This window comes from Physella acuta, unplaced genomic scaffold (genome assembly GCF_028476545.2).
Source record: "Physella acuta isolate Inbredline_101_S28 unplaced genomic scaffold, ASM2847654v3 ptg000674l, whole genome shotgun sequence".
NCBI classification, from domain to species: domain Eukaryota; kingdom Metazoa; phylum Mollusca; class Gastropoda; family Physidae; genus Physella; species Physella acuta.
The window spans coordinates 642,501-785,000 of NW_026732193.1; the positions used below are offsets into that span (position 1 = coordinate 642,501).

Sequence of the window (142,500 nt, forward strand, 5' to 3'; positions counted from 1 at the left end):
TTTTAGGTTTTTAATTAGTCATAGGACTTAGATTTCTCAAAATTTAAATTTCATAAGAATGTCTAAGAATTAATAACATTTCAATCCATATCTAATTATATATTCTAATATGAGATGTCATTGATGTCTTTAATTTTATTAATTCTGAAACTTAAAGTGTATACTAGATGCATTATTTTTATTTCTTAATTAAATAAATACTAAAAGGATTATTTACTTTATGTTTTGTTCAAAATAATATACAATTTATTGTTTCCTAAAATAAGATATTTATTTATAACTACGTGCTGTCAGCAGAAAATTATAAAATTCTTTTAAAACGTTTCATGTCCAACATATATGTTTATGTATTTAATAATTTAACAATTATATCTCATGCAAATATTATTTGCTTTGCAGGAAAACTTTCAAAGTGAGGCCTCAATTTTAATAAAACTAAAACACAAAAGAATTGTTCAGTTTCATGGATATCAAAGAACAGCTATGGAGATATTTATATTTCTTGAGTATATTAAAATGGTAAATTTCAATGGTAATGTTATCAGTCAAATGAAACTTTAGTTTATTTAATTGATTGATTGCAAAAAGTGAAACAGTTAATAAATTGTATTATTCCTGAAGGGTGTTCACCAATATTTAATATACTTGAATGGTATTGTGTGGTCAAATTAATAATCTCAGAGAAGACATGAGCAAGAAAAATGTGAAACGTATACATAATTTAGTTTCGATTTCATGCCCTATACATGTTAAACGCACTATAGGCTGCGTGGGAAAGGATTTACTAAATATCATTATGAGAACATAAAAGCTAAGTTATCACTAATTATACGATGTGCTTTTAATGTGCTCATTTAACAAATTTGATTTGATTAAAAAAATTAATTTTAAATCCTCGTAAGATTTATCTTTTATTTTTTCATTGAAACAAAATGGAAAAAAAAATAATTAGCATTAATATCAGATGCACTTATATTTAATTTTTCGCGTTCGTATAGGGCACACTATCTACCTTTATCAGACAACACACTAAGCTCAGCGAGGAAGTAACAAGACAGTTCACAACTCAAATTCTTGAAGGTGTCAAATACTTGCACGACAACAACATCTTACATTTGGACATCAAAGGTAGACTCAAAGAAAAAATTATTTAGCCTTCGAGACATAGGAAATTTAAAATACATTTCCATATTTATGTTAGTAAATATCAGTTAAAACTCAAAAATATATTTTAAACTATTACAGTTTTTACAAAAAAAAATAAAAATGTACATATCTATTAATTAAAAGTAAAATCAATTTTTTTTAAATTTCTAAAGGCAGCAACATTTTGATGGTGGATGAGTCCAACGTGAAACTGACTGACTTTGGCCTCTCAACCATCTTCATTGAGGAGGAAGGTGTTGAGGCAGAAAGGGGCACAACTCGATACATGGCCCCAGAGATGATTGACTGCCCCGATGGTAAAATTTTTAAGAACGCCACAAGTTTGGATATATGGTATATATGCATACAATTTTATATTTCCTTCTTGCTATTTGAACTGGTAATATTGACGTATGTCAACCATGCTTTAATTTACCGAGTTCAAGATACAAATCGTTTGGTATGAAAGGGAGCTTTACTTTTATGCGTTTATCACTTTAAAAAAAGATGATTTAAATAGTAAGTTTATTTTGTATATAATTAAATGTATTAACATATCAATTTTTTAGAGAATTACAATAGTTACTAAAGTAGCACATTTAATTTACATAACCAAGCTGACTGTAGCACATTACCAGGAACTATGAACTTATGATTGTAAGGAACCACATTCATAATGTCTGCTAATAACGTTTTATCACCAGGAGTGTTGGTTGTACTGTTGTGGAAATGTTGGAACCACATTCATAATGTCTTCTAATAACTTTTTATCACCAGGAGTGTTGGTTGTACTGTTGTGGAAATGTTGGAACCACATTCATAATGTCTTCTAATAACTTTTTATCACCAGGAGTGTTGGTGGTACTGTTGTGGAAATGTTGGAACCACATTCATAATGTCTTCTAATAACTTTTTATCACCAGGAGTGTTGGTTGTACTGTTGTGGAAATGTTGGAACCACATTCATAATGACCGCTAATAACTTTCTTTCACCAGGAGTGTTGGTTGTACTGTTGTGGAAATGTTGGAACCACATTCATAATGACCGCTAATAACTTTTTATCACCAGGAGTGTTGGTTGTACTGTTGTGGAAATGTTGGAACCACATTCATAATGACCGCTAATAACTTTCTTTCACCAGGAGTGTTGGTTGTACTGTTGTGGAAATGTTGGAACCACATTCATAATGACCGCTAATAACTTTTTATCACCAGGAGTGTTGGTTGTACTGTTGTGGAGATGTTGACCGGATCCCCACCAAACGCGACAACAACATCAGCCAAAGTTTTATTTAAAATGGCAACGCTGCAAAAACCTAAATACGAGTTACCAGCAACGACTTCGATGCTCCTGATAGAGTTTTTAGAAAAGACGTTTACAGTTGAACCAGCTAATAGGCCATCAGCCGAAAGTTTATTGACGGATATTTGTCAATGGAGTTTAACGGATAGATAATTGTAAATATTAGACAACCGAACATAAACATTTTCAAACATACATTTCGCACATAGCAAACACACATATTAATGTATCAAAGCAGCATATAGGCCTATATTTGCTAATAGCTTATTAGAAACATTTACTTTCTTCACGTGATTCAGTTTATATAAATAAAATTGAAAATAAATTTTTACTCATCACGTTTTAAAACTAAAATTTTACTTCTTTTTTGCTTTCTAAAAGTTTTGTTTGCATACTTTAAATACATAACTACATTTAAATGCTACATTAACGCAACTAATAGAGAAATGTGTGGCGATAATTAAAATATTTATAGAAGTCAGATGTTTCAACCAAAGTTGCTTTGTAACGGAAGAAACGTTTTACTGACTACTAACTATTTGATTTCATTTTAAACGACCGTGTATTAATTTTGTGTAATTGGATCGAGGAGGTGGGACAAGGCTTGCCAAACCTTAGTGAAACAATCAAAGCTAAGACAAGCTAACCTAAATACCGACAAAAAAATAGAATAGAGGTACTTCAATAAATAGACAGCTTTATCCCTATTAAGGAACTAGAAAAACAACGAACTAGGGGGATAAATGCACTAAGAACCCAAAATGAAATAGTTCAACTACAATAAAACAACACAATCAGGACACAGCCAATAACATATATGTTTAAATTCTAATTGGCTAAAAGAGAGTCAAAATAAAACTTACAATTTAAAATGAACATGTCGCTGAAGGAGATAGCATTTTTGTGACACGTCCATGACCATCAGAAGATAAAAATGTAGTAAGTAATGAAACTTCTAGCTTGAAGCGAACTAATGTACTCTATGGCTTCTAGAGAACATGATGTCTAAAATGTTCAGGATGACAAAACAACTGATCGTAACAAATTAAAATATTTACAAACAGAAAAATGTGTCACACTTACGTTCGTTTCGAGAATTCACATGTCATGTCACAGTAACTTTAGCAGCCAAGGTCAGAAACTTTCGGTAAAAATACATTCTACACTTAGGTAGACTCAAAACCGTCGTGAGTAAAAAGGCTCTCTACTCTCATTTTCACGACTAGTATAAACATTTGACCAAAGGAAAAATCACAGCAACAGAGTAAGGGGGGGGGGGGGGAATTCACATCAGCATAGCACACATCTCAACCACCCTAAAATTGACTGTGAACCGTAAACATTAAAAAACTGTAACTTAAAACTCTTACTTCTGAAAACATAACGCAAATGTGATACCAGCTAACATTTGTATCCTCTAAAAATATGAGGAATTAACCACCACTGAAGCTAAAAAAATGAAGCATTTACAAGTTTTTTCCAAGTAAGATACTCAACGCGTTCAGCTGTAAATTATCGTAGGAATGTAGCACTTAACATTTAGAATGAAACAAAGTCAATAATAAAAACAAGCACATAATACAAATGAATGCAAAATAACGTAACTTTATCCACGCAAAACACAGCATTCAGATGAGTCTTGTCTGAAAATACATTTCCTTCAAAAAAGAGATCCGAATTTAGATAAACATTAGCTTCTTTAATGAAATTCGAAAACTCAATTTAGGATAATTTACATTATTTTTTTGTTTCTTTAAAAACCTCATTTTAACATTTTTATTCAGACAGAAACGTGCAAATGTCAACCATCAATTGGCAAATCGAGAACCACTTGTTCCACCTTCAAATTCAATACCATTCGGTATGTTGTGGTAGGATAGTTATAGAGTCAAACCTATATCTTTACAATAGGCATCGCACGATCATTTGTTATCACCTTTCCTCATAAACACTGATATGTGCAGAGGCGTAGCGACCCTTCCCGGCGCCCGGGGACAAACTTTCGATTTGCACCCCCACTCGAACTTTTCATTTGCACCCCCCCTCAAACTTTCAATTTGGCGCCCCCCCCCCCCCCCCTAAGGTCGGCGCCCGGGGACATGTGTCCCCCCCCCCTCGCTACGGCTCTGGATGTGTGTAATCCCAGCTTTGTGAATTATTACGACGTATGTGTCATACATACGTCGTTTGGCATATTCAACTTTCAGGGAACAGCATCCTGCATAAATGTCTACCCCATTTAAATGGTGTTTTGCTTGCTTTGCAGATTCAACATTGTCGAACTCCACCATAGCCTGAACTTCTTTTTTCTTGAGTATAATAATTTTTTGAATTTGACCATAATAGGAACTAATTGCGTGCATAACATCGACAGTGATAGGATACTTTGGGTTGAGAATCGTGAAGAGCAATATACGACTGGGACGGCGATCATTTTCTTCTTGGGCTGGTCTCTCGTGCTCTTTTCTTGAGAAATTAAAGAATGCTGGCTTTCCCGCAACATTAATCGAGTTTCTCTGCCTGCAATATTCCACACAATGTTTTGCTTGATTAAAATCCTCAAACTCAACTATAGCTTGGTTTTTTTTACTTGGTATCCTAAAAATTGTGTTGACTTTTCCAAAACGCCGTACTGCTTTAGTTAAGTCTGCTTCAGAAGCATATTTCGGTAAACCGGTCACATGTACGCATTTTGAAACAGGAGGTTCAAATCGGTCTTCAAAATCCTTACATTCATCGTCTGTAGTTAAAGACAATGCAGACTGTGAGCGCTCGTCCGGGTCATTCTGGCAGACGACAGATAAAAGAAAAAGTCTTAAAGTCATGATTAGTTTGTATTCCTTATAATCCTTGTAACTAGAGCTTTATGGGCTTAATAAGCGTGTTACGAATTAAGGAATGTAAAGGAAAATAAAGGAATACGTGAATGTATTCACTATTTTATACTTTCTAAAATTGTATTTAATTTATTAAGTGAAATGGTAGTTCCACGAATGCTCTCAAATTAGCGGCGTAGCGAAACGGGTGTCTAAGGACGCGGATGCACCCTGCGGCCATTTTCACCTCAGTTGTGCTTTTATTGGGAAGTTCATTCGATCAAAAGTGCAAGACAAAATGTCCAAATGTAAATATTAACGCAGACATGTATGTATTTTAAGACAAATTAAAGAGTATTACATATTACTACTTAAATTTTATTTAATACCTAATTCTTTTTTAATCTAACCATGGAAGAAAAACTTGAAATAACCATTATCAACATACCTAAGTAAACAAATGACTACTTTAATTTTTTAAATCGGAAACCATTTCAGTAAAATAAATTAAGCTGTTTCAAATGTATGTACACCAGTTCATGATTTACTTTAGCCTACCCATGCAAGAACTCGACAATAGCTTTTGAGGCCAAATTATTTTACTGTAATAATACAAATTAAATCATTACCACAAAAGTATGATATAACTCATTCCGTGAAAATATTACTATAAGGGTCTAGACCATACCTGTTTATAATACTTTCTATTATATGTGCTAGTGTGTCTTTTCATGCGCATATTATACTCTTCCGATTTTGATCTTTTAAAATGTTTATTTAGCTTTTTCATGATAAGATCAGCTCATTTTTAATCAAGATTGCTTAATTTTTTTTTAATCTAAAATATAAAGAAAGTAATGAAAAAACTCAATTTAATTAAAACTTAAAATTTTACCTCTTTTAGTTGTTGATCTTGCGTTGAAATATTTTGATTAAAAATTTGAATCAAATTATCAACTGATGTTAATCTTTGTTGTAGAAGTTTGCATACCACACCAATCTATAAAAAAATAGTAAAAGTCATGTAAGATAGTAGCAATAACAAAACATCAGCAGTTGAAATATTTTTAAGCAAACGTAAAGCTGACCTTTGAATTTAACTGTGCAATTTGATTTGCTGTATCAGCCCTATATGACGTCTCGAGATCTTTAACACCAAATACAAATTCTGAATGACGTTTCATTTCTTCGGTTGTATGTCGAGTTTTTTCTGCTTGAGCTTGAATATCTTCTGTTATTTTGATTAATTTCTTTTCATATTGTTCAATATCTAAAGACAGATTTTCAAGTGTTTGGTTGGAACACGTTTCTTTTTCTTTTAACATTTTTATTTCTTTAATGAGATCATTGCTTTTGTTTTCTTGTTCATTTATCTCTTTTCTAAAATTTTTAAAATTTTGTTTTTGTTTCTTTGTTAACTTTTTAATTTTTATCCCCATATCAGTCTGTTCTTTTACCATCATTTCTTTTAATTGTTTTATTTCCGAAATGTTCACTGATAGCATTTGTTTGCTGTCGTGAAGTAATGAAATCGATGCTTCAACGTTTTCTATTCGTGATGCTAAATCTTGTTCACATTCAGCTGTAAAACAATTTAAATTATATCATTAAGTATGTAAGTATTTCTCATTGTAGTGTAATTCAGGTTTTTTTTGACAAAATAATTGTTTTAAAATGTCATTACATGGTTAACCTTTGTTACATTCGTTCTTATGGTTAATTACTAAAATGTGTAACGACTTACTAGATTGTAATGCCTTAACTTTATGATCTTTCAATGTAGATTTCAAACAGAAACCTTCTGCTGATGTCGATTCGGTAGTGGAGTGGTCTCAAGAATAAATATATATATATTTATTTTAGTTAGCAGCGACAATGGAGAATACTTACTATTAAACAAGTTACTCAAACATTATATAATATACACTATTTCTAAGTTGTTTATTCTATACTGCATATGATTTGTGAAACAATTTTTAATATTGTATTTTATAGGTATATTTAACGTAATAAGTGTCCACTCAAGTATGCAATTAACCTGCAAGCATGTGTATATGTTCAAGCAATGTGGCATTGGCTGAAGTTATCATAGCCACAGTTTCTTTAAATGTCATGTTTGATTCTTCAGGGCTGTTCATCCATTCTATGGTTTTTAACTTCACCTTCATAAAATATAAATAATAGTTTCTAGGCTACCCGTTATCCATGGATAACTGTGGGTTTCGGGGGTCATCCATAAATGACGTTACGTTTGTTTGACGATTTTGTCTTTCCCCTTCCCTTTCTACTATCACACATCGTCACAAAATCCAGACCCCCCACATTACAAAAGACGTCACACCTCAGACAATACGGTTTTGTCTTATAAAAACACCAATTTTGGCTGGGCATAGATCTGACCGCACTACCTCTTTATATGCTGAGGTCACAAAAACAGGTCAACTTTACTTCACCTGCCCAGTGGTGCTTCCATGGTAGCCGCCATGTTTGTTGTAAAAAAACTAAATGAATCATGGGGCATCACTATAAAAAAGTAATTGTTCTGAATTTTTATAATTAAAGTGGTGTTTCTACAAAAGAATATATCAATAAATTAATTAACGTCTTCAAAAGAATTTCTGATTAACAGTTTGGTAAAAAAAAAGAACATTATTCTCTACATAAATACGTATTTCACAGTTCTTCACTTAGTGCAGATGCTCTCATGTAACCAAACAGACAGACAAATAAAAATAAATATACTAACTTTGTAAACAAAGATGAATTTTAGTATTATATACATTTATAGATAGAAAGATTATTACATTAATTTTTTTATTGAAATCCATGAATACTGTAACAATGTTACTTATTATATTAAAACTATCGTAAAAGTTTTGTGGTTTGCTTCTAGCCTCTGCATTGGTAAGTATTGATTGTCTGTTGAATACATTAAAACATTTTTACATACCTGATTTGAAAACACATCTAAGTTATTGCGTAAATAAGCATGCATCTCATCCAGATTGTCCACTAGTTGGTTCAAATGTTTCTTTACACGATTGTATTCTGTCATCTGAATAAATTGTGCAGGTCAACATGTAAAGACAGAATCAGAAGCTTGGTCTTGTTTTAGGGTTTTAGAATTAATGTTAGGTTTGGATTTTTATGTTAGTTATTAAATTGATACATATATGATTTAGTTATCTAAAATAACCTCACTGATTTATTAGATTATAATATTTTATATTAATTAGCATATAATTCTATTTAATGAGCTTAATTATTTTACTGTGACGAATCACACATAGATAGTGGGAGAAGGATCATATATTAGAATAACAAAAATATTGCTGAATATGTAAATTTTACAAGACAAGAATCAAACACCGTAACAACCTAAATTATTATTATAGCACTCTCCAACTTGAAAATCTGTCAAAACCTTTTGTCTCATTTCCATTTCAGGCAAAAGTATTTAAAAGGTGTCAGAAGTTAAACTGCCGTTTTTAGCTTTTGATGAAAAAAGATTTGTACCACTTATTCTTGTTAAAGTTTCTTTGTTAATATTCCAAGTTTTTACAGAATGTAAATACAGCATAAAATCATGGCGAGTTAGTTTAATGTCAGACAGGTGTGGGCGGGGGGGGGGGGGGGGATATTTTTCGGAAAAACAAATGTTAAAAAAATGTTTATTTGTTTAAGCAAAGCCATTTTAGCTCTAGCCTAAAAAGTGAAGCAATAATTTCGTATATCTAAGAAAAAGTGTCCTTTGTTATTTCATAATTTTTCATTTACTGAGAATCTCAAACTTTTGCCATGTGAGAAATGGCTGAAAATCATTGTATAACTTTTTATTCATTTCTTTCCTTGTCATATATTATTTTTCCGTATTGAATAATTTAAATAAACATTCTGGTTATTATTAAGAATTGTAAGCTTCAAATTACAAACCTTTTGCAATCTATTAACTCATTGTAAATAAATAAAAAATAGATTTTAAAAATCTAAAGAGACGAAAATCAATAATGGAAAAAATAACAAGCCAGCAAACGTTCAACTAGCCGGCTTTATAGATTGACTTAATTTAACGTTTTTCGTCGATCATTAATTTGGTTGCTAAACGTTTTGAAACAATAACCATTAAATAGACCTATATCACAAATGTTGAGTCTAACTATCTCACTAAGTCTATCTAATTGAGAAATAGAGATATGTTTTAATGTAAATCATCTTTGGAATGTTAAACACCGTGAAGATGTGTTAGGATTCATTAAAAAGAGAAACACCGTCTAATATAAGGTCGGAATTTCCTGATGTTATTTTACATTACCTTCCAAGTATCCGGAGTAGATACTCTTTCGCCAATTCGATTGCCTCAAACATAATCTGAAAATGTACTAAGTATTCTTATTGTATTAAAGTTATATTATAACCTATATGTAGTTTAAGAAAAATATATCACATTTATTATTTACAAAATAGTAACAAATCAATGTATCTAAATGTGAAATTGACGAGTTAGGGTTAGGGTTATTTCGCAGGGGGAAAAGGCGTAAACCATGAGTGTATAATACAGCAGAGATTTATTAAGGAAGCATTGATTAATTTTTAAAAAGTTAATTAAACATCTAATTAAACCACTGTGCATTGTCATCGAGCCTTCATCTATTTGACATCTATGAACGGCATAAGTCTGATAGAAGTGTTTATTTATACGAAAACGTAAATAGCGTAAAGTACTACTTCCGGTCAGGATCAAGAGAATAAAATAGATACATATGTATAAAATGTCGTCCATACATCTCAAATTTACTCAAATTATCGGTGTGTTAGAACAAAATTGAAGTTAATCCAAGTATAATTTTTATAATTATATAATAAATTTCATCTACCTAAATGAAACGGTATTAAAAAGACCACAAAAAACTCAAGATTATCAGATTTCATGGATATAAAGACGTTTTATAAATATTGTTCTTGCTATAAAGTTGATGTTGTTAAATAATGCAAATAAGTTTAAAAAGCTCAATAACTAAAATGCATATTAATGTTACATAATAAAAAATTATTCTGATACAGATGTCTGAACACTCACAGAGACAATTAAAAAACCAAATTGAGCAACTAGACGAATGTTGTGTTTTTTTTAAACAAAGGGTTCGGCGATTTTGTTGAGCAGGTAATTTAAACAAAAAAAACTATAACCAACATCACAATAATAACAGGCACACTTGCACATTCTAAAGATGAAATTGTTTTTTTATATTTGTTACGTAAAAAACACTTGAAAGAGTTGCTTAAAGAAATAAATTGAAACGGTTCTAAAAGCACTAAAATAAGTGTAAATAACAACATCTGATTTGCAGGTGAAACAAAGAGCTATGGGTTGTTTAGACTGCAATATAACATATAAAGCGGATATGGTGTTGGTGACACAAGCTCACAGTACTTTGCTAGAACATATGGATATATTAACTGGTACAGTCAGCACTTTATAAATATGTTAAATATACGTTGTAAAAAAAAGTTATTCCATTTTTATTTTTATTTTAAACTGTATGTACAGTTTTAGAATCCAATCTAGTTATGTTAAATTATTATTAGTAGTATATAAATATTTATATGCACAATAACAAGAAAATAATCTAAGGTATTTTAATGATGCTTTTCAATCAATGTGTAAACATTTTACAGAATCCAAAAAGTTGTACCATGACAATGTGGTGACAGGAGAAAAGACAACCTCAGAAACTATTGAGTTTGGAGCTAAAGCTTCAAATTCTGGTAGGAATTTCAGAATTCTCATTATTAAATATTTAATTAAAAAGTATTGTACACTTAATATGAAGCTCATAATGTATCGTCATAGTATTACTCGTCTAATGCAAACTTATAATCTAATATTATTTTTATCAATACACTTAATTCTATATTTGATTTTAAAAATTAAAACTATCATCTTATTTTTATTATTTTAATGTTATGGAGTTGGTTGGTTATCGTTGGATGATGGTACGGATAAGTTACTACATTTAACCAAATATAACTTTTTGCTTATTCACCATCTAATAGACTATATTGCTAAATACATGAAAAGGGATTGCATTAAGGAGCACTGTTCTCTAAGCCCTTCCATTAACCGATAATTAAATGCAAATAATTAATTTAACTTTCTTCTTAATTTTAACACTTAATCCATACTAGCTAGCACAACAACAAAAACATAGAAATGTAAAAAAAAAAAAAAGATTTGTTTGAGAAATCTAAATTTTTCATCAGATTTGAAATTTTTATGTTGCGAGCAAAGTTATAGATGTTCGAAAAGGTGTTCTTTTTCACACCTATACCTGGTTTTCATGGTAACCAGAACTGCTAGAGGTGACTTTGTACCAATTTTTTAACATTTGGATTAACTAAACACTTTGACACATGTTAATTTTAAAAAAATTGATCTGTGTTTTGCCTAAATCAGTTTCAGAATTTTGTTTTTTAAATTTAAGTTAAAAATAGAATCATATTACAAAGTGTTATTTTTTAAATCATTTAATTTAGATTTAATCAGCCGACTCAAAAACATCGAGACCACAATTTCTGAACTTCAAATCACAGATAAAAAGATTGATGATAATATTTCAGAACTTACAGAATGGAGAGAAAGATCAAAATTAAGACAAAATGATGAAAATTTAAAAATCGAAAAACAAAACCAGACATTTGAAAACATGAAAAAGCAGCTAAATGAACAAGAAAACACAATAAAGGAACTGAATAAAAAAATTAAAAGTTTTGAGGAAAAAGAACCAGGTGCAAAGAAAGCACTAGAGAATATGTATCTAGAAATAAGAGAACATGAAATGAACTTACGAGACTTAAATGAAAATATGCAAGTTCTAACAGATAAGGCCGATATGTTAACACAAGAAATCAAAAGTAGGTCTGATTTTCAAGAACACAAGAGTACAGAGAGTGCAATTTCTAAGGTAGTGAACTTGTTTTTATTTTAAATTAAGTGTTCAAAATTATATTAATAAAGGTACATTTTCAAAGAAAGTTTTTTCTCATATTGGTGCAAGCTCCAACTAAAGAGAACGGTACTTATAAAAGAGATAAATATAATCCTCAGTTACTATAAGATTTATAAGTGAAAGACAAAGCCCACTAAATAAATTTTTAAGCATACTGCACCATTTAAAATGTATACTAGATTTTGGCAAAGTACATATTAAAAACAGCATTAATTTTAAGCAAAATTAAATTACAATTTAATATTATTGCTGAATATTTTCTTGTTTGGTACAAAGATTACATATTATAATATATACGTAAACTCGCACAGCAAACGTCTCCAGCCGCCAGAGCGATAAGACTGTACAACCAGTACAAAGAGAGATCATATAACAAAGGTACAATAAAACTACTTTTAAAATGTGGACCGCAATTCCGAACAAATTTTATTAGCCCATTTGTCTAATGGTAACATATAAACGTATTAACTGTATGACTCATTATTTTAATACATTGTATAAGAGGCTAAATATAGCGCCATAAAATCTAGTTAATTCGCTACCAAGCTACTTAATAAATCAATTGTTTATAAGTGGTCTAGCGGTAGAGAGCTGGACTGCTAACCCGTAAGTCTCGAGTTCGAATCCGGGTTCAAGTCAGTAGACCGTCCCTGAGTCCACCCAACTCGGATGGGTACCTAACTCACGTTAGGGAGAGTAAAGGCGGCTGGGCATAGTGCTGACCACACTATCTCTTCATATGCCGAGGTCACAGAAACAAGTGAACTCTACTTCACTTGCCCCATAGACCGTCAGGTTTGAAAAGGGAACTTTACTTTTTACTTTATAACAAATCGCTTCTTTGAGTAAAGTATCAAAATAACTTATATAGGGGTCATCCATAAACAACGTCACATTCGTAATTTTGTGACGGTGTGTGATGAGGGGTAGGGGATTTCAAATGGTGTGACGTCACACTTTTTCATTATAAAAAAAAACAATGTTAGAAAACGAGTTTAAGCCGCTATTTCGCGTTTTAGAAAACTTTTTTAATCAATTGTAATAGGAATTGATTAAATACTGTAAAATGACAGAGTTCAGACTAGAATTTAAATATCAAGAAAAATTAAACTGAGGAGAAGGTGTAGGCTGAGGTGTGACGTCTTTTTAGGGGGGGGGGGGGGTCTGGCTTTTTTGTGACGATGTGTGACGGAGGGGACGGGGGAGATAAAAATCGTCAAAAAAATTCTTTAAAAAATGGGGAAAGTAACCTATCTAGGAGACACAACACCAAAATCAAATAATCATAATTTGTTTTAGGTTAGACAAATGCTTTTGAAGCAAATCCAGGAAGAAAGGAAGGCTAACATAGGAAACAAAGTCATATGATGCATATTAAGTTAAATCGTAATACTTAATTGTGTTAGAGGAAATCCACTATATAACAGTAATTACTATATTATAATGACTCTTGTCTTGTAAAGAGGTTGGAACAGTTCTTACTTCCGTACGTTATAAACAATGAACTCGCTCAAGAATAACTAAAACATTTAAAACGTTAATCTCATTCCATAAAACTCCATTACAACTGTCCGATTCTTTCTATGTTGTACCCCACCCCTGTCTCTCTAGTCATGACTCCTGCGTCATTGCTATTATTGTCGCGTCATACATTGGGGCGCGGATTTGTCATCATGAACACACGGACATCCGCACACAATGACGAGGTAAAATACCCCTACATGACCACTAACACACATTGTTTCAGGTGAATAAAACGTATGCAATTACTCTTGACCCATATTGTCTACTGTCAATACGAACTAACTGTATATCGGCCTGGGTCCTTATTACAGTGGGGTACTACAATCGATGAATAAATCTAACTCATTGTGTAGGGATGTCCGTTTCATGATGACAAACCCGCCCCCCCCCCCCCCCACAACACCCACGATCCAAGAAATACAGTATGGACATTGTTTACAATTAAGTAACTCTATTCAGCAAACATGCCCACACGTGTAAAAAGGTACGATTGATAACGTTTTCATGAAAAATTTGTATCAGTTTGGTTTGTAGGATTTGATATGGAGAGTTCGTGTTTATCAATGGAAAACTGTAAGTGACCAGCTCACGCGTCGGAAAACTTAGGATTTTTTTTGTGCAGGCTCTTAGAGGAAATAGCCAAAATTCCAAGTGCGCATAAAGAGTCGAATACATAGAATTAAACAACACTTTGATATATTTTACATATTAAAATCAATAGTAGGTAAATTAAATAGACACAATGTATATTAAAAGATATGAAGAATGTGCTTGAAATTCCTTACTACTAAAATGCAATGTGCACATAACACGCACTGTTTCTTTCAGGCGTTTTTCTCCTGGGGAAAACGGGGGAGGTGGACTTTGAAATTTGTGAGGGTCGCATTAAAATCTCGGAGGGGGGGGGGGGGGTTGGAGGGCGGACAGTGGTTGAAGTAGATTTTTTATTTTGCTTACTTATTATATTATCGTATTTCGTTAACGAGCGTTAAATCATTTTCTTCTTACTTTTTCTTTATTACACACTGAATTGTGTTTATCCTTACAGCCAATCAACAAGTGAAACATTCTGCACAAGGCTTTGTTGCTTCAGGTGGATCTATAGTAGACGAAAGAACGCGTTTAGGAAACGTTTTATCTTACACAAATGTCGAAATTAACCTAGGAAACCATTTTGATAAAAAAAGTGGAAGGTTTACCGCCCCTGTTGATGGCCTGTATATCGCGAGTCTCAGAGTATCCCAAACGGAGCATGCAGTTGTACAAGTGTGGATAGCACACAGAACAAGAGATTTGCGGTTTAAGCTCGGTAATAATGAAATAATTACCACATTGAACGTAGGTCCAGACAGTGGCGTATGAAGGGGGGGGGGGGTTAGGAGGTCATACCCCCCCCCATAGACCCCTCGGTATATATAAAGTATGAGAGGGGGTGCAAATCGAAAGTTTGAGGGGGGGGGGTGCAAATCGAAATATTGAGGGGGGGTGCAAATCGAAAGCTTGTCCCCGGGTAAAAATTGGAACCCCCCCCCTTGAGACGATCCTGGCTACGCCATTGGGTTCAAACACATCTGTGGTTTGGATGAGGGCTGAGGATGGAATATTTTCGTATACTAATAATCATAATTTTTACTGTGCACATTTTTCTTGTTTTGTATTGGGTGTCTAGCTTCAATTATTGAAGCCTACAGAATCAAAAATGTAGTTGTCCATTAGATATACGCATATTTCTTTCAGTAATCTAAATCCTTCTATAATTTGTACAATGTAATGTTAACAAACACGTATGATTATTTTAATAATAAACAAATGTAATAATGAAGTAACTTTTTATTCTTCTTGAGTACATCACTCATCAGCGAGTTGTTATGTAATTGGTTTCTGAAGAACGTCATGACGTATAACGCCTCATCAGTGGGAAAAACCCAGTTTGAAAATCATGTTTGGTTTTCTGTGTATTTGTGGTTTTGTGTGATTGTGTAGCTGAAAACAAAATAACTTGAAAGCCGTTTCAGTTATGAGGCAAAGACTTTATTCATTTGATTCAATATATAGGTGTCTATCAACTTTACTTCGATTTCAGGTAGTTGCGAGTAGAACTTACCCTATTTCTACTTTCTCAAAAATCGATATCTCGGCTACAGCTTCAGTACAGTGGGCAATATTTATATATAAATATTGTATCGTATACGCAGGTTGATGCCAGCTTTTGAGCGATTTACTGGAAATGGTAATTTATTCTTATGTGGTTATGTGGACACAGTTGAGTTTCCATACTAATGTATCTTTCAAATTTTGAGAGATTTCAATATCCGAAAGTAGTGCTTTACTCTCATTTCTATTTGTAATGTACCGACGACTTGAGCACCGTTTCAGTTAGTTGGACGAAACGCAAAACCATTGTTGTTCAAGTGCTCTAAGAAAAGTTATGTCCTAAACCTAGTTAGATATTTTTAGCAATTATTTATCGGTTATTAAAGTATAAACTAAACATATGCACATCCATAGTTATCACACTGGTATAAAACAAATGACGGCAAATAAAAGCAAACTAATGTTTATTTTTATATCTAAATCATGGGAGCCATGAGATTCTGAACGTGTGTTATTTTTAACTACTTTTACTTTAAGATTGTTCTGATTGTTCTATTATCTTTTTAAATTCAAACATCTGTAAATTCTTAGTAGTTATTAATTTTAAAATATCTCTTTAAAAATGTATGCAATATATTACATTTTATTCAGTAAAAATATTTTTCAAATGGCATTATGTAATGAACATTTGGTTCATCAATTAATTTAACCCAGTTCAAATATCTCTAAAACAATAAAAAGAAAAAAAAGCTATAATGAAAATTACACAGTCAAAGCCTTTAGCTGCAACACGTTTCTTACAACCTCTTTAAACAAATGTCCAATGTTTGTAAAATAAGACAATATTAATTATATACATACATTTAAATGTTGCATAAAACTAGATACTAATACTATCTAGATTTCCATTTACATTTTGCCAGTTTGAGAAATTCGTTGCCAAGAAGAAAATCGAATAATGTGTACACAAACAGCAATCGTAACCGGAACCTAAATATAAAATATTCCCAGGTTCCAACGAAACCACAAATGTTTTTGAAGTCTCAACATCATTATATTCTGTCTCAACAACATGAAGAAGCCTATATGACCAATCATCCATAATGTCACATACATGCCAAAGACCAGCTGAAATAGCCAGACCTTCCATTGATTTTATTGTCAGACGTACTATATACAGACCTTCAGCAGGGGCAGTAAATCTTGCAAGTTTGGGATTAAAATGGTTGCCAAAGTTGCTTTGAACATTTTTAAACTCGATGTTAAAATCGTCACCAACATGTCCATCTGATGCGATAAAACCCAATGTAGAATACACAGCTGGGTGATTGGCTATGTGAAAATGTAAAACAAATAATTTCAGAATATAGAAAAACTAAGAACGGATTTTAAAATTGGGTACTTAAAATTTTGAAAATAAAAATCTTTTTAGATTTATTGCAAATTTATTTATCATCCTGATAGGTTTCTAGCATCTTCCTTTTATAGAAAACTCAGAGAATTATTAAATAACTCGCTAAAAATTATTAATAATTATAATAATTATAATCGACAATGACTTAGTTAACCGAATTTTATCCTCAGATACATTTGTTTTTTTTTTTGTATTTTATAATTTCCTTTCAAGAATTGTATATTATGGTTAACTGTGCTCTAAGGAACAACATATGTTTAGATTCTATAACATATTTATGGTACCAATTTTGCTTACCGATTTCTTGGACGTCTTTCGTCAACTTTAAAACATCATTTTGCAAACTGTCAATCTATAACGACCAAAAATATATAAATGTATTGTTTAATATAAATAATAAATATCGCAGTAAGCAGATACAAATCAAACTTTGGATAAATATAGATGAAAATCCATTATGTTCAATTGTGTAATGACATATGAAAACATGAAAACGGATGATAATAAAACAAAAAAATATAAATATAAAAATATTTCGTTTATATATTATATTTACAGTAATCAAATGATTGGGGAATGAGTCAATTATCATTCCCTTATTATGACACTAGTTTAAAATCAAACTGCTAAGATCGATAAATGACCAGCTGGGTGGATTCAGGGACTTCCTAAGGACTTAAACCCGGATTCGAACTAGAGACTCTCAGGTTAGCATTTGTATGCTATACCATACCACCATGTCGTCACCTAAGCACTAATTATAGCAGCCAAATATTTATACGCAGTTAATTGATATGTACTAAATAACGATACACTAAGTGAAATAAATATCAAACTTATTTTTTTAAATATTATTGAATTTGCACACATGCAATTATTTCATGCATTACATATTTTAGTAGGCATTATTAATGTTCGCGTTGTAATCACGGGATGTATTGTAGATTTTAATAACTCTATAATGGCTGAACATTTTTCAAAGTAAATGTAAAATTATAATATCAATATCAATATCTATATATATATATATATATATATATATATATATATATATATATATATATATATATATATATATATAAACACATATATATTTTACATTTAAAAGCACAATTTGTATGGAAGAATGTTCAAAATCTTGATAATTTACTTTTACCTTGTTTACATTTTGTGCTTGTATCACCGAATTGTTATTAAATACTTGCATTAACTTGTAGATGGGAGAAAATCTCTGTTGTAGCAGGCTGCACACTACGCCATGCTGAAATGACGGTTAGTATAAATGTATGCGAGTAGGCATTAATAGTTTTCAATTACATTTTTAAATTGTTTTACAAAGCGTCTTTAATTTATCGTGCATTGTGTCATTTTTTTAAACAACATATACGACAAGGGGTACTCAATCATATAGTGGTAAGCTACATGCCTTTGAACTAAAATTTTGAAGTTGTTTTTCTGTATTAGCCAATGCTTTCTTTTCATCTTCTTGTAAATCAGTAATCAAGTCAGAAAGATTATCCATTTTTTTGGCTAAGTCATCTGTACAAACTTTTGTTTCTTTATTATATTTGTTTAAAATCTTTTCATTTTCTTTTAAAATCTCGATTTCTTTTTCACAACTTTTTATTTTATTATCACGTAACTGTAATTCTTTTTTAAGGTTTTTGTTATTCTGTTTTTGTTTCCTCGATAACTGTTCAATCTGTGACCAGCAGCCAGTTTGTTCTTCCATAAAGGTGCCCCGCCATTGGTTTATTTCTGTTATGTCGTGTTCAGACTTCTTTTGTAATACTTGAAGGGATGACAGTGTTGCCTCAATAGCCTCCAGTCGTCGGATTATTTCTACAATAAAAGATGAGTGAAAAGTATGCAGTTTTTGAACTATTTTTTAATTATTATTTTTTAAAATAAACACTTAAATGACTTGCAATCAGCTGTAAAAGTTAACAATACATTTGTTTTGACTTATGGCAACGTACCAGAATTAGGGGCCACTGAGTTTATTTCATCTTTGATTGATTTTACTTTCACGCTTTCTGAAACTGTGTTTTCTTCATTGGTTACAATAGAAGGATACCGTTTGTTGGCTTCTGTCAAAAAGTTTAAAATGACTGCATGTTAATTAACAAACAAAATAAGTATTTCACCTTAAAGATTAATTTGTAAATGTAACTTTTCAAAATCTGTTTTATTTTTTAATTTTTACTGAAACAGCTGTTTGATAAATTAAATTAACGATGAATACAACTCTGATGTATAAGCACATCAATACAATAAAAAATTATTTAATTTTATTCACAAGAACATTGATACAAATCTAACACACAGACCCGTCAACAAGTCCATGTGTTCAAGTATCGCACTGTGTGCTGTTGTTATCATAACCATCGCGTCTTTGACCGTCACATTGGTGTCAGAAGTGTTGTCTAGACATTCAGATGCTTTTTGTGTGATCTATAAACGTGTAACGTATTTTATGTTTAATGAATCTTTAAGTATATCCGATGAAAGTTTTTTTAGTCAGTACTTTTGCTTAAGCAAATAGGCCTACTTCATGGCATAAAAATAAATTATCAATCATAATATATTTTATTTAGTGTTATCGTCCCCTTTTTGTAAGCGTTGGACCATACCAACAAAACATTCGCTCTAAAGTTATCACACATTGATTTTACCTCTTTAACGAAATCACTTAAGCCATTTTGTAGCTGAGAGCTCAACTCTTCCAACTGCTCAAGCTGAGTTTTTAAATGTTTCAGTGAATGTTTGGACATCTACACACAAAAAAATAATTATATTTTACCGTATTTAAATTTAATAAGTTATGGTCAGCAGTACTTACAAATGTTATATATATATATATATATATATATATATATATATATATATATATATATATATATATATATATATATATATATATATATATATATATATCTTAGATCAAAGGTCGAAAACTGCTAACAATGCACAATAAACAACTATTCGGAGATATTTTAATTTAGAAACAATATAGATATATGAGCAAAGCAGCGTACCAGAATAACTGTTCTACTTACTATTTTCTTGGACTATAATTAGAACGAATTTAATATTATTTGGAAAGTTATAAAATGAAAATTTTGTAATTTAACACAAGATGCAGCATTAAAATATCAGCCAATCATTCGTGTAAAATTAACTGAATAATATTTATTCTGAAAATGGATCAGATCGATCGAATGCAGCACAGGTATTCTGAAAATGAAGGATCTATATTTCCTTGAAACGTCTTCGAGTGCTAGAAATGTTATCGGGAAAATCCAATCGATCAACCTTTTTTTTCGCTTTTACAATTGAGGTTTAAAACGTCAGCTACAAAATACGTTTGTTATAATGTAGTGGATATTACAATTGAGGTTTAAAACGTCAGCTACAAAATACGTTTGTTATAATGTAGTGGACTGTGGCGTAGGCAGGGGGGGTTAGGGGGGGGGGGGGGTCATAACCCCCCCCATAGACCCCTCGGTATATATAAAAAGTATGAGGGGGGGGTGCAAATCGAAAGTTTGAGGGGGGGGGTGCAAATCGAAAGTTTGAGGGGGGGGGGGGTGCAAATCGAAAGTTTGTCCCCGGGTAAAAATTGGAACCCCCCCCTTGAGACGATCCTGGCTACGCCACTGGTAGTGGATATTACAATTGAGGCTAAAATCTTACACTTAAAAATATGGTTGTTGTGTTGTAGTGGATTGACATGTTAAATCATAATGAATTTTTAAATTAATTTTTGCAAAGGTAATTTAAACAGGTAGCAAAGTCGGTATCCTTCAGTGAGTCTTTGACGCCTTCAATCGGGATTACTAAAGGTATGTGTCTAAATCATTAAAGTGTTTCATTAAGTAATTAAAACTAAGTAATTAAAGTTAATTATAAATCTAACATTGCATCGATCTCCATGATAAAATTTCTATAGTATGATTTTTTCTTCGTTATTTGCAGTTACGGAGTGCTCATAACCTGGCTCAATTTTAGTACTTTAACCAACACAATTCGATAACCCCAGAGATTATTTAATTGTTTAAATTTGAATGTTTTAAAATTCTAAAATATTTAATTTTGAATTATTCTATTTAGATTCGTTAAAAAGCTAGACACAATTTCTTCCAACCGGAATTTCCCGATGTGACTTTACATTAGCTGTGATACAGAAGATGAAATCGCCCACTTCCACATCTCCATTGCCTTGAACATATTTGAAAATCTCATAAGTTTTACTATTTTAGTAAAATAATAATATAACCATTGCATAGTAAGTAACATATATTACATTCTTTAGCAGAGAATATTCTAAACAATAATCCGAAACCGAATTGTTCTGTTCCAAATTGTAATATTACTACTGGGAATTCGGAATGGTGTGTTGAAATGGTAGACTGTTCGACTGCTAAACCGAAAGTCTCTAGTTCTGATCCGGGGCAGGAGTCCGTATGATGTGCCTGAGTCAACCCAGCTCTGATGGGTACCTGACTTACGTTAGGGTAAGAAAAAAAGGCTGGGTTTAGTGCTGATCACACTCATATGCCGAGGTCACTAAAACATGTGAACTCTACTTCACCTGCCCCATGGACTGTAAGGTTTAAAAGAAAACTTTACTTTTTACTTTTATTATTAAAAATACTGTGTTGAATATAATATAAATTATAAATTTAATCAAAACATGTGAACTCTACTTCACCTGCCCCACGGACTGTAAGGTTTAAAAGAAAACTTTAGTTTTTACTTTTATTATTAAAAATACTGTGTTGAATATAATATAAATTATAAATTTAATCAACACATGTGAACTCTACTTCACCTGCCCCATGGACTGTAAGGTTTAAAAGAAAACTTTACTTTTTACTATTATTATTAAAAATACTGTGTTGAATATAATATAAATTATAAATTTAATCAACACATGTGAACTCTACTTCACCTGCCCCATGGACTGTAAGGTTTGAAAGAGAACTTTACTTTTTACTTTTATTATTAAAAATACTGTGTTGAATATAATATAAATTATAAATTTAACCAAAAAATTTAATTTAGAAATTAAAATGTTTATGCAGATGTCTGAGCACTCAAAGAGACAATTAAAAAACTTAATCGAGCAGCTGGAGGAATGTTGTGTTTTTTTACAGAGTGGATTCAGTGATTTTGTTGAACAGGTATTGAATAAAACTATAACCATTATCATAACCCTGACACTATTGCTAAATCTAAACAAAAATGTCCTAGTTTGAGATGTAAATTACTTCATAAATACCAGAGTTTGCTTCGAGAGAAAATCGAAACGATTTTAAAACACTAAAGAAGTTTAGTTAAACACATCTGATAAAATACCGTACATTTTAACAGGTTAAACGGCGAACGTCTGATTGTTTACAGAACAACATGGCATTTAAGGAGGCGATTGCGGTGGCCTCAACAGCACACAGCACTCTGCTAGAACATATGGATATGTTAACTGGTACAGTCAGCACTTTATGTATTATGTTAGCTACGTAATTTTACATACAATGCATTTTTATTATTTAGTAAATAAAATATGTGCATGTCATTTAAACGGAGATTTATTTACAGGAAATTTAATGAATCGCTTTTATAAATTACTGAAATTTACTACAGCTTATCCTAAAGTCATGAAACCATTCAGCATATGAGTTCTAATTTGACAGAATCCAAAAAGATGTACCCTCGCCAAGAGATGACAAAAGAAAAGATGACAACAGAAATGTTGTATGCGAAATCAACACAAGGCGAAAAGGTTACAGAAGGCACAAATTCTGGTAAACTATCAACACCTAACTTCATGTAACGATGAATCAGCAGTATCTCGATTGGTATTAATAGTCGAATGCAAACAGCTACATTAATAATATTGTTATTAATATTCTTTAGCTTATCACAAAAACCAATTCAATAAATAAGTAACTTTGTAAACTTTTCTATTAAAATAATTTATATTTTCACCAGTTTTTACACTGAATTTTATGTTGGGCCATTATTCATTATTTATATCCATTAGTTAGTGCTTATATTATCATGGCGTTTCTCTGTTAATGCTTTCCGTTTGAATAGTTTTAGTGCGTTTAAACAAATTGTATGCAAGTTATAGAGTCTAGCGGCTAAACAAAACATTTTAAAATGCTTTTCCTTGTCCAGATTTACTGAGTCGACTTGAACACATTGAAACAGCATTTGCTGCTCTCCAAGACATAAAACAAAAAACTGAGGACAACATAGAAGAGCTAAAACAATGGAGAGACAACTCTGTAACAAAACATAATGACTTGGAGATAAACATTGAAAAATTGTCTAAGAAGCAAAAACTGAATTTTAAAAACATGAAAAAGCAATTAAATGATCAGGATAAAAAAATAATGGAAATTAATAAAGTAATTGAAAATTTAAAACAAAGACAATCCAGTACTGCAGAAAGACAAGAGAAAATGTCTCTAGATATAAAAGAGCATGAAACTGACTTTGAAAAGTTAAATCAAAATGTTCAAGATCTAACAGACAGTTTTACACAACAAATAAAAGAACATTCTGATTTAATCTATGATTTACAAGAAAAAGAGAAAAATATAGAACACAAATTTGACAATTTAATTTCTAAGGTACTAAACGATCACTTTAAATAAATTTATGCGAATAAAATTGTACAAAGTAGATTTTATAATCTATTTTCTTTTCTCAATGCATTTTCAATATTTTCTGAAAATCACAAGAAATAAACCTAATTACGCATTACCATATGGTTTTTATGGGAAAAAAAACAAGAGGAAAAAAAAATAAAGATATGGTAACTTTAAAATAAATATGCAACGAGTTTTGACTAATTTAATTTTATAATCAGTATAATATATAACTTAATATTTTTAAAGTTTTGTGGAATTATCAACAAATGTTTTTAATTCAGCAAGCCGTGATGTGTAAAGTTCTACAACAAAGGTTGTCTCCCATTGACAAATTTCTTCAAATGTTTAACTAGGATTCTGAGAGCAGGGATGAAAAACTAAAGAAAGTAAAAAATACTTTTTTTTTAAATTAACGGTTTTTACAAGCACATTCTGTACTTTGTGTGTACTTCTGATCACTTTTTTTTCATTCTACTTATATGGTTGTCATATTGATTGTAATAACTACATATACGAGGACTACGTATATATCACTAACGACAAAATGTTTAGTTCATTCACTAAATTGTAACACTCCATTTTAACAAAACAAGATTTTGATTAAATAATGTATCGAAATAATGTATTTAAAAGTGTCAAGAAGATATCTACTGCAGATAAGTGCTAATAAAAGCTTGTAAAAAAAAGATAAGGTAACCCATACTACGAACATACAAAATGACAGTTTTTCTATAAAAAAGCAACAGGACTCACGTTGATACAGACATTGGAGAAGAAAAAGAGTGCAGACGACATGAAGACTTTAAGGCATTATTCCAATATTGAGAAAAAAGGAAAAGAATTATTTGAAGCTGTTTCTATTGGTGATATGGGAGCAGTTAAAAAGCTACCTAAGGCAGATTTTCAAGATAAGAACGGCTACACTGCACTTATAAAGGCCATTGTTTTCAATCAACCAGAAGTTGCCAGATTTCTCAACACAACCAGACCCCAACTAAAATCTATTCCAGACAATAGCAATAGATACCCACTTCACTACGCCTTTGCACTTACAGAATCTGAAAGTATAGAATTTGTTAAAATGCTACTAGAGAATAACCCAGAAGAAATTGAAATGAAATTTGACAAGGATGGAATATTTCCAGCAGAATATATCAACCTGAGAGAAACAGACAAATTCATGGAGTTGTTAAATGATGCCAGAACATTAGACGTGTATGGCGTTAAGAATAAGTCATTAGATTATTGGAATCATGAAAACGAAATACAAAAAATTGACTCATCTAGTATTAACAGGGATTTGTCTACAGTGAGCTCACTTTTTGCTAAACATTGCAATGATGCTCAATTTTATCAACACTAACACAGTAACTGGTTTAAATTCTTCAAAATAGATCGTATTTATTACTACAACCATACTGCTATTAATAATTAATTGCAATATTTCATGTACTCAGATTGTCACCAAACCAGTTTTCATGTCACATTAAAATTTTCATGCATAGTAAAAAAAAAAAAAAAAAAAAAAAAAAAAGCTTGTAAAAATAGAAATGGTTTGTCATCAGAGAAAAATGGTGACAGTAAAATTACGGTTAAAATTATGTTGTAAGTAAAATCTTAGAACTAAATAATTTATCATCAGCGCTACCAAGTAATATTTCCTTTTTTTCTTAGGTTAATATTCTTGAAAAGGATGTTTTAAAGTTATCACAGGACTTTCATACACTAGGTAGGTCAATAAAGTCGTCAATACAATATTAATTATATTAAATTTATAATACATATTGTAATAACAATTGTGAAATATATGGCTTTTTAGAATTATATTATAGAGGTTACATAGGTTATGGGAAATATATTTTTGCAGCCATTTGAAAGTTAAGGTAAACTCACGAATAAATCAAACTTAGCTCAACACCGGCCAAATGGCAGTGTCAAATTTCTGGTAATGATTTTATAAATGTTCAGATTCTTTTCTGCTTTTTTGAACGCTACTAAACACCAAACTCTATTCTTCCTTACAGCCAATCAGCAAGTGAGACATTCTACACTAGGTTTTGTTGCTTCAGGTGATCCGGTGGTAGTCGAAAGTAAAGGTGTCGGATGTATTGTATCTTACAAAAAAGTAAACCTAAACATAGGAAACCATTTTGATCCAAAAAGTGGAAGGTTTACCGCCCCTGTTGATGGCCTGTATATCGTAAGCCTTAGAATAAGACAAAAGGGCTGTGTGGGCGTGACAGGCTGTATAAAGCATGTATTTGGAGATGAGGAATCATGGATCGGTCGTGTTGACACAAAAGATGTATTACACGAAGAATCAAGTATAACTTTGGTTTGGATGAAACCTGGAGATGTAATATATTCATATTGTTTTGGTAATGGTTTTAACTGTACACATTGTTCTTGTTTTCTCATTGGAATCTAGTTAAGATTATAAAAGCTGACAGAATTTATTTAGTATTTTGTTTTAAATTATCTACTTGTCCTTAAAATTCAAATGTTTCATTTTAATAATAATTGCAAATCCATTTTTACAAAATTTAAACCAATGTAAGGTGACTATATATGCGATCACTAACATTTTGTAAAAAATTAAACGAAACAAAAACAACTGTATTGTAACATATGTAGAGGCCTATATTTTATTAACTTTCATTTATCACGTGTTTAACTCTTATTGTGCCCATCATATCTTGATAGGAAAACAGTAGAATAAAAAATCTGATTGATAGCCTGCAGCTTAATGGTTTATGTGTAATTATTTTTAACAATGTTAATGCATTACTTGTGAACAATAATAATGAAATTAGAATTAAAAGCTGAAATATTTATTAACACGCATTCAAAACATTTACTTTGAAACACTTTGTGTTAAGCATTGCATTTGGAGATGTAAAAATGATTTCAATAAATATATACTCCTACTGACAAACAGTTCAAATTTTTAATCGAAATCGGGATAAATGTACTTCATTATATTACTATAAGCTAAGATTAATTACTAAGTTCTTTATTGAATACTCAGTTATTTTTAAAATCTTTGAAAATATTAAATCATTATAGCACCATGTTAATTGCCATAGGTATTTCGAACATGGTATCCTAGTAACATTAATATATATATATATATATATATATATATATATATATATATATATATATATATATATATATATATATATATATATACATAATGTGTGTGTGTAAGTGTGTGTGTGTGTGTTGTATGTAAACAAAATCAAAGATCGAAGAATGCAAAAATAAAACACGTTTAGAGAGTTCAAAACAAATAGTAGGATACAACATGTGTTAAAATAATCAAACATGATTAGATACTTAAAATGACACCGTCAATTTCAATGTCCATTCAGCAACAGAGTTGATATTTTAACTACGTGTGCCACAGTAGATACACCTGAGCTACATAGGTGAACGTTAAAAGATATAGAATTTTAGTCATGTTGCCTGGTCTGTGAGTTCAACTCAGTTAATCGACACTTATATTTTGATACAACCAAAATGGTTAAAGGCATTTGTTTACAATGCATTTGTTTACATTTTGTTAAGATATATTTCCGTTTATTATGCAAAAAAATCGGGATTGATCTCCTCTAAACTTTCTCGAATATCCTATATAATACAAGGGGGATGGCAACTCGGAATATAAACATGATTTTTAATCCACTTTTAATTACTTAAACTTTTAAAAATAGAATAGAATTTTGTAGAAAAAAAAAGAATTGCGCACCATGTGAATGACAAAGAATATCTGTATATAAGTGCGGATTAACACTACTTTATAAATTCATATTAGTTTTTTGCGAAATCGGAAATCGCGTAAATTACTACTTCCGGTCAACGGAAATTACTCTATTTTTTTTCAAAAGGCAGATCATCAGATCTTTTACTTACATGTGAAATTTCATTCACAGGCTTTGAAAATTTGAAAGTAGAATATGATTTATTTCCGATTACCGGAAATCACTGAAAAGTTGATACAGAAATACAAATTATATATTATACTTATCTATGAAATTTCATGAACCTAGCTGTAGCGGTACTCAAATTATCGTGTTCACAGACACACATACACACACATACATACACACATACACACACAGACATGCTGACAAAATTGCAAAACTATGTTTTTCCGACTCAGAGATATAATACGTCGAGTTTTGTGAAAATCTTGATTTTGATTTTTTGCCCGATTACAATACTTCCTCTATAGGCTACTTCTTATACGAGAAAGTAACAAGTAAAAAGAGGTTTTTTTTTAGAGAATAAAAAATTATTTTAGAAAATACTCTTCATTTCGTTTTCTCTGTATCAATAATTGATATTAATTACCAAGAAGGAAACAACTAAACTGTCTACACTGAATTCCCAGGCTGTCACTTTGTGAATACAACACATCGCCAGTTTTCATCCTAACGACAAATGTGTTTGAAAACACGTAAATATCGCCCTTCGTCTCAACAGGACCAAACCATGAGGCAGTTTTTCCAGATTTGTGCATCAGCCATCCCTGAACCGTCTCGTGTCCTGTCTGTTTTATTCTCAGACTCGCCACGTACAGGCCGTCAACAGGGGCGGTAAATCCTCCAGTGGTTGGGTTAAAATGGTGTCCTATGCTATGTTCAACCGTGGTGTATGATAGTGTGTAGAGTCCCTGTACTGCCCTGCGTTTGTCCAGCTGGCTACCTGATGCTATGAAACCCACGGTTGAATGGCTCGCATGTTGAATGGTTGCTGTAAGAATAAAATGTGTTTAGTAAAAGGAGACACATTTTTACAAAAGAAAATATAAAATGTTTAGATAAAGAAAACGATAATATAACCATTTGAGTCAAGTGGGTACTGTGTACGGAATAATCAAATACTCGAAAATTCTAACTACTAAAACTAGTACTTTAATTTACGTGCACAATTACTAGACATCAAAATAAAACAATACAAAACAGCAGAATTAATTATTTTTTTTATTACTCTTAACAATATTGCTTAATTTTCTTCTGTTTAAACGTGCTTATCATAATCTTTTCCCGTTCGTGCCCAAGACACATGAATCAGATACAGTTCATCTGTTTCAGTGACCTCGGCATTTAAAGGTGTAGTGTGGTCAGCACTATACTTTGCTGTCTTTACTTTCCCAAACGTGAGTTAGGTACGCCTCAGAGCTGGAAGGGGAGGGGGGCTCAGGGACGTTTCACTGACTTGAACCCGGATTCAAACTCGAGACTTTCGGAAACATGCTTATAGTAATTTACAATTTGTAAATAATTAAAATAATAATGATAACGTAGTTTATGAAGAGACAAAGTTTATTTCAAAGAATGTACTCAACACAGCGTCAAGAATGATAACCCATGTATACCCTACGTAAAACTAAATAAGCATACACATTTATAAGAAATCAAGGTGTTCGATCAAGGTGTTGATTGATAGCAGCTAGGGTATAACGCATGTGGTGTAAAGTTGGAAGACTAGAGCAAATAAAGTATTGAACATTGCCTTGGATCGTGTTTTGTATTGAATAAAACCCAGCTGAGCAGTATTGTTTAATGAATTATTCACCTACCTATTTTGTGAATATCACGTGAGAGTCTAAAAATATCATTTTCAAGAGCTTCAATCTGCCATACAAATAAAAATAATATTAAAGCATCTATATATATAATTCTCTTCTGGGAGCCGCTAGAAAACAAGCTGCAAACGCGCCTAGAAAACAAGCTGTAAACGCGCTCCTTACCTCCCCACCCCTACATGGTTTTAGTGAGCTGTGTTCACTCTAAATGTTTACAAGCAGAGCCAACGATTTTAAACGTAAGGGGGGGGGGAGGGGGGAAGGAAAGGGGGGGTATGGTCCTTAACGAGCTACTTATAGTGTTTTAAAGAAATATTTTCAGTGGCAGCGTTGGTACTGTCGAATTCACAAATTACTGAATAGTAGAAATAATAATGATTAAAAAAGTTTAAAAAAACCCACGTTTTCTGATTGAACTAAAAAGTATACTATAAGCGATCAAAAACGTGGGGCGCCGTGATTTTCTTACAGTTTCTAATACTGTTGACTCTCTACAAGCTCCCTAATAAAAGTCAATAGTATTATCTAATCAATAGTAATATAACTTTTACTTCGGCGCCCCACGTTTTTGATCGCTTATAGTAGAGTGATCGCTTGCATTATTGATGTATAACATTTATTTTCTACTTTTTAGTTCAATCAGAAAACGTGGGTTTTTAAAAACTTTTTTAATGATTATTATTTTCTACTTTTTAGTCTTTGTCTGTTTGTTTGCATTGAAATCTTGCTATCGATTTTATCTTTTCACTTTTTTTTTGGGTAAACGAAGACAACTCGTAAAAAGACTACTCGTAAAAAACGAGAGACCCTTTCTTCTTCGGTCTCAATCGCAAGTGAATGATTGTTACTGACTAGAACACATAGATTTGAACCCGTGTCGAGTTGGATAGCAATCATGTGCCCAACCACTCGACCATATCGTCTCCCCCAAACTGGCCTACCTCCTGTAAGTTTAAACTCGGTTCAAACTAAATTATCTGCCCCTAAGCCTGTGGCGACGTGGGATCGTTCGCTTCACTGCGCGCGAGGTACGCGTCGCTCGTTTTTTTTCTAATGGCTCGCAGAGGAGAATTATATATATATAGATTATATAGCGGTCTAAAATGCTCAATAAAATGTTTCCATTTATCAATTTAGTAATAATAACAATTTAATATTCTATGGTCATCCAAAAGAAAGCTTCCCTGAAAATTTCAGCGCGCTAGCTAACTGGGAAGTGCCCGAAATTTCGATCGCAAGATTGGATTGGAAAAACAGACAAAACAGACAAACAGAGAAAGCAAGTTAAAGAAAACGTGGGAAAAAAACAACAACTAAATAGCGGCGTATGTTATGCCGCGGGCCGGCTCGTTAATAAATAAAGTATATAGTGCAATTTTATTTACCTGTGTTATTATTCGTTTTGTGGAGGGGATGGGTACGGAATATATTTGAAGACAGACTAAAACAACATTACGTTTATAAAAGTTTATTATTAGTAAAATTACTGGTAGGTAGTGATGAGAAACGTAATTAGTTTTGTTTTTTAATTAGTTAACAACGTATTTTGAAAATTTAAAATTTAGTAAATAATCTAGATATTGTAGCTTATTAATTCTACGATTAGTTCCTGTATGAGGAACTATTACCATTAATGCAGCATAGACCGTTACTATATATAAGACAAATCAAATCAAATTAAATCATATCAAATTATTCTCACATGTAGAAAAATCGTATTGTAAAATGTGTTTTGAATTGTAATTTACTTTCTTTAGATTTTCCTCCCTGCTCTTTGAGTTCTGGTTCAACATTTGAAGCAATTTGTCGAGGGGAGACAACCTTTGTTGTAGGACTTTACACATCACGGCTTGCTGAATTATACAAAATGTAAAAGTACAAAATTGTGTAATATTCAAACAAAATTAAAGGGAAATGTTTTTTAAAATGAGGATGCATAAAAAAATCTACTAAGCTAAACTTAATGTTTTATCTGTTATTTTAACATTATTACTAATTCATTACCTTAGAAAATATACTATCAATTTTGTTTTTTGTAGTTAAAATAGTTTTCTTATCTGCTTCTTGTAAATCATAAATTAAATCCGAATGACGTGTTAATTTTTGTGCTATTTTATCAGTCTTCTCTGTTAGAACTTGTATATTTTCATTTAACTTAAGTAAGCTCATTTCATTTTCTTCTATGTCTAGAGAGAGTTTCTCTATTGTTTTGTTTGACTTAGATTCTCTTTCAGCTAAGCTTTCAATTAGTTTACTCAGTTCTTTCATTTTGAGTTCCTGTTCATTTAAATCCTTTCTTATGCTTTGAAACTCAAGGTTTTGTTCCGTAGACATTTTGTCAATCTTAAAATCCACGTCATTTTGTTCTGAAACAGAAATGTTTCTCTCTTGTTTTATTTCCAACACGATTTCTTCATTGTCTGCTTTTGTGTTTTGACGAGAAGACAGAGTCATTTCAATGTTTTCTAGCCGTCTGAGTATTTCTAAAATAAAAATGAGTAAAATATGCAAACGTTAGTAAAACTAAGAAAGTAATAATATATCATTATTTTGTTTTATTCATATTTTAAATTTCATATCGAGTTGGTAGAAACTTTAAAATATAAACTAAGATTTGCTTTGTAGCTGTATATAGAAAGAAAATGTAACAATATTCTATAACAAATACACGACAATGTTAAGATATGTGTAAATTGATATTCTTCTTTATCTGCCCTTAGTGTCTTGGGCACAAGCAGGAAAGGATGATGATAGTAAACAAAATGTGTTATTAATAATGATATATATTGAGGTTCAGTTAGCAATGCTGATTGTAAGATGAAATAATCGTAAACTTGCATTCATCGGATAATTCTTTTATGATGTATAATTACAAATGTTTCCATTTACATAACAATTGCTATTCTGAATTAACTTACCAGATTTACTGGCCTTTGCAAACAGTTGATCGTCTGCTGATGTTACATTTTGCCCTTCCGGTGCGGACTTGGCTTTTGTGATTACTGTGGGGGGGTACAGCTTGGTGGATTCTGTTCAATTGTAACACGGGAATTATGTGCGTGTTTATTAATTAATAATCTCCAATTATTAATGTGCTTTAGATAGTCATCCCCGCTAATTACAAATTACAAATTTCACTCTAAAAATCTAATAAAACTTGTAACAATAAAAAGCTGTACCAGTTAACATATCCGTGTGTTCGAGTAATACATTGTGTGCTGTTGTTACCATGACAATCGCCTCCTTAAATGTTAGGTTGCATTCCAAGCTTTCCGTTATTCTTCTTTTAACCTATAAAATGTACTAGGTTTTAAATCTGATATTATTAAGCAATCATGTTTCAAAATATGTTTAACTTTTTAAATGAGGCGTTTTAAATGAGATTATATTTCCAAAAGTAAAATTGCAATTTGAAAGAATTGTTTAGATTATCCCAACAAACTTGTTATTATTGCTAAGATTGCACCAGTAAAAGCTAAGGTTGTGATTATAGTTAACCCTTATTACGGGTTTTTTATGATTCTATAAGATTTTTTAAACATTTGCTAAATATATAATTTAAAATAATGACTACTAACGGTATAAACGATAAAAACTGAAGATGACGAAACGACAAATATTTTTTCTTTTTATTTTGTAATTATATATATATATATATATATATATATATATATATATATATATATATAGTATACATATAGTATACATTCATATATATATATATATATATATATATATATATATATATATATATATATATATATATATATATATATATATATATATATATTAAGGAAAGGTCAAATGCATTGCATATTGAAGCCTAAAGTGTGTGTGTACCTGATTCACGTAATCGCCCAATCCGTTCTGTAAAAATGTACAACATTCTTCTAGTTGATCAAATAAATTCTGAAGTTGTCTCTTCGAGTGTTCACTCATCTGTGTTTAATATTTGATTTTTAATTAAACATACTAGCTAATTGCTGTAAAGGCTCATCCATATAATTATGACGTTATCACGGATTGTGGAGGGGGTGGAGGAGTGCAAAACAAAACGTTTATGGATTTGGGATGAGGGTTCGTGTTCCGTGTAGAAGTTCACGCCCTAAATTCAACATTAAAGTAGTTATACCTTACTACATAGACGAAAAGCTTACACTGTTTTCAAAACTGTTGAGGCCTACATTTTGTACTGTATCCTATATTTTATTTTGTTGCTTTCTTTTGCTCAGCACATTTCCGAGTCTTCTTTAAACATTTTATTACAAACATTACGAAACAGAACAAAAAGTGTATCAGTAAATGACCCTACAATAAATGCTCTAACCCTTCTGCCTACGCCGATGCTAACCTAAATTGGTAACTTAATGATTCTCATTGCCTCATGTGTGTGTGGTCAAATTTAGACCAGCATGTGAAAGTAAAATCAATACGTCTGCGCACTTAGACAGATAAATGTCCATAGCCCCCCCCCCCTCCCTCCCAACTTGTATATTATTTTTACATCAACAAACATACTTTATTTAAACTTTAACAGGTAGTGAATGTATACTATAAAATATAAAACGATTATATTGTAATTGTAACTATATACAATCAAACAAATTAGAAAACAAATTTGCATGATAAAATTTAACCTCTGTTTACTTTCTTCAAATGACAATTACTTTTCTTTTGTATATAATAGTAAACTGAACGTCCGATTTAAGATCAATTTGAATCAGGTATAAATGTATTAAATTTCAAATGACGGGTCAGAGATAGTATATTTATTTTTAAAATATTTGCGAGTTATAAAACTAATAGTCTGTAACGTTATAATCGTCAAATTGAAATGAGTAAGATAAAATAATTATTTTAGTTATTAATCTCCAATTGTAAAAATCAATAACTTCACTTACTTTTATAACAATTGAAAAGGTTATAACAAATGAGTTAAAGTTTGTATATTGTTAGAATGTTGAGGTACAGAAAAACACTCGCTGGTTTAAAATTAAATCTACATAATACCCATCCGTCAGCCTCGCTCATGATAGTTGTAGTAGTTTATCAGATATGACCGATACGCGTCTAAGCTTTATTTATAGCTAAACAACGGCACGTTCATTTGATAAATCTTTTAGCAGTTGTAGCTTTTTCAGGCTGCATTATTCTTGTAAACAAGCATACCTATAAATTAAACTAACGAATAGCAGAATAGTCAACACAAAAATCTTTAGTTTCACCGGGTTCTATGACCGCAGAATGTAAAATCATTTTGTGATAGCACCAACATAAGCCAATACATTTCTTGACTTCTTGATTGTTGTTGTGCGGTCTATACTGTCTTATGTTGTGAAATATATTACCCATTATTTATTTTCACAGGATTTTCTGGTTTAAAAATACAAATTCTAATTACCAACGCGTTGTACTTGGCTTAACAATTGTTTCATCTGAAAATAGAAAATATTTAAATATTAAAACTTACACTTAATTGACACACTAGGTTACAATACGGTAAGTACATAAAACATGATACTTCAGAAAGCTGACTTTTAAAAAAATGACTTTATTAAATTAAAATGATGAAAAATTAATGTCAAAGAAATAAATGGTTATTTAAACTCACAGAGCGTGTAAAGATAATTATCTCAGACAAACCTCTGTGTTTATAGATTTATATCCATCAGAATTTTTTGTTTTCCAAATCTGAACAAGTTTTTATAAAGTTATCAGCAGATTTAGTGTTATGTTCCTCCATCTTTCAAACATCTTCTTTTGTTCTTGTTTTCTCCGATCTCTCCATGGCGATGTTCTTGTCTTGTGTTGTTAATTATTGAATGGATAATTCTTTCCTACACATATTAAAATTTGTTGATAGCAAATCAATGTTTCTTCAAATAAAAAAACGCAATTTCTTGTCTCAGATATTTCTTCTTTATTTCCTCTAAATAAGAAATATTATATTCCTTTATTCAATGTCTTTAATCGTTTCTTTTGTGATTTCATTCGAAAATGAACGTTTTCTAATTTTTTGAATGTTTTTCTTGTTTGTGTTTTCGAATTATGTTTATTTTCTTCTTATTCTTGTCGTTAACTAATATTTATTTTTTCCATTTTGCCTCCTCTTTCCATATATTTTCTAGCATTTTCAACGACGTTAATCCTAGTTTAGTTGTATCAATTTGCTTTAGCTGTTAGATTATATTGGCCTAGAGATATATACAACGAAATAGAATTGATGAAACTGAAAAACACTTTCACACATATTGCAAACTATACTACTGTATTAATATATATATATATATATATATATATATATATATATATATATATATATATATATATATATATATATATATATATATATATATAGGCCTATATATATGTGTATATATATATATGTTATATAAATAATATATATATATATAAATAAAACAAGTCGGGAATATACATGTTAATGTTTTAATGTGCTCGCTGAATGATTGTTATGATTCTATTATCTGTTTCACGTTTTGGCAAGCTCGGTCACTTTTCATCATATTCCTCATCACTGCTTTGATCTAAATTTGATTTAATTGATATTTTAAATACCTTCTTTTTGGATAATTTAATATAATTTAAAACGCCATTTTTTTTTAAAAACTTGTGAACTATCTTGCATCATGTGTATTATACTTATCATTTACCTATTATCTCTGAGGCAGCATTTAAGAGTGCTAAATTTGGTTGTTCTAGTTGCTGAGATATCTCACTGTAGCTTGTGGAGAGATTTCCTTATTTCACCTCCAGCCACGTCTATGAAAACAGTCAAATTTAATATTTAAAATACGTTGAGATGTAAATGTTTTATTTGTGTGGCAAGTTATTTTTAAATTCTTAAATAAAAGTTAAATCGTACAAATTATTAAATTCATAAAAATCTTATACGTCTGGATGAAATAGTGCACGTAAAAATATCTGTAGTATTTAAGAATTTGTAAACTTGTAAACATTTCTATAGCTTGAATGCACTGGAAGTGCCTTCATCCTTACTGTTATATAAGAACTAGCTGCTCCGCCACGGTGAATCTTTTTTAAATATACCAACTTGCGAAAACAACAAATCTAAACACAAAAGAGAACACAAACGCAAACACAAACACAATGCAAACGCAAACAGAAATGCAAACGCAATCGCAAAATAATACAAACGAAAACACAAATGAAAACACAAATGCAAACACAAACGCAAATAAAAATAAAGACACCAACGCAAACGCAAACCTAAACGCCCGAATAACATACACAAACTTAAATGCAAACATATACACATAACGCTCACAGTCTAGCTAGGGGGATCAATTCGCTGAACCGCCTGATTTCACTCAGTAATGACTATAACACCCCAACTTATCCATAGTCTTTAGAACTCACTTAAACGAAAGTATGCACCATAGCGCTCACGGGATAGCCCAGGACACCAAATCGAACCATGTCTTATTCACAAATTATGAATTACTAATAAACAGAAAATAAAACAACTAAATAGCGGCGTATGCTACGCTGCGGGACGGCTCGTTATAATAAGGCAATTCGACGCAAGTTCAAAAGCACGACAAGTGCTGTTCTTCATTTTTATATTGTTCCAAAATCTATAGCGATGACGGAATGACGGAATGACTGACTGACTGACTGACTGACTGACTGACTGACTGACTGACTGACTGACTGACTGACTGACACACTACCACCAGCCTTATATTATAGATAGTAAAAAAAAATTCAGGGGAGACTACCCCCGCTTTATTTAACAAACACATTAACCCATACATTAAATAGAACTTAATGACAAAATAAAGCTTTAGAGAATTTATAGACAATGTGTGATGAATACAAAAAATAGTACGTTGATATGCTAATGTAGCACATATCATGGTTACCAGTCGAGAGGGATAAATTATAAATTATAATTTATTGGGTTGCGGCCCTTTTGAGACCACAACTGTTGATGTACTTTTTTTATGCTCTTCGGTGAGCGATGCTCGTCCCCGTGTTTCATGTCATGTGACATGGGATTATGTGTAGTTCGTGCCTGTGTCCGTGTCATTCAGACCCAAGGCTGCTGTGGACACGGACTGTTCCGTTGCTTATGATAAGTTGATCATGTAGAACTAATGAAATTTGTTACACGTTTCTACATTTTCTACTGTTCTACACAGCCGTTTAGCTTGGAAGTTAATGTCAATAAAGCCAGTATCTAACAACAGCGTCGTTTCGTTGTGTGTTATCTCGCAGGGTCAGCCCTTTTAAACATAACACCTTAGTGTGTAATATCATCCCTACTGAGGCAGTGTTACATTTAATTTACCTACTGTTGTCGAAAATTAAATGATATATTGGCAAGCTATTTCTAGGTAACACGGACAATTAATTTACTGTTTATACAAAACGCTAAAAAAAACGGTGATTTAAACGTTATCATAATGTAACACGCCCCCTATTACGATATCTTTACAAATAGTATCAATAAATAATGAATTTAACTGTCAGTTAAATCAATATCACCAAATTAGCTTGATATTTCGTACAGTGGACTACTTTATATTAGGGTGGGTTCAGTTAAAGATATCTCCTGTTTTGGTCGGTGAAAACACCACTTGGTATTGTGGTAAGGCAGACAACAATAAAAAAAAACTTCAGTTTGAGCGTTTCTTCTCCATCCATGTAAGCAGAAAGATTGAATTATTTTCTATTTGATAGTATTATAATTAAAGCCCTAAAATTATTTAACAATAGTACTTTAAGTAAGAGATATATTTAAATTATGTCTGCTGATACATACAGCGGATGACTTATGATTGAGCTGTTATTGTTAAAAACTAACCCGATTGTTCTATATTTATAAACATTACCTCAATCTTCTTCTTCTTCGTTCTTAATTTTAGTGTTGGAAGGGATACGTGTCAACTGGTTATGCGCCATTCATTGACTCCGCTTTCAGCCTGCTTTTCTTATTGGATTTGCTTCCATAGCCTTTGTCCAACCAAGAACTAACTACAAGGCAGCAGTTGTTTGATTTTCGAGTTGTCTCCCCTAGAAGAGTTGCTGTCCCCAGCCTACGAGCCTCATCTGCTCGAGGGTTCGAACTCGAGACTTTTCGCTTTAGAAACCATGAGTTTTACCGACTCGACCACGCCGACCATAATCATTCCTAAAAATAAAAATATGAAAAACGTGCCTACATTAACAAGTGTCTGTCTTAAACTATGAAATATAACACAACCAATCGACAGTGTCTGAACATTTGGATATAATGGAAATACACGCATTATTTGAGAAACGTTTAGACTTCTTAGGTTTTTTCAGTAAATGTTTTTTAACTATCTCTAGAACATAGAAACTAAAGGAACTGGACATAGAGCTGACCAAACTATACCACTGTATATCAATCTTATTGACACAGTATAAACGTGATGATATCAGCTGTGTAAGATAGGAGATAAACGCATTCTTAAAATAAATAAACGTAAAATCGACCTCTCTGATATTCGAAGTCTCTTGTCCGTTTAAAAGTAGCGAAAGGCAATTAAGTGGCATTAGTAACACCAAGACAATTAGCTAGACATTAAAATACATGACAACAAATTAATATTGTACGACAATCTATCTCATATGCAAACACAAATAGTTGAGACTTAAAAGAAAAAATGTGTACAAATATAAGCAACTTATTTTATAAAAGTCACACATTAACGACACTTTGTGGATGAGCAAAATAATATTTCTATATATCTGTACTTCTAGATACAACTTGCAACAGCAAACAAGTCTCGTATTTTAACTGTAGAATTTGAGCTGATATTAGTTTCTAAGTTAACACACGGAGATACTTAAAAGTGACAAAACGAAACTTAAGTAAGTATTAAATTTGTTGTGTAAACAAAAAAAAAATGTCTTCATTATATGGCTTAATTAAACAACAATACATTTCTTATGTAAACAAAACATTTGTTCATTATATATGGCTTATACAATTATTTTTTAAAGACATGTATTTGGTTTCTTTTTAATGTGCGAATTATTTGGAAAAGTTTATTAAATTGTTCTTTATACATTTATTATTTTACAGTAAAAAGAAAACAAAACTTCTTCATATATTGGATTTTCCTATATATTACATTTTCCTGTTCTAAGAACAGATATTTCCCATCGAATAGCAGCCATATTTGTTTACATGTATGGATCGTAGCTTCAGCGATATAAAGGTAATGTTTTGATGTCTTTGTGAAAGTAATCTTTTCAGATCTGACGGGCAATAGGGATGTAGAAACATTTTATTCTGTCCCCATAACATCGACTTATGAAAAGATAGTGTCGTTAGTTATGTCTCCAAACACTTAATTAAGTGTGATTATACCATGCGTATTATATTTAGGAAAATTCTAATTATAGTATTGATTACGTTTAGAGACAAATGTTACGTTTAAGATTGGCGCTAAGATTCTGCCGAGTAAAAAGGCACTGTTCTTATTTCCTCTCGAATGTGAGAGGAAATTGTTGAACTCATGCGGTTTAGGTCAAACACTGTATTTTATTTCATGGTCTCCATCCAATTAACATTTCATCACTATCAGCACTGTTGTTCCACTGGTCACCTCACTCATACACACCAGTTCACACACCTATCTCTAACACAACCTACACATATATAAAGGGACTCCACTATCCCTCTCTCTCCCTCTCTCTCCCTCTCTCTCTCTCTCTCTCTCTCTCTCTCTCTCTCTCTCTCGATTCTTAGTGCCTATATATAAATATCTTTTTAGACTTCCACGTCAAAGTATATATATATATACATATATATATATATTTATATATATATATATATATATATATATATATATATATATATATATATATATATATATATATATATACGCCATGAGAAAAAAAACACGCCTCTTCATAAAATATTAAATTGTTTTCCTAGACTATCCCTACCTCTATGTATAACCCTAAGCCTAACCCTAAGTAAGATCTAATGCATTAAAACATAATATCAGTGTCATTTGCAATAGTAACACACAAAATAATGCACACTTAAAACAGATTTTGAACCCAAAAACAATACGTGATAGCCACCACATTATCGATTCTGCCGCACAACGATTGAAACAATGTGTAAAAAATAATAATGTAAATGAAACAAACCTCTCTTTAAAATTTAAAACCAACACTTCCGTTTAAAATTTCATAAATTATGTATGCCTTTAAAAATTTAAATAAAAGCTAAATATAGAGAACGGATTTGAGAGGATATAAACATGGTGGAACTCAAAATGAAACAATTTATTTTTTTTTCTTTTAGATGTCCAATCCTTCAAAGAAACATTTAAATACCTTGCTTCAACTTTTTGAAGAGTCTTGTTTTCATCTACAGAGTAGCCTCAGTGATTTCGAACTGCAGGTAAATATAACAAATGCCTATATGAAAATGATATTTGTATTTGATGTGCTTGTTTAACGATAAAAAATGAACTATAAAATATCAACTTACGAACTTTAGACTTCGCATTAAGTAGACAAACAGCAACACAAATAATATTGTATGTATGTTAAGTGCTAAACATTTTACTTAGAAATTTACAACATTTAGGCTCGAAAAATGATATAGTATATAAATTATTTTGTATTAATATCAGTATATTTTTTTGCAAGCAATGTTAAAGACAAATTACAGACATTTTTAAAATCATTGTATATTAGAAAATTGTATAGTAAATTTATTGTTTCATGATAAATGTAAGTCTAAGTAGTTACTCTAATATAATGGATTTTATAGATAAAAACAAAGACAAAAGAATGTCTAGGCAACACATCTGCAAACTATAGGTCATTCAAAGAAGCGATCGCGATGGTGACAACAGCACAAAATGCAGTACTGGAACATTCGGATATGCTGAATGGTATGGATTTGTATCTTCGTGAATATAATTCTGTTCTAATTGTATCTTACTTAACGCATTTATGTAAATACCAATATATAATATATAATACTATTAATAATTGTACTGAAACTATATATATATATATATATATATATATATATATATATATATATATATATATATATATATACTATATAAATATATATATATATATTTATTTATTTATTTATTTATTGATTGATATATATATATATATATATATATATATATATATATATATATATATATATATATATATATCTATATCTATATCTATATCTATATCTATCTATCTATCTATCTATATATATATATATATATATATATATATATATATATATATATATATATATATATGTATTAATCTTATTTTGATCATATTATGAATTTGAAATATTTAGACAAAAGTGTGATCATAATGATGTGTAATTAAAATATACATAAGTCCATTAAGTTTTATGATCAAACTACATCGAACACTTATTATCATATATTATTTATCAATAATTAATATATGTATATATATTTTTTTTGTAATCTTCACTGAGATCATTTCTGTGTGCACATTCTTACTAGAATTCAATGAGTTGTATCTTCCTGAAAAGGAAACAGAGGATGAGCATAAAATAAAAGACCAAGACTATAATATAAGTAAATAATCAATATGTATAACAATTTACAAAAATAATTATCCGAAGGTGTCAATTTTAGCTAGAATAGCTTATTTTTATTTACTCATTTATTAATTTTATTTTTAAATTTACACTTTTCTTTCATTATTGTGTTCTTTTTTAAAACTATTTACGTATAACTGACAGTGAATCCAGATTTACTCATCAGACTTGAACATATTGAAACAACATGTGCTGCTTTCCAAGAGACAAAACAAAAAACTGAGGACGACATAGCAGAGCTAAAACAATGGAGAGACAACTATTTACGAGAACAAAATGACTCGGAGTTAAAAATCGAAAAAACGTCTAATAAACAAAAACAGAATTTCAAAAACATGAGAAAGCAATTAATGGAACAAGATAAAAAAAATCGAGGAAATTATTAAACAAAAAATAAATTTCGAAGAAAGAGAATCCACTACAAAGAAAACATTACAGAAATTGTCTCTAGATATAAAAGAACACGAAAATAATCTACAAAAGTTAAATGAAAATATGCAAGTTATAACTGATAATTTTACACAAGAAATAAAACAGCATACTGATTTAATCAATAATTTACAAGAAGACAAACAAAATATTCAGAACACACAAAACAAATTGGACAATTTGATTTCTAAGGTAATACATTATCATTAATTTGAATTAAGAGAGCTAAATATTTTGTTTCGTAGATAAATAAACCATATATTTAAACTGCTATTATAAAACATGTAAGTGCCCCTTTAAAATACAGGCAATTATACACAAGAAGTAAATGTCATTCTCATTTCTATAAGATTTATAAGCTAGAAAATAGGAGATATTATTTCTTAGATATTGTAACATTAAAATATTTGTTTTCGCTTATCAAATATTTTAAACTGCCATCATTTTAATTACATTTCAGTTTCAATATTTGTAAATATGTTTGCAACAGGCAATTAACTTTATTTTGTAATTTAATTAGCAAACCGTGATGAGTAAAACCCTACAGCAAAGATTGTCTCACATTGACCAATTGCTTCAAATAATGAATCAGAAGTCTGAGTCTAGAGAGGAAAAACTGAAGCAGGTAAAAAAAAAATATGTAAAAATTAAACTGTTTTTATTAGCACACTATACAATTTCTGCAATGCTGATCAACTTTATCTTTCCATTCGTCTTATTGTGGCAATGCTGCCGTATCTATTTTAATAAACCCCACAATTCAGAACTGCGTACCCATTTCAACGCTGTAAAAATGTGTTTACTCACTAAATTCTAAAACCCCAACGTAATTACAAATTGTATAACAATAATTGTGTAAACAATACTTTAGATGCCTTGAGCTGTGTAACTTTTTACTTTCTCGTACATACGAAATATAGAGAAAGTCTTTTAATCGTGCAAAAAAAAAACGAGATTTTCACAAATCTCGACGTTTTACACCTCACTGATACGGAAAAACATAATTTTGCAATCTTGTCCGTATGTCTGTGTGTCAGTGTGTGTGTCTGTGTGTCTGTGTGTAAACACGATAACATGAGTGCCGTTACAGCTAGGTTGATGAAATTTCATAATTATATAAGCATTTTATCAAAATCGTAGATTCTGATAAACTTTTGAGCGATTTCCGATAAACGTTAGTCGTACTTTTTCTACTTTGAATTTTTCAAAAGCCTATAACTTGAGTACTATTTTAGATAGATAAATGAAATTTCACATGTAAGTAAACGATCTAATTTTCTACCTTCTATCAAATTTTGAGTCATTTCCGTTGATCGGAAGTACTAATTTACGCTACTTTCGATTTCTCAAAAATCGCATGTGAATTTATAAAGTACTAATAATATTGCGCACTATTATGCACATTATGTTTTGGCGTTCGCTTGGTGCGCAATTCTTTTTTCTACGAGATTATTTTCTATTTTTAAATTTTAAGTAATTAATTAAAAATCATTTCTATATACCGAGTTTTATAAGAATATTCGTGAAAGTTTAGGGGAGATCACTCCCGGTTTATTTTTTAAAGTAACGCAATAATTAGTTTTAGTCAATACTTTTTTTACACACTTACAAAGACAATTTTACACACACACACACACCTACACATCTGCTAAATATAGTGTGTGGCAACAGGGGAGATGAGAGACAATAAAAAGATTGGAAGAATTACAATGTGAGGAAATGTCTTTAAAATGGGTAGTTGGTCGATTTCTTTTTTTTTTTTTTCAGATTGATGTTCTTCAAAAGAGTGTTTTAAAGTTAACAGGAGACATTCATGCGCTAGGTATGTCACAAACGACGTTAATATATATATATATATATATATATATATATATATATATATATATATATATATATATATATATGAATATATATATATATATATATAAAGCAATGTATGTGTGAGTGTGTCTCTGTGTGTGTGTGTGTCTTTTACGCATTACCACACCTCTTATCACAACGCAGTTGAACTTTGGGAAGCTGTTAAGAATATTCCTGAGGAGGTTTCTGCGAAAAAAAAAATTCAAATTTGCAAGGGTGGCGACCCGGCAGGTCGCTATTTATTTTTTCTCTATATACGGCATATAAAAAACAAGAGTCAATTGCAGATTCACACTGTTCATCCAATCGCCGTCAAACTTTGGGGAGTTGATTAGAGCAATACAGGGAAGGGTTCTGTAAAAAAAAATCATTTTAAATTTCGCAAGGTGGGCGCCACGGGAGGGTGCGATTTTCCTCTATATTCGGTATATAAAAATAATAAAAGTGAATTGCAGTGACACCGTTCACACGATCGCAATGAAACTTTGGGAAGATGTTAAGAATATTCCTGGGGAGGTTTCTGTTTAAAATACATTTTCAAATTCTTTGGGGTGGCGCTCTGGTAGGGCGCGATTTGTTTTCTCTTTATATACAGTATATAAAAAATAAGAGTCAATTGCAGATTCACACTGTTCATCCAATCACCGTCAAACTTTGGGGAGTTGATTAGAGCTATTTGGGGAAGGGTTCTGTAAAAAATCATTTTTAATTTCGTAAGGGCGGCGCCACGGGAGGGTGCGATTTTTCTCTATGTACGGTATATAAAAAAAGTCGATTTTGGTTTGACATCGTTCATCCGATAGCCATGAGACTTTGGGGAGATTTCATTATAACACTTTAGGGAAGGGTTCTGTAAAAAAATATTTTTTTAATTTCGCATGGGCGGCGCCACGGGAGGGTGCGAATTTTCTATATGTGCGGTATATAAAAATAGAAGTCGATTTTGGTTTGATACCGTTCATCTGATAGCCATGAGACTTTGAGGGAGTTGATAAGGACACTCTGGGCAAGTGTTCTGTAAAAAAAAAAATTAATTTCGCAAGGGCGGCGCCACGGGAGGGTGCGATTTTTCTCTACATGTGGTATATAAAAATAATAAAAATAAATTGCAGTGACACTATTCACACAATCGCCACGAAACTTTAAGAAGTTGCTAAGAATATTTCTAGGGCGGGTTCTGCGGAAAAAAAATTCAAATTCGCAGGGCAGCATGGCGCGATTTGTTTTTTCTCTGTATACGGTATATAAAAATAAAAGTCGATTGCGGTTTGACATCGTTCATCCGGTCGCCATCAAACTTTGGGAGTTAACAAGAACACTTCAGGTGAGGTTTCTGTAAAAAAAATCTTTTTTTAATTTCGCCAGGGCTGCGCCACGGGAGGGTGCGATTTTTCTCTATATACGGTATATAAAAATAATAAAAACTATTGCGGTTCGACACAGTTTATCAGTGTGATAGACAATGAATATCATGGGGCGTTACAAACGATCACTAAATTGAATCAGGCGTATCCGCCGGAGTCCTGGTAGGGTGCGATTTGGCTGCAAACAAAAAAATGTAGTTTCGGCCCCAAAAGGCTCACACGCCGCTGAGGGCCATGCAATACGTTTTATTTTAATAATCAGAAAAATTATCCAAGGTTAAACTATTAACTGGGATATTTCTTTTTGTCCTTAAAAAAATCCAAACTGTTTCGTCATTTTGCGAATGATGCAATTGCCATCTATTTTTAGACAATCTAATCAGAAATTGAGATCGAGCATCAAATATTAGACCATTAGTAACGCTAACATATTGCATCAGTGACACTGATGCTTAAAATAATTTTTACGTGTTAATTTTTAGGGAGCAGGGGGCCGTACGCGGTAGTGTAATCGGTGGGGGGGGGGGGGAGGCTCCTGAGAGCGCCACTCTACGTCCCTGACACATGGGCGGTCACCGAAGTGTGTTCTACCACGTTATTTCGGTGAGTTATTAATGTACACTCACGATTTTCAAACGGTATTGTAGGTAAACCTGTGTCCAGATATTTATCATCCAAACGCAGGCATTGTTTACATTTAAATAACTCACTTTTAGAAAACAAGGTCACGAGTTTAAGAATATAGGATTGGCAACGCATGGATGAAACCCTTATTTATTCGTCGGACTTTTTTCTATTCCCGCGGTAACGCGCGGGGTCGGGTACGCTAGTATATATATATATATATATATATATATATATATATATATATATATATATATATATATATATATATATATATATATATATAAAGCAATGTATGTGAGTGTGTTTGTTTGTCCTTTATGCATTACTACACCTCTCATCACGTCGCCGTGAAACTTTGGGAAGTTGTTGAGAATATTCCTGGGGAGGTTTCTGCGAAAACAAAATTTCTAATTCGCAGGGGTGGCGCCCCGGCGGGGCGCGATTTGTTTTTCTCTATATACCGTATATACAAATAATAAAAGTGAATTGGCGTGACACCGTTCACACGATCGCCATGAAACTTTGGGAAGAAGTTGAATTTATTTCTTGGGGAGTTTTCTGCGCTAAAAACATTTTCAAATTTTTAGGGGTGGCGAATATAAAAACAAAAGTCTATTTTGGTTTCACACCAGTCATCCGTGTACCATGAAACTTTGGAGAGGTGATAAGATCACACAATGGTAGGGTTCTGCAAAAAGAAATATTTTTTAATATTGCAAGGGCGGTGCCCCGGGGGAGCGATTTTTTTTCTCTATACACGGTATATAAAAAATAAAACTCGGATGCGGTTCATCCGAGTGCCATGAAACTTTAAGGAGTAGATGAGAATACTCCCGAGAATATTTCTGCGAAAAAAGAAAACTAAAGTTTCTTATGGGCGGCGCCATGTAAGGTACAATTTTCGTCAATACACGGTTTGGCGCCCAAAGCTTTAGAGCGACTATGTTAGCACTTGGCATCCGTTAATGGAGCGTCCTGCATAGCGAGTAAGGGGTACAACTATATTCAGCGATAAAACTACAACAGGCTTCTAATAATAACTTTATTACGCGGGGAAATCCTGTACAGTTTCGTCACCTTGCAAAAGAGGAAAAATAACTTTTTGAATATGAGGAGCCTACTGTAGAGTTTCGTCACTTTGCGAATGATGCAATAAGCATCTATTATTAGACGATCCAGTCAGAAATTGAGATCGAGCATCTTGTTATAGACCATTAGTAACGCTAGCATATTGCATCAGTCACACTGATGTTTAAAACACGTCAAAAACTTTTTTTACGTGTTAAAGAAAAGGATCGTGTTTATTTGTGTCACTTTAGCGAATTACGAAATCTGCATCATTGTTAACATAATGCTATTTGGCACGCTGGGTTATCCTATGAGCACGATGGCGCCTGTTAGTTTTAAGGAGCCAGGGGCCGTACGCTGCGCCTATGCTGTAGTGTAATCGGGGAGTGGGGGACTCCTGAGAGCGCCCCTCTACGTCCCTGACTCATGGGCGGTCACCTAAGTGTGTTCTACCATATTATTTCGGTTAGTGATTAATGTACACTCAAGGTTTTCATGCGGTAGCGTAGGTAAACCCGGGTCCCGATATTTATGATCCAAGCGCAGGCATTGTTTACATTTAAATAACTCACTTTTTAGAAAAGGTCACGCGTCTAAGAACATATGATTGGTAACGCGTTGGTGAAATCCTTCTAATATATTTCGACAAACTTTCTTCTATCCCTGCGGCAACGCGCGGGGGGCGGGTACGCTAGTATATATATAAATTATTTATTACTTTAAACATAGTATCTTTTATTTTTCGCCTTAGCCAAACAGAAATAACATTTTTTTAAGAAATTATACTTTGATGATTTTCTATTTTAAGGATTACTATGATTTACCAGCAACATTATGCTATGACATAAATTCATTATGTATATTTTGAATTTAGTTTTATAACTAAAAACTAGAAAAAAAACGAGTTCAAGTTGCACACACGGCCAACCCGAAAGAAATGCATGCTGAATTTAGACTTTATAGTGAACTCCAATATAGGCTCATAACACGTTGACACGTAGTTTTTTGATTATGCCTGACATATTCTCCCATATTACAATTAAACAGCAAAGAAGAAGATTAACTTATCTTATGCTCCCCCCTCTTATGCTTCTACAATGATAACAATATCCAGTAGACATATGGTACCGAAATTAGGTGCACGTGCGTTAAATTATATTCTGCCAAATTCGTTTTCTTTTACAAAACGCTGTTCTTCCTTACAGCCAATCAACATGTGAAATATTCTACAGTTGGTTTTGTTGCTTCGGGGAGGCCCTTGGTAGTGGGAGTCTATGGATTGCTTGGATTATCCAAAAGACTGTCTTACACCAATGTTGAAAATAAAGGAAACCATTTTAATCCAAACAAGGGCGTGTTTACCGCCCCTGTTGATGGCGTGTATATAGTGAGTCTACGAATAAGAAGCACAGGAAATAAAGTCTGGATAAAGCACACATCTGGAAATACTGTATCACAACCCGTTTATATTGAGACAAATGAACTCTTAAATGAAGTTTCAAGTACAACTGGGGTTTGGATGACAACTGGAGATGAAATGTTTTCATATAGTAATAGTGATCATTTTGACTGTATACATTTTTCTTGTTTCCTACTAGGAATATAGTTACAGTCAGTATGCTGATGTAATTAAAAGATATCTTTTATTATTTCGGGATTTTTCATAAATGGAAACTTGCTATATTTCCATTAAAAAAACTTCATAAAAAACCTTTTTATAACAAGCTTTAATGTAATAATGCATTAAAAAGGAAAAAATAAATTTTACACTACTATTTAAATAACTATAAAGAAAAGCGGTCCTAGGTGCTTTGACCACAGCGGAGCTTTGGCCATAGGGGGTTTGACCATAGGGGCTTTGTCCACAGCGGGGCTTTGACCACAGATGGGCTTTGACCATAGGGGGTTTGGTTCCCAGAAAAAAGCGCACACAGAAAAAAGCGCAAACAGAAAAAACCACACACAGAAAAAAGCGCAAACAGAAAAAAGCGCAAACGGGAAAAAGCGCAAATAGAAAAAAGCGCAAACAGAAAAATGCGCAACCAGAAAAAAACACAACGAAAAATGGGTAAAAGAGAAATTAAGCACAAAGACCTATATGGAGTAGATGACACATTTATACATGGCTGTAAGGGCTGCTGTGAGAGTGTCGTGTTTGATCACGTGATCTACTACCATTTAAAGCGTACCACTACCATGTGCATTCCCATCACCACGGTACAGGCGATAATCGCTTTACACAATGCTTATTATTTTCTTGGTCAATATTTATTCAACTACTATTCTCGTATAAATAAACATAAAACTATCGACATTACACGAAGTATCTATCACATTCTCCCTAGTCAGAACTACCTAGCTTGCATACCATAACAACCCGTTCCAATGGCAAAACTTCACTCTCTTTCATCCGCGTCATCAAACATGCAAAGTCATATCTCTCGCACCAACATTCATTCGCACCAAAATAACAATTATGTATTTAATATTATTTTACATCATGACGCACCTACCTACCCACATACCCACTTACCCACTTACCCACCTACCAACTTACCCACCTACCCACTTACCCACTTACGCATATACCCACCTAACCACTTACCTGCTTACCCACTTACCCACCTACCCACCTACCCACCTATCCACCTACCCACTTACCCACCTACCCATCTACCTACCTACCCACCTACCCACTTACCCACCTACCCACTTACCCACCTACCCACCTACCCACTTACCCACCTACCCACTTACCCACCTACCCACTTACCCACTTACCCACTTACCCACTTGCCCACTTACCCACTTACCCACCTACCCACCTACCTACCCACCTACCCACTTACCCACTTACCCACTTACCTACCTACCCACTTACCCACTTATGCATATACCCACCTACCCACTTACCCACTTACCCACTTACCCACCTACCCACCTATCCGCCTACCCACTTACCCACCTACCCACTTACCTACCTACCCACCTACCTACCTACCCACCTACCCACCTACCCACTTACCCACTTACCCACTTACCCACCTACCCACATACCCACATACCCACCTACCCACTTACCCACTTACCCACCTATCCACCTTTGTACACTTTGTATATTAAACTTTTCTTTGTTAATTGTTATGATTTCAAAACTTATTTTATAATTTTGCTATTTTTTTTTTATAAACCAACACTGGTAGGTATTCAGTTGCTATATTATTTGCTTAATATATGAAACAACTGTTGTAACCAGTTAATTGAACTTTATAGAAGAAATCTTACAGATGCAGTAAAGTTTAATTCAACTAATGTTTTATTTCTCCTAATTCAATTTTAAATTTTAATAATAGTATAGAAGTATAAATTTGAAGCTATAAAAATTCAAATATATTACCTTAAAAATTTTTTTCATAAAAAACGTTTTAATAACAACCTTTTATGTAATAATGCACTAAAAAGTAGAAAATAAATTATAGACTACTATTTAAATAACTATAAAGAAAAGCGTGGGTGTCTTCCTTAACATTAGTAAATGTATCCAATAGATACTAAAGTGACCCACGCTTTTCTTTATAGTTATTTAAATAGTAGTCTATAATTTATTTTCTACTTTTTAGTGCATTATTACATAAAAGCTTGTTATTAAAACGTTTTTTATTAATTTTTTTTTTCAGTACTTTACATGTTTTATTTACAATAGAGTTACATGACTAAAAACCATTGCGCGCCTACTGAACGTGATGGCGCGCCTACTGAAGGTGATGGCGCAGCTATTGAACGTGATAACGCATGTGGTGTGGTTGGATAGACATGCCTATTGATTCGGTCTAAATTTTAATTAATTCATAAAAAATTAATTAGGCATCCAATTAAGTCAAATTTAATTTCAGATTGCATTGTCTTCCGGTTGAACGGCGTTAAGAATAGAATTGATTTACAGTTTGATGCTATGAAAACAATTGAATGAGTGTGATTGTTTGCTGAATTAATATTATCTCTCTGACCATTCTAATAGGTATACAAATTGACTAACCATATCTCTACACGAGGAGGTCGCAGAAACAGGTGAACTCTACTTTGCGCTACTGACCATCATTTTGGTCTACTACCAAAACTAAAAACAAATTGTTCCTATCTTATCCTGGTCTAACGACCAACTGTTCTTTCCTGTCTATTACGTCATCCTATTCTAACCCCGACAAACCCAACTACACAAGGTCTCATGGTTTGCGCAACAAATAAACCAAATATCAAATACTCTCAACCCCATACTTGCACTATGCTGTAATGGACATACCATTCTTTCATTAGTTTTGTAATATCACATGTTTTTCTCATCCTACTTTATTCCCTCCAATGTCCGAACCAAGTCTTCTAATCTCTTCTCTTGACGTTCGTTTCATTCTGCTGATTCTGTTTTTTTTTCTTTTTCTTAAATATTTTGTCTTGTTTTGTTTTCAACGTCTTGAAATTGGTTGATTTGTGACTATAGTTTGCAATGTCTTTTCCATTCCGATTTATTTTTCTTTTAATCGATTTATTTTTCTTTTCATGAAATACAATATTGTTTTCCACTTTATCAAACCTGGCTAGCTATCGTTGATTATTTCTTGACGGTCAAACTTTATGAATGAAATTTAAGTGCCATTTTTAGCGTGTTAATTATGTGAAATACAAATATTTTCTATTAAATTAATTTAAATTATGTGTTTTAATTTGTTTTTCGAATAAAATAAAAAATTTTAAACAGAAATTATGACTGAAAATGCGAAACTTATATTTTATATGTTATGTAAGAGCAAGAAAGATAGCACCTGTTAACTAGTACAGCAACATTAACCCAAACACGATAGCACATGTTAACTAGTACAGCAACATTAAACCAAACACGATAGCACATGTTAACTAGTACAACAACATTAACACAAACACGATAGCACATGTTAACTAGTACAACAACATTAACACAAACAACAATAGCACATGTTAACTAGTACAGCTACATTAACCCAAACACGATAGCACATGTTAACTAGTACAACAACATTAACACAAACACGATAGCATATGTTAACTAGTACATCTACATTAACCCAAACACGATAGCACATGTTAACTAGTACAGCAACATTAACCCAAACACGATAGCACATGTTAACTAGTACAACAACATTAACACAAACACGATAGCACATGTTAACTAGTACAACAACATTAACACAAACACGATAGCATATGTTAACTAGTACAGCTACATTAACCCAAACACGATAGCACATGTTAACTAGTACAGCAACATTAACCCAAACACGATAGCACATGTTAACTAGTACAACAAAATTAACACAAACATGATAGCATATGTCAACTAGTACAGCAACATTAACCCAAACACGATAGCACATGTTAACTAGTACAACAACATTAACACAAACACGATAGCACATGTTAACTAGTACAACAACATTAACACAAACACGATAGCACATGTTAACTAGTACAACAACATTAACACAGACACGATAGCAAATGTTAACTAGTACAACAACATTAACACAAACACGATAGCACATGTTAACTAGTACAACAACATTAACACAAACACGATAGCACATGTCAACTAGTACAACAACATTAACACAAACAACAATAGCACATGTTAACTAGTACAACAACATTAACACAAACACGATAGCACATGTCAACTAGTACAACAACATTAACACAAACAACAATAGCACATGTTAACTAGTACAACAACATTAACACAAACACGATAGCACATGTTAACTAGTACAACAACATTAACACAAACACGATAGCACATGTTAACTAGTACAACAACATTAACACAAACACGATAGCACATGTTAACTAGTACAACAACATTAACACAAACACGATAGCACATGTTAACTAGTACAACAACATTAACACAAACACGATAGCACATGTTAACTAGTACAACAACATTAACACAAACACGATAGCACATGTTAACTAGTACAACAACATTAACACAAACATGATAGCATATGTCAACTAGTACAGCAACATTAACACAGACACGATAGCAAATGTTAACTAGTACAACAACATTAACACAAACAACAATAGCACATGTTAACTAGTACAACAACATTAACACAGATGGTGTGTAGCATGGCCTGTTACACATAGGACAACACACACGACAAGCACAAATTCAAATGCAAATAGCTAAAAATAATCATACATAATTCACACACATTAATTACATTCATACACATTCATACACATTCATACACATTCTTGGCAACAAACATTTTTTTTTATCTGTTCATATGTAATTACAAGTGTAATATAAGTAACAGTATTGAACAGAATTAAACAATAATAGAAAATATACATTTGATGCGCTAGCATGAATAAAAGAATCAATTTAAAAAACACACACAAATATTACTATAGTCATACCATTGCAAAAAAATACATATTTAGAAATAATTATAACAACAAACTTTTGTCAATTCTTTAAAAACAAGTAGAAAATCATTTCTGGATATAATTATGCGCCACTACTTATAAAACTCTAGAAAAAATTAAAATCATGTATTATTTATGTCAAGGTCTATTTGACATTGCATAGCTAACAGAATACAAGTAACATTGTCGTATGAGATAAACAGAGTCCCATGGAATGTTCTTAAATTTTGTAAAATGCTATAGAATCGCAGACTGTACTGCAGTGGACGAGACGACAGACATAAACAAGATGTTGGATTTGTAATGGTCAAGCATCTTTGTGTAAAGATTTCACATTTTGAAAAAAATGATTAAGTTTGCATATTTTATTATCCACATAAATATACTACGCTCGTATGGTCGCCTAGACGCCAAGAAGGAAACAAGAAAACTCTGTAAAGTTACACTCTTTATAGTCAGTATAAGAATATAATATATCTCCAGCTTGCATCCACAGAACATATGTTGCCGCATCATTTATAGTTTTATCTGCATTAAGAACACAAGACCATGAATACACATCTCCAGATTTGTGAATGACAGAAGCTGCTACTTGACGATCTCCTGTCCGCTTTATTCTAAGACTTACAGCATACAAACCGTCAACAGGGGCGGCAAAAACTCCAGTAACTGGATTAAAATAGTTTCCTCTGTTACGTATGATATGTTTATATGTTACATTAATAAGTCCAGAGGGTTGTCCATCTGAAGCAATAAAACTTACTGTAGAGTGGTTCATTTGTTTACTAGCTGTCAAAAAAAATTAGTTTATTAAACAAAAAATGTAAAATGTAAAATGAATTTTTTAGCAGTTATACAAGGTTTTTATTACATTAAGAACGAAGAAGAAGTTAAAAAATGTATAGATCATCATGAATGGAATAAGTATATTACTACTTCAGGGTGTGGTTTTAAATGAGTTAGTCGGTAGCGTAGTGGCAGATTATGTATTTTAGTGATGATCCGTACATTTATAAATAGTATGCAATAATGAATTGTTTTATGCAATATATACCATCTTTTGAAAATATATCTTCCCGTGTCGTTGTTAAATATATCCAATATTTATCCATCGTTAAGCAAACAGAGTTAAATAACCTTTTTAGCGCAATTCCCATACGGACAATTGCGATTATTAACTCGTCAAGGATGGATGTGTGTCCGATGTGTGTCCGATGTGTGTCCGCAGCTTTAAGTCGCATCTCCTCCTCAACGAAGCAATATCGAGGACTAGTTCCAAAGCAAATATGTTAAGCAAGTTTCGAGGATGATTGCGGGCCAAAAAAATTCCCGGAATTCCTTCCTGGATTTCCCGGAAAAGCCAAAAAAAACGCGAAAAAAAATGCAGTTTTTGGCCCATATCTCGGCAACCAGACCACTTAGCGACTTGAAACATTTACCAATCGATTCCTGCCATAATTTAGAACAATATTGCCGAAGAAAGTTTTCAAAAATATCCTTTCGTTCGGTCACAAAAAATTAATTGAGGAAATTGCGCTTAAATTGTCACTAGACTTTTTATTAACTTGTTTTTTCTCTTAGGTTTTATTTCGTAACTAGCACTGGGTAATCTCTGTCACCTGACTCATACACAGGAACCCAACAATGAGAGGTTGTTGGTCTAGTTGGTCAGATATTTGCTGTTCCTAAGCTAAACACGACAAGTTATCAACAGATTTTGTGTTGTGTGTTTTAAGTTTTCAAAACATGTTTTCTAGTGTTTTCCTAAACTTCAGAAACCCAAATTGTTGTCTATTTTTATCAAGTCGAACATGAGTTAATATTTTATATAAAAATTTTAAGTGAGTAAATTGATATCACAAATGGGGGAAATGACATTACCCCCCCCCCCGGACATATAACATCAATATATTTACCAATTACTTGCAATTTTTCTGAAAGTTCATCCATCTGAAATAGTTACAACATAAACTATCGTTTAATATTCTATTCTGAAAGATAAGCTTACTTAAATTTAGAAGTGTTTTATTTTTATTTTAATGACTTAGGGATTTAGAAATAAAATATGCATTTTATGTAAATACCTAAATTCTACAACATTCTTATATATATATATATATATATATATATATATATATATATATATATATATATATATATATATATATAATATTTATAAAACAAAACGTAAGCTAGAAACCTTCTTAAGATTGGCATCTCTTGAGGTCAATCTGTTCTTCAAGATATCAGCCAGTGACTCCATTGGTTGGATGCGTGTAGACAGTAATTGACACACGGCTCCCAACTAGGTTGAAACAAATAGATAAAGTGTCAACATATATACAATTTAACTTGACGATTTTCTCATTGATAATTTTTTGTTAATGCTATACCTCATTTATGGTGACCTAATTATTAGTAGCCAGAGCACTTTATGAAAGCACTCAATAAATCTACTAAAATAATTCAGTTAAAATCTCATAAACATGTGAAATGACATAAAAAGAGACAAACTATTCACGGAAGTGTTTAAATATTATTCGTCTCCTAAAACTTTCTACCCGATCTCAGAAAAAACTTTGTTACTATTATATTTTTCCCGCGTCTTCGAAATTACTTACATCTTTGATGATACCAAGTATAGTATTTCAACAAATTTTGTAAATAACGATAACGCTAACTTTATAATTAACTAGCTATTACGTTTAATTCATACCTTGACATTACCTACATGTTTTGTAAACTTATTCCGTGTAATATATTAACTAAAAGCTTGATACGTTTAGTAATTTCACATTTAATTATAAGCTACATACCTTTCCATTCATGGATTTAGATTTGTCAGATATTTTCTTGTTCAAATCTTCACACTTGTTCCTTAAGTTATCAGCAGATTTAGTGTTTTGTTCGTCCATCTCCCTAAAAGCTTCTCTTGTTTTCTCCAATAGCTCCATGACGCTGTCCTTGTCTTGTGCTGATAAATCTTGAATGGATAAATCTTTCCCAAACACTTTTGTAGTGAGTAAGTCTACATGTTTCTCCATATTAGAAACACAATTTTTTGTCTCAGCTATTTCTTTAGATAGTGTGTTGAGTTGAATCATATTATTTTCATCTGACGACTTTATTACCTCTAATGTTTTCTCGGCCTCGTCCAATCTCTTCTCTTGCTGCTTGATTCGGCTAATTAGATTTTTATTTTTATTTGATATTTTTTCTTGTTCAGTTTTTACCATTCTGAAATTCTCTTGTTGAATTGATTCATTATCTGCTATTTCTTTTCCCATCTTGGTTTGTGTTTTTTCGATTCGATTAGTGTTTTCTTTTATCAATGAGATATCTCCTACAACTGCATCGAATGTGTTCATCAGTTCCTTATATTGGTCTAAGAAAAGAAAACACTAGACATTAAAAGCTTCATAAAAATATCACTAAACTCAATTCCTTAAATTTGTTTCCGAATATTAAATATAAAGCTATGTTACAGACTACTCCACTTTATCTAATTGCTTAGTCTCTCTCTCTCTCTCTTTATATATATATATATATATATATATATATATATATATATATATATATATATATATATATTTGTTGAAAGGTATAATTTTTAATAGGCGATTTTTGTCATTGAAGACTTTCAAATTTAAATGGTATTTTAATTCATTTTCCTCAGATAGTCGTAGGGCAAGCGTCTGTCTGCACCTCCCATCCCCACCCCACACTTATTTTTGCCATTATTGCCATACCCTTTACTGTACCAATAGAAAAATGTATTTTACCTGTTAAATGCTGGATTTGCTTGTTGAATTGTTGTGTCGATTCTAAACACAGTTGTTTTACTGATTCAATTTGTTGTGTGTCAGACGGAAGCAAATTATGTTTTGTTTCATGTTTTGTTTCGTCAATGTTTTGTGCTATATGAAACAAAGGTAAAGTGGTTTCGAAAATACAACACAAATACGACCGTCAAAATATAATCATTACTATTAGTAAAAATCTATATTATATGTCAAAATAAACACTTTTTTTTAACAAATACTGTGTATAAATACAGTATAAGTAACAGATTAAGCTATATATATATATATATATATATATATATATATATGTATATATAGTTTGCTGTTTTCTCTAAATATTTCTCAATAAACCCTAAAGTGATTTGAATTTTACATTAATTACCTAAAATGTCCGAGGCAACATTTAAGAGCGCTACATTTGCCTGGTCTAGTTGCTGAGATATCTCACTGTAGCTTGTGGAGAGATTTCCTTCTTTATCTTCCAGCCACGTCTTGCTTTTCTCTATTGCCTGTTAAAGACGTGATCTCGTTATGTAAGCATAATGTTTCAGTACTACACTAACATGTATCTACATTCTACATCTACTTCCATTGCATTATGGGTTTCTACCTCTAATATAATGTTTCGTAACTATTTATAATCGAATGTATTAAGATTGAATTATGAACACATATGGAATATACATAGAGCCGATGGTATCGAAACGCTTATATTTAATTTTTGTCGCAGTCGTTTGCACTACACTTGTCACGAAAAGAAACTAAAGATATGCCTAAGCTTATGTATTACACATTTTAATAAAATATAAGCTACGAGTGGACTCGTGGCGTAGCATACGCCACTATTTAGTGACGGATGAAGACTTCCTGAAAGATACAGTTGTCAAAATGGGGTGGGTGGGTACACACTGTTAAGCATCCTGGAGTGCGAGGGAGGGGGCGTTAGGTGGGTTAGAGAGTCGGCGTAATGCGTGGTGTCCCGCATGGTTGGGCGACGTAGAGAATTATATATATATATATATATATATATATATATACATATATATATATATATATATATATATATATATATATATATATATATATGTGTGTGTGTGTGTGTGTGTGTGTGTGTGTGTGTGTGTGTGTGTGTGTGTACTATTTGTTTACGTTAATCGTTTGGTAAAGAATTAAAATGTGAAATATGGAACATCTAATACTATAATGAACACCAGGATTCAGTTTATGCTGAACTAAGTTTGAATGATTTGACTAAGATTCTAATTTCTCTCAGCACAAATATTCAGCAGTAGTAGTTGTAGCAGTAAACTCCAATTCAATTGGTTTCATTACTTAGTAAGTCTAGTCGCAGATTTCAAAAGTATTTCAATCTTACATCTTTCATTGCACTAATGACTGGCTCAACAACAAGTATCTGTTCCTCCAGATATTGTATCTGTTCCGTCACAAACTTGATCTGGAGTCTAGGCCGCATCTAAAATATATGTAAAACGTTGTATAAGATTTTAAAAGTTAACTTTTCAAATCGAATCAAACATGTTTTTTTTTATTGAAAAATAAACAGTTACAAGGGACAAAATGTACTAAAATAGAAACTTTTATTAGAAAAGCTGCAATGCGTATTTTTTATTAATTATTTCGTTCTTTAGGCAGATACACTTGAAAAAAAAATTCATAAAAAACGTTTTAATAACAAGCTTTTATGTAACGATGCACTAAAAAGTAGAAAATAAATTATTGACTACTATTTAAATAACTATTAAGAAAAGCGTGGGTCACTTTAGTATCTATTGGATACCTTTACTAATGTTAAGGAAGACACCCACGCTTTTCTTTATAGTTATTTAAATAGTAGTCTATAATTTATTTTCTACTTTTTAGTGCATCGTTACATAAAAGCTTGTTATTAAAACGTTTTTTATGAATTTTTTTTTCAGTACTTTACATGTTTTATTTACAATAGAGTTACATGACTAAAAACCATTGCGCGCCTACTGAACATCACGTTCAGTAGGCGCGCAATGGTTTTTGAACGCAGCCATTACGTGATGGCGCAGCTATTGAAGGTGATGACGCGTGTGGTGTGGTTGGCTAGACATGCCTACTAATTCGGTCCAAATTTTTATTAATTCATAAAAAATTAATTAGGCATCCAATTAAGTCAAATTTAGTTTCAGATTGCATTGTCTTCGTGTCTTGACCCACGTGCCAACTGTGAATCGTATCGGTCAAGTAGAACTGTCCGAATTTTCACTCCTGCGTTTCCGTTTAGACAGACTGACGACAGACTGACGAGGAAGTGAGTTAAATAAAAGCTTGTAAAAACAGTTCTAGTTTCAATTTCAGACGTATTGTGGTATAATATTTCGGCTTTTGTTTTGAAAATGACTACACTCAATTGGTTTAGTTGTTAAATAAACAAATTATTAAGCATATTAATATAATATGTACCTACTCTGGTTTGTTTTTTTCAATAAATATAAGGAAATGATCAAATGTAGAAGATCATTGAAACTAGACTTTCTTTGAAGAGACACAACAGAACGGATTTTTCCGATATTATGTACTTGTTTATTTTTGGAAAAAAATTATTTCCATTATGACTTAAGTAGAAGAGACCTGTGGTAAGAGTAAAACCTACAGAGAAATTGTTTTATTAAATTAGAACAATCGAAGGTTTAAGTGAGCAGTTCTCGTCTATCTCAATTCTCTTCTCACCTCAACACAGCCTCACCCTATCTCATTTATTTGTTTTCTTTTAGATACCGCTTTCTTTTCAGACAAGACGTGTTTTAATTAGTTCACATTTCACTTCACTGACCTAAAATATCAACAAACATTTTACATTGTGTAGACAACAAATTTGAGCCCTACCACTTTTAAAAAGTACCTTCTTAATAAACAGTTTTACTAAATTAGAACGCACTTTCTGTTCCAATTGAAATAACCCGATGGTCTTAACTTTGGTTCGTGAACTCGATTCACTTCGACATTCTTGAGCCCATTTACTTGTGGACCTGAGTCTAGATCTAGTTACGAAGAGGTAAGGCTGACGTTAGCTAAACTGACCAGACTATCCCGTCAGATAGCCTACCGAGGTGCGAGAACAGGGATAAAACTCGATTACATTTAGAATATTGACCGTCAGATCCCCAAGGCAAATTTTAAAGGTAAAAACGAAACTAATTTGGTCTGAACTATTGGATTGTTCCTATGCTATTCTAGATAAATATAGAAAGTTTGTTAGCAGAGAAACGCAGCCATATTTGTTTTTCTATTCTGAAATTATCATCAACAAAGAAAAGTTAATATTGTGACATACTTAAATATTGTATCCCACAGAAATTTTGCAAAATAAGTTAAATTAGATATGTATTTATCGTATTTTAATTAAGAATAGGCTACACAGTTAAGCCTGACTAATATTTCTCTTACAAATCTCCTTTTATTAACTTGATATTAAACTACGATAGATACTAGTGTTAACAAGACTAGACGCAGCCTACAATAAAATAAAAAGTTTTAATTAAAGATGTCTCATCTGGCTACAAGAATTTTAAAGTCTCAACTCGAACTCTTTGAAGAGTCATATCTACACCTACGGAATAGTTTCAGTAACTTTGAGAAGCAGGTAGATAATAAAACATAATTGGTCATTCTTTTTTATGTGCTGACGTTTACTGAAATAGATAATTATATATTTATAGATAATTATATATATCATAATTATACATACTATATCAATTTTCATTTGATGAACAAATCTTTAATTTTAGTTTTCAGAAGACACAAAATATCAAAATAACATTACTTGACAAAAAAAATTTACAAATTTTACCATTATTAATTATTTTCTTACTTTAATTCAGCATAAGTCATCTAAAACATAAAAACAGATTTGTATATTCATGTTTTTTTTTTAATTTACTAGCATGCTATTATAAGCCTTAAGAGTAGAATAACCTTATATGTGTGTTAGTACTTGTGTTTAAAGCAAAGCCTGAAATATAAAGTGAGAATTAGTAATGTGTTTTACTACAATATTTTTCTTAGATAAAATCAAAGGCGATGGGATGTTTAGACAGCAGTTCTGGCACTACCATGACCGACAGAGATGTCATCGCGATGTTAACAGCAGCACAAAATTCAATACTGGAACATGAGGATGTTTTAACTGGTAGACCTATTTATTCATTTACAGTGTTTTATAACCTTATTTTATCATGTATACATACATTGATATATATATATATATATATATATATATGTATATATATATATATATATATATATATATATATATATATATATATATATATATATAGGCCTATATATATATTTTGCATTCAAATTTGCACAAGAATAGTAAAAGATGTATAATAGTTTTGGTAAATTAGCATTTAAGTAGTTCGATGAATAAACATTTTTTTTCGTGTATTTATTTTTATGGCACGTTAATCAGTTCATATAATTGTTCTTCAACGCTATATATCTAAGTATCATTTTTACAGCATTCAGCAAGATATACCCTCCGAATGAAATGTCAAGAGATAAGACAACGCCAGAATTGAGAACAGAATCTGAATGTACATCTAATGATCATGTGTCAGGTTTGTTTAAATTATCTGTATGCTTCTCTATAAAATATAATGTCTACTTACATGCAGAGGCGTAGCGAGGGGGCGGGGGGTGCGGACCGCACCGCGTGACACCATTTAAGGGGGTTGACACCAAGGCAAAAAATAGCAAAATATATAGAGAAAAACTTGAGTGGGGTGCAAATCGAAAGTTTGAGGGGGGTGCAAATCGAAAACGTGAGGGTGGGGTGCAAATCGAAAATTTGTCCCCGGGAAGGGTCGCTACTCCTCTGTGGGTGACACCATTAAGTGCCGCACCGGGTGACACCCGACCTCGCTACGCCACTGCTTACATGATGTTAGTTTTATTTTAATATACATTTTCTCCTGGTATGTTTGAAAATTATTTCAGATTTATATATATATATATATATATATATATATATATATATATATATATATATATATATATATATATATATATATATATTTATTTATTTATTTATTTATTTATTTTAAAACTGCTTGTATTTAACTTATTTAACCTACAGTTAAAGTAAATTCGGAAATCTTAGGTCGATTGGAATATCTGGAAACAACCCTGACCTCTCTTCAATACGCACAACAAAAGTCTGAAGACGCTCTCTCTGAAATCAAACAATGGAAGGACAACTCTGAAACGGAGATAAAAATTGAGCACTTGTCGAAGAAACAAAAACAGAAATTTAAAAATTTTAGAAAACTAGTGAATGAACATGAAAAGAAAATAGACGAGTTAAATAAAGTGATTGAGAGTTTCAAAGAAAAAGATTTACTGTCAAATAAAACACTAGAGAAATTGTCTCTAGATATGAAAGAATATGATAAGAATTTACTCAAATTAAGTAAAGAGATGGAAGCTAACACAGAGCACACAAATAAGCTAACACAAGAGCTTAAAATCACAGGAAACATGTCGGATAATTTATTTTCTAAGGTAAGCTATTTAGAGCTTATAACAAACTAAACAATGAGAGGTTTTTGTAAAATTATTTTTACAAGGCCAAATATTAATCCCAAATTATCATACTTATTTTACTAGAGTTCCATAAATTTTAATTAACGCTAATTACATTTTGTTATTGTTTAGTTTGCTGTTATATGTAAACTCCTACAACAAAGATTGCAGCCTTTTGACAAACTACTTCACTTGTTACATCAAACTACTGGAAATAGGAAAGAAAATACGAAAAAGTATTCAATAAAAGCCTGTATTTCTTACTCTTATTTAGTAGGGCTGTGTATTTATAGTGAACAATTCGCCTGTATATCTCAACTGATTTAGTACAAATGTGTTGTTATTGTGAACAATCTTCCTGTATATCCCACCCTGATTTAATAGGGGTCATCCGTGTAACACACACAGCCCTCTTTTGTTTCAAATTAATCTTTTCATTCTTTATTGTGTGCTAGTGCATGGTATAAAGAAACGTGAACTTATTGTTATATGTGTAAACAGCACATCATCTGATGTTGATGATTTTCATATAGTCGTGTTTCTTTGTTCCTAGATAGAAACTATTGAGAAAGATGTTTTAAAGTTATCGCATGATTTGGTTGCAAAAGGTGAGTACATAATTATAAATCTACCATGCTCTTAATATGCAACTAGATAGGGAAAAAAACTTTTGTACAAGATTCACTTATAATTTAACTATAATTCCAATATTGATTCCAATATTGATTATTACATAAATTATTGTATTGGTTTCTTAAACTAATTTTTTATAAAAATTATTAAAATAAATTACTGTTTACAGACTATTTATTTATAATGCAGTAACAAATATTTACAACCGTAATTCAAATAAAAATAGTAAGTGGTTATTATCCTGGAACTGTTAAAGTCCCTAAAATTAATTTCTATAAACGTTTGGGAAAATAAATTTGCCTTATCAACTATGAAGCAGCATGATATATATTAATTCATGCCCATATGATCCAATAAATGAAATTGCTTTGAGATAAGAAATGGAAATAGATTTAGCATAATTTACTTAAATTTAATTTTATATACTATACATTTTTTTTAAATATGAAAAAAGGAATGTTTTGATATTACTTTTCAAAAGTCAAGTAACTGTTGCTATTTATTTTATTCAATTATTGCCCTTTTATACACGATTTTATTTAATTTCAACTGCAGTTAAAGTTAAAAATATAAAACTATGACGAAGGTCTTGGTTATGGGACGGAGTGGTCTAGCGGTAGAGAGCTGGACTCGAGTTCAGTAGACCGTCCATGAGTCCACCCAACTCTGATGGGTACCTAACTCACGTAAAGGCGGTTGGGTATAGTGCTGACCACACTATCTCTTCATATGCCGAGGTCACAGAAACAAGTGAACTCTACTTATCCCATAGACCGTCAGAATTGAAAGGGAAAATTTACTTAAGGTCTTGATTATGTTGATTGTGTGCGCGGGACTAGAAGTGTGTGCATAATGTAAAGTTAAGGTCAGGGGTTGAGGTAAGGTCAGGGGTTTGGATATTTGACAAAATATTCAAGTGAACAATCGTTAATGACTTTGTTGTGTATAAATAGTGCAATGACCAGATCATTTTCTTTCAAATTGTAGCCAATCAGCCGGTGCAACATTCTACAATAGGCTTTATGGCTTTAGATGGTCAAGTGATCGTTTTATATGGTGTAATATCTTACAAACGTTTAGAGATGAATATAGGAAACAATTTTAATCAAAACAATGGAAGGTTTACCTCCCCTGTTAATGGTCTGTATATTGTAAGTCTTTCTGTGGAACAAACAGGAGATCAAGCTCTAACAGTAAGAGTGATGCACATTTCTGGTGATCAGGTATTAAGTCACGGTACTGTAGCGACAATTGATAAAAATGCTGATCAGATGGGAACCTATATGCTTTGGATGAAGGCAGGCGATTATCTATATTCGTGGGCAAATTGTAAAACCTGTAAGATAACACATTTTTCTTCTTTCCTTCTTGGAGTGTAGTTTTCTTTATTCACTCTTGGCCTTAAGATGCTAAGGTCTTTTAAGGCAGGAAACATGGATTATGACTAGCATGACGCTTTATCTTTAAATCTACTTTACAACAAGATGTTAATTTATTGTAATAACGCACAATATATTACATGATATTTAGGTGAATGTGCTTTATGTTTGTCTATAAATAGATAATGACTCATTGTCATTGTTTAAGATTAAAACCATTGTGGCTAAAAATCGTTAAGTATTGTGATTGCTTTTTGTATAATGTTGTTGATGTAACTGCAAATATACATGATTTTAAAAATTTAGCAACAGATTACTGGCTTTAGTGAGATCAAATCGCGTCATAATCGAAATCAAAATCGATAGTTTTTCATTCCCGTTATCTCAAAAACATCAAAATCTTCGATAGATGATGTAACTTATAAGCTGTGTTGTCACGGTGATCTTGGTTGACATACATGTTTAGTTTACGCTGAAAGATAACATTATCTCTGATTTACATGTGTTATTGTTATAAAGAAATAACTGGCACTTTTTGAAAAGTTACAATTGGATGTTTGATCTTTCTTTTAAATTAAAACAGAGCCGATAGATGGCTTATTCTTATACAGTAGGACCTGTTAACATATCGACACAAGAACGAAGCGCTTGAACTAGTCTCAGTAAGACAATGAAATAACACGGCGTGTTAATATGGTTAGTTCAACCATATCACAACATCCAACTTATAAGGTTTCCAACATTTTATCGTGTTTTACTGTGCATACATAGGTTACATGCACTTATATTTTATATCTCATTTTTTTTTAAAGTATGTCCAATAAACGTATCCTATAATTAGTAGCTAACTCGCACAAAAATATAAAAACAATTCATCACAATGTTACAAAAATAGTAAATATATGTTCTTTATATGTGAGTACATGTCGTAGCTGAAATGCAATCTCAATCGAATTCCTTTTATAACTTATTTACCAATCGAAATACTTTTTGTTATCAATATTACAAGACATTATTTTGACAGTCAAGTCGAAAAAAGCAACTCACCACTCTAAATCCACTGCACGGGAAACTTTTGTAAACACAGCAATTGAAAAAAAATTAAATAGTTGATTTAAGAAACCAGCAGTGTATTGTAAAGAGCTAATGAATATTTAACAGCACTCAAAGCTTCAACAATGCGATAATTGAAGCCGCCAGTAAGTTTTGTTAGATCAATGAATTATCAGAGTGACGACATGTTTTGGTTGTGTAATCAAACATACACAAAATGTTGTTATTTAATTTGTGTTCGTCTACAAGTTTAGTGACCAGCTTGATTCATTTCTCCATTAGACTTAAACACTGAACGAAAGTAAACATAAGACAATGATTCACTAAACCCTCTTGCAATTAACTCCAGATGTACACAATCATTTAAGTTTTAAAATACCTCAGACTGTTTGCTTATCAATGTATTTCAATGAAAACAAATTAATTCTGTTCAATGTTTTAATAATCTACGAAAATAATAAATTCCTGCTGTAGGACTTATTAGTTTAATCCTTTGATCACTATTTTTAATGAAAATGTTGGTTGACTTTATGTTTAGAAATATTCAACGTGATGTGTATGTCTTCAGGATTCCACATCCCGAGTGTGTAGGGTTTTGCTGATTTTGAAACCAATATGCATTAGTTGAATGATGTTCTTTAATCTACTAAAGAACCATTTTCCGTTCAGCTCAAATGTTAGTGTTAGCGAAAGCGATAAAAATAAAAATGGTTTTAACACATTAAGTATTACGTACAGGCTGTGATCTGTGTATCGGATATCGATTTTTAGTCTTCTTCTTAGTTCCTAATTGTATTGTTAAACGTGATTTCATCAAACACAATTAAGTATTACGTGCCAATATGTTATGCACCATATAGTCCTATTTCAGCCTGTGTTTCATTTTTTATTTGCTTCCATAGCCTTTGTCCATCCATAAACGAACTTCGAGGCAGTGGTTGTTGGATTTTGGAGTTGTCTCTCCTAGAAAAGTTGTTGTTCCCCCCCCCCCCCCACCTATTGAGCATCATACTCTCGTGTGTTCGAACTGTCTAATTATCTTATTGTGATAAATCTCTGATTTTTATTTCTTGGATCTTTCAGTTTCTAGCCCGCATTCCAAAATGTGAATCTGTATTCTAAACGTTACACTTTAACATAGAACGCACTATACTGAAATATGTTTTAAAATACGCAAAAACGATCAATCACTACCAATTAAAATACCTGACAAAAAATATTTTACGACAATATATCGCAAAGGCAAACACTATTGTGGAGATTTTTAAAAATGTGTATAAATATAATATAATCAACTTTAAAAAAAAAATAACACATTAATTACGCTTTGTGGATGAACAAAGTAAGATTTCTACAAATCTGTACTTCTAAATATAACTTGCAACAGCAAGCAAGTCTCGTATTTTAAATATAGAATTTGAGCTTATAATGTTAGTTTCTAAGTTAACACACGGAGATACTTAGAAGTGAAAAAACTAAAGGTAAAGCAAATAATACATTTCTTATGTAAACACAAATTCTTCATTATTTATGGCTTAAGGGGTTATCCATAAATGACGTCACGCTTTTTTGACGATTTTTACCTCCCCACTCCACTCCGTCACACATCGTCACAAAAAGCCAGACCCCCCCCTAAAATGACGTCACACCTCAGTCTACAACCCCCCCCCCCCCCCTCAAAATTGCAGTTGCAGTATTTTTTTACCAAATCTTGTCTGAACTCTGTCAAAATAAAGTATTTTAATCAATTCCTATCACTATTTATTAAAACAGTTTTCTAAAAGGCGTAATAATGTCTAAAATTCGTTTTCTAACATTGCTTTTTTATAATGCAAAAGTGTGATGTCGCACCATCTGAACCCCCCCCCCCCCACCCCCCACCCTCCTCCTCATCACACACCGTCACAAAGTTACGCCCCCCCCCCCTCCCCTATGAGTGTGACGTCATTTATGGACGACCCCTTTAAGCAACAATACATTTCTTATGTAAACAAAACATTTCTTCATTATATATGGTTATATAGAAGTATTTTTTAGACATTTATTTGTTTTTTTTATAAATGCGAGTTATTTGGAAATGTTTATTAAATTTTTCTTTATACATTTATTTCTTTACAGTAAAAAAGACAACAAAATTCCTTTAACTATTGGATTTTCCCGATATTACTTTTTCCTGTTCAAAGAACGGATATTTCCCATTGTAGAGCAGCCATATTTGTTTACTTGTATGGATCGTAGCTTCAGCGATATAAAGGTAATGTTTTGATGTCCTTGCGAAGTAATGTCATTTTTCAGATCTTACGGGCAATATAGATGAAGAAATATTTTTGCTGCACCCGTAACATCGACTTATGAAAAGATAGTGTCATTAGTTATGTCTCCAAACACTTAATAAGTGTGATTATACCATGCGTATTATACTTAAGAAAATTCTAATTATAGTATTGATTACTTTTAGAGACAAAAGTTACGTTTAAGATTTGCGCTTACATTCTGCCGAGTAAAAAGGCACTGTTCTCTAACGTGAGAGGAAATTGTTACAGCAATTGAACTCATTGTGCATTTTAGGTCAAACACTGTATTTTATCTTCATGGTCTCCATCCGATTAACATTTCATCACTATCACTGTGTATCAAAACTGTGGTTCGACCTGTCACTTCACTCAAACACACCAGTTCGCACATCTATCTCGCACACTTCCATCCTAAGCTCCCGCTATTTTTCTTAATTCTCAGTACCTACACATAAACATCTATTTAGACTACCACGTCACTTTGTATATATATAAATATATATAAATAAAATAAAAAAATTAAAAAAAAAAAATATATATATATATATATATATATATATATATATATATATACCATGATAAAGAACAAAAACACTTCTTGATACAAAAATATAATATTAATATCGTTTGCCTAGACTATTTTTACCCTTATGTCTAACCCTAAGCCTAATCCTAAGTAAGATCTAATGCAGTAAAATATACTGTCAGTGCTATTTGCAATTAACACACAAAATACCATACATTATAGACAGGTTTTGAACCCAAAAACAATACGTGATAGCCGCCGCTCTATCGATTCTGCCATACAGCGATTGAAACAATATTTTTAAAAATAACAATAATGTAAAGGAAACAAACCTCTTTTTAAAATCCTAAAACTAACAGTTCGGTTCAAAAAGTCAAAAATTATGTATGGCTATAAATCTATAACTAAATGCTAAATATAGCAAGCAGATTTGAGAGGATCTAAAACATGGTGAAACTTAAAATAAAACAATTTATATTTTTTTACAGATGTCTAATCCTTCAAAGAAACATTTAAATTCTCTGCTTCAACTTTTTGAAGAGTCTTGTTTTTATTTACACAGTAGCATCAGTGATTTCGAAAAGCAGGTAAATATAAAAACTGATATATGAAATATATGAAACTGATATTTGTAATTGATTTACTTGTTTAACTACAAAAATTAAATATATAATTTAGACTTCGAATTTAGTAGGCAAAAAATAACATTGTATGTATATTACGTGCTAAATATTTACATAGACATTTACAACATTAATGCTGGAAAACTGATATAGTATATAAATTATTTTGCATTAATATCTTGAATGCAGCATTTACTAGTTTTCAGCATATTTTATGCAAGCAATGTTAAAGACAAATTATAGACATTTTTGTAAATCATTGTATATTAGAAAATTTTATAGTAAATTTAATTTTTAATGTTAAATGTAAGTCTATGTAATTACTTTAATACAATGAAATTTATAGATAAAAACAAAAGCAAAAGAATGTCTAGACAACACATCTGGAAACAATATGACAGTGAAAGAAGCGATTGTGATGTTGACAACAGCACAAAATACAATACTGGAACATTCAGATATTCTGAATGGTATGTATTTGTATCTTCGTGAATATAATTCTACACTAATTGTATCTAACATAACGCATGTAAATATCATTATATATTACTCTTAATATATTAATAATTCTACTGAAGCTATATATATATATATATATATATATATATATATATATATATATATATACATATATATATATATATATATATATATATATAGCCTATATATATATATAGCCTATATATATATATATATATATATATATATATATATATATATATATATATATATATATATAGCCTATATATATCATCTTATTTTGGTCATTACATGAATTTGAAATATTTAGACAAAAGTGTGATCATAATGATGTGTAATCAAAATATACATCAGTCATATAAGTTTTATTATCAAATTACATCAAACAGATATAATCAAATATAATTTATAAATAATAATTAATTTTTTAAAAACTTTACTGAGATTATTTCTTTGTGCATCATTTTACCAGAATCCAGTGAGTTTTATCCTGCTGAAAAGGAAACAGAGGTTGAGCATAAAATAAAGGTCCAGGATTATGAAATAAGTAAATAATCAATATACGTCACAATTTACAAAAATAATTATATGAAGGTGTCGATTTTAGCTAGAATAGCTTATTTTGTTACTCATTTATTAATTTTCTTTTAAAATTTACACTTTTTTTTATTATTGTGTTTTTATTTGTAAACTATTTACGTATAACTTATAGTGAATCCAGATTTACTGAGTCGACTTGAACACATTGAAGCAACTCTTGCTGCTCTCCAAGAGACAAAACGAAAAACGGAGGGCGACATAGCAGAGCTGAAACAATGGAGGGACAACTATTCACGAGAACATAATGACTCGGAGTTAAAAATCGAAAAAACTTCTAAGAAACAAAAACAGAATTTCAAAAACATGAGAAAGCAATTAATTGAACAAGATAAAAAAATCGAGGAAATTATTAAAGAAAATAAAAATTTCGAAGAAAGAGAATCCACTGCAAAGAAAACGTTATAGAAATTGTCTCTAGATATAAAAGAACTCGAAAATAATCTACAAAAGTTAAATGAAAATATGCAAGTTATAACTGATAATTTTACACAAGAAATAAAACAACATACTGATTTAATCAATAATTTACAAGAAGACAAACAAAATATCCAGAACACACAAAACAAATTGGACAATTTGATTTCTAAGGTAAAACATTATATTTAATTTGAGAGCTAAATGGTATTTTGTTTCATAGATATTAAAACCATCATCATTGTATAGTAATACGTGCAAGTGTTACCTTAAAATACAGGCAATAATAGACAAAAAGTAAATATCATTCTCATTTCTATAAGATTTATAAGAAGCAGAAAAAAGCAGCAAAAAATTAGATATTATTTTCCTTAGATATTGTCACATTTGAATATGTGTTTTTGACCATCAAATATTCTAATCTGCCATCAATTTAATTACATTTCAGTTGCAATATTTGTAAACATGTTTACAGCCGCTATTAACCTTTATTTATAATTACAATAGCAATCCATGATGTGTAAAATCCTACACCAAAGATTGTCTCCCATGGACAGATTGCTGCAAATAATTAATCTAAAGTCTGAGTCTAGAGAGGAAAAACTGAAGCAGGTAGAAAAAAATGTATTTAAAATTAAACTGTTCTTATTAGCACACTATACATTTTTTGCACTGCTGATAAATTTTAATGTTTCCATACGTCTTATTTGGTAATGCTGCCGTATCTATTTCAATAAACCCCCACAATGCAGAATTACGTATTAATATTAACGCTGTAAAAATAATTAGTTTACTCACTAAATTTTAAAACCCCAACGTAATTACAAATTGTATAATAATAATTGTCTAAAAAATATTTCAGATAACTCGAGCTGTGTAACTTTTTTTAAAGTAACGCAATAATTAGTTTCAGTCAATACTTTTTGCCCCATCACCTGTACACACTAACACAGACTATTTTACACACACACACACACACAACTACGGGAGATAATTACTAAATATAGTGTGCGGCAACAGGACAGATGAGAGACAATAAAAAGATTGGAAGGATTACAATGTGAGGAAATGTCTTTAAAATAGGTAGTTAATCGATTTATTAATTTTTTTTTAGATTGATGTTCTTCAAAAGAGTGTTTTAAAGTTATCAGGGAACATTCATGCGCTAAGTATGTCAAAACGATGTTATATACATATATATATATATATATATATATATATATATATATATATATATATATATATATACTATTTATTACTTTAAACATCATATTTTGTTTTCGCCTTAGGCAAACAGAAATAGCTTTTTTTTTAGAAATTATACTTTGTTGATTAAATATTTTAAGGATTACTATGACTTGTCAGCAACATTATGCTATGACATAAAATGATAATGTACATTTTTAATTTAGTTTTACAAAGAAAACTAGAGAAGAAAATCGAGTTTAAGTTGCACACAAGTCCCACCTGAAACTTATGCACTTTGGACTTTGAAGTGAACGTCATTATAAGCTAATAACATATTAACATGTCGAAGAAACTCTCCCATATTACAATTTAGAGTAAAGAAGAAAATTAACTCATTGGTAAAGGACCTTTCATAACTCATATTCAACCGTCATATTCAAGGTGTGTGTAAAACGAGTCTGATCCCAGCTTTCTTGTTTAGGAAACGCGTTTGTTTTTAGCGATAAACAAAATATAATAAAAAATAAGGAAAATATATTTACGTAGTCTAAATAAAAGATAATTGATTGGTAGCGACCACGTCACTGCATTAGAGTTCCGTGGGTTCTGCTCCTGGGGCAGCCGACGTCCGCTCTCCCCCCCCCCCCCCCCTCCCCAATGATAACAATATTTGGTTGTCTTACAATACCAACATTATGTGCGCGTGCGTTGAATTATCATCTGCCAAATTTGTATTCTTTTATAAAACTCTGTTCTTCCTTATAGCCAATCAGCAAGTGAAATATTCTACAGTTGGTTTTGTTGCTTCGGGGAGGCCAGTGGTAGTGAGAATCTATGGATTGCTTGGATTATTCAAAAGATTGTCTTACACCAATGTTAAACATATCAAAGAAAACCATTTTAATCCAAACAAGGGCGTGTTTACCGCCCCTGTTGATGGCATGTATATAGTGAGTCTACGAATAAAAAGCATAGAAAATAAAGCTGCAAAAGCCTGGATAAAGCACATATCTGGAAATACTGTAGCAGAACTCGTTCGTATTGAGACAAAGGAAGACTTATCTGTAGCTTCAGGTACAGATGGGGTTTGGATGAAAACTGGGGATGAAATATTTTCATGTAGTAATTGTGATAATTTTGACTGTATACATTTGTCTTGTTTCCTACTAGGAATATAGTTACAATCAGTATGCTGAGTTAATTAAATGATATATTTTATTATTTCCAGGCTTGTTCTTAAATGAAAACTTGCTATATTTCTATAAAAAAAATTAATCTTTTCAACATTTGAACATATAAATACACGCCTTCAATTATTTTGAGTATAATTAAAAATGTAAGAATAAAGTAGCTTTGATTGTAGGTTAGTTCTGTACTGTTAGATAGCCGCTGCATTCGTATTTAGTGTTTACAATAGACTGTTTAATGTGGATGGTGTATAAATTATTAAATTATTTTATTGTTAAATAGCCTTTATTTCAGTTAGTCGTGTTTCGTACCCGTTTGTTGTTGTTTCGTCTCTTATGTTTTGTGAGCAACTGGATTACATGTAAAGGCATGTCCGTGTTCACATCACAACTCACTGATGTATCTGTTTACCCTAGCATTCTTTTAGATAGCTGTGGTTTATAAAGTACTTCACGCAAGAATAAAACGTAAAATGGCCGCTCTGTTGTCAATAGATTGAATTTTTGGCGTCATATTATGACACTTTACATAACACAGACAAAACTAATCACCTTGCATTCATAACATTACTGTTTATATGATGATGATTCATTAAAACATACATGTCGATGTTTTACACTTTGTATATTTAACTGTTGTTTGTTAATTGTTGTGATTTCAAGACTTATTTTGTAATTTGGTTATATTTTTTGTATAAACCAACTTTTGTAAGTATTCAGTTGCTATATTATTTGCTTATCATATGAAGCTTACAGTTGTCACGAAGTTTAATGTAACTAAGGTTTTATTTCTTTCTTATTCATTTTTAACTTTTAATAATAGTATGGAAGTATAAAATTAAAGCAATAATACTTTGAATGTATGGTTATCTTAAAATCCACACAAAGTATACTTTTTTATTATGTACAGATGTAACCATACACATACACACCTACACGTATATAGCCTATACAAACACACATACAATGGCTTAAACTAAAATGTTTATCCGAATATTTAAATCCAAATATAATTAAAGTTTCCCTTTCAAACCTGACGGTCTATGGGGCAAATGAAGTAGAGTTCACTTGTTTCTGTGACCTCGGCAACTTGAGTTAGGTACCTATCAGAGTTGGGTGGACTCAGGGACGGTCTACTGACTTGAACCCGGATTCGAACTCGAGACTTACGGGTTAGCTAGAGCACTCCGTCCCATAAATCCAAAATATATAAATCCAAATATACGGCCCTTGAACTGGGTTGAGAATAGAATTGATTTATCACCTTGATGCTATGAAATCAATTAAATAGATGCGTAATATGTAACAAGAATTAGTAAACAATAAGGTCGAACCTTCAACTGTTTGGTAAATTAATATCTCTCTGACCATTCCAATATGTATAAAAATTGACCAACTATATCTCTACACGACGAGGTTGAAGAAACAGATTAACTCTACTTTATGCTACTAACCATCTTTTTAGTTGACCACCAAAACTAAAAAAAAAATTGCAATCTTTTCTTTTTTCTACCCACCAACTGTTCGTTGCCGTGTCTATTACATCATAGTTTATCGCAACAAATAAACCAAATATCAAATATCATCAAACCCATTCTTACACTATGCTGTAATGGGCATACCATTCTTTCATTACTTTTGTAATATCACGTCTTTTTCTCATCCTACTTTATAACCTCCAATGTTCGAACCAAGTCTTCAAATCTCTTCTCTTGACGTTCGTTTCCTTCTACTGATTCTGTTTTTTTTCTTGGATATTTTGTCTTGTTTTGTTGTCAACGTCTTGTAATTGTCTGGGTGATGTGTTATCATGGTTTGCAATTTTATTTTTTCATTTAATCGATTTGTTTTTCCTTTCATGAAATGCAATATTGTTTTCCACTTTATCAAACCTAGCAAGCTATTGTTGATTATTACTCGACGGTCAAACTTAATAAATTAATGTGCCATTTTCAGCGGTGTTAACTACTTTAAATACAAATATTTACCATTTAATTAATTCAAATGATGATTTTCGATTTGTTTTTCGAATAAAATAAAACATCTAAAACAGAAATTATGACTGAATCATGCGAAACTTGTATTTTTTACGTTATAAGTTGAATTTGTTTGTTAAATTCTTTGGTCGATTGATGAGGTGAGACTGTAAGAGCAATAAAGATAGCACATGATAACTAGTACAACAACATAAACACAAACACGATAGCACATGTTAAATAGTACAACATTAACACAAACACGATAGCACATGTTAAATAGTACAACATTAACACAAACACGATAGCACATGTTAACTAGTACAACATCAACACAAACACGGTAGCTCAGGTCTTAACTACTACAACATTAATCAAAACACTATACCACAGGGTAACTAATGCAACGACATTAAAACAAACATGATAGCAAAGGTTAACTATTACAACAGTAACCCAAGAACGTTATTTTCTCTCTTTCACAGTACTCAGACAAACATTATTGTTCAATATGCTTTTATATGGATATTTAGTGTATTTTAAATAAAAAATATAGTGGAACTTCTATGATAGGCCTTGATTCTATGTTGATACGCATTGAGCAAGGTTCCATTGAAATTGAAACTTACATAGTCAATACTGAATCATATTTTCAATTCAGCTTAAATTTGATCCTACAGTTCTACAGTTTGACATACTTTTTAAAAATCAATACATTGCTTAATCGATAAGCGGTTTTCGTTTTTTAAGACGTGTTCCAAGTTTAGTACTATAACTCAGGTATGTTAAACTTACGAGATCTACATTACAAGCAATCCAACCAGCTATAATAGTTTTCTGTCTTGATAAGAAGAGTTTAAATTTCCATTTTAAAAATAGGAGTCGCTAAGTTTACAGTAAGTGGAAAGTAGTATGATTTTATCTTATTTAACATGCGCTACTTATAAAGCTTACAAGTGTAAATAGAGCAGGTGTATGCATTTCGATCTGTAAAACATTCGTATGAAAATATTAATCGCTTCAAAATATTTTGATTTGCTTGAGGTGAAAACATAAAATATTATATAAACACATTTTATGTAGCTCTAAATAAAGATAGCTGTCGAATTGTCACCACATTAGCTGCAATTGTATAACAGTAAAAACATAGAGATACTAAAATAATGTATTTAGTGAAGTATATTATGATAATTCGATATTCTTATCTGAAATATCTAAATTTCAAATACCTGATAGACTTGACATTTTTCTGTTACATGAAATTATAAACTTTCTAAATTAAAATATGAAATGGAATAAAACGAAACAAAGACTGTTTTTATGTAGATGTCGCAACACTCCAAGAAACTTCTAAGCTCTCAACTCGAGCTGTTTGAAGAGTCGTGTTCTCATCTTCAGAGTTACATCACTGATTTCCAGAAACAGGTTAGAACTAAAATTGGTGACCAATATATTTTACTTTGTAACTGAAAAATCCGTAATTTAAATTATTAAAAATAATTAATATAGAATCAATTGAATTGGTTTATAAATTGCACTAGTATATTTAGTAAATAAATATATATTTACTTGTATTCTCAACTTATCAATTGTAATGTTGTCGAGCAGTTATTTTCAAATCAATTTGAATATATTACAATTAATTTCTCTGGTGGGTACCTGACTTACGTTGGGGACGGTAAAGCCGACTGAGCATAGCACTGACATTAAAGTTTGTTTGTTATGGATCTTAGGTCTGAAAGGGGAGCTTTATAATTATATATTTAGCAAACTCTATTACACAATTTATATTTATTCAGCGTTATAAATGATGAAATATTCATCTTTGAAAACCATTGTACATTACAAATTGTTAGTGAAAGGTAATTTTAAATTCAATGTACTATCTTTTTATTGGAGTCATTCAATGTATCATACGTGTAGATTAAAACAAAGGCCATAGAATGTCTTGTCAGCACATCTGGCACTACAATGTCAGTCAAAGATGCGATCGTGATGGTGACAACAGCACAAAATACAGTACTGGAACATGTGGACATGTTAGCTGGTATAGTCTTTTATTTCGAACAGAATTTACTAAAGCTCACAATCTAGAATGATTGTTGCTATAATTATATCAAAACGTATAGACTATTTTATGTATATTAACATTTGTTTTATGAACCCCAATTTTGAAAATGACATGCAACAATATTTTAGTTTACTTTATTTATAAAACAATCATCATCTATAAAATAATTATCAAACTAATTGGCATTTATATTAGTTTAATCATAGACTGTTTGTTACTTCTTTGATTAATATTCAAATAGAAATCAACCTAATTTACCCTGAAAAAATAATGACAAGTAAAACGACATTACCGGAAAGAAAAACAGAAGCTGAGCAAACAGCTAAAGACAGCGTTTCTGGTTGGTTGAAAAATTCTAACTTTGTAAAAATGTAACAAATGTAAGCTTCGAAAAACAATGTTTTTTTTAAATTCTATTTATGTATCTAATCATTCAACGCTACAACACAAATTCGGCTTTAACTACGTTTTCATGTAGTTGTTACTTAGTTTATTTGCATTTTTTTTTTCATCTGCATTTTAATCTATTCAGAATTTATCTGCCGACTTGAACACCTTGAAACTCTTGTATCGGATCTACAAGACACGAAACAAAAGACTGAAAAAAACTTTATTGAATTTAAGGAATGGATAGACAAAGCTGCAACTGTGCAAAATGATGCAGAGATTAAAATTGAAAAATTATCTAAGAAACAAAAGCTTAACTTTAAAAACATAAGAAAACATTTGAATGAACAAGAAAACAAAATAAATGAACTGAATAAAGAAATTGAAATTTTAAAGGAAAGAGAATCCAGTAAAAAGAAACCACTAGAGAAAATGGCTGTATTTGTGAGAGAATATGAATCTAAATTACTTTCGTTGAATGAAAATATCCAAGTTCTATCAGAAAAGAATGATACTTTAACAAGAGAAATAAAAAGCCAAGCAGATTTAATATATGACTTACAAGAACAAGACAAGCAAAATAGTATGAGCACAAGAAACAAATTTCATATTTTAATTTCTAAGGTAATGTAATTTTCAAATAATTAAACAAATGTATACTTTTGCTTGTGATATTGTATAAAATGTCTCATGTCCCAAAAATTCAATTTACAATGTTTTGTTTTTTAAATTGGGCCAATATTTTACCTGCTGATCGTTTAAGATATTTTACGTTTTTTTTTCTATCTAGCAAGCTGTTATGTGTAAACTCCTGCAACAACGATTGTCTCCCATAGACAAATTGCTTCAACTTTGTAATCACACCTGTGAGAACAGAGAACTAAAGCAGAAACAGGTGTACTTGTGAACTTTTATTTGCTCTTGTCTTATTGTAGCTTATTTAATGAGGTGTATTAATAAAATAGAGCCCAACATACACATAGGGGAACTGTTAAATAGTAATTTTAGAAATAACGTATAAAATATCAATTATGATACTCTAGTGTGGTAAAACGCAAAAGATAGTAATGTGTTTTTTTTCGGGGAAGATTATAATTAACACAAACGTTTTTTTTTCAAAGAAGAAGGGAAAGTAAAGCACCAATATGAGTAAAATATCAATGTTTATAATAGAAGTATATAACAAATTCATAAAACTGTAGAATTTACTTTTTTTCAGTTTGATGTTTTTGAAAAAGATTTTACAAAGTTATCGGAGGACTTTCATATATTAGGTAAGTCAAAAAAAATTTTTTTCAAGAAACTGTTATAATTAATTTAAATTACATCAGAAATGAACATACGTAAGACTAATAACAAAGACATAACAGTGAGTGACAGTACAATTGTATTACCGAACGGAGATGATTTCTCTGGAATGTTTAGAGAAATTATTTATATCAGCTCCGAACGTCTTCTGGCTACAGATCTAAATAAATGTGAGATATGTAATTTTCTGAACGTGAAATCTTACACATTATTACACATATTAGAATTTCAGTTCTGTTTTGTGTTCTAGTGTCCATTAGAAGATCATATTGTTGACATACGGTTTTTACTAATAATTACATGCTTATGTATTTATGCACATGCATTTTAAAAGCAGAACATATGATGTTTGATGAGAAATATTTTGTATACAATTTGAAACTGTAGAATATTGCTTAGCAAACTCACCGACATTTTTTTTTATTTTCTAAAAAAACGTAAAAAATTCTAATAGATTTGAAAATTTCATCCATTTGAATGATCAAAAATGTATATATAACTTTCTAAAATTCATATTTATGTAACGATAATTTTTAATTGTGTTGTGTTTGCAGTTTTCTATTTAGAATTGTAGACACGTATGTAAGGTTATAGAGAGTTGTTGGTAATATGGTGCTGTGTTAGTTAAGTTTGGTTAAATATAATATCAGTGTATTCGACTATTTCTACAATCTAGATGTCTAGTATTATTTTTACTTTCTCGGATATACGAAGTATAGAGAAAGTCTTGTGATCCTGCAAAAGAAAATCGAGATTTTTGCAAATATCGACGTTTTACACCTCACTGATACGGAAAAAACATAATTTTGCAATCTTGTCCGTATGTCTCTGTGTCTGTCTGTGTGTCTGTGTGTGTGTGTGAACACGATAACCTGAGTACCGTTACAGCTAGGTTGATGAAATTTCATACATAAGTATTTTATCAAAATCGTAGATCCTGTTTAACTTTTAAGCGATTTGCAATAACCGGAAGTGGTACTTTTTCTACTTTGAATTTTTCAAAAGCCTATAACTTAAGTACTATTTCAGATAGATAAATGACATTTCACAAGTAAGTAAAAGATCTAATTCTCTACTTTCTTTCAAATTTTGAGTAATTTCCGTTGACTGGAAGTACTAATTTACGCTATTTCCGATTTCTCAAAAAACGCATGTAAATTTATAAAGTACTAATAATATCCAGCACTATTATGCAAATTTATATAGGCGTTCACTTGGTGTGCAATTCTTTTTTTTACGAGATTCTATTCTCTTATAAAAAGTTTAAGTAAGTAAAAATAGATTACAAATAATGTCTATATCCTGAGTTGCCATCCCTCGTAGTTTTATATTAGAATATTCGAGAAAGTTTAGGGGAGATCACTCCCGGTTTATTTCTGTAACACTGAAACTGTTTTAAATCTTTCAGCCAGTCAACAAGCAAAACATTTGACAGTAGGTTTTGTTGCTTCATGTGGGCAGGTAGACCGTCGCAAAATGGGATTAGAAGGCTACAAACTCTCTTACACCGGCGTAGAGCGTAACCTAGGAAACCATTTTAACCCGAATACCGGAGAGTTCACCGCCCCTGTTGATGGCCTGTACATAGCAAGTCTTACAGTAAAACAAACGGGGGATAAGCCCGTACATGTTTGGATAAAACACAAGTCTGGATGTACACAGTCCTGGCTGGGTCCTGTAGAGACAAAAGACAAATTTAACCTGGCTTTAAGGACATCCGTGGCTTGGTTGAAAACTGGAGATGTTTTACATTTAGAAAGTTTTGGTATGGGATTTAACTGCACACATTTTTCTTGCTTCCTCCTTGGTATGTAGATTAATGTGTTGACTATACAGTCAAGATTTTTTTTCATAATTTATAAAAAAAAAATGCATATCAACATAAATAATGTAAACAAAGGCATTTAATTATTTTGGATGTAAGAAGAATGTACGATCGAGCAATAACAGTTAACTGTTTTAATTGGTTTTTTTTGTTGTTTTTATTTCGACTTTATGTTACTCAAGTCACATACAAGATGCGACACATGTAATTAGACAATAGTAGTTGTTTCATTATTAATTGATGCGACGGCGTGGCCTAGTGGTAGAGAGCTAGAGTACCAAGCCGAAAGTCTAGAGTACATTTCAGTAGAATATCCCTGAGTCCACCTAATTCAGGTTAGGGCAACAAGGTGGCTGGGCATAGTGCTGACCACACTATCCATTCATATGCCGAGATCCCTGAACTCATCTGCCCAATGTGTCTTTGGCAAGAACCGGAAAAGATGATGATTAGCTGACTGAACTCGACGGTTATATTTGACTGTTGCGTCCTTTATTTAAAGATGTGTATTTCTGTCGTGTAATGTGTACGCTTTAGTTGTACATAATTTTTGCCTCTGTCAATGTCTTTGTGTACGTGTGCGCGTGTGAAGTTTGCGCTTGCTACCATGGTAACAGCTTCTGTAAGTGTTATATTTGATTAATTCGGATTATCTGTCCACTCTTTCATTTTCGATTTGAAAAAACAATAAAACAATAAATTATAAAACTAGTAACGATGACGTCATAGCTTTGTCAAACAACGATTTCTCTCAAATTGACTAAAAATAGTTTCTTACGTGTAGAACAAAATCAGTGAGATTGCTCTATAAACCAATGTGAATCTCTTATGTGAATATCTTCTAGATGATCCAGCAAATCAATCAAATTTTTTTAGAGGCATTTATTGTTGTTCGGACGGTTGCCAGAAAAATGCGCAATCGAAATATTGCGCAACGGAAAACTGCGAAAACAGAAAAAAGCCAAAATACAAAGTAATTATACTAATACACTTTAATTTTGTCCTATTTCGTTGAAATATGTTTTATTATGCTACAATTTACATGTGGTCACTCTTGTTTAATGTGTTTAAATGCTTGTTTTAAGAAAACAAAAATGTGCACTCTTTTTGTGCGCAGTTTTCCGGCACCGGTTCAGACATCTCAGTACATAATGTATGTGTATGTGGAAACAAGAATGAAGGTTTTATATGACATCTTACACATAAAATAAATAAATATACGAAGCTCTAAGCTCGCGATGAAAACTCTGGTTTATGTTAAAATGTATTGTTTCACAATTATATACTTTTATATGCTATTATACATAATTGAATTCTTTTCTTAGATACAAGTGATCTCTTATAAACAACCATCATGTATTGAGATATTTTGGTGTCAGCTCAGAATAAAAACGACATAGATTTCTTTGATTGATCAATTTTCTCAGGTAATCTGATAGTGCTTTCCTGGTAACCAAAAATACTGTTTACAAGTAATATCCTGGACCATATCAATTTGCAACTGTGATCCAGTATTTGAAGTGGGTGTATTAAATGGCAAAAAATCTTTTTTCTTTTGATGTTACCCTTTTAGTTTCTGTAAGTGCTAATGCTGTTAGCAAAGTTGTTTGATGATCACATTCCTTCTTACTTAAAGCATTTGAAATTGCCATATTACCATAATCATTTATTAAGTTACAAATACTTTGTTTAGGCAACTCTGACTGATAATGGACTGCATCTTCTCCATCTTTTATATTATCTTCACAAAGGTTTTCATTTCTTATTTTACATGGCCTTAAGTCATCATTCATAGACTCTTCAGGCCAACCATTCTTACAGTACTCATATACACCTATTAAGCACTCATCTTTTTGTGTTTCTCCTTCAATATCATTCACATTTATATTGGAGTTATCCATGATAGTGAAGAGAACAAATACATCTTCTGGTACATAGTTAAGGCTTTGGTTTTTTAAAGGTAATCTACTAAGACTATCTGCACTATTCTCAGATCCAGGTTTGTATTTCAATTCATAATTGTATGCAGTTAGTGTGATAGCCCATCTTTGAATTCTTGGTGAGGCATGCTCAGGTAGGGTTTTGTTTTCTTCAAATTAACCTAGCAATGGTTTATGATCTGTAAAGATGGTGAACTTCCTACCAAACAGAAACTTATGAAATTTCTTAACACCAAAAATGATGCCTAAGCCTTCCCTATCTAACTGAGAATAATTTTTCTCAGCCTGGTTCAAAGATCTACTGGCAAAAGCAATGGGTCTGTCACCCTTCTCATCCATGTGGGACAAGACTGCTCCTACACCATCTGGTGAAGCATAACATGTTAACATAAGTCTTTTCCCTGGGTCATAGTGAGTTAGTAAGGTGTCAGAAGACAAAGCTTCTTTTGCTGTATTAAAAGCAGCTTCTTGTTGTTTACCCCAGTGCCAAGTTGCATTTTTCTGTAGCAGCTTGTACAGTGGTGATAGTTTACCAGACAGATTCCTTATGAACTTTGCATAGTAATTTTTCAAGCCCAAAAAAGCTCTTAGTTGTTGGGTATTTTCAGGTTTGGGTGCTTCTTTAATGGCTTTTGTTTTCTCAGGATGAGGTCTGATGCCTTGTTTGCTCAATATATATAACCAAGAAAACTAATTTCTGTCAGCATGAATTGACATTTATCTTTGTTTATCTTTAAACCTTTTTCACCAACAATTTTCAATACTTTATCAAGTGTTTTAAGATGTTCAGTGTCATTCTTACCAGTTATGTACACATTGTCAAAGTAAACACAAACATTTGGAATATCCTTAAAAATACTGTCCATGACAGCTTGGAAAATTCCAGGGCTAGATGATATGCCAAAACATAGTCTTTCATATTGGTCCTTTATGTGTGTTTATTGTCGTATAGACTTTTGAATCTGGATGCAGTTCTAGTTGAGTGTAAGCATGACTAAAGTCTAATTCAGTGAATTTGTCTCCTCCTGCCAAATTCAAAGCAATTTCCTCAATGTTAGGTATAGGGTACCTATTTAGCTCTATTTGCTTATTCAGTGTAGTTTTATAGTCTCCACAAATTCTTATAGAACCATCCTTCTTTAACACTGGCACAATGAGCGTTGCCCAATCGGAATAGTCTACCTTCTTTATGATGCCATTAGATTCCAATCTACTTAGCTCATTTTCAATTTTATTCCTCATTGCATAAGGTGGAACTCTAGCTTTGCAGTATCTTGGATTTGTGTCTTTAATGCTTATTTTCACTGTTCTATCATTTAGTAATCCAGGATTACCAAAAACACATTTATTTTCAGATATAACTTTATCTAGTGAAGTAAGACTAGATTCTTTTGCATTGTTCAATGAACATATACTCTCCCAATTTAACTTAAGATTACTTAACCAGTTCCTACCTAGTAATGGTGGTCCATTTCCTTCAACCACAAGAAGAGGAAGTTTAACACTTTGACCATTATAACTTACATGAACCATACACTCTCCTATCACCGGAACATTGTCACCAGTGTATGTTGTTAGACACTTGTGACATGGTTGTAGAGGCACTGATCCTCCTGTGACAGCGTCAAAGTCCTTCTTTGTGATGACTGTTAGAGATGCTCCAGTGTCAAGATGGAAGCTGATGCTCTTACCGTTGATATTAACTAGTACATTGATGGGAGCATGACTTTCTGATTTCACAGGGAACAGGTTGAACTCCGGCTGCAAATCAGTTTGAGCATTTTCACAGGTAGAGTGGTTCATTGGTTGGGTTAGGTAGTCTTGGTGAGAGTTAACATAGTGCTGCCTTTGGTTGCGGTACTGTCTTGACTGGCTAGCTTTAGCAACAGACGAAGACTTTGCAAAGCAGGCCTTGGCAATGTGACCTTGCTTACTGCACTTATAACAAGTTGCAGACTTGAACTTGCACCGATGAGATGCATGGGGACCTTTGCATCGATGACATTTTTGATAATTATTACTAGATTTAGATCTAGGCTTTAAACGTGCAGGCTGTTTAGCATAAGTTGAAATGCTCTGATGGGGGTTGATGTTTATTGACTAACCTGCTGTTTACTGCATGGATCTCTGAAGGCGTTAGAGATTTCGCCGCCTCGGATGACTGCTGGAATGAAGTTGCTAGTTGTATTGCTTTTTCTAATGTTAGATCTGACTCGAGCAGCAACTTTCTTTGAATATCAGGGCTGTTTACACCTGTCACAAACTTTTCACATAGTCTGTCAGACAGCGTGTCTCCAAATTCACAGAATCTACTTAAATGACGTAAAGCAGCAACATATTCTGATATTGACTCGTTTGGTTGACGAGTCCTACCGTCAAATCTAGCTCGACATAGAAACTTTGATGGGGTAGGCGCATGGTGGTCTGTTAGCAATTTGCTCAGCTCGTTAAAGCTCTTGGTAGTTAGACTAGCTGGTGCGCATAAGTCCTTTAGTAGCCTAAATTGTTGAGGCCCTATGACTGTTAACAAAACAGCTCTCTTTTTGGCTTCTATCGTCACGTCGTTTGCTTCAAGGTAAAAGCTTAACCTATCTAGATAATCCTGAATGATTTCATCATTCGAATCAAATTCTTTTATTTGGCCATACAGCGCCATTATTCTAGAAATACTTAGCTAATATGATCTAGCAAACCTCTTTTTTGCGTAAGTAGGTGCTCTTTCTAGTGGATTATTTATCCCATCCTCGTCGCCAATGTGATCGATTGGCAAACACTGACGAGAAGCCACATAGATTGTTAACAGTAGTTTATTCACACCATGAGGAAAGAGAGGGAGACGGAAGTCACGAGGGACTTATATACATAACATGTAAGGGACATCACTCAAGATAACAATATAAATATAATACTAATACAGAAGAGTGAGTTCCCTTGACCTCACAATTATCTCAATCTATTACAAACAAGAAAAGAAAATAGACGAGTTAAATAAAGTTATTGAGAATTTTAATGAAAAAGAATTACTGTCAAATAAAACACTAGAGAAACTGTCTCTAGATATGAAAGATCATGATAAGAATTTACTCAAATTAAGTAAAGAGATGGAAGCTAACACAGAGCTCACACATAAGCTAACACAAGAACTTAAAACCACAGGAAACATGTCGGATAATTTATTTTCTAAGGTAAGCTATTTAGAGCGTATAACGAACTAAACAATGAGAGGTTTTTGTAAAATTATTTTTACAAGGCCTAATATTAATCCCAAATTATCATACTTATTTTACTAGAGTTTCATAAATTTTAATTAACGCTTATTACTTAAAAAGGAAATTTTTTTTTAATTGTTTAGTTTGCTGTTATATGTAAACTAATACAACAAAGATCGCAGCCTTTTGACAAACTACTTCACTTGTTACATCAAACTACTGAGAATAGGAAAGAAAATACGAAAAAGGTATTCAATAAAAGCCTGTATTTCTTACTCTGATTTAGTAGGGCTGTGTATTTCTTGCGAACAATTCGCCTGTATATCTCACCTAAATTAGTACGAATGTGTTGTTATTGTGAACAATCTACCTGTATATCTCACCCTGATTTAGTAGGGGTCATCCGTGTAACACACACAGCCCTATTTGTTTCAAATGAATCTTTTCATTCTTTATTGTGTGTTAGTGCATGGTATAAAGAGACGTGAACGTATTGTTACATGTGTAAACAGCACATCATCTGATGTTGATGATTTTCATATAGTCGTGATTCTTTGTTCATAGATAGAAACTCTTGAGCAAGATGTTTTAAAGTTATCGCATGATTTGCATGCAAAAGGTGAGTACATAATTATAAATCTACCATGCTCTTAATATGCAACTAGATAGGGAAAAAAACTGTTGTACAAGATTCACTTATAATTTAAATATAATTCCAATATCCATTATTACATAAGATATTGTATTGGTTTCTTAATTACACTTTTATGCAAATTATTAAAATAAATTACTGTTTACAGACTATTTATTTATAATGCTGTAGCAAATATTTACAACCGTAATTCAAATAAAAATAGTAAGTGGTTATTATCCTGGAACTGTTAAAGTCCTAAAATTAATGTTAATGTTTTAATATTACTTTTCAAAAGTCAAGTAACTGTTGCTATTTATTTTATCCAATTATTGCCCTTTAATACACGATTTAATTTTATTTCAACTGCAGTTAAAGTTAAAAATATAAAACTCTGAGGAAGGTCTTGGTGATGGGACGGAGAGGTAGAGAGCTTGACTCGAGTTCAGTAGACCGTCCCTGAGTCCACACAACTCTGATGTACCTACCTCACGTTAGGGAAAGTAAAGGCGGCTGGGCATAGTGCTGACCACACTATCTCTTCATATGCCGAGGTCACAGAAACAAGTGAACTCTACTTCACTTGCCCCATGTTGGTTATGTTGATTGTGTGCACGGGACTAGAAGTGTGTGCATAATGTAAAGTTGAGGTCAGGGTTTGAGGTAAGGTCAGGGGTTTGGGTATTTGAAAAAATATTCAAGTGAAAACTCGTTTGTGACTTTGTTGGTTATAAATAGTGCAATGACCAGATCATTTTCTTTCAAATTGTAGCCAATCAGCCGGTGCAACATTCTGCAATGGGCTTTATGGCTTTAGATGGTCAAGTGATCGTTTTATATGGTTTTATACTTTACAAAAGTTTAGAGAGGAATATAGGAAACAATTTTAATCAAAGCAATGGAAGGTTTACTTCCCCTGTTGATGGTCTGTATATTGTAAGTCTTAGAATCAAACAAACAGGAGATCAAGCTGTAACTGCAGGTGTGACACACACTTCTGGTGTTCAGTCATCATGGCCCGGTACTGTTCTGACAAAGGGTAAAAATGATGACCAGACGGGAACCTTTGTGCTATGGATGAAGACAGGCGATCAGCTATATTCTTGGGCAAATTGTAAAAACTGTGAGATAACACATTTTTCTTCTTTCCTTCTTGGAGTGTAGCTTTCTATACTCATCTTGGCCTTAAGATGCTAAGGTCTTTTAAGGCAGGAAACATGGATTATGACAAGTACAACGCTTTTTCTTTAATTCTACAGTACAACATTTTTAGTTCTTGTAATAATGTAGAGATATTACATGATATTTAGGTGAATGTGTTTTTATGTTTGTCTATTTCAATATATAAATAATGATTATTGGTTATTGATTAATAACAAGTTTTTACAAACATTTGATATGTATTATGACTTTTTTATTATGTTGTTCAAGAGCTAAATTTAAGATAATTCGATCTAAATAGCAAACTATGGTTAAGATAAAAACGAATATAATTATAAATATTTTATACATCATTCTCAAAACACAGCAACAGAATACAATAGGATCAAATCGCGCCGTGATCTAAATCGAAAGCGATGTTTTTTCATTTCTAATATCTAAAAAACATCAAAATCTTCCATAGATGATGTAACTTATAAACTCTATTGTTACTTTGGGCTCTTGGTTGACATACATGTAGATTTTGCTCTGAAATATTGCAGTATCTCTGATTTACACGTGTTATTGACGTTGAAATAACACGGCATGTTAAATGTTTCTAGTTCAACTTTATCGCATCCTCCTACTTATGACGTTTCCCACATTTTACCGTATTTAATTGTGCAGACATACACACACGTATATTATATATCTCAATTTTAAAAAAAACAACTCTATAGCTATATATCCTATAAAAGGTATCAGATAATTAGTAGCAATGTCATAAAAATAAAAAAACAATTAATCACTATGTTACAACAATAGTAAATACATGTGCTTTATATACGACTACATGTCTTAGCTGAAATGCAATCTTAATCGAATTCTTTTATAACTTATTTACCAATCGAAATACTTTTTGTTATCAATATGATATTATTTTGACAAGAAAGTCACCACTTTAAATCCACTGCACGAGAAACATCTGTAAACACAGCAATGTCAAAACAATCAAATAGTTTATTGAAGAAATCAGTAGTAATGAATATTTAACAGTACTCAGAGCTTCAACAATGCGATAATTGAAACCGTCAGTGAGTTTTCTTAGAATAACTAGTTATCAGAGTGACCACACGTTTTGTTTATGTAATCAAACATACACAAAATGTTGTTATTTAATACCTGAAGGTAAACATCAGACCATGTTTCAATATACCCTCTTGCAATTAACACCATATGTATACACTTATTTAAAATACCTCAAACTGTTAGCTTATCAATGTATTTCAATGAAAACAAATTATTTCTGTACAATGTTTTAATCATGTACGATGAAAATAAATTATTGCTGTAGGACTTATTAGTTTAATTCTTTGATCACTATTTGTAATGAAAATGTTCGTTGACTTTTTGTTTAGAAATATTCAACATGATGTGTATGTCTTCAGGTAACCCCGCCCAGATTGTGGGTTTTGCTTTTTGGAGACAAATAAGCATTAGTTGAATGATGTTCTTTAATCATCGAATGCAGAATTTTCCGTTCAGCTCAAAAGTTAATGTTAGCGAAAGCGATAGAAATAAAAATGTTTTTAACACTTTAAGTATTACGTACAAGCTGTGATTGATCTTTGTATCGGATATCGATTTTTAGTCTTCTTCTTAGTTCCTAATTGTATTGTTAAACGTGATTTCATTAAACACAATTAAGTATTACGTGCCAACTTGTTATGCGCCATATAGCCGTTAAATTTGATTTCAGCCTGTGTTGCATTTTTTATTCGCTTCCATAGCATTTGTCCATCCATAAACGAACTACGAGGCAGTGGTTGTTGGATTTTAGAGTTGTCTCTCCTAGAAGAGTTGTTGTTGCCCCCCCCCCCCCCACCTTGTCCCCCCAGCCCCCTACCCCCCCCCCCCCACCTATTGAGCATCATATTCTTGTGTGTTTCGAACTGCCTAATTGTCTTATTGTGATAAATCTCTGATTTTTATTTCAACCTGTGTTGGATCTTTCAGTTTCTAGTCCGCATCACAAGATGTGAGTCTGTATTCTAAACTTTACACTTCAACATATAACGCACTTCACAGAAATATGTTTAAAAATACGCAAAAACGATCAATTTATCACGACAATATATCGCATAGACAAAAAACTATTGTAGAGACTTAAAAGAAAAATGGGTATAAATATAATCAACTTATTTTTTTAAAAAGTCACACATTAACGACGCTTAGTGAATGAGCAAAGTAAGTTTTTTACATATCTGTACTTCTAAATAATAACTTGCAACAGCAAAGCAAGTCTCGTATTTTAACTATAGAATTTGAGCTCATAATATTAGTTTCTAAGTTAACACACGGAGATACTGAAAAGAGAAATAACAAAACAAAAGGTCAAGTAAATATTACATTTCTTATGTAAACAAAAAAATCTTCATTATAAATGGCTTATACAATTATTTTTAAAGACATATATTTATTTTTTTTTTTATATATATGCGAATTATTTGGAAAAGTTTATTAAATTGTTCTTTATTCATTTATCTCTTTACAATAAAAAAGAAAACAAAACTTCTTTACTATTGGATTTTCCCGATATTACTTTTTTTCTGTTCTATGAAGGGATATTTCCCATTGTAGAGCAGCCATATTTGTTTACTTGTATGGATCGTAGCTTCAGCAATATAAAGGTAATGTTTTGATGTCCTTGTGAAAGTAATGTCATCTTTTCAGATCTGACGGGCAATATAGCTGAAGAAATATTGTTGCTACCTCCGAAACATCGACTTGTGAAAGTTATTGTCATTAGTTATGTCTCCATGTGTTATTATACCATGCGTATTATACTTAAGAAAATTCTAATTATAGTATTGAGTACTTTTGGAGACAAAGGTTACGTTTAAGATTGGTGCTTAGATTATGCAGAATAAAAAGGCACTGTTCTTATTTCATTTCTAACGTGATAGCAAGTTGTTGCAGCAATAGAACTCGTTGTGCAGTTTAGGTCAATCACTGTATTTAATCCTCATGGTCTCTTCATCACTATCAGCACTGTTGTTCCGCCTGTCACCTCACTCATACACACCAGTTCACACACCTATCTCGAACACATCCTACACACATATAAGAGGACGCCACTAGCCCTACCTCTCTCTCTCTCTCTCTCTCTCTCTCTCTCTCTCTCGTGCCTACTCATAAATATCTTTTTAGACTACCACGTCACAGTTTATATATATAGTTTATATATATATATATATATATATATATATATATATATATATATATATATATATATATATATATATATACATCATGAGAAAAAAACAAAAACGCCTCTTCATAAAATATTAAATTGCTTTCCTAGACTATCCCATACCCATATGTCTAACCCTAAGCCTAACCCTAATTAAGATCTAATGCTTTAAAAATATAATATCAGTACCATTTTCAATATAACACACAAAATACCACACTGTACAGACAGGTTTTGAACCCAAAAACAATATGTGATAGCCGCCACACTATCGATTCTGCCACACAGGGACTGAAACAATGTGTAAACAATATAATTTAAATGAAACAAAACTCTCTTTAAAATTTAAAACTAACACTTCCGTTCAAAAATGCAAAAATATGTATGCCTTTAAAACTATAAATAAAAACTATATATCGCGAAAGGATTTGAAAGGATCTAAAACATGGTGGAACTCAAAATAAAACAACTTATGTTGTCTTACAGATGTCCAATCCTTCAAAGAAACATTTAAATGCTCTGCTTCAACTTTTTGAAGAGTCTTGTTTTTACCTACAGAGTAGCATAAGTGATTTCGAAAAGCAGGTAAATATAAAAACTGATATATGAAATATATGAAACTGATATTTGTAATTGATTTACTTGTTTAACTACAAAAATGAAATATAACATATCAACATAAAGTATTTGTAATAACAAACATAAGAGCTTCGAATTTAGTCTTCGAATTTAGTAGGCAAAAAATAACACTGTATGTATTTTACGTTCTGGAAAACTAATAGTATATAAATTATTTTGCATTAATATAATTAATGCAGCATTTACTAGTTTTCAGTATATTTTATGCAAGCAATGTTAAAGACAAATTATAGACATTTTTGTAAATCATTGTATATTAGAAAATTGTATAGTAAATTTAATTTTTAATGTTAAATATAAGTCTATGTAATTACTTTAATACAATGAATATTTTATAGATAAAAACAAAAGCAAAGCAATGTCTAGACAACACATCTGGCAACAATATGACAGTCAAAGAAGCGATCGCGATGGTGACAACAGCACAAAATACAATACTGGAACATTCAGATATGCTGAATGGTATGGATTTGTATCTTCGTGAATAAAATTCTATACTAATTGTAACTAACTTAAATCATTTATGTAAATACCAATATATATTACTATTAATAATTGTGCTGAAAAAAATATAACATATTATATTCGAAATAAGATTAATTATATATATATATATGTATAGATATGTGTGTATATATGTATATATATATATATATATATATATATATATATATATATATATATATATATATATATATATATTATTTTGATCGTAATATGAATTTGAAATATTTAGACCAGTGGTCTCCAAACTTTTCAGCTCGAGGGCTGCATTAATTATCAAAAATCAGTTCGGGGGCCGAAGTTTTTTAGAGGTATCTCTTCGGGGATGTAGAGGCGCCCTACCCCCCCCCCCCCCCCCCACCCGCAGAATGGCTACCTCCCCTCTTCCCCCCCCCCCCCCACGAAATATAATTTATATAGAAATATAAACACATTTCAAGTGTCGTCGTCCACCCCCTCCCCCTGGAGTCTGAAAGAAACACTCTCAGGGGCAGACCTCCAGGTCCAAGTTTGTTCTCAGATTGTTCTTCACGCATTTTATTCTTGAAAATGTACGTTCACACTGGTATGTTGTTCCGAAATTTGAAAGGTCCTTTGATGCAAAAGTTTTAGGAAAGTCTTCCTTGGTCAAAAACGTTTAAAAAACTAACCCTTCCTTCTTTGAACTAGTCTCCAAGGAGGTCATTTGCTTGCAATTCAATGACCTCCAGCTGCAGTTCATCTGGGCAACTGGCCACATTTGCTTCAAATGGGCTTTGAAACTGTCTTACTTCTTCTGCCTTTCAATCAAAGTCAGAAAACCGCTGCTGAAACTGCAGCTGGAGGTCTTTGATGATCTTGCATGCAAATAACCTGGGGGACAGCTGTTGCTTAAGCTATGAAGACCTTGCACTGCTGAAAGTGCGTCCAGTTGTTGGCCTGTACTTGTTCCAAAAACATGACAAGTTCGGATCTGAAAGCCTTTAGGTGGGTCTATAGAACAGAAACTAGATTTCCCCCTCTTGTAGTTTAAGGTTCAGAAAATTTAAATGGCTGGTTATGTCTGAAGCAGAGGCCTATTTTTATACCCACTCTTCATCGGACATTAATGGCAGTGGCTTGCTTTATTTTCCAGGAAGTCACCTCTTTCTTAACTTAAATACCCTGCTCAGAACTTTCTCACAACTTAGTCATCTTACTGGTAAATTTTGCGATTCTGTGTTTGTATCTTTCAACATGTCTCAGAACTGTGTATGGTTGAGCCCATGTGACAATGCGACCTTATTAAAATCTTCAACACAGGATTTACTACACTGCGTATGTCCACATATTAAGCACACAAAGCTTGCTGTTAAATAAATAATACAATGCAGGTACATTGGTTGTAGAACGTTTTTCTCATTATACATCTGCTCGCTTGTCCAATCAAGCCTTTTTATGCCACTTTCCGCCATCAACAGTCATGTAACTGAGGTTAGTCCAGTCCAAGTTATAATCAGCAAATGTTTTTTTAAACTCATTGATTATATCCTCTCCGGTAACAATGTCATGCATGCTATGTAAGGAAGCCAGCTCTTGTGTTATGTTCATGTCTTCATCCACACCTCTAATAAACACAAGAAGTTGAGAGGTGGAACAGCTGTCCAGCGACTCATCCATTGCAATTGAAAAATTACGAAAATTGCTTGCATTTTTTAACATGTTTTTCTTAACTCAGCTTCGCGTTTGTTTGTTTGTGGGTTTGTTGTTAAAATTGACAACGAAAATTAGCCCACTTCTGATTGCTCTAGACATCTGAAATTCGGCATGCAGGCTATTTTCGCCTAACAATTTCAGATGCAATCATAAAAACTAGCAATTAGAGACCTAAATTAGCTTAATTAAATTACGCCCCAAGGACCCTAAAATTGAGGACATGATTTCTAAAGCAAAAATAAATTATCAATCCAGATTTATCGAAACAAAATTAAGAGGTTTTATCAGTGGCGGAGTGGTCTAGCGGTAGAGAGTTGGACTGCTAACCCGTTAGTCTCGAGTTCGAATCCGGGTTTAAGTCAGTAGACCGTCCCTGAGACCACCCAACTCTGATGGGTACCTAAAAAATCCTCTAAAGCTTTATGTATTTAAAAACACTTAGTCAAGTCATACTTAATTAAGTCATTAGATAAAGTAGAAAATAAACTATATAAAAACTTTTTAAAAACCACGTTTTTCATGTGTAGCAACGGACTAAAAAGGAGAAAATAAAATACTTTAAAAAAACTTTTTTAAAAAAACACGTTTTTCTTGTGGACTAAAAAGTAGAAAATAAATTTTTCTTACGACCCTAGGGGATCTACCAATGACTGCTCGTAGATTTTGTGCTTCATCGAGCTGTGCAGGTTCTTGTGATGACTGTTCATACATTTGATGACAAAAAACGTGGGTCGGGCAGATGGGTCGGGAAATTTGATGGTGAACGTACCCACGTTTTTTGTCATCAAATTTATGAAAAAGAAAAATTTATTTTCTACTTTTTAGTCCACAAGAAAAACGTGGTTTTTTAAAAAGTTTTTTTAAAAGTATTTTTTCGCTATTTGTGTCACAATGTTTTCACCAATGCCTGCAACACGATAGGCACCGGTAGTTGCACCCAATTCTATATTTTCAATTTTTTATGAATTTTCTGGGCAAAGTTCCTCAGCCACCTCTAACCGACATTTTTTTCCGTGGACAAAAAGATCTCCGCGGGCCGGACGAAAGGACCTCGCGGGCCGCATTCGGCTCGCGTGCCGTAGTTTGGAGACCCCTGATTTAGACAAAAGTGTGATCATAATGATGTTTTATCAAAATATACATTAGTCAATTAAGTTTTATGATCAAATTACATTAAAACAGATATCATCAAATATAATTCATCAAAAATAAATATTTTTATTTTATTTTTCTGTTTGAATATTCACTGAGATTTTTTTTACACCATTTTACCAGAATCCAATGAGTTTTATCCTCCTGGAAAGGAAACAGAGGTTGAGCATAAAATAAAAGACCAAGACTATGCTATAAGTAAATAATAAATATACGTCACAATTTACAAAAATAATTATACGAAGGTGTCAATTTAAGCTAGAATAGCTTATTTTTAATTACTCATTTATTAATTTTATTTTTAAATTTACACTTTTTAAAATTCTTTATTATGATGTTATTTTAAAATTATTTACGTATAACTTATAGTGAATCCAGATTTATTCATCCGACTGGAACACCTTGAAACAACATTTTCTGCTTTTCAAGGCACAAAACAAAAAACTGAAGACGACATAGCAGAGCTTAAACAATGGAGAGACAACTATTCACGAGAACAAAATTACTCGGAGTTAAAAATCGAAAAAACGTCTAAGAAACAAAAACAGAATTTCAAAGACATGAGAAAGCAATTAAATGAACAAGATAAAAAAATCGAAGAAATTATTAAAGAAAATAAAAACTTCGAAGAAAAAGATTCCACCACAAAGAAAACGTTACAGAAATTGTCTCTAGATATAAAAGAACACGAAAAGAACCTACAAAAGTTAAATGTAATTATGCAAGTTATAACTGATAAATTTACACAAGAAATAAAACAACATACTGATTTAATCAATAATTTACACGAAGACAAACAAAATATCCAGAACACACAAAACAAATTGGACAATTTGATTTCTAAGGTAAAACATTATCATTAATTTGAGAGCTAAATGGTATTTTGTTTCGTAGATATTTAAACCATCTTCATTGTATTATAATACGTGCAAGTGCTACCTTAAAATACAGGCAATAATAGACAAGTAAATATCATTCTCATTTCTATAAGATTTATAAGAAGCAGAAAAAAACCCAGCAAAAAATTAGATTATTATTTTTCTTAGATATTGTCACATTTAAATATGTGTTTTTGACCATCAAATATTCTAATCTGCCATCATTTTAATTACAGTTGCAATATTTGTAAACATGTTTACATCACTCAATTAACCTTTATTTGTTATTACAATAGCAATCCATGATGTGTAAAATCCTACACCAAAGACTGTCTCCCATGGACCAATTGCTTCAAATAATTAATCTAAAGTCTGAGTCTAGAGAGGAAAAACTGAAGCAGGTAGAAAAAATATATTTGAAAACTTAACTGTTTTTATCAGCACACTATACATTTTCTGCAATGCTGATCAACTTTAAAGTTTCCACTCGTCTTATTGATGCAAGGCTGCCGAGTTTATTTTACTATACTCCAACAATACACAACTACGTATGCATTCCAACGCTGTAAAATTAGTTTATTCACTAGATTCTAAAGCTCCATCGTAATTTTTTTTTAAATTAACAATAATTATCTAAACAACATTTCAGATAACTTGAGCGGTGTAACTTTTTCTTTCAAGTAACGCAATAATTAGTTTCAGTCAATACTTTTTGCCCCATCACCTGTACACACTAACACAGACAGTTTTACACACACACACACACACACACACACACACACACACACACACAACTACTGGAGATCATTCCTAAATATAGTCTGGCAACAGGGGAGACTAGATACAATAAAAAGATTGGAAGAATTACAGTGTGAGGCAATGCCTTTAAAATAGGTAGTTAATCGATTTATTAATTTTTTTTTAGATTGATGTTCTTCAAAAGAGTGTTCTAAAGTTATCGGGCGACATTCATGCGCTGGGTATGCCAATATATATATATATATATATATATATATATATATATATATATATATATATATATATATATATAAATATATATATATATATATATTTATATATATATATATATATATATATATATATATATATATATATATATATATATATTTATATTTATATTTATATATATATATATATATATATATATAAACTATTTATTACTTTAAACGTATTTTCTTTTCGCCTAAGGCAAACAGAAATAGCATTTTTTTAGAAACTTAACTGTTGATTATATATTTAATGGTTACTATGACTTGATCAGCAGCACTGTGCAATGACATAAAATCATTATGTAAATTTTGAAATTAGTTTTATAACTAAAATAGAAAAGAAAACCGAGTTTAAGTTGCACACACGGCAAACCTGAAATTGATGCAATTTGGACTTTGAAATGAACGCCATTATCCTAATATATAATAGCCCATCTGCGCACTTCTCTCTCTCTCTCTCTCTCTCTCTCTCTCTCTCTCTCTCTCTTTGTCTGTCCGCAAAATATTTTCGCCGGACATCACATCAGAATCTGCAGCGATATATCGAGAACTTGATACCAAATTTTGTTGAAAATAATATGGTAGATGTTTTAAATGTATAACCACAATTTTATTTAAATAAGAATAATAAAAAATAAAGCCATATTCAAATGTAGAAAACCAGTTTTAATTATGCAACAGGAAAAGCATTTATGGTTGTGAAAAAGAACGCATAAAACAGTGGCGTCACTAATGTTTATATATTAACTAATGACGTCATCTGCCGTGTTTAGAATAAAAAGAAATGAACTATTTCATTCAAATTTGATTTAGATCTCCGTACGCTATGAAATGAATACAATACAATTTTTCCAGCCTAAACTTTTAAAATTTATTTTATCTATTTGGATTCTAGATCTAGACTAGATCTAAATCTACGCAAAAACTAGACGTAGAAGCTAAGTCGCTAAGATCTAGATTTAGACTCGGGTGATTTTATACAATACAATTTTGCTCGGGCTAAACTTAAAAAAAAATTCTATTAGGATTCTAGATCTAGATATTCTAGATCTAGATATTCTAGATCATCTAGATCTAGAGATTCTAGATCTAGATCTAGATGATCTAGATCTACGGAAAATCTAGATTTACACAGATGTAGACCCTACCTAGATCTAGAATCTATTCAAATAATACATTTCTATAATAAAGTATTTCAGGCCTTAATTACTTTATTGAAATCTTTGTTTATCTATGCAACTTGCTAATCTCTATAATATATAAAGCAAAGTTGTCGGGTGCCCGACAGGGCACTTCCAGGCGCCGCAGGCGCTTCAAATTTGGCAGGATTTTGCCTTGGGGGCGACAGAACACGGGGGCCGGTGCCGGTTGGCCTAAAGGTCACCGATGAGGGGTTCAAAACAGACCTCGACTGACCGGCGCCTTATATGAGCTATAAATCGAAAAACAATTGTCCACGTAGGAACCTCTTCATAACTCCTGAGGTCGTAGACCGACCCTCGGGCGAATTAATTAAGCATTCAAATTCTCAATGTTTTTGAAAGCCTAAGCGAAGCTGGGCAGCATGCCTAGTAGGCTAATAACATATTAACATGTACCATATGATTATGTCGAAGAAATCTCCCATATTATAATTTAGAGCAAAGAAGAAAATTAACTCATTGGTAAATGATCTTTCTCAACTCAAATTCAACCGTCATATTCAAGATGTGTGTACAACGAGTCTGATCCCAGCTTTCTTGTTTAGGAAACGCGTTTGTTTTAAACGGTTAACAAAATGTAATTAAAAATAAGGAAAATATATTTACCTAGTCTAAATAAATAGATAATTGACTAACCATCGGTACCCGTTTCACGTGAATTATAGGCCGATATATTTTAAAATGTTGAACTTGTTTGAGAAAAATAATTTATAAAATAGTTATTAGTCAAAACGCAATGTGCTTCACTACGCGCTGAACGATATTACTGACAAAGCAAAAAAAAAACTAATTAGCTAAAAATCCGCCACATTTAACATAACACAGGCACACACTGATTAAGTGACTTAAATGATTCCGTTAAAAACTCGGCTATTCCACTGTATTCTTCTTGTTTTTAAAGTGATTTATTTATATTAGGTTTTTATGAATAGATCTATAGATTTAAATGAAATAGTTCATTTTTTCATAGGTAACCATACCATATTAAATGCACTGGCTGATTAAGAGACTTAAAATTAAGAGACTTAAATGATTTCTTTAAAAACCTGGATATTCAATGGTAGTTGTGTTGTTTTTAGTAGATAGTCTAAATCCAGATCTTAGCGTCTACATCTAATTTTTCCGTAGATCTAGTCTTGATCTAGAATCGAGATCTAGATCTATATCTAGAATCCAAATAGATAAAGTAAAAACTTATAAAAGTTTAGGCCTAGAAAATCGTATTGTATACATTTCATAGCGGACGTAGAATCTAGCTCTAAATCATATTTGAATGAAATAGTTCATTTCTTTATTTTATTCTAAACTCGGAAGATGACGTCATCAGTTTCGTGCTCTTTTTTTAGTGTAAACAATAAGCGACGTCATTGTTAACTGCGTTCTTGTCCCAAGTATAAACCTTTTTCCGGTTGCATAATTAAAATTGTTTTTCTACATTCGAATACGCCTTTATTTTCTTTATTTTTCTTCTTTAACTAAAAGTGTGGTTATACATTTGAAACATCTAACATATTATTTTCAACAAAAGTCCGTATAAAGTTCTTCATATATCGCTGCAGATTCTGATGTGATGTCCTGCGAAAATATTTTGCGGACAGACAGAGAGAGAGAGAGAGAGAGAGAGAGAGAGAGAGAGAGAGAGAGAGAGAGAGAGAAGTGCGCACATGATCTATTATATTTTAGGATGTACTTCGAAAATATTTTGCGGACAGACAGAGAGAGAGAGAGAGTGAGAGAGAGAGAGAGAGAGTGAGAGAGAGAGAGAGAAGTGCGCACATTAGCTATTATATATTAGGATTGGTATCGACAACGTAACTGCATTAGATATGAGTTCCGTGGGTTTTGCTCCTGGGGCAGCCGACGTCCCCTTCCCCCCCCCCCAATGCTTCTACAATGATAACAATATTTGGTTGTCTTATAATACCAACATTATGTGCGCGTGCGTTAGCTTCTGCCAAATTTGTTTTCTTTTATAAAACTCTGTTCATCCTTACAGCCAATCAACAAGTGAAACATTCTACAGCTGGTTTTGTTGCTTCGGGGAGACCATTTATAGTCGATGATTTATTTGGAGAATGCAAAAGACTGTCTTACACCAATGTAGAACATAACAAAGAAAAATATTTTAATCCAAACACGGGAGTGTTTACAGCCCCTGTTGATGGCATGTATATAGTGAGTCTACGAATAAAGAAAATAGGAAATAAAGGTGCAAAAGTCTGGATAATGCACAAATCTGGAGATACTGTATCAGAATCCGTTCGTATTGAGACAAAGGAAATCTTAGATGCAGCTTCAAGTACAACTGGGGTTTGGATGAAAACTGGGGATGAAATATTTTCATGTAGTGTTGATAATCGTTTTGATTGTACACATTTTTCTTGTTTCCTACTAGGAACATAGTTACAATCAGTATGCTTATGTAATTAAATGATATATTTTATTATTTCCGGGCTTGTTTATAAAAGAAAACTTGCTATATTTCGATAAAAAATAAAATTGATCTTTACAACATTTGAACATGTAAATACACACTTTCAATTATTTTGAGTATAATTAAAAATGTAAAGGCATGTCCGTGTTCACAACACAACTCAATGATGTATCTGTTTACCCTAGCATTCTTTTATATAGCTGTGGTTTATAAAGTACTTCACACGTGAATAAAACGTAGAATAGCTGCTCTGTTGTTGCCAATAGATTGAATTTATGGCGTTATATTATGACAATTTACATAACACAGACATAAACGAATCATCTTGCATTCATTAAATTACTGTTTCTATGATGTTGATTCATTAAAACATACATTTCGATGTTTTACACTTTGTATAATTAACTGTTGTTTGTTAATTGTGATTTCAAGACTTATTTTATAGTCTGGACATATTTTTCTAAACCAACACTCGTAAGTATTCAGTTGCTATATTATTTGCCTAATAAATGAAACAACTGTTTTAACAAGTTAATTGCAGATGCAGTAAAGTTTAATGTAACTAATGTTTATTTCATCCTAATTCATTTTTAACTTTTAATAATAGTATAGAAGTATAAAATTAAAGCGATAAAAATTCAAATGCATTACCTTAATAAAAATCCATACAAAGTATCTGCTGTAATTCTTTATTACGTATAGATTAACCCAACACACTCACACACACAAACTTATATAGAATATACAAACACATACAAGGGCTTAAACTAAAATGTTTGTCGAAATATTTAAATCCAAATATACGCGATTGAACTGCGTTAAGAATAGAATTGATTTACACTTTGATCCTATGAAAACAATTGAATGAGTGTGATTGTTTGGTTAATTAATATTATCTCTCTGACTATTCCAATAGGTATACAAATTGACTAACTATAGCTCTACACGAGGAGGTCGCAGAAACAGGTTAACTCTACTTTGCGCTACTGACCATCATTTTGGTGTACTACCAAAACTAAAAACAAATTGTTCCTATCTTATCCTTGTCTACAGACTAGCATTTTTTTGCCTTGTCTGTTACGTTATCCCAGTGGCGTAGCGAGGTTGGGTGTCACCCGGTGCGGCACTTAATGGTGTCACCCCGAAGAGGCGTAGCGACTCTTCCCGGGGACAAACTTTCAATTTTTGATTTGCATCCCCCCTCAAACTTTCGATTTGCACCCCCCCCCCCTCTCGAACTTTCGATTTGCACCCCCGCCCTCAAATTTTTCTCTCTATATTTTACTCTTTTTTTTGCCTTGGTGTCACCCCCCTAAATGGTGTCACCCACCCCCCCCCCCCCCCGCTACGCGTCATCCTATTCTCACCGCCACAAACCCAACTACACAAGGTCTCATAGTTTGCGCAAGAAATAAAGCAAATATTAAATTCTCTCAAACCCATACTTGCACTATGCTGTAATGGATATACCATTTATTAATAACTTTCGTAATATCACATCTTTTTCTCATCCTACTTTATTACGTCCAATATTCGAACCAAGTCTTCTAAACTCTTCTCTTGACGTACGTTCGTTTCATTCTACTGATTTTGTTGGGTTTTTTTTCTTTGATATTTTGTCTTGATTTTTTTCAACGTCTTGTAATTTTATGAATGATTTGTGATCATAGTTTGCAATATCTTTTTCCATTCCGATTTATTTTTCTTTTAATCGATTTTTTTTTCTTTTCATGAAATGCAATATTGTTTTCCACGTTATCAAACCTGGCTAGCTATTGTTGATTATTTCTTGACAGTCAAACTTAATGAATGAAATTTAAGTGCCATTTTTAGCGTGTTAACTACGTGAAATACAAATATTTACCATTTAATTAATTCAAATGATTTGTTTCGATTTGTTTTTCGAATAAAATAAAACATCTAAAACAGAAATTATGACTGAAACACGAGAAACTTGTATTTTTTAACTGTTATAATATGTCGAATTTGTTTGTTAAATTCTTTGGTCGATTGATGAGGTGAGACTGTAAGAGCAGGAAAGATAACACATGCTAACGAGTACAACAACATTAACACAAACATGATAGCGAAGGTTAACTAATACAACAACATTAACCCAAACATGATAGCAAAGGGTAACTAGTACAACAACTTTAATCGAAACACAATAGCACATGTTAACTAATACAACAACATTATCACAAACACGATAGCTCAGGTTTTAACTACTACAACATAAATCAAAACACGATACCACAGGGTAACTAGTACAACGACATTAAAACAAACATGATAGCAAAGGTTAACTATTACAACAGTAACCCAAGAACGTTTTTTTCTCTCTTTCACAATACTCAGACAAAAAAATTATTGTTCAATATGTTTTATATGGATGTTTAGTGTATTTTAAATAAAAGTATAGTGGAACTTCTATGATAGGCTTTGATTCTATGTACACATTGAGCAAGGTTCTTTTGAAATTGAAACTTACATAGTCAATAATGAATCATATTTTCAATTTAACTTTAAGTTTTATTCTTCAGTTCCACAGTTTGACGTACCTTTTAAAAATCAATATCTTGCTTAATCGATAAACGGCTTTCGATTTTTAAGACGTGTTCCAAGTTTAGTACTATAACTCAGGTATGTGTAACTTACGAGATCTACATTACAAGCAATCCAACCAGCTATAAAAGTTTTCTGCCTTGATAAGAAGAGTTTAAATTTCCATTTTAAAAATAGGAGTCGCTAAGTTTACAGTAAGTAGAAAGTAATATGATTTTATCTTATTTAACATGTGCTACTTATAAAGCTTACAAGTGTAAATAAAGCAGGTGTATGCATTTCAATCTGTAAAACATTCGTATGAAAATATTAATCGCTTAAAAATATTTTGATTTGCTTGATGTGAAAACATAAAATATTATATAAACACATTTTATGTAGCTCTAAATAAAGATAGCTGTCAAATTGTCACCACATAAGCTGCAATTGTATAACAGTAAAAACATAGAGATACTAAAATAATGTATTTAGTGAAGTATATTACGATAATTCGATATTCTTATCTGAAATATCTAAATTTCAAATATCTGATAGACTCGACATTTTTTCTGTTATATAACATTAAAAACTTTCTAAATTGAAATATGACATGGTATAAAACGAAACAAAGACTGTTTTTATGTAGATGTCGCAACACTCCAAGAAACTTCTAAGCTCTCAACTCGAGCTGTTTGAAGAGTCGTGTTTTCATCTTCAGAGTTACATCACTGATTTCCAGAGGCAGGTTAGAACTAAAATTGCTGTCCAATATCTTTTACTTTGTAACTGAAAAAAACGTAATTTAAATTATTAAAAATAATTAATATAGTATGAATTGAATTGGTTTTTAAATTGCACTAGTATATTTAGTAAATAAATATATATTTACTTGTATTCTCAACCTAACAATGGTAATGTTGTCTAGCAATTATTTTAAAATCAGTTTGAATATATTACAATTAATTTTTCTGATGGGTACCTGACTCACGTTGGGGACAGTAGAGCCGACTGAGCATAGCACTGACATTACATTCGTTTGTTATGGATCTTTAGGTCTGAAAGGGGAGATTTATAATTACTTTTATAGCAAACTCTATTACACAATTTATATTTATTTTGCGTTATAAATGATGAAATAGTCATCTTTGAAAACCATTGTACATTGCAAGGTAATTTTAAATTCAATGCTCCATCTTATAATCGGAACCATTGTAATGAATCATATGTGTAGATTAAAACAAAGGCCATGGAATGTCTTGTCAGCACATCTGGCACTACAATGACAGTCAAAGATGCGATCGTGATGGTGACAACAGCACAAAATACAGTACTGGAACATGTGGACATGTTAGCTGGTATAGTCTTTTATTTCGTACATAATTTACTAAAGTTCACAATCTAGAAATATTGTTGATATAATTATATCAAAACGTATAGACTATTTATTTTATTTATATTAAAATTAGTTTTATAACCCCCAATTCGGAAAAGGATGTGCAATACTATTTTAGTTTACTTTGTTTATAAAACGATCAATATCTATAAAATAATTATCAAACTAATTGGCAATTATTTTAGTTTAACCATAGACTGTTTGTTACTTCTTTGATTAACATTCAAATAGAAATCAAACAAATTTACCCTGAAAAATAATGACCAGTAAAACGACACTACCGGAAAGAAAAACAGAAGCTGAGCAAACAGCTAAAGACAGCGTTTCTGGTTGGTTGAAAAATTCTAACTTTGTAAAAATGTAACAAATGTAAGCTTCGAAAAAAATCTTTTTTTTAATTTTGATTCTATTTATGTATCTAATCAACGCTACAACACAAATTCGGCTTTAACTACGTTTTCATGTAGTTGTTACCTAGTTTCTTAGCTGTTTATTTTTTTCATCTGCATTTTAATTTATCCAGAATTTATCTGCCGTCTTGAACACGTTGAATCTCTTGTATCGGATCTACAAGACACGAAACAAAAGACTGAAAATAACTTTATTGAATTAAGGGAATGGATAGACAAAGCTGCAACTGTGCAAAATGATGTAGCGATTAAAATTGAAAAATTATCTAAGAAACAAAAGCTTAACTTTAAAAACATAAGAAAACATTTGAATGAACAAGAAAACAAAATAAATGAACTGAATAAAGAAATTGAAATCCTAGAGGAAAGAGAATCCAGTAAAAAGAAACCGCTAGAGAAAATGGCTGTAGATATAAGAGAATTTGAAACTAAATTACTTTCGTTAAATGAAAATATGCAAGTTCTATCAGAAAAGAATGATACTTTAACAAGAGAAATAAAAAGCCAAGCTGATTTAATGCAAGACTTGCAAGAACAATACCAACAAAATATTATGAGCACAAGAAACAAATTTCATATTTTAATTTCTAAGGTAATATAATTTTCAAATAATTTTTAAAAATGTATACTTTGCTAGTGAAATTGTATAAAATGTATCATTTCCCAAAAATTCAATTTACAGTGTTTTTAAAATGGCCAACTATTTTAACTACGAATCGGTTAAAATGTTTTACTTGTTTTTCTATCCAGCAAGCTGTGATGTGTAAACTCCTGCAACAAAGATTGTCTCCCATTGACAGATTGCTTCAAATTTGTCATCACAACTGTGAGAACAGAGAATTAAAGCATAAAAAGGTAAACAATTAGGTTACAATTTAGGATAACTAAACAGCTGATAATAGATAATAATTCGCTTTTTTTCGGGGAAGATAATAATTAACCTAAAAGTTTTGTCGAATGAGAAGGTTAAAGTAAAGCACTAAAATGGGTAAAATATAAATGTTTATAATAGAAGTATATAACAAATTGAATAAAACTGTAGAATTTACTTTTTTTCATAGTTTGAAGTTTTTGAAAAAGATTTTACAAAGTTATCGGAGGACTTTCATATCCTGGGTAAGTAAAAAGTATTTTTTTTTCAAAAAGAAACCTGTTAAAATTAATTTAAATTACATCAGAAATGAAACTATGTAAAGACTTAAAACAAAGACATATCAGTGAGTGACAGTACAATTGTATTAGCGAACGGAGATGATTTCTCTGGGGAAAAAAATGTATACCTCAAACCCAACCGGATGTGTAGGTTTGTCTACAACAAAAAAAACTAATGACTGTTTAGATAAATTATTTGTATCATCTGCGAACATCTCCTGGCTACAGATCTAAATAACTGTGAGATTTGTAATTTTCTGAACGTGAAATCATACACATCATTACACATATTAGATTTAGTTGTATGATGCGCTTATCACCAATACATCTTTAATATTCAGCGTTTTTTATTGTGCAATCGTAATAGCCACATTTTCAATTCTGTTTTGTGTTATAGTGTAAATTACAAGACAATATTGCTGTCATATTGTTTTTACAAATAATTACGTACGTATGTATTAATGCACTTGCATTTTAAAAACAGAACATATGATGTTTGTTGAGAAATATTTTGTATATAATGGGATACTGCAGAATGTTGCTTTGCAAACTAAACAACATTTTTTTTTATTTTCTAAAACAAACGTAAAAAATCGAATAGATTAAAAAATTTCATCTATTTGAATGATCTAAATATTTTCTAAAATGTATATTTGTATAACGATAATATTTAATTGTGCAGTTTTGCAGTTTTCTATTTTGAATTATGGACACGTATGTGAGTTTATTGACATTTGTTGGTAATATGGTGCTGTGTTCGGTAAAATATAATATCAGGGTATTTGACTATTGCCATAATCCAGTTGACAAGTATTATATTATTTTTTATTTCGTTAAACACTGAAACTGTTTTAAATCTTTCAGCCACTCAACAAGCGAAACGTTTGACAGTAGGTTTTGTTGCTTCATGTGGGCAGGTAGACCGTCGCAAAATGGGATTAGAAGGCTACAAACTCTCTTACACCGGCGTAGAGCGTAACCTAGGAAACCATTTTAACCCCAACACCGGAGAGTTCACCGCCCCTGTTGATGGCCTGTACATAGCAAGTCTTACAGTAAAACAAACGGGAGATAAGCCCGTACATGTTTGGATAAAACACAAATCTGGATGTACACAGTCATGGCTGGGTCCTGTAGAGACAAAAGACAAGTTTAACCTGGCTTTAAGGACATCCGTGGCTTGGTTGAAAACTGGAGATGTTTTACATTTAGAGAGTTTTGGTATGGGATTTAACTGTACACATTTTTCTTGCTTCCTCCTTGGTATGTAGATAAATGTTTTGACTATACCAGGGGTCTCCAAACTACGGCCCGCGGGCCGGGTGCGGCCCGCGATGTCCTCTCATCCGGCCCGCGGAGATCTTTTTGTCCACGGAAAAAACGTTTGCTGGTGCTGGCTGAGGAACTTTGCCCAGAAAAATCAAGGACATGCCCGGAAGAGGATGGCCCCCAAACTGAAATTTGATAGTTAATGCGGCCCTCGGACTGAAAAGTTTGGAGACCCCTGGACTATACAGTCAAGATTTTTTTTTCATAATTATTTTAAAAATGCATATAAACATAAATAATGTCAACAAACGCATTTAATTTAATTATTTTGGATGTAAGAAGAATGTACTATCGAGCAACAACAGTTAACTGTTTTAATTGTTTGTTTTTTTGTTTTGTCTTTATGTTACTCAAGTTTCATACATAGATGCGACACATGTAAATAGACAATAGTAGTTGTTTCATTATTAGTTGATGCGACGGCGTGGCCTAGAGGTAGAGAGCTAGACTACCAAGCCGAAAGTCTCGAGTTCAAGTCAGTTGAATGGCCCTTAGTCCACTTAACTTGAATTAGAAAAAAAAAAGTCAGCTTGGCATAGTGCTGACCTTACTGCCTTATGTGTCTTTCGCAAGAACGGGAAAAGATGATGATCAGTTGACTGAACTCGGCGGTTATATTTGACTGTTGCGTCATTTATTCAAAGATGTGTAGTTCTGTCGTGTAATATGTACGCTTTATTTGTACATAGTTGTTGCCTTTGTCAATATCTTTGTGTACGTGTGCGCGTGTGGAGTTTGCGCTTGCTACCAGGGCAACAGCTTCTGTAAGTGTTAGATTTGATTCATTCCACTCATTTATTTTCGATTTGATAAAACAACAAATTATAAAACTAGTAACGATGACGTCATAGCTTTGTCAAACAACGATTTCTCTCAAATTGACTAAAAGATAGTTTCTTACGTGTAGAACAAAATCAGTGAGATTGCTCTATAAACCAATGTGAATCTCTTATGTGAATCTCTTCTAGATAATCCAGCAAATCATTCAAATGTTTTTAGAGGAATTTATTGTGGCTCAGACGGTTCCCAGAAAAATGCGCAATCAGAAAATGAGCAACGAAATACTGCGCAAACACAAAATTGTCCAAATACAAAGTAATTATACTAATGCACTTTAATTTATCCTTTTCCGATTAAATATATTTTATTATTCTACATTTTACATGTATTCACTCTTTTTTAATGTGTTTAAATGTTCGATTTAAGAAAACAAAAATGATTCCCTTGCGCACTTTTTTGTGCGCAGTTTTCCGTTGCGCATCTTTCCGGCACCGGTTCAGACATCTCAGTACATAATACATGTGTATGTGTGAACAAGTATGAAGGTTTTATGTGACATCTTACACAGACAACATATAAATATAAGAAGCTCTAAGCTCGCGAAGAACGTTAAACTCTGGTTTATGTTAAAATTTATTTTTTCACAATTATATACTTATATGCTATTATATGCTATTATACATAATTTAATGCTCTTCCTTATATAAAAGTTATCTCCTATAAACAACCATCATGTATTCAGATATTATGCTGCGAGCTACATCAATGAAATCCATATTGTCGAAGATATGTCTTGTAAAATGCTGACATTTGCTTTAAAGTTGTTTTGTTGGCAGCTTCTTCACTAGAGTCATTTTTGTCCTATTGTGGTCGTTATGTGTGTATATATCGTGACTGTTTGATTTAACTTCGATAATTATCCACAAAGCTACGCATTTCACATTTTTAATTTTATTCCATGTGTCCTATAATTTTAACGTTAAATAAAATTGATAAAATAAGAATAACACGTATAGGGATTATAAATGTAATACGAATACATGAATGTATATTAAGCAACACGAATATTAAAAATATGGATTTGACCTTAAATACTGGCCGACACAATTAATTACTAGAAATAAGGTTATGTATAAAAACCTCAAACAAATCAAGCATTATTTGTTTAATAATCATCTTGATACAATCTAACTTCCAAAGTGTTTATGAGTTGTAAGAAAACGTTCATGCATATTTAAAAACATGCATACAGAAAATCATCAACATAATAATTACTCCCATACTATAAAGTACCCATAAGACTTATGCAATGAATATCAATATGTTCATTTGCTTGAAAAAATAATGACTTAACACAATTCATTTTTTTTTGTTAAATAAAAGTTAAGAATCCTCTTTAGATCTAGCGATTTATTGGGCAGATGAGTTAATATGTTTCTATACCTCAGCTTATGAAGGGAAGGTGTGGTCAGGACTTTTGTCAGCCGCCTTTACTTTCCCAATAATATCAGTCAGGTACCCATCAGAGCTGGGTGGACTCAGGGACGTTCTACTGACCAGGACATTGATACGAACTCAAAACTTTCGGGTTAGTAGCCTAGCGCTCTATCGCTTAGACCACGCCGTCTTATACATTCGATAATACTATGATATATAAGTAGTATGACTGTTTAAATAAATGATTTCACTTAGTTTTGTATAAACTGGACAAGTAAAACATGATAAGTGTTTAGTTTGAGGATTGTCAAAAATGAGGCACCGAAAAGCAATTCAATGTACATATACCAAAGCCGTCCTCCCAGCTTTGATAGGCTTAGAAATGTTAGTTGATTAATTTACCAATAGCTGTCTGGACGCTGTTTATTACAACATAAAGACCCGTCTATTCGGTAAATCGTGCTAAGGTCCACTTACATCCGGATTATTTTTGTTGTCAACACGCTGGCTCACAGACAGAGGCGTAGCAAGGGCGGGGCGGGGGGTGAGGACAGCACCGGGTGACACCATTTTGAGGGGTGACACCAAGGCAAAAAAAATTGCAAAATGTACAAAAGAATAATGTTTTTTGCCAGTTCCATTAATGTTTAATTAAAGTTAATTATTCGTTTAAGTATAAATCGACAATTTTTACAAGGGGGTGGGGTGCACAATGACGTAAACGTGCTAACTATACAGAAAACAATGCTACATCCAACTGTATTATAAACAGACTATGAATAAACATCGTTAGTATTAAGTCTGCAGTGACTAAGGCATATGCACATGCATGTACCCGTATGCGGCATATGTTTAAATTATAGGCCTATGTAGGTCGACACACACACATATATTTATTTATTTTCATGTATATATATATATATATATATATATATATATATAGAGAGAGAGAGAGAGAGAGAGAGAGAGAGAGAGAGAGTTGGGATTGTGACACCACGAAGTGCCGCAATGAGTGACACCCGACCTAGCGACGCCACTGCTCGCAGCTGGTGTGCAGCAAGGCGTGACACACATAGGACAACATACACGACAAGCACATATTCAATTGTAAATACTTAAAAATAATAATACATATTCATACACATTCATTACATTCACACACATTATGAAAAAGCTTACACATTCATTGGCAACACTTAATACATTTGTTTTTTTTTCTTACAAGCGTTATTTTAAATAACAGCATGAAACAATAACGTATTTTTAAACAATAATGTAAAATATACCTTTGGTATGCTATTTTTAATAATAGAATCAATTTTTAAAAACCAACGCACGCAAGTATTAGTATAATCACACCATTGCAAAAATAATACATATTTAACAATTGTTTAAACAATAAACTTTTATCATTGCATTATTAAACAGAATATCATTTTGATATTTGATTATGCACTCTAAATAATTTTTAAATTATATATTTATTGATTAATTACTTATTTTAAGTTCTATTTGACATTGTATTGCTTCTCAAATACAACTATCATTTTCCTATGAGATAACAAACCCATGGAATTTCTGCAAATTTTGTAAAATGCAAAGAAATAGTTGAGATTTCCACGATAACCTAAGTACCGTTACAGCTAGGTTATGAAATGCGATGAAATAGTGGAGATTTCCACGATAACTTGTGTACCGTTACAGCTAGGTTTACGAAATACGATGGAATAGTTGAGATCTCCACACTATAAATTCACAAAATGTACTGCAGTGGCCAAGACAGCAGATATGAACAGGGTGTTGGAATTGTAATGGTAAAACATTATTTGTACAAACATTGTATTATCCATATAAACATAATACGTCCGTATAGTCGCCTAGACGCCAAGAAGTAAGCAAGAAAACTCTGTAAAGATACAATCTTCATTGCCAGAATGAGAATATAATATAGCTCCAGATTTCAACCTCTGAACAGTTGTTGTTTCTACGCTGATATATTTTTCTGTATTAAGAAAACAAGTCCATAAACACTCATTACCAGTTTTGATACAGACAGCAGCTGCTACTATAACTCCTTTCATTTTTATTTTAAGACCTACAGCATACAGACCGTCAACAGGGACGGTAAATACTCCAGTATCTAGATTAAAATGGTTTCCTATGTTACGTTTGATACTTTTATATACTGCATGAGAACCAATGATGTGTCCATCTGAAGCAATAAAACTTACTGTAGGATGGTTCATTTGTTCACTAGCTGTCATAAAAAAAATATGTTTTTTAAACAAAAAATGTAAAATGATGTTTTTAGCAATGAAACAAGGCTGTTGTTACATCAAGAATGAAGAAGAATTAAGTTAAGATCGTTAAGAATGGGATAATTATGGTGCTATTACAGAAGGTGATTTTTGAATGAGTTAGTAGTGTTAGCGTAGTGGTAGATGATGTTTTTTTTTCTGAAGAAACATTAGTAATGATCCGTACATTTATACTCATAAATAGTATAAATTAATAAATAGTTCTATGCAATAAATAACATATTTGAAAACAATTGCTGGTGTGTTATCGTTAAATTTATCCTATATTGTATAAAATACATTATTAGCTAACACAGGTAAATAACAATTTTTTCTCTTAGGTTTGATATAGGAAATAGCACTGGGTAATCTCTGTCACCTGACTCATTCACATGAACCCAACACAGAGAGGCTTTCGGTATATTTGGTCATGTATTTACTGCTCTACAGCTAAACACAAAAAGTTATCAGCAGATTTAGTGTTTTCGGGCTGTTCTAAAACACCATTTTTGTTATCTTTTTTGTGTCAAAAAATGAGTTACTGTTGTCTTTAAACATTTCGATTGAGTAAATCTAAATTATAAAATATAAGGTCTCAAGAAGTATTAGGCTTGCGTTTTTATGGTGTTGTGGTTTAAATTCTTTAACAACATTATAATGAAAATACATTGAACAAGTAGCGTTTTGGGGGGTTGAAAGAGCTAGTAAGAAAATTTAAAAAGCAAAGCTGTAGTCTTTTATATTCATGTTTCAGATTATATTAATGTATTTACCAATTACTTGCAATTTTTCCGACAGCTCATCCATCTGAAATAGTTACAACAAAAACTATATTTTAATATTCTATTCTAAAAGATAAGCTTACTTAAATTTAAATGTGTTAGTTTTTAAATGACTTAGGGATTTACTCATTAAAATATGCATTTTATGTAAATACTTAAATTCTACACCATTCTAATATATATATATATATATATATATATATATATATATATATATATATATATATATATATATAATTTAAGAAAACGTAAGCTAGAAACCTTCTTAAGATCGGCAACTCTTGTGGTCAATCTGTTCTTCAAGATATCAGCCAGTGACTCCATTGGTTGGATGCGTGTAGACAGTATTTGACAGACGGCCCCCAACTAGGTTGATTGAAACAAATAGATAAAGTGTAAACATACACACGATGTAGCTTGACGTAGTTCTCATTCACTCATGTATTGTTTCTCAAAAAACTCATGTATGAAGACCAATTTTATATTGACATCATATTGTTATAAATAATTATTAACATTTTCATATTTTAAGCATATTTAGAACGCTTATGAAAAAGCCTTTATGTCTATGTTCTAGCTGTTATCTAGTTGTAGTTATACCGCTTCATTTGAAAATAGCCAGTGTACTTTATTAAAACACTCAACAAATCCACTTAATTAACTAATGCATTTAATTTTTTTTTAAAACATGTGAAATGACATAAAAAGAGACAAACTATTCACGGAAGCTGTTAAATTATTATTGGTCTTCTAGATTTTTTTTATTCAATCACAGAAAACCCTTGGTTACAATTTTTTCCCGTCTTTTAAAACACATCTTTGATGATAACAAAGTACAGTATTTCGACAAAATTTGTAAATGACGATAATGCTAACTTTATAACTAATTAGCTATTACGGTTCATACCTTGAGGTTACCCACATGTTTTGTAAACTTATTCCGTGTAATATATTAACTAAAAACTTGATACGTTTAGTAATTGTACATCTAATTATACGCTACATACCTTTGTATTCAATGATTTAGATTGACTTGATATTTTCTTGTCCAAATCTTCACACCGGGTCTTAAAGTTATCAGCAGATTTAGTGTTTTGTTCGTCCATCTTCCTAAAAGCTTCTCTTGTTTTCTCGAATAGCTCCATGACGCTGTCCTTGTCTTGTGCTGATAAATCTTGAATGGATAAATCTTTCCCGTATACATTTCTTGTGAGTAAATCTATATGTTTCTCCATATTAGAAACACAATTTCTTGCCTCAGATATTTCTTTCTTTACTTCCTCTAAATAGGAAGAATGAATTTCTTCAATAATTTTATTAATCTCTTCTTGTCGTTTCTCTTGTGTGTTTATTCGAACCTCCACATTTTTGCTATTCTTGGATAGTTTTACTTGTTTGTTTTTCAAAAGTCTGTAATTTTCTTCCTGATTCTTTTCGTTATCCGACATTTCCTTTTCCATTTTGTTTTGTTTTTCCTCTAGTTTTCTAGTCAGCTCTTTTAACGATGACAACTCTTCTTCAGTTTTATCAAATCTGTTTATCAGCTGACTATACTGGCCTAGATATGTAAAAACAAAGGAAATGTAATTGATGAAATGTATTAAAACCTATTACACGTATTGCAAACTATCGTAATGTATTATGTATGTTAATAAATGTCTATAAATATATATCTATTAAATATTATATATATATATATATATATATATATATATATATATATATATATATATATATATATATATATATATATATATATATATATATATATATATATATATATATAACAAGGCAAGAATGTTCTACTTGTTAAATTGTCAATTTGCTCGTAGAATGGTTGTGTTGGGTCGAATACTTGTTTAATTTCATTTTCACGTTGTGGCAAGGTTTTTGAATTTCCAGCATATTCTTTGTCACTGCTCTGATCTAAATTATATACAAGTTTAACTTTCAATAAATTTCATGAAGATTAATATCAATAGAGTTTAATATGGCAAATTTTTAAAAATTCTATTAATCGTCTTAAATCATGCGTTTACCTATTATCTCTGAGGCAGCTTTTAAGAGTGCTACATTCGCCTGGTCTAGTTGCTGAGATATCTCACTGTAGCTTGTGGAGAGATTTCCTTCTTTATCTTCCAGCCACGCCTTGCTTTTCTCTATTGCCTGTCGGAAAATCAAACAAAGTATTTAAAATACTTTAACATAACATGTATATAGAAAATTCTTTTTTTAATCTTAAAATAATTTAAAATTAAATTATTAAATTCATTTTGAATAATTTAAAACATGTTTAAAACAATCACCTAAATTATAAAATCATTATAACTTTTTAAAATGTTGCTACTTTTTTTTTGGTCTTTTGACCATCCACCTGTTTTCAGATAATTCTTTGCTAAGATGTAAATGGGCTAACAAAATACTTTTTATTGGTGGACACGACTATAAGTTATATTGGACTAAAACAAGAGTAAAATATTTTTGTTTTTCTATAATAGTGCTTACATCTTTTATAAGAACCATTACAGGTTATACAAGGATGAACCAGCAAAAAATTTGTTTTCCTATGATAGTGCTTACATCTTTTATAAGATCCATTACAGGCTCTACAATGTTGACCTGTTCCAGCAAATATTTCGTCTGCTCTGTTACAACTCTGACATGCAGCTTTGGTCGCATCTAAAAATAGAAAAATATTTCATTTCTTACAATAATGTAACTTTAACATTAGAAAAATATATGATTTCTTTCAATAGTTTAACTTTAACATTAGAAAAGTATTTGATTTCTTTCAAAAGTTTATGTTTTACATTAGAAATATATTTGATTTCTTTGAATAATTTAACTTTAACATTAGAAAAATATTTCATTTCTTTCAATAATTTAAATTTAATTTAATGTCACGATGCATTGTCTTCATGTCTTGACCCAAGTACAAATTAAGAACCTTATCTGTCAAGTAGAAGTGCCTGCAATTTCGCTCCCGTGTTTCGATCTAGACAGACTGACGACAGACTAACGACTGACGGCTGACGAGGAAGTGAGTTAAATAAAAGCTTGTAAAAAAATGTCAACGAGAATTGTTTGTCGAACAGTTCTAGTGGCAAATTTTTGTAAGCTAGTATAAAAAATAGGAAAAAAATTAAAGAGATAAACAGTTAATAGTGGAAGTTGTTTTAATAAAACGGAGCCCAAATTAGACATAAACATCGTCTGTATCAATAATCAATATGTCTTACATTAGTCTTACACAACCTTATGTTTTCTTGGAGAAGATTTTCTAATAAAAAGTAATAGTGTATCTCAACCTGTTGCAACGACCAATTTATAACCATACTTGCTAGTAACTGGATGTTATCAAACAGGTGATAAATGTATATAGATCTATATATTAATATATGTTTACCTTAAATAAGTAAGAAAAATATTTCGAATTTGAAGTAAAACACTGTAGAATGAATGAAAAATAATATCGGAAAATCCCTAAATTATTTGTTTCGTGTGTATTTTATTTTTGGGAATTTCCGTTAAAAGGTTTCATTTTCACTTTAGTAGCTAACTTCATCTAATGAAAGAAAATATTCTTTAAGTAATGTATTTTTTTTTCACAAATCTCAGCCCTTCGCCTTTAATCGAAGAGCATGTATTAAATATGTTTTAATACGTCGTTGGTCTGTGAATTGACCACATACCTTCGCATGTCACTGTAACAGAAACATAATTATAAACTCTACTCAATGGCGTCGCTAGGTCGGGTGTCACCCCACCCAAGAAAAAAATTTATATATATATATATATATATATATATATATATATATATATATATATATATATATATATATATATATATATATATATATATATATAGGCTATATATATATAGGCTATATATATATATACATATATATATATATATTGTGAGGGTACAGGTGTTTTGAAGAGGTTTACCACCAGTTGTGATGGTACGAAATGAATCTTTGTTTGTAGTTCTTCTTGTTGTTGCACCAGTTGTGAGGGTGGGGATTTTTAAGATGCGAAACGAATGAATCCAATAACACACAGTTCAAGTTCCAAATACAAAGTTCTTTATTAAAATTATAAATCAATGTCCTATCTAACTAGCCTGTTAAATAATATCTATTACCACTACTATTACTAACTCTACTAACACGCCCTTCCATGACCAATCCTACCACTATCTACATTCTAACTGTTCTCTACATAACTACGTCTGCTCCATTCTACAACCTAACACCTTCTGCCCTCGCTAGCTAATCATGATCTCCCGGCCTAACAGTGGCCCACGCTTCAGTGGTCAGCTGACCGTCCCACGTGACCGGTCAGTTCACGTATTTTTATTGGTCTCTCTCTCTCTCTGACTAGTCTGACCAACTTGATATAGCCTGCTTCTGCTATCTACCTGAGCTCGACGCAACCTTGCGTCATCACATATCTCCCTCCCTTTCTGTAGCTGACAAATTATATTTTTCAGCGTCTGCTACTAATCTAATACATCAACAACTATCTATCTTACTACTCTATTCTATCCCTAACATCAATCATGTAAATCAAATACAAAATGGGACAGCACAGTTTACAAAAACATAAAATCTTGTGTCTGTGTTCCTGAATAAAAAAAATGTCATTGTTCTAGTTCTTGTGTAAGTATCTAGACGTCTGTGGTGTCTCTGCTTGATAATGTATGTCTATGTTATGGTATGTGTGAATCCAATCATGTGAAACTCAGTTCTGGCTAGGTTGTCGTGTACTGGCCTTGAGCTAATCTTAGTAGAATGTGTAACTGGTTTAACGGGCTCTGTGAGCAGTGTAAGTGCATGTGTAAGTGTTATGTAATTGCTTGCGTTCCTCTGTGGTGGGTGGGTTGTGGCGAGTTTTGATGTAAATTCCCGTGAGGCGGGTGTAGGCGTAACTTTCGTTGGTCAATGTGATGACGCAACAAACTCAACGCTGGTTGAGATGTCCACGTAGAGTGGTTATACGATGAACTGGAGCTGGCTGATGCGGTGGCGAACAATGACGTAACATTCCGACGCTGGGAACTTGGACGATGGGTCTTCTACCCTTTGTATGTGCCGACGTAGGTGTATGTAGCTGGCGGTCTGTTATTCAACTCCAGGGTGGGGCGAAGCGGTGGCGATGTGTCCGCTGTCTTGACCAGGGCAATTCTCTGTTCAGCAGGGCTGTTCGATGACCAGGTAATTCAACGTAATCAGGGCTTCAGGTGGCGGCTTCTTTGAAGTGTCTGCTTCATCTCGTCTCATTCTGAATAAGCGTAGTGGGTCTGAAAATGGTATTTCGAGACTATAAGCAATGGCTTTACGTGAACAATTTAGTGCCCGCGCAGACAAGTATTCAGACAGAGGTACCTTCCATTAAAAAAAAACCTCAATCCCATTAAACGTGCTGAACATTTGTCTGGCGGTACATACAGCATACAAAAGTAACATTACAAAATTAACCAAATAAAAAATCAGTACACTCTAATCTAACAACAATCTGTAAAGCCTAATAAACTCAATAGACGTAAACACTACTAGAGCTTAGAAATAGCTTCACAAAAAGAATAGACATGAGAGTGTATATCAATAATATTCTGCCATTTCAAATCAATATTTCAACACGTAATCATATAGTGGAGCAGCTCTCACTATCTGACTTCTGACAAAAAACTGGCTGGCTTGACTTAATTGACTGACTTCACTTATGACTTCAGTAACTTGACTTATTTCACTTTGACTTCAGTAACGTGACTGACTTCAATTTAACGACTGATTCCACTTTGACGACTTCAATTACTTCAACTTGACGACTAACTTCACTTTGAAGACTAACTTGACCTCGACGACTTCACTTCAATTCAACTTAAAAGACTTCACTGACTGACTAAACTTCGACGACTTAAACGTCTTCATTTTGACTTCAAAGACTTTTCCTTGACTTCAACTACTTCAATATGACTTCAAAGACTTCACTTTGACTTCAACTACTTCAATATGACTTCAAATAATTCACTTTGACTTCAACAACTTCAATATGACTTCAAGGATTCACTTTGACTTCAACGACTTCAATATGACTTCAAAGACTTCAACGACTGACTTAGATTAACCTGACTTCAACTTCAAAGACTTTAACTTTGACTTCAAAGATTTCAACGACATCACTTTGATTTCAAAGACTTCACTATAACTTTGACGATTTCACTTCTTCACTATGACCTCAACGACTTTAATATAACTTCAAAGATTTTTCTTTGACTGCAACATGACTACGTCACTATGACCTCAACTACGACTTCAATAACTTATTGACTGACTTAACTGACTTCAAATAACTTCTTTGACTTCAGTTCTGACTTATACTTCACTGACTTCAATAACACTATTGACTTCAGATTGACTACACTGACTTCGACTTCAACTATATCGACCTCATGCCGATTTTTTCGACTACTTAGATCAACACAAAAACTCGACTTGACTTCACAATTATGTCCGTTGTTCAAAATCATTTATGGGGAAGGTCCGGGTCACATTCTTGATCATGAGGTTGATGTTCTAGGGCAGTTGCGTGTTATCTATGTGCTGTACTTCCAGTTTCACTAATTCTATCGCTAACTCTGCTTTTGTTCTTGACATGTCTTACTATCTTGACTATCTTGTTTTCTAACTTATTCTCTACAAATGTGTCAACTTCTTCTCCTGTTTTGTCTAATGGTATGCCCTGTTTTTATAGCATTGAAACTCTGCCTCCATGGTTGTGTATGTGTATGTGTGTGTGTTGAGGAAAGGCAAAATAACTAAGGCAACAGTGCGTAACAATAGAATGTGTAAGGCAGAAAAACCGCTGGCACAAACTATCCAGCACGGGTATAAACCCAAACGTTTAAAAAAAATGATGGAAGGTACTTATCTTTTTGAACATGGTGACTGTTCCCTTGTATTGGTAATCCACTCGTTCCGGTTGAAGAAACCCGCTGTTGTGTTGAGTTGAAGAAAGCTGTACACCAGATGTACTCCGTCATGAGTAAACTGATATACTGTCTTTCCTGTCCTCGACCCGCAGCTCCACCAGTTGTGAGGGTACAGGTGTTTTGAAGAGGTTTACCACCAGTTGTGATGGTACGAAATGAATCTTTGTTTGTAGTTCTTCTTGTTGTTGCACCAGTTGTGAGGGTGGGGATTTTTAAGATGCGAAACGAATGAATCCAATAACACACAGTTCAAGTTCCAAGTACAAAGTTCTTTATTAAAATTATAAATCAATGTCCTATCTAACTAGCCTGTTAAATAATATCTATTACCACTACTATTACTAACTCTACTAACACGCCCTTCCATGACCAATCCTACCACTATCTACATTCTAACTGTTCTCTACATAACTACGTCTGCTCCATTCTACAACCTAACACCTTCTGCCCTCGCTAGCTAATCGTGATCTCCCGGCCTAACAGTGGCCCACGCTTCAGTGGTCAGCTGACCGTCCCACGTGACCGGTCAGTTCACGTATTTTTATTGGTCTCTCTCTCTGACTAGTCTGACCAACTTGATATAGCCTGCTTCTGCTATCTACCTGAGCTCGACGCAACCTTGCGTCATCACATATCTCCCTCCCTTTCTGTAGCTGACAAATTATATTTTTCAGCGTCTGCTACTAATCTAATACATCAACAACTATCTATCTTACTACTCTATTCTATCCCTAACATCAATCATGTAAATCAAATACAAAATGGGACAGCACAGTTTACAAAAACATAAAATCTTGTGTCTGTGTTCCTGAATAAAAAAAATGTCATTGTTCTAGTTCTTGTGTAAGTATCTAGACGTCTGTGGTGTCTCTGCTTGATAATGTATGTCTATGTTATGGTATGTGTGAATCCAATCATGTGAAACTCAGTTCTGGCTAGGTTGTCGTGTACTGGCCTTGAGCTAATCTTAGTAGAATGTGTAACTGGTTTAACGGGCTCTGTGAGCAGTGTAAGTGCATGTGTAAGTGTTATGTAATTGCTTGCGTTCCTCTGTGGTGGGTGGGTTGTGGCGAGTTTTGATGTAAATTCCCGTGAGGCGGGTGTAGGCGTAACTTTCGTTGGTCAATGTGATGACGCAACAAACTCAACGCTGGTTGAGATGTCCACGTAGAGTGGTTATACGATGAACTGGAGCTGGCTGATGCGGTGGCGAACAATGACGTAACATTCCGACGCTGGGAACTTGGACGATGGGTCTTCTACCCTTTGTATGTGCCGACGTAGGTGTATGTAGCTGGCGGTCTGTTATTCAACTCCAGGGTGGGGCGAAGCGGTGGCGATGTGTCCGCTGTCTTGACCAGGGCAATTCTCTGTTCAGCAGGGCTGTTCGATGACCAGGTAATTCAACGTAATCAGGGCTTCAGGTGGCGGCTTCTTTGAAGTGTCTGCTTCATCTCGTCTCATTCTGAATAAGCGTAGTGGGTCTGAAAATGGTATTTCGAGACTATAAGCAATGGCTTTACGTGAACAATTTAGTGCCCGCGCAGACAAGTATTCAGACAGAGGTACCTTCCATTAAAAAAAAACCTCAATCCCATTAAACGTGCTGAACATTTGTCTGGCGGTACATACAGCATACTGTGACCTACTTAGGTCGAGTCAGGTTCTATTTTTATGTTGACATTGTATAATACCTTATATGGAGTGATTGTGCAACAACCGGAAAATTTCCACTGACTTATTAAGGAGTCTAAGATATAGAAATTTTCCATTAAGATCTGATTGAATGATTCTAATCAGATGACTATCCCAACCAATGGCTACATGAGTTGAGGATAATCTCCCCTGTTGCAGAAGTCTTTAATTGCCCCGCACACTCGCAACACGAGGCAGTCTACAGGGCGATTTTATCTTGATCAGGCAGCCGTCCATATTGTCCGGCTATAGACTCTGACCATTTGAACGTGAGAGAACTTAAGTCCTGTGTGTGCCTTGCTTTCTTAAGTTGATTTAGTCTTCTAGTATAATATTACTTGTCGCTAAGTAATTCCTGAAGATATAGCAGTGTTGTGTGGCCTGTGCCTATTTTTTGACAGTGTAGAAATCTGTGATAGTGTTTTTTCCTACACTCTGTAAGTTGGGTTTTGATATTTTATACATTAAATATTTTATCTAGTTTCTCCTTGTGTTCTGCCACAACTGTGTTCGCTGATTAAAAGTTGTATGTAGATTGGATGAGTGTTAATTACAGTAGTATCACTAGTTTACCCTAGACATTGAATTCGAGCCCTAGTGTGCCGTTGTGTTAGTGTTCATCCACTTAGGCCGTAAGGCATTTGCATATAACCCCGAAAAAAGAATCCGGGGACGTTCACCGTCTATTTGGCTGATAGATAGGGAACGTTACAAAGTGGGGGCTCGTCCGGGATTTAATCTGTCGTTCCAGTTGTTGGTTATATCAGTAAGCACTAAGTTTAGTTTGATTTAGTTGTAATTATATCCAGTGAAGCCGTGTTATTGAAACGCGCGCAAGGCTAGGATTATCTAGGTCAATAGCCAGACGTGTCGTCCTAGATTGAAGAGGTCAAGTACACGGCCCAACGCACCGTGTTAAGTTAGTGAACCTAGGCTTGTTGTGATTTGAAAGTTAGTGTTATGGAATCTTTTTTGGCTAATCCCACGGTTGAAGATGTAGAAAAGTTGAGTAGAAAAGTTTTGGTTAGTGTTGTTAAGGAATTGAAATTGGATTATTCTGTTACGCAGAAATCAGAGGTGTTGAGAGATAAAATTGTTGTTCATTTCATTAATGAAGGTGTATTTGATGAAAGTTTGTTGGCGGATGTGTTACTTCGCGAGGAGAAACCTCTAGAAGAGAGGGAGCTTTTGTTAAAAGAAAAGGAGTTTGAAACTAAAAGTGCTTTAGAGAAGGAGAAAGTTGCTTTAGAGAAACAGGAGTTAGAGGCTAAAATTGCTTTAGATAAGAGGAGGTTGGAATTAGAGTTTGGTCAAGTTAGTGATGTCACTTCTCTGGTAGATCCAAAAAAGTTGTCGGTAGGGCAAGTGATTGCCAAATTTGGGAAATTAGTTCCTAAATTTGATGAAACAGATTTGGTCGTTTTCTTTAACTCATTTGAGAGTTTAGCGAAGACATGTGAATGGCCCGAAACTTCCATTACTGCTTTATTGAGCTCGGTCCTTACTGGGAAAGCTGCAAAAACATACCAGGCACTCTCTCACGACGTTCAAAATAACTATAGTTTGGTCAAGACTGCCATTTTAAAGGCCTACGCACTGACGCCCGAGGCCTATCGGACAAAATTCCGAACACTCCGCAAGTTACCCACACAATCATATGTGGAATTTCTCTTTGAAAAGGAGAAAATATTCTCAAGGTGGCTACACTCTGAGGAAGTTTCTGAGTTTGAGAAACTCAGGTCACTTATCCTAAGGGAAGAATTCCTATCGTCCCTGCCTGAAGAGATACGACTACACATACTGGATAACAAGATAACTGACATCCAGAAGGCTGCTGAGTCGGCTGACACATATATGTTGGTGCATAAGAAACCACCAGTGTCAGGAAACCGCCTCAACCCCGTGCTTCCCCTTTTTGGCAGCAATCCTCCTGTTGGCCAATACGTGAAGGCATCACAGTCCAGAGAGAAACCAAGATCAACTCTCAATCGTCGAGCAGTTTGTCAGTTCTGCAAAAGACCTGGTCATCATGTCAAGGACTGTTACAAACGTCTTCAATTTAACAGAGAGGTGGTGCGTACTTCTGCGCACTATGCTCTACCCCCTCAAGCTGCCGGTTCAAATATGAACTCTAGAATTCCAAGGGACGCTAACCCTAAGTGTCCGCAAGAAGGTAGTCAAGTCTCCACACATTATGTGCAGTCACATTTTGACTGTTCTCGCCACCATCCAGTTTCTTCCGAGTCTACCGATCTCGAGGGATCGAGAAAAGTTGACTTTTCATCTTTTATTGCCGAAGCCATCATTAGCAAACCAGGTGATCCGTTGTCTCAGCGGAATATCACCGTCCTAAGAGACACAGGAGCGTCACAATCACTCCTTTTGAAAAGTTCAATGGACATTACACCTGAGACGAACACCGGAAGGATTTCCATTATCCAGGGAGTGGGGACAAAATCTACTGTAGTCCCTCTACACAAGTTTGCCCTGAAACATCATCTCGTCGAAGGTGAGGTCATTTTAGGTGTGATAGATAGTATTCCTGTCCCAGGAGTACACCTACTTCTAGGGAATGACCTTGCGGGAAGCAAAGTATACCCCTGTACGGTTTCAGACCCTTTGTCAACAGTTCCAGATAATGATTATGAACTGTATCCTGCATGTGCGGTGACAAGAAGCCAGACCAAACAATTGGCTGACACAACGTCTGAACCACACCTACCATCATCGTCAAGAAATTCGACTCCCAAACTGGAGTCTATGCTTCCAGAAAACACAAGTCTGGGCTTACCCCTGAGGATATCTCAGGAAGACATCATTAAAGCTCAACAAGTCGACGCGGAACTCAAAGCAACGGTCGAAAAATCTCTATCATCGGACGATGGAGAATATTTCTCCGAGAACGGCCTCTTCTTTCGTCGCGCTATACCAGTGATTGCCTCACCAGCCGAACCATGGTTGGGTAAAAACCAGCTGTGGGTCCCTCCACCTTATCGGCATGAAATACTTAAGCTGGCACATGACCATCCAATGTCAGCACACCCAGGAGTCACTAAAACGACGGCGAAGCTCAAAGAACTGTTCTTTTGGCCCAAAATGAGAAAAGATGTGTCGCGTTACTGTAGAAGTTGCACGAACTGTCAGTTGGCCGGAAAGCCAAACCAGACAATTCCTAAGGCCCCTTTGAGTCCGATTCCTGTATTAGAAGAACCTTTTTCAAAAATCGTCATGGACTGTGTAGGTCCCTTGCCTAAAACCAAGGCGGGCAACGAGTACCTACTTACCTTTATGTGTTCAAGTACCCGTTTTCCCGAGGCGATTCCCTTACGGAACATTAAGGCAAAGACTGTAGTCAGAGCCATGACCCGGTTCTTCACTCCCTTTGGATTACCTAGAATCGTGCAGACAGATCAAGGCAGCAACTTCACCAGTCACCATTTTCAGGAAGCACTAGCCAAGCTAGGCGTTACCCACATCACCAGCTCAGCCTACCACCCTCAGTCTCAAGGCGTACTTGAGAGGTTCCACCAAACCCTCAAAACCATGCTAAGAACGTTCGCTAATAGTAACACCCAATGGGATGAGACTGTTCCTTGGATTATTTTCGCCGCGAGGGACTGTGTCCAGGACTCTTTAGGCTACTCTCCTTTTCAACTTGTGTTTGGACATTCTGTCCGAGGTCCCCTGAAGCTGATCCACGAACGTTGGACAGGTACCAGTGATCATCCTGTGGAAAACTTTGATGATTTTCACGTTCGACTGAAAGCCGTGTGCGAAATGGCTCACAAGAACTTAAGAAGGGCCCAAGTGAGAATGAAAGGACTGTATGATAAGAGTTCTTGTAAACGAACATTCAATCCAGGCGACAAAGTTCTTGTGCTAGTGCCTAATCTGAACAATGCGTTATCCTTGAGATATTGTGGACCCTTTACTGTGCATTCAAAATTAAGTGATTTGAACTATGTTGTCAATACGCCCGACAGAAGAAAGAAACAGACAGTGTATCATGTTAACTCACTGAAAAAATATTATGATAATTGTAACAATTTTCATTCCACAGCTAAAATTACTTTACCTGTATGTTCAAATGTTTCTGATGATGTGATACATGATAAATTGAAACCCCCAAAATTGGTAAATTCTTCCTTTTTAGATAATTTGAATGTCCACCTTATGCATTTGTCCACAGAGGAAAGCCAGAGATTGTCTCAGTTATTTGAGACATTTCCCTCTATTTTTGGGGATGTCCCCAAAGAAGCGAAGGTTCCACCTCATGATGTAGACGTAGGTGACGCAAAACCCATCAAACAACACCCCTATAGAGTTAACCCGGAAAAAGCTGCTTTGATAAAAGATGAAATTGACTATATGCTCAAGAATGATATCATTGAGCCCAGTTTCAGCAACTGGAGTTCCCCATGTCTCCTAGTACCGAAAGACGGTGGATCTTTCAGGTTTGTGACCGACTTTAGGAAGGTAAATGCGCTCACCAAAGCTGATTCCTATCCTTTACCTCGAATAGAAGACGTTATTGATAAAGTTGGTCAGGCTAAGATAATTTCCAAAATTGATTTACTTTCAGGATACTGGCAAATCCCCTTATCTGACCGTGCAAAAGAAATATCTGCTTTTGTAACCCCTAATGGTTTTTATAGATACAAACGTATGCCTTTTGGTATGCGCAATGCTGGTCAAACTTTCCAGAGGGTCATTAACTCTGTCATTGCTGACATCGACCAATGTGAGGCCTACATAGATGATATAGTTGTATTTTCTAATACTTTTGAAGAACATATTGTTCAGTTGACTAACCTTTTTAGAAAATTGTCTGAAGTGAATTTTACGGTAAACTTACATAAAAGTAATTTCTGTAAAGGTTCAATTACCTATTTGGGTTATCAAGTGGGAACGAACCAAGTTCGGCCCATTGAAGCTAAAGTAGATGCTATTGTAAGGTTACCTCCTCCCAAAAATTGTAAAGAAATCAAAAAGTTCCTTGGGATGGCTGGTTACTATAGGCGGTTCTGTCAAAACTTTTCAGCTATTGCTGAACCTCTTACTGCATTATTGAAAAAGGGTGTTGAGTTTGAATGGTCAGACAAATGTCAAGAAGCTTTTTTTACCATTAAGTCATTTTTATCTAATGCTCCTGTTATGGCTGCGCCAGATTTCAGCAAGCCCTTTAAACTTGCCATTGATGCTAGCAACTTAGCCATTGGCTCAGTCCTATTTCAAGAAGACAACATGGGAATTGACCATCCCATTGCCTTTTTTTCCAGGAAGTTAAATGAGAACCAAAAGAATTACTCTACTATTGAAAAAGAGGCTTTAGCTTTGGTTTTGTCATTACAACATTTTGAAGTCTATGTCTCTTCTTCAACCAATCCAGTCAGAGTGTTTTCTGACCATGATCCCCTGAAATTTACCTCTAAGTTAGGACAGACAAATCAAAGAATATTGAGATGGTGCTTATATTTCCAAAATTTTAATCTGGAAATTTCACACATTAAGGGTAGTGATAATGTTGTGGCTGATTGTTTGTCAAGGATGTAAAATCTTATTGCACACATTGATCATGTGACATGTTTTGTGGTTCATTGAGACCATACACAGGTGTTGTGTTTTAACATGGAAATGGGTGGTGTGAGTTTTGAATTTTTTTCAAAATTCCAATCCTGTTGAATATTTTGTTTATTTTCAGGTGAACCTTAATTAAAGGTGGTTTTTGATTATATGTAATCTTTTATAATAATTTGTCTCACATGACTCAATTGATATTGTAGCTAGTCATTGAAATAAAGGTCTTACCCTGGCGGGTTTACCACTTTTAATATCCCCATGGAAATATTGTAATACCCCTATTCTGAGGGATTTTGATGTATAATTACTTTTTGAAGGGTTACTCCCCTTTCACCAATTGTAAAAGTTGGAGTTACTTCCCTTTTATGTTCAGGGATATTTTCATCTGGTATTATGATTTTGATTGCCTACATTTGTAAAACATTTTTGTTATTTCATTGCCAGATTGGTTCCTTATGTATGTTTTGTGGAACCTATCTGTCACTTCCAAAAAGGGAGGGGATGTGACCTACTTAGGTCGAGTCAGGTTCTATTTTTATGTTGACATTGTATAATACCTTATATGGAGTGATTGTGCAACAACCGGAAAATTTCCACTGACTTATTAAGGAGTCTAAGATATAGAAATTTTCCATTAAGATCTGATTGAATGATTCTAATCAGATGACTATCCCAACCAATGGCTACATGAGTTGAGGATAATCTCCCCTGTTGCAGAAGTCTTTAATTGCCCCGCACACTCGCAACACGAGGCAGTCTACAGGGCGATTTTATCTTGATCAGGCAGCCGTCCATATTGTCCGGCTATAGACTCTGACCATTTGAACGTGAGAGAACTTAAGTCCTGTGTGTGCCTTGCTTTCTTAAGTTGATTTAGTCTTCTAGTATAATATTACTTGTCGCTAAGTAATTCCTGAAGATATAGCAGTGTTGTGTGGCCTGTGCCTATTTTTTGACAGTGTAGAAATCTGTGATAGTGTTTTTTCCTACACTCTGTAAGTTGGGTTTTGATATTTTATACATTAAATATTTTATCTAGTTTCTCCTTGTGTTCTGCCACAACTGTGTTCGCTGATTAAAAGTTGTATGTAGATTGGATGAGTGTTAATTACAGTAGTATCACTAGTTTACCCTAGACATTGAATTCGAGCCCTAGTGTGCCGTTGTGTTAGTGTTCATCCACTTAGGCCGTAAGGCATTTGCATATAACCCCGAAAAAAGAATCCGGGGACGTTCACCGTCTATTTGGCTGATAGATAGGGAACGTTACAATACAAAAGTAACATTACAAAATTAACCAAATAAAAAATCAGTACACTCTAATCTAACAACAATCTGTAAAGCCTAATAAACTCAATAGACGTAAACACTACTAGAGCTTAGAAATAGCTTCACAAAAAGAATAGACATGAGAGTGTATATCAATAATATTCTGCCATTTCAAATCAATATTTCAACACGTAATCATATAGTGGAGCAGCTCTCACTATCTGACTTCTGACAAAAAACTGGCTGGCTTGACTTAATTGACTGACTTCACTTATGACTTCAGTAACTTGACTTATTTCACTTTGACTTCAGTAACGTGACTGACTTCAATTTAACGACTGATTCCACTTTGACGACTTCAATTACTTCAACTTGACGACTAACTTCACTTTGAAGACTAACTTGACCTCGACGACTTCACTTCAATTCAACTTAAAAGACTTCACTGACTGACTAAACTTCGACGACTTAAACGTCTTCATTTTGACTTCAAAGACTTTTCCTTGACTTCAACTACTTCAATATGACTTCAAAGACTTCACTTTGACTTCAACTACTTCAATATGACTTCAAATAATTCACTTTGACTTCAACAACTTCAATATGACTTCAAGGATTCACTTTGACTTCAACGACTTCAATATGACTTCAAAGACTTCAACGACTGACTTAGATTAACCTGACTTCAACTTCAAAGACTTTAACTTTGACTTCAAAGATTTCAACGACATCACTTTGATTTCAAAGACTTCACTATAACTTTGACGATTTCACTTCTTCACTATGACCTCAACGACTTTAATATAACTTCAAAGACTTTTCTTTGACTGCAACATGACTACGTCACTATGACCTCAACTACGACTTCAATAACTTATTGACTGACTTAACTGACTTCAAATAACTTCTTTGACTTCAGTTCTGACTTATACTTCACTGACTTCAATAACACTATTGACTTCAGATTGACTACACTGACTTCGACTTCAACTATATCGACCTCATGCCGATTTTTTCGACTACTTAGATCAACACAAAAACTCGACTTGACTTCACAATTATGTCCGTTGTTCAAAATCATTTATGGGGAAGGTCCGGGTCACATTCTTGATCATGAGGTTGATGTTCTAGGGCAGTTGCGTGTTATCTATGTGCTGTACTTCCAGTTTCACTAATTCTATCGCTAACTCTGCTTTTGTTCTTGACATGTCTTACTATCTTGACTATCTTGTTTTCTAACTTATTCTCTACAAATGTGTCAACTTCTTCTCCTGTTTTGTCTAATGGTATGCCCTGTTTTTATAGCATTGAAACTCTGCCTCCATGGTTGTGTATGTGTATGTGTGTGTGTTGAGGAAAGGCAAAATAACTAAGGCAACAGTGCGTAACAATAGAATGTGTAAGGCAGAAAAACCGCTGGCACAAACTATCCAGCACGGGTATAAACCCAAACGTTTAAAAAAAATGATGGAAGGTACTTATCTTTTTGAACATGGTGACTGTTCCCTTGTATTGGTAATCCACTCGTTCCGGTTGAAGAAACCCGCTGTTGTGTTGAGTTGAAGAAAGCTGTACACCAGATGTACTCCGTCATGAGTAAACCGATATACTGTCTTTCCTGTCCTCGACCCGCAGCTCCACCAGTTGTGAGGGTACAGGTGTTTTGAAGAGGTTTACCACCAGTTGTGATGGTACGAAATGAATCTTTGTTTGTAGTTCTTCTTGTTGTTGCACCAGTTGTGAGGGTGGGGATTTTTAAGATGCGAAACGAATGAATCCAATAACACACAGTTCAAGTTCCAAATACAAAGTTCTTTATTAAAATTATAAATCAATGTCCTATCTAACTAGCCTGTTAAATAATATCTATTACCACTACTATTACTAACTCTACTAACACGCCCTTCCATGACCAATCCTACCACTATCTACATTCTAACTGTTCTCTACATAACTACGTCTGCTCCATTCTACAACCTAACACCTTCTGCCCTCGCTAGCTAATCGTGATCTCCCGGCCTAACAGTGGCCCACGCTTCAGTGGTCAGCTGACCGTCCCACGTGACCGGTCAGTTCACGTATTTTTATTGGTCTCTCTCTCTGACTAGTCTGACCAACTTGATATAGCCTGCTTCTGCTATCTACCTGAGCTCGACGCAACCTTGCGTCATCACATATCTCCCTCCCTTTCTGTAGCTGACAAATTATATTTTTCAGCGTCTGCTACTAATCTAATACATCAACAACTATCTATCTTACTACTCTATTCTATCCCTAACATCAATCATGTAAATCAAATACAAAATGGGACAGCACAGTTTACAAAAACATAAAATCTTGTGTCTGTGTTCCTGAATAAAAAAAATGTCATTGTTCTAGTTCTTGTGTAAGTATCTAGACGTCTGTGGTGTCTCTGCTTGATAATGTATGTCTATGTTATGGTATGTGTGAATCCAATCATGTGAAACTCAGTTCTGGCTAGGTTGTCGTGTACTGGCCTTGAGCTAATCTTAGTAGAATGTGTAACTGGTTTAACGGGCTCTGTGAGCAGTGTAAGTGCATGTGTAAGTGTTATGTAATTGCTTGCGTTCCTCTGTGGTGGGTGGGTTGTGGCGAGTTTTGATGTAAATTCCCGTGAGGCGGGTGTAGGCGTAACTTTCGTTGGTCAATGTGATGACGCAACAAACTCAACGCTGGTTGAGATGTCCACGTAGAGTGGTTATACGATGAACTGGAGCTGGCTGATGCGGTGGCGAACAATGACGTAACATTCCGACGCTGGGAACTTGGACGATGGGTCTTCTACCCTTTGTATGTGCCGACGTAGGTGTATGTAGCTGGCGGTCTGTTATTCAACTCCAGGGTGGGGCGAAGCGGTGGCGATGTGTCCGCTGTCTTGACCAGGGCAATTCTCTGTTCAGCAGGGCTGTTCGATGACCAGGTAATTCAACGTAATCAGGGCTTCAGGTGGCGGCTTCTTTGAAGTGTCTGCTTCATCTCGTCTCATTCTGAATAAGCGTAGTGGGTCTGAAAATGGTATTTCGAGACTATAAGCAATGGCTTTACGTGAACAATTTAGTGCCCGCGCAGACAAGTATTCAGACAGAGGTACCTTCCATTAAAAAAAAAACCTCAATCCCATTAAACGTGCTGAACATTTGTCTGGCGGTACATACAGCATACAAAAGTAACATTACAAAATTAACCAAATAAAAAATCAGTACACTCTAATCTAACAACAATCTGTAAAGCCTAATAAACTCAATAGACGTAAACACTACTAGAGCTTAGAAATAGCTTCACAAAAAGAATAGACATGTGAGTGTATATCAATAATATTCTGCCATTTCAAATCAATATTTCAACACAAATCATATAGTGGAGCAGCTCTCACTATCTGACTTCTGACAAAAAACTGGCTGGCTTGACTTAATTGACTGACTTCACTTATGACTTCAGTAACTTGACTTATTTCACTTTGACTTCAGTAACGTGACTGACTTCAATTTAACGACTGATTCCACTTTGACGACTTCAATTACTTCAACTTGACGACTAACTTCACTTTGAAGACTAACTTGACCTCGACGACTTCACTTCAATTCAACTTAAAAGACTTCACTGACTGACTAAACTTCGACGACTTAAACGTCTTCATTTTGACTTCAAAGACTTTTCCTTGACTTCAACTACTTCAATATGACTTCAAAGACTTCACTTTGACTTCAACTACTTCAATATGACTTCAAATAATTCACTTTGACTTCAACAACTTCAATATGACTTCAAGGATTCACTTTGACTTCAACGACTTCAATATGACTTCAAAGACTTCAACGACTGACTTAGATTAACCTTACTTCAACTTCAAAGACTTTAACTTTGACTTCAAAGATTTCAACGACATCACTTTGATTTCAAAGACTTCACTATAACTTTGACGATTTCACTTCTTCACTATGACCTCAACGACTTTAATATAACTTCAAAGACTTTTCTTTGACTGCAACATGACTACGTCAATAACTTATTGACTGACTTAACTGACTTCAAATAACTTCTTTGACTTCAGTTCTGACTTATACTTCACTGACTTCAATAACACTATTGACTTCAGATTGACTACACTGACTTCGACTTCAACTATATCGACCTCATGCCGATTTTTTCGACTACTTAGATCAACACAAAAACTCGACTTGACTTCACAATTATGTCCGTTGTTCAAAATCATTTATGGGGAAGGTCCGGGTCACATTCTTGATCATGGGGTTGATGTTCTAGGGCAGTTGCGTGTTATCTATGTGCTGTACTTCCAGTTTCACTAATTCTATCGCTAACTCTGCTTTTGTTCTTGACATGTCTTACTATCTTGACTATCTTGTTTTCTAACTTATTCTCTACAAATGTTTCAACTTCTTCTCCTGTTTTGTCTAATGGTATGCCCTGTTTTTATAGCATTGAAACTCTGCCTCCATGGTTGTGTATGTGTATGTGTGTGTGTTGAGGAAAGGCAAAATAACTAAGGCAACAGTGCGTAACAATAGAATGTGTAAGGCAGAAAAACCGCTGGCACAAACTATCCAGCACGGGTATAAACCCAAACGTTTAAAAAAAATGATGGAAGGTACTTATCTTTTTGAACATGGTGACTGTTCCCTTGTATTGGTAATCCACTCGTTCCGGTTGAAGAAACCCGCTGTTGTGTTGAGTTGAAGAAAGCTGTACACCAGATGTACTCCGTCATGAGTAAACCGATATACTGTCTTTCCTGTCCTCGACCCGCAGCTCCACCAGTTGTGAGGGTACAGGTGTTTTGAAGAGGTTTACCACCAGTTGTGATGGTACGAAATGAATCTTTGTTTGTAGTTCTTCTTGTTGTTGCACCAGTTGTGAGGGTGGGGATTTTTAAGATGCGAAACGAATGAATCCAATAACACACAGTTCAAGTTCCAAATACAAAGTTCTTTATTAAAATTATAAATCAATGTCCTATCTAACTAGCCTGTTAAATAATATCTATTACCACTACTATTACTAACTCTACTAACACGCCCTTCCATGACCAATCCTACCACTATCTACATTCTAACTGTTCTCTACATAACTACGTCTGCTCCATTCTACAACCTAACACCTTCTGCCCTCGCTAGCTAATCATGATCTCCCGGCCTAACAGTGGCCCACGCTTCAGTGGTCAGCTGACCGTCCCACGTGACCGGTCAGTTCACGTATTTTTATTGGTCTCTCTCTCTGACTAGTCTGACCAACTTGATATAGCCTGCTTCTGCTATCTACCTGAGCTCGACGCAACCTTGCGTCATCACATATATATATATATATATATATATATATATATATATGGGTCATTCCACCGTTCCGTAAAAATTGTCGATTTGTATTTAACAGACTATTTAACTTTAATTCATCTTTTATGGTACTTGCAAAAAGCATTTTATTTTTCTTCTGTATATTTGCAATTTTTTGCCATGTTGTCATCCCCCAAAATGGTGTCACCCGGTGCGGTCCGCACCCCCCGCCCCGCCCTCGCTACACCTCTGACTCTACTTCATCTACGCTATAGATCGCCCTGTCTAAAATAGTAGGTTTTGCAACTGGCAGGCAATAACAAGATGTGTAGAAAGTCTAGAAAGTACATGATTGTTTATTTGTGTACTTGTATTGTTTACAAAAAGAGTTCGCAAGTCGAACATAACACATCAATAGAATATGCAAATAGAGTTGCTCAAAGCTGGACAGTAAAAATCCTAAATTAATACAAAAGTTTAATGTAAACCTTTCATGTCAATGAAGTCTATACAATTCGGCATTTAAAAGTTTGCAGATGATAATTCATTATATAAAAACGAAACAAAATACTGTATAACTATTGGATATTCCCGATATGATAGTTTTAAGCAGTTCAAAGTTCAAGAGGTCTGCGTATTTGTTTACCTTTCTGAGATTTTTTTTTAAAGAATGTTCTTCAATTAAGTTAATACATAATATTAATTCCTAAAGGTCAGTTTTAATAGACTATAACTTTTGATATTTTAATTTTTTAGCCTTTTTGTCTGCCTAGGCTTATAAAATTCAAATAAAAACCCGACATATACATCATACCATTCGAAATGTAAATATAATAAATATATTTTTAAAAAGTCTAGTTCCCTTTCGAACCTGACGGTCCATGGGGTAAGTGAGGTAGAGTTTACCTGTTTCTGTGACCTCGGCTTAAGAAAGGGTAGTGAGGTCGGCACCAAGCCCATACACTTACACGCAGAGGCGTAGCGAGGGCGGGCGAGGGGGGGGGGGTGCGGACCGCACCGAGTGACACCATTTAGTGGGGTGACAATTCTTTATAACGGATTCATTACTAAATTACAACACAATCGACTTACCATCAAATTATGACAAAGCGTGTCACATTGCAGTTTCATCGCATCTTGCCCTAAATGTCATTTGTAATAAATCGATTCGGTAGAAGTCGGTAACATTGCGATAAAATGGCTAGACTGGTACATAAAGCAATACGTATTAAGCAAGGCAATCAAGTTTTAGTTGTTTTTTTTAATGGTACTAAATAATATACGTGTAACACTTAAAAACGTTTACCCAATAACATTTCCTGCAGATGTCCCATCACTCAAAGAAAATTTTAAACTCTCAACTCGAGCTGTTTGAAGAATCGTGTTTACACTTACAGACTTACATCACAGCCTTTGAGAAGCAGGTAAACTACATGTTTTGTGTTCTAAGTATTAGTGTGTTTAATTACCCGCTTATGACCTAGCAGCATAGGCGGTTCTATAGGGCTTATAGGGGGTCCTCAGTGAACAAAGAATAAATATATATAATATATATATATATATTTATATATAGGCCCTATATTATATATATATATATATATATATATATATATATATATATATATATATATATATATATATATATATATATATAATGACATAATAATATCATATAATGTTGTTAAAGCTAAAAAAACTGTATTTATAGATTAAAAACGCAACGAAAGAATGTCTAAACAATACATCTGGGACTTCCATGTCAGTCAAAGATGCCATCGTGATGATAACAACAGCGCAACATACAATACTAGAGCACATTGATATGTTAACTGGTGTGTTTCTTTAATTTTTGTTTGGTTTTACTTTTAATTAATATCAGCACTGATTTCTGTTTAAGGAGATATTTGGTTTATAGTTACCTCCTTGATATAAGGTAGAAAATGTAAAAACAAAATATATGGAAATATTTTACTTATAGTCACCTATTTGATATGAGGTAGAAAATGGACAAAATCCATAAGTAAATGGAAATGTTTTATTTATAGTTACCTACTTGGTTTAAAGTAGAAAATGTAAAAAATATAAATGTATTATAGCTAATTCAGTGTAACGATATTATAATTTTATTAAATAGGTAGCACTGTCCATGAATCATTGGTTTATTTAAATTATGATTAGTAATTTTATTTTTTTTCTTCACTGTATGAATTTAATGTGCATACGTTTAACAGTTTCCAACACTCTGTATAACCCCCATGAGGCGACTGAAGAAAAGACACAACAGCAACAACAACAACAACAACAACAACAACAACAGCAAACAGAAGCTGAACTTGCATCAAACGATCAGACTGCTGGTATGTTGACTCGGTCTAAATGATTTGTTGACACACAAAATATATATTGACTGTATTGAACAATTTATATTTTGAGTTTTCTATTTATAGATTTCTAAATTTTAATTTCAAAATTTAAAATATCTTGTTTAACAATAAATTCTTATTTTTAAGAATTATTTACTATATCAACACAAGATTTACTTTCTTTTAAAACTTACAGATGTAGTTTACTCAAAAATAGCCAAGCGACTCGATCATATTGAAACATCCCTGTCGGCACTTCATGACTCGAAACAGAAGACTGATTGCGAGCTGTCGGAAATTAAAAAATGGAAAAACAACTCTCAGACAGAACGAAACGACATTGAAATAAAAATAGAACTTTCGTCTAAAGAACACAAACAAAACTTTGAAGATTTAAGAAAAATAATGAGTGAACAAGATAGTACACTTGAGGAGCTAAAAATGAAATTAAAATTTTAAAACAAAGAGAATTTAAATCAAATACAACGCTAGAGAAACTAATTCAAGATGTGAAGGAATACGAAAACAGCTTACAGAAAATAAAGAACGATTTGCAAATTAACAAAGAAACATCAGACAACTTGACACAAGAAATAAAAAGCTGGTCTGATAAAATTTCTGTTCTACAAAAAAATAAGAATTATATGACTAACAAAATAGAGGGTTTATTTTTCAAGGTAATTTGATAGTGGAAATCATTAGTTTAACAAATAAAATCAAAATTTTCTAAACAATGTTATTGCATTCTAATCTTTATCTGCTTTACTTTTATTTTCAGTACATTTCATTAGTTATAACTTTTGCATTTGTTTTATCAAGACAATAAACTAGATTTTTCCATTTAGCACTCAATCACCTGTCGGATGATTCAGCAACGATTGGCACCATTAGACAAACTGTTTCAAATGTTTAATCAAAACTTTGGAACTAGTGAGGAAAGAATTTCTAAGGTATCATACATAGACATATTTCTTTTATAAATTGACCTGAATATTTGCTATCATGTCCAAACATCACTGTATTTGATAATTTAGAACACTGATATAAAGCTGTTTTTTGTTCATAGATTAAAAAACTTGAAAAAGACCTTTTAAAATTGTCACAGGACTTTAGTTCGATGGGTAAGTAAATTTATATTTATTTGTACAGTTGTTGGTAAAATGTTTAATAAGTTGACATAATAAATTATCGTTTTAATTTTATTGTTTATTACACTTATAAAGAGAGTTTTACAATTTTAAGCAGAATGTAAATATAAAATTTCATATTTGTTTGGCAATACCCGAAAAAATCTACCGTGGCATATTTTAATCCTCTCGATTTGTTCTGTTTAACGCTTATAAAAAGCATATTTAAGTGAGTGCTATTTAATATAGTAAACAAATTATTGCAGTATAATCAAGTAGTAAATATAAGGAACTGTAAATAAGCAGGAACAGTGTCTTTTTCTCACCAATATGATAAAAGGTGTAATGAAATATTTTCTTTCAAAATTGAAACGCCATACAGTAGCTTCATATTAGCTTTAGACGCGCTTGTAGTCCAGTAAATATATTAACCACGTGATTAGACCCCTTCAAGGAGGTAAAAATTGTATGTTGGTTTAGGATCTCTTAGATAAAGAAAATATTCTCTATGAATCAAATTATTCTTAAAGACCTTAATAAGTTATTTGTTATCACTATACTTAGTGTACTTTTTTATAATATTGATTTTAAAAATCAATTACAATCTCAAATCAAGTTAATTAATTTATGCTCATATTTAAAGTTCGGATAATTTTCTTGTCTAATTATTTTAATGACCAGATTTTTTTTCCCCGTAGCCAACCAGCCAGTGAAACATTCTACACTGGGTTTTACAGCTTTTGATGGCTACACCGATGAGTTATTTGACGCCATACCATATCTACGTGTAGAGCGTAACCTAGGAAACCATTTTAACCCCAACACTGGTGAGTTCACCGCCCCTGTTGACGGCCTGTACTTAGCAAGTCTAACAATAGAACAGGCCGGGGATCAGGCTGTGGCGGCCAGCGCCCTACTTATATCTGGTGACGTAGGGTCTTGTCCAGTCCATGTTGTGACAAAAGATAAATCTGTTCACGAGACTGGAACGTTTGTCGTTTGGATGAAGTCGGGCGATCAGTTGTACTCGTGGACAAACTGTAAAACGTGTAACCTGATTCGTTTTTCGTGTTTTCTTCTTGGTGTGTAGTTGATCAAATTTTATTCTTGTTGTGTAGCTGCTCAAATTTCCTTCTTGGTGTGTAGTTGATCAAATTTTCTTCTTGGTGTGTAGTTGATCAAATTTTCTTCTTGGTGTGTAGTTGATCAAATTTTCTTCTTGGTGTGTAGTTGATCAAATTTTCTTCTTGGTGTGTAGTTGATCAAATTTTCTTCTTGGTGTGTAGTTGATCAAAACAAAGTAAACGCAACGTTCGGCTATTATAAACAGAAAACTAAAACTTCAGTAACATCACCTAAACATTACCTGTCTTACACTTAGTCACAAACTCTTAAAAACAGAATAAATGCATTAAAGTAAACTGATTTGATTATAAAATTGTAATTGTATTACATTTCGTAATCGATGTAAATAAGACATTATTTTAACAACTAGATGAATTGTAGTAAAAGATAACTTAAAATATATCCAACGAGGTTTTTTTTTTTCAAAATGCATGATACATGAAAAATAATCTCAGAAAAATCTCCCAAAACAATATCTCATGGACAAAATATTTTAGAACAAATTATCTCAATAAAATATGATCTCACGGTCATAAAACAGGACAAAACATACCTGGACAATTGATCTCAAAAAAAATATTTCATGGCAAATTTTTAGAGTATTTTGGGTTTGTCGTCATTATATTTAAGATTTTATTTTTTTAATAAACAACAGCGGTTATTTTTCAATTCAAATGCTTTAAAGAAATGAACTTAAAGTTTAGTTAGTCATTTAATGATTAGTTAAGTTAAATCATTTTAATATATCTCACAAATATAATTTATGAAAATAGTAATTAAAAACTTTATGACAGTCAATTAAAAAATGTTCAAAAATTAAAATCACGTTTTCATATTCTTTTCATAATTTAGTTACAGAATCTGTTAATGGGTTTAATAGAATTAAAATCTAATAATCATGAAAATCCAATGTATGGATCGTATGGATGTGATACGGTAAGGGTTATTTATAAAATGCCTTCAATATTTGTACTTATAATATCAAATTTAGTAAATCTGAAAGTGTAAAATCTATATATATAATTATCTTCTTTGAGACGTTAGAAAACACCAAGCTGTGAGCGCGCCTTGCAGTCCCCTCTCTTCCTCTCTAGGCATATCCCTACCACCCCCACTATATCCCTATCCCTACCACCCCCACATGGTCTGGTGAGCTGTGGTTCACGCTAAATGTTTACAATCGTAGAGCCGGGTTTAGTGACAGCTATTAGGGGCAGTTAATGTACTTTGAAAGGATTTTAAACTTAGGGGAGGTAACTAAAAAGAGGCTGCTTTCAGTGGGGGGGGGGGGGGGAAGGTAGGGATTTGGGGAAAGGAGGGAGGGGGGTTATCGTCCTTAACGAGCTACTGATAGTGTTTTAAAGCAAATATTTTCAGTTACAGCATTGGTACTGTCGAATTCACAAATTATGAATTACTGAAAAGTAAAAAATAAAACAACTAAATAGCGGCGTATGATATGCCGCGGGTCGGCTCGTCTCTTATAAAGCAACAATAGAAACATGACTACGTGATGACAACACGGCACCGTCGTCAGCTTTCTCCACCGCTAGAAACAGCTCGTCGTCCTTCACCGTGTCAACAACCAGAGCTGTACCGACGCTAGTGTAGGATGATCTCACACAGATTCTCTTCTTTAAGAATGTGTGTTTGTTTACGTCTCTAACCAACACAGCAACCTGAATCGTTTTGTTGACGTCTTGGTGCAGAGTCACACATACGAGGTATACGCCATCTCCAGGTGATACAAACTTGCCGGAATCTTTGTTGAAATGCTGGCCGTTATATTGGATGACGTCAGCAAATGGTGAAATAGTTGAACCCGTTTTTGTACTAGTTTTGTCTTTAAAGTAAATTTGACAGGTGTATCTGTGATTCACTCGTGTATCTAGAGCACAAAATAGAGAGAAAAATCAATAATTATTTCATAAATTAATAGAGATATATTTTGTAAGCTTTGTTAAAATTTTAAATTTTAAATTGATTCGCCAACATAGAATTTTGTTTTAATTTTTCTGTTATAATCACAGATTAAAATGTTGATTTTGAATTATTATTCTTTATTAGCTTCAAAAGTATAATACGAAAGTTGTCGCTGATCTGCGTATATCTTTAAAAAATAAGACAGTTGTTTATGTGAAGATTTTTTAAATTAAAAGATCAATTTGGTCCTACTAATTTCCGTTGGTGTTTTTTCTCAAAACACGTAAACCATCTCTTGCATCAGCTGCGTTTGAAGTGCGGGTGTCGAAGGGGTAATCATTTCTATTTTTTTATTTCATTTCAATAATACGCATTTTTAAAAAAAAACTACAGACGATATTACCTTTATGCAATTAAAAAGTGTATTTAACAAAGTGTGAATATAAATATATCATACTTACCAAGACTTACAACTTTTGTTAACATTTCTTGCTGCTGGAAATACAAGTTTTATTGAATAATTTTTTATTTCAGATTTAAATTTGTCTTTTTTATTTACAGAAACGAGACTGGAGTAAACGGGATTTTTAAATGTCCACTGAGATTTAATATATAACGAGAGAACCAATAATGATAAATTAACGAAAAATTGACTTAAATATATTTTTTTATTCACACACTAAATAGATTTTGAGAATAACCAAACATTTGGTTCAAGATACCCACCTTACGCATAAAGTCATTTGACTGTTCAGTTACCTTGTTTTCCAAAGTTGAATTCAACTTTTTACAATTTTCAGAAGATAACACGTTTTGTACTTCAATCTTTCGAACGTCTTCAATGGTTTTCTTCAACTTCTCTTCGATACTGTTCAATTTTACTTTGGTTGCTAAATCATGATGAAAAAAATCTTTCATATACGCATGTTATGATTTAACCAATGAGAAATAAAAAGAAATAGTGTTGTTCGTTTGTGTTAGGTAAAAGCTTTACTTAAGCCTAGAATTTGATTAAGTTTTTTTATTTCTGGTATTAATGGTAGAAATAAATAGGATTTATGGCCCGCATGAAATTCGATGATAGAGTTTCTAAAGTGCTAAAAGTTTTTCATTAGCAAGCGATGAAAAATGTTAAAAATACAATTTGTAGCAATACATAATGCAGCTAGTTATTTAACAATAACAAATCAAATTTGTTATAATCAACTTACTAAAAATACATATTATATTTACCAATAATTCGCAGATTTTCTGAATAATATTCCATCTGAAAATTCAAAAACTATACCGTCACATAAGAGTAAAACAAAATGCTTAAAAAAAAACAGGCTTGTATTTAGTAATGCGCCAAAAAAGGGAGAAAAATAACTTTTTTTTAAATTTATAATAATACACAATACTCGTGGGTCACTATAATATCTATTGGATAGGCCTACCTTTATTAACATGTAGGAAGAGAACCACGCTGTATTCATTACAAAACAAGTTAATAAAAAGTCTAGTGACAATTTAAGCGCAATTTCCTTAATTAATTTTTTGTGACCGAACGAATCACCCGCAGATAATTGCACCCCTTTTCGTTTCTCTCAGAGCTAGTCCCCGCCCCCTCGCGAGATCTGCGCGAGTCTGGCCAATGGCAGCTTGACGTTACCTCTCACTAGCGACTGCCTCAGCCGCTGTGCTTGTGGTAGAAATATTTGTATATTCTTAGTAATCTTAGCTAATACAAATGAGAAGAAATTAATTTTTTGTGACCGAACGAAAGGATATTTTTGAAAACTTTCTTCGGCAATAGTGTTCTAAATTATGGCAGAAATAGATTGGTAAATGTTTCAAGTCGCTAAGTGGTCTGGTTGCCGAGATATGGGCCAAAAACTGCATTTTTTCGAGGTTTTTTGGCTTTTCCGGGAAATCCAGGAAGGAAACCCGGGAATTTTTTTGGCCCACAATCATCCTTGGAACTTGCTTAATATTTTTGCTTTGGAACTAGTCCTCGATATTGCTTCG

General features: G+C 32.7%; 11 protein-coding genes across 12 annotated transcripts; 6 read left to right on the forward strand and 5 right to left on the reverse strand.

The window, feature by feature from the left end:
- Positions 1-3,277: 3,277 nt before the first annotated feature.
- LOC131949107 (heterogeneous nuclear ribonucleoprotein L-like) lies at positions 3,278-6,590 on the reverse strand. The gene is made up of 4 exons (XM_059310868.1): positions 6,354-6,590; positions 6,161-6,265; positions 4,632-5,235; positions 3,278-3,285 (listed from the first exon to the last, which is right to left on the reverse strand). The coding sequence occupies exons 1-4, from the start codon at positions 6,588-6,590 to the stop codon at positions 3,278-3,280; spliced, it is 954 nt and encodes a 317-aa protein (XP_059166851.1).
- A 3,003-nt stretch (positions 6,591-9,593) lies between these two features.
- LOC131949108 (protein Daple-like) lies at positions 9,594-13,640 on the forward strand. Its single transcript, XM_059310869.1, has 5 exons — positions 9,594-9,641; positions 10,614-10,725; positions 10,942-11,031; positions 11,800-12,227; positions 13,572-13,640. Exons 2-5 carry the CDS (start codon positions 10,629-10,631, stop codon positions 13,638-13,640), a joined length of 684 nt encoding a protein of 227 aa, XP_059166852.1. The 5' UTR covers positions 9,594-9,641; positions 10,614-10,628.
- A 3,126-nt stretch (positions 13,641-16,766) lies between these two features.
- LOC131949109 (uncharacterized) lies at positions 16,767-21,039 on the reverse strand. The gene is made up of 9 exons (XM_059310870.1): positions 21,001-21,039; positions 19,980-20,078; positions 19,635-19,758; positions 19,284-19,394; positions 18,943-19,146; positions 18,731-18,861; positions 18,461-18,565; positions 17,602-17,656; positions 16,767-17,222 (listed from the first exon to the last, which is right to left on the reverse strand). The coding sequence occupies exons 1-9, from the start codon at positions 21,037-21,039 to the stop codon at positions 16,771-16,773; spliced, it is 1,320 nt and encodes a 439-aa protein (XP_059166853.1). The 3' UTR covers positions 16,767-16,770.
- Positions 21,040-21,440: 401 nt separating this feature from the next.
- LOC131949120 (putative leucine-rich repeat-containing protein DDB_G0290503) lies at positions 21,441-100,571 on the forward strand. Of its 2 annotated transcripts, none has more exons than XM_059310880.1 (8): positions 21,441-21,592; positions 22,392-22,490; positions 22,681-22,792; positions 23,001-23,111; positions 23,488-23,945; positions 24,248-24,352; positions 25,641-25,695; positions 100,547-100,571. In XM_059310880.1, exons 2-6 carry the CDS (start codon positions 22,392-22,394, stop codon positions 24,317-24,319), a joined length of 852 nt encoding a protein of 283 aa, XP_059166863.1. In that variant the 5' UTR covers positions 21,441-21,592; the 3' UTR covers positions 24,320-24,352; positions 25,641-25,695; positions 100,547-100,571. The 2 variants fall into 2 exon arrangements, with proteins under 2 accessions (XP_059166863.1, XP_059166862.1); XM_059310879.1 differs by lacking the exon at positions 100,547-100,571 and adding an exon at positions 25,991-26,444.
- On the reverse strand, positions 28,315-32,029 carry LOC131949111 (repetitive organellar protein-like). Its single transcript, XM_059310871.1, has 4 exons — positions 31,564-32,029; positions 31,308-31,412; positions 29,554-29,608; positions 28,315-28,724 (listed from the first exon to the last, which is right to left on the reverse strand). Exons 1-4 carry the CDS (start codon positions 32,011-32,013, stop codon positions 28,315-28,317), a joined length of 1,020 nt encoding a protein of 339 aa, XP_059166854.1. The 5' UTR covers positions 32,014-32,029.
- On the forward strand, positions 43,140-49,135 carry LOC131949112 (uncharacterized). Its single transcript, XM_059310872.1, has 3 exons — positions 43,140-43,235; positions 44,378-44,432; positions 48,735-49,135. Exons 1-3 carry the CDS (start codon positions 43,140-43,142, stop codon positions 49,133-49,135), a joined length of 552 nt encoding a protein of 183 aa, XP_059166855.1.
- On the reverse strand, positions 56,799-60,331 carry LOC131949113 (myosin-11-like). The gene is made up of 5 exons (XM_059310873.1): positions 60,256-60,331; positions 59,176-59,274; positions 58,183-58,309; positions 57,780-57,914; positions 56,799-57,382 (listed from the first exon to the last, which is right to left on the reverse strand). Exons 2-5 carry the CDS (start codon positions 59,272-59,274, stop codon positions 56,799-56,801), a joined length of 945 nt encoding a protein of 314 aa, XP_059166856.1. The 5' UTR covers positions 60,256-60,331.
- On the forward strand, positions 77,054-81,308 carry LOC131949115 (A-kinase anchor protein 9-like). The gene is made up of 7 exons (XM_059310875.1): positions 77,054-77,152; positions 77,651-77,774; positions 78,040-78,138; positions 78,331-78,809; positions 78,976-79,080; positions 79,405-79,459; positions 80,902-81,308. Exons 1-7 carry the CDS (start codon positions 77,054-77,056, stop codon positions 81,306-81,308), a joined length of 1,368 nt encoding a protein of 455 aa, XP_059166858.1.
- Positions 100,572-105,650: 5,079 nt separating the features above from the next.
- LOC131949116 (uncharacterized) lies at positions 105,651-107,754 on the forward strand. Its single transcript, XM_059310876.1, has 4 exons — positions 105,651-105,923; positions 106,082-106,186; positions 106,393-106,447; positions 107,348-107,754. Exons 1-4 carry the CDS (start codon positions 105,732-105,734, stop codon positions 107,752-107,754), a joined length of 759 nt encoding a protein of 252 aa, XP_059166859.1. The 5' UTR covers positions 105,651-105,731.
- Positions 107,755-111,906: 4,152 nt separating this feature from the next.
- Positions 111,907-116,139, reverse strand: LOC131949117 (putative autophagy-related protein 11). The gene is made up of 8 exons (XM_059310877.1): positions 116,056-116,139; positions 115,689-115,787; positions 115,148-115,274; positions 114,915-115,034; positions 114,116-114,666; positions 113,370-113,474; positions 113,100-113,133; positions 111,907-112,286 (listed from the first exon to the last, which is right to left on the reverse strand). The coding sequence occupies exons 2-8, from the start codon at positions 115,785-115,787 to the stop codon at positions 111,907-111,909; spliced, it is 1,416 nt and encodes a 471-aa protein (XP_059166860.1). The 5' UTR covers positions 116,056-116,139.
- Positions 116,140-136,210: 20,071 nt separating this feature from the next.
- Positions 136,211-138,591, forward strand: LOC131949118 (uncharacterized protein DDB_G0271850-like). Its single transcript, XM_059310878.1, has 5 exons — positions 136,211-136,312; positions 137,164-137,268; positions 137,385-137,439; positions 138,144-138,435; positions 138,564-138,591. The coding sequence occupies exons 1-5, from the start codon at positions 136,211-136,213 to the stop codon at positions 138,589-138,591; spliced, it is 582 nt and encodes a 193-aa protein (XP_059166861.1).
- The last annotated feature ends 3,909 nt before the right edge of the window (positions 138,592-142,500 follow it).

Bases quoted from the DNA above. Each gene is read 5' to 3' on its own strand.
- LOC131949107 (XM_059310868.1), bottom strand. From the start codon at position 6,590: ATGTTAAAAGAAAAAGAAACGTGTTCCAACCAAACACTTGAAAATCTG. The intron at 6,266-6,353 runs GTCAGCTTTACG...ATTTTTTTATAG, and splicing joins TTGCACAGTTAAATTCAAAG to ATTGGTGTGGTATGCAAACT. The intron at 5,236-6,160 runs GTAAAATTTTAA...GTCGTCTGCCAG, and splicing joins AAGATCAACAACTAAAAGAG to AATGACCCGGACGAGCGCTC.
- LOC131949108 (XM_059310869.1), top strand. From the start codon at position 10,629: ATGGGTTGTTTAGACTGCAATATAACATATAAAGCGGATATGGTGTTG. The intron at 10,726-10,941 runs GTACAGTCAGCA...AACATTTTACAG, and splicing joins ACATATGGATATATTAACTG to AATCCAAAAAGTTGTACCAT. The intron at 11,032-11,799 runs GTAGGAATTTCA...CATTTAATTTAG, and splicing joins AGCTAAAGCTTCAAATTCTG to ATTTAATCAGCCGACTCAAA.
- LOC131949109 (XM_059310870.1), bottom strand. From the start codon at position 21,039: ATGTCAATCCACTACAACACAACAACCATATTTTTAAGT. The intron at 19,147-19,283 runs GTACGTTGCCAT...CTTTTATTGTAG, and splicing joins CTCAGTGGCCCCTAATTCTG to AAATAATCCGACGACTGGAG. The intron at 17,223-17,601 runs GTAAGCAAAATT...ATTTTCACATAG, and splicing joins GAAAGACGTCCAAGAAATCG to CCAATCACCCAGCTGTGTAT.
- LOC131949120 (XM_059310880.1), top strand. From the start codon at position 22,392: ATGTCTGAGCACTCAAAGAGACAATTAAAAAACTTAATCGAGCAGCTG. The intron at 22,491-22,680 runs GTATTGAATAAA...ACATTTTAACAG, and splicing joins TCAGTGATTTTGTTGAACAG to GTTAAACGGCGAACGTCTGA. The intron at 23,112-23,487 runs GTAAACTATCAA...TTCCTTGTCCAG, and splicing joins TACAGAAGGCACAAATTCTG to ATTTACTGAGTCGACTTGAA.
- LOC131949111 (XM_059310871.1), bottom strand. From the start codon at position 32,013: ATGACTCTGTCTTCTCGTCAAAACACAAAAGCAGACAATGAAGAAATC. The intron at 29,609-31,307 runs GTAAATTACAAT...TTTGTATGGCAG, and splicing joins GGGAGGAAAATCTAAAGAAA to ATTGAAGCTCTTGAAAATGA. The intron at 28,725-29,553 runs GTAGGTGAATAA...TTATTCTTACAG, and splicing joins ACGTGATATTCACAAAATAG to CAACCATTCAACATGCGAGC.
- LOC131949112 (XM_059310872.1), top strand. From the start codon at position 43,140: ATGAGTAAAACCCTACAGCAAAGATTGTCTCACATTGACCAATTGCTT. The intron at 43,236-44,377 runs GTAAAAAAAAAA...TTTTTTTTTCAG, and splicing joins GAGAGGAAAAACTGAAGCAG to ATTGATGTTCTTCAAAAGAG. The intron at 44,433-48,734 runs GTATGTCACAAA...TCTTCCTTACAG, and splicing joins AGGAGACATTCATGCGCTAG to CCAATCAACATGTGAAATAT.
- LOC131949113 (XM_059310873.1), bottom strand. From the start codon at position 59,274: ATGCGGCCTAGACTCCAGATCAAGTTTGTGACGGAACAGATACAATAT. The intron at 58,310-59,175 runs GTAAGATTGAAA...CGTCTTTAACAG, and splicing joins TCATTAGTGCAATGAAAGAT to GCAATAGAGAAAAGCAAGAC. The intron at 57,383-57,779 runs GTAAAATACATT...TTCTTTTCTTAG, and splicing joins GCAAATCCAGCATTTAACAG to ACCAATATAAGGAACTGATG.
- LOC131949115 (XM_059310875.1), top strand. From the start codon at position 77,054: ATGTCGCAACACTCCAAGAAACTTCTAAGCTCTCAACTCGAGCTGTTT. The intron at 77,153-77,650 runs GTTAGAACTAAA...TCATACGTGTAG, and splicing joins TCACTGATTTCCAGAAACAG to ATTAAAACAAAGGCCATAGA. The intron at 78,810-78,975 runs GTAATGTAATTT...TTTTCTATCTAG, and splicing joins TTCATATTTTAATTTCTAAG to CAAGCTGTTATGTGTAAACT.
- LOC131949116 (XM_059310876.1), top strand. From the start codon at position 105,732: ATGGCTGTAGATATAAGAGAATTTGAAACTAAATTACTTTCGTTAAAT. The intron at 106,187-106,392 runs GTAAACAATTAG...TTTTTTTCATAG, and splicing joins GAGAATTAAAGCATAAAAAG to TTTGAAGTTTTTGAAAAAGA. The intron at 106,448-107,347 runs GTAAGTAAAAAG...TAAATCTTTCAG, and splicing joins GGAGGACTTTCATATCCTGG to CCACTCAACAAGCGAAACGT.
- LOC131949117 (XM_059310877.1), bottom strand. From the start codon at position 115,787: ATGCGACCAAAGCTGCATGTCAGAGTTGTAACAGAGCAGACGAAATAT. The intron at 115,035-115,147 runs GTAAACGCATGA...TATATAATTTAG, and splicing joins AGCTGCCTCAGAGATAATAG to ATCAGAGCAGTGACAAAGAA. The intron at 114,667-114,914 runs GTAGAACATTCT...TTACATATCTAG, and splicing joins GCAAATTGACAATTTAACAA to GCCAGTATAGTCAGCTGATA.
- LOC131949118 (XM_059310878.1), top strand. From the start codon at position 136,211: ATGAGGCGACTGAAGAAAAGACACAACAGCAACAACAACAACAACAAC. The intron at 137,269-137,384 runs GTATCATACATA...TTTTGTTCATAG, and splicing joins GTGAGGAAAGAATTTCTAAG to ATTAAAAAACTTGAAAAAGA. The intron at 137,440-138,143 runs GTAAGTAAATTT...TTTTCCCCGTAG, and splicing joins ACAGGACTTTAGTTCGATGG to CCAACCAGCCAGTGAAACAT.